Raw genomic sequence first — 144,179 nt, forward strand, 5'->3', positions numbered from 1 at the left:
GATAATTTCAGAGACCTCCCTTGAGGTTTCGCTCTATCTCACTAACCTCTCTTGTGGTTTACATTATTACGTCTATCTTCCTTATTTTGATTTTCTTGTAACCATTCTTTAAACCTATTTAAACTAAATATAAATGAAATATGATTTGACAGCTTTGCCCTTGTTAATATTAATTTCTTCCCATTAATGAACATTGTCAAAATGACTAATTACTTAACAAATATTTCAGAAATAGAAATAAAAAAACGCATATTCTATTGAAAGTCCTCTTCTCTGCGAACTTCCATGTTATTATTCTTGTTCCTCTTTCATTCTTCTCCGCAAGATTCATTAGACCTCTCGGGCAAAAGAAAGTTAATTAGTTATTCTTCTGCAAATTTCTTATCAATTTGCTGATGCAGATTAAGTGTTTATTTTGGGGGGTTTTATGCTATATCACATACTTATATTATTCCTTTTGTCTACTACTGATGATGATGCTTTTCACCCTAAGGGGTCATTTGGTTGGAAACAAGTTATCCAACGATCCAGGGATTATTTATGAAAAAAATTACACTGTATATTAATTGAGGCAACAATGCTACCAAAATCGACCCATTTTTTTAATTCTTACAAAAAATGACCCAAACTTTTCTCTCTCTCTCTCCTTTCTTATATGTTTGTATATGTTGGTATAAGTGTATGTATATGTGGGTATATGTTTGTATATTTTGGGCTATTTTTTGTAATGTAAGTTTTGGGGTTTTTTTGCAATGTAAGTGACCAACTTGTATATTTTTGAAATTTTTCCTATTTATTCCACCCTGCCACAGAGATAAAATAACACTACAATCCCGGGATAACTAATCCCGGGATTAGTTATAGCACGATTTTATCCCAACCAAACAGGGATAAATTCATCTCAAATATAATCCGGGATTATTTATCCTTATCCCTTATACCAAACAACCCCTAAGTAGTTAGTTAGGTGTTATTTTTTTATACTTCTCCGATCTAAAATAGATTAGACTAAATTTTGTTACTGCAACACAAAGTATATTTTAAATAGGTTTAAAGAATGGTTGCATGAAAATCAAAATAAGGGAGGTAGACTTAAAATCGTAAACCACAAGGGTGTTCAGTGTAATATAGCGAAACCTGAAGGAGGTCTCTGAAATTATCCCTTAAATACTTTCTTTTATATATTATTGTAGGACAAAAGACATAATTAGCTACATAAAACACCTACTTCAAAGATTGGGCAAAGGTGTTAAACTATTTCAACTGTTTTTCCTGAAGATCTGAATTCTGAACATTAAGACGACGTTCGTCATGATTCTTGAGGCATTGGTTTTCCCTGAGAAGTGAGGTTTGACTAGTACTTAAAGAAGTAAAATCATGACGGTTGTTGATTCTGCTGCCTTTTAGCCTTCGAAAGATCATAAAAATGTCTTCTTATGAACTATGTAAATTAAAACACTTTGCCAGGAAGCAGAACAACGATCCAGGACGGGCAATGCAGTGTCTTGGGTACTTCTTGAGTACCTCATTAGCAATAATAGGCTCTGTATGAATCTCATCATGCCTACCAGGATTTACTAACTTATAGCAAACCTTCTATTATCTTCTTCTAAATTCTTGTGTGTAAGAAAAAGTTCTCCACATGTGAATCTTATATTTGAAATACTTCAACTAATAACTACTAAATGAACAAGAAACATAAAGCCGGTCATCTCAAAAATGATTTCAGAAGCCCTGAACTGTGGTTTTACATACTCCACCATGCCACATTCACCCCTTTTCTTGAAAAAATGTACGAACTATTTATCCATCAATGTGGTTCATTGAGTTTATCAATCATACATGTTATCAATCTGTATTACGAAACAGTAACTTAGCAATATTTCCAGAAATCAGTAACTTTACAAAATCAGAAAGTATAAACCAATGTAAAAACGGAACGGAAAAATAATCAGAAAGAGTATAAAAAAATATCTTTAAGGAACAAAAATCCAGCCCACTGAATGCACAGTGTGTCCTTAAGGAAATTATTCCCCTCAAGTACCCGAGGTTGAATGTGGAATATTTCCTCCCAGGATAGAAGGATTTCACTCACCGGTGTGTTGGTACCAAAAACTCCGATGTCAGGCGAACCACTTAACGGCAGTATGTCACACAGAAGTAAACTTTTAAGAGAGTAGAAGAACAGAAAAATATCAGAAAATTCGTAAATAATTTGAATATTAACTGGAATTTATAGCCATTAATGCACTGGTTGGGAAGAGGTTTGCAGCTTTTCAGAAAGGTTTGCAACCTTTTAGAAAATATTCGTTTTAAAAATAAAACGGAGGGAAATTTAAATTAATCCGGAAAGAAACGGTCGCGGTCGACACGCGGATCCGGGTCACTAACGGGTCAGGATCTGGAAATAATTAATTAATTAATTAAATAAATAATAATTAATTAAATTAAAATTAAAGGAATTTTGGTCCAAAATGATTATCAATCAATCATTTGACCGAAGCCGAAGCCGAGCCGAACGACGACAACGGCGCGAGGGGAGACCCTCTTCTTGACCCTTTTAGCAACAAGAAGGAGTGCTTCACTTTAAAGTAGGAGAACTTTTCTTTCCACCACCTATGAAGGACAAATGCTTATTTCATAAAGCAAAAGGGGACAACTCATTTTCCCTCCACTTCTTTTCCCTCAATTTCCCATTCAACTGATCTATTAAACCCAACAATACATCCATAACGACCGTAACCCCACTACAAGAAAATATAGATATCGCAACAAAAAGTTTTATATTTGGCAACAACTTAATTTTATTGTTGGCAAATGATTTTTTTGTCGCCAAAGAATTTAATTTTGTTGCCATAGTATTGATTATTGTTGCAAAAAGTACTTTTGGCAAAAAAAAAAAAATTGTTGCACGTTGTTGCAATAACAGCCGTTGGGAAAAGTTCATGCAACAAAATACTTTTTTTTGTTGCCAAAAGTACTTTTTGCAACAATAATCAATCTATAGCTACAAAAAAAAAAATTGTTGCCACATATATTTTTTCTTGTAGTGCCCCTAAACTAATATACTGATTACTACTAAATTATATATAGTAGTATTACCACGACAATTTTCTAAGATGATGTTATCTGGGAATTCATGCATGTGACTAGCACCGAAATCTACATAAATAATGATCTTGATTTGTGGTGAATGTATTAGAAGTTAGAACACCAAATAATTGAAAGGCAAAAATATAGGAGCAGAAGTACCTGCTACTAGAATTTCAACAGTAGATAAACGTAAAATTTTGAGAAAGATTATCATTCTAATGCAATTAGCTAAAAGAAAGATAAAAAAAAAAAAAAAAAATTAAAGTGCATCGTATTCCTTGTGCAGTTGTGCTAATATTTTATAGAGTTAAAAGGGTCAAAAATGCATCTTTAAGTATCTGTCTTTTTTTGAGTTTCCTTTCTGAATTATGTGAGAGTTTTCTACCTAAATTATCACTAACTAGTTTACAAAATATACTTCAATCTCAGGTAGGAAAAGTGAATAACTAATAGTTGAGGTGTGTTTACAAACTAGTTGATGATAATTTAGATACGAAAATCTCGCACCTGTGATAGTTCAGATAGAACATTCAACAACAAGTTATACTTGAGATTTGTTTTTGACCATTATCTCTATTTTATATTAGCATAATAATATACACGTCTGGGATGTGTGAGAGAGAAATCATTGTAATGTGTGAGGAAGTTAAGAAACGGGTGTGCCATGTTGGCTCTTTAACCAACAGCTGAGATTCCATGAGGGTTTGGGCCCACCCTGTCGAGCCTTACTTCTATTCAGAGAATCAATATTCATTCTTTACTTACTGCCTAATGATTGGTAATGAAACGCCCACAAGTAAATTCAGAATTACAACTGATGGTTTAACCGTTAAAGTCACTGAATTCATTGTATCTCTAAAATTATAAATTTAATAAAATATTGGTACAAGTTTCGTGTATTCTCCATCCGTTTCAATTTGTTTATCTTATTTTCTTTTTTAGTCTGTTTGTAAAAAAAAAGCCTCTTTTTTTTTTTGGCAACTTTAATTTCAATGTTTAAGATCATAAGATTAGAGAACATTTTAGTACATTCAACATATCTTTAATTTAAAACCTTCTTTACTTTCTTAAATGGAATTACAGTGTCAAGTCAAAATTAGACAAAAAAAATTGACATGAAGTTAGTCTATACTATGCTGCAATCAAAAATATCAAGTTCAGATGAACTCATTCCGAAGGGCTGGATCAGCCCTTGAGTGAAGGTGGTAAAATTTATAAATACTCCCTCCGTCCATTTCTATTTGTCATGTATGGACTTGGCACGCCTATTAAGGAGCCAAAAATAGGATGATAATTTTACTATATTACCCCTAATTAGTACTAAGTAATCTAATGATTGAAATCAATAAAATATACATTAAAAGTTGTGCAGCCGCTAAGAATTTCTTGAACTTTTCAATTCAATAATTAATAATAAAGGTAAAATAATTAAGAAATGGTAAATTGTCTCTTGGGTTTCCAAACGGGACAAATAAAAATGGACAACTATTTTTAATATACAGGACAAATAAAAATGGATGGAGGGAGTACCACTTTTTCGCTCTGTTATTGAAAAATCACTATCCACAGGTGAAATTCCAAGACATTGTCATAAAATTTCATCTGTGGAATTTAAAACTCCACGATAGTTCTTATTTTCTCAAAAACAGGGCAGAGAAGTGGCCTCTAGCATTATTTTTGAGTGAAGGCAACTTACAAACTGGGCGAATACTAATCTCTGCCACTCTTTAGACCTCATTCTGAAATTTTATAATCCTACCAAAGAACAGGTAATCACAAGCCCAAGTTGGAATTAGTTTAATATGGTATTCTAACCCCATACAGTGGCAGGGAAAGCTTATTACTGCTAACATGTGACACACATCTTATGTGCAGACTAACTTTGCCCAGCCAAAAGGATAAGGACAATAATTGCTATCCCAACTGAAATGTGCAGACCTGCTGACACAAGTGGGGATTTACTAAATCACAGAATACGTAAATCTGTCACTTCACATGAACCCAACATACCAAAACCAAACTGCATGCCCGGCTCAGGTATATTTGCAGTTCTTTCAACCTTCACAAAACACGAGGATTCTACGTATGCACTTGTACAACCGCCAAAGAAACTTAAAGAATATTAAAATATCGAGAGCATAAAACTAGTTCCATGCAAGATACAACCAAAATGCTACCAAAAACAATCTTACTTTCAATCCTTCCTGTACTCTCTGTTCACCAGTGAGACACCTCTAAACGTTATCGTACACATTTCGTGGAGTAAGTGGCTAATCAGTTCATTTACATGTCTCTAGCATTCAAGAATAAAACATCAATGTGACAAGGGCATACAGAAAAATTGATTGCTTCACTTCCCAAAAAGCACAAACTGCCAGACCACTAAACAACTAGAAATGTAAGTCAAAAGAACCAACTAAGGCTAATCTTCCCAAGCCAAAAGAGGAGAGGAAATTGAGCTAGGGCAATAAACAATAGGAGATAATGATGCCTACTTGAATCGTACGTCCTCACCTCTGCAAAGAGAACTCTCTTCATTGTTTTCACCAAGAATATTCCCATGCACAAGCATGTCCACGGCATCAAAAAGTAGTAAGTATAGTTCCACATAATTGTTCCCAAAAGAGCTATGGACAATCCTGCAAAAGCATATCCTGCGTATGAAACAATGTCAAGAAGAGGAGCCTCTCCACTACCAAGTGAGAACAATGTCATCTTCAGCAACGAAACTTGTAAAAACCAGCCAACCAATCCCTTGATAAACAGCCAACTGAGAGCTTCTGGGCTAAACCTGGAAAGATAAGACAAGATCCAAAATTAACACAAACAAAAGGAAGAGGATATAGTGCAGGGAGGTATTTCATACTACAGAAGATATTGCAACAAGTAAAATGATACAATTTGCAGTACAACAGAAATATCAAAACAAGGAGCATACACATGGTAGAATAAGATCACACAGATCATAGCCAGAAGTCAAGGAAACAACACCAATCCTATCTGACATGACATACAGAAAACTACTCCTTTGTCCAAAAATATCCTATTTTCTGTTTTGAGTTGTTCGAGATTGTGTTTACTTTTCTAAAGAACATTCCTTTATATACTCTTTGGTGGAAGTACCTTCTTACAATTCAGTATTTAGAAGATACGATGTGCCCTCTCTGTGATGTTAAGTTCAGCCTACCTTTTGTACCCACTTCTATCTAATATAACAAAATATCAAGTGTTATCGAAGTCATTCTGTCCAACCAAAGTAGAACACCTAAATTGAGATTAAGGAAATAACCCAAAGGAGTATTAGCAATGATAGCTTCACAGTTCACGCAAATTACGGAACTAAGTCTGGTGCTGAAAACGTTATGAAATTCCATACACTGCATGTTTGAGTATAAATGTCATGCATTTGGCACTTCAGACAAAAATGAGGTGAGCAACCATTAACCAAACGCAACACAGATATTTGATTGGTAAAAACTCATGTACTAATCACTATCACTCACCACCACATTCATAGCCTAAATGAAGCTCGAGGAAACGATAAGCTTACCTTCCCTGCAGACCCAATGCTAAGCCAGCAAGAACAACATAAGTACCAAAGGCCATAAACGGAATGTACAAATCTGGAGCATTTATGTCATAGATAGGGGGCTTATAGGATAGCCTGCCACCGACAGGCTCTGTGATTCTTGTCCAATGACCCTGCAGAGAGTTGAAGAAGGTTACTACTAGGGGAACATAAAGCTATGATGATACTCCAATGAGCTTAAGGCTAACAAAGCCTTACTCTGTGTAGGAAAGGGAAAAGGACTACTTTCAGTTTGTTTCTCACGTATTGGTCATTCACTTGGAAGTAGTACTGGGGATCAGAGAAGTACCTACTTATCTGTTCACATAAAAAGGTTGCAAGTTAGAAACTATATTTCTACCAGCAAAGCTACACAATGTCAATCAGTATCATCCAAAAATAAAATGTTACGGTGGAATAGTAGATTTTTTATCTGAAAGAAGATAAGTATGATGGAACAGTAGATGTTTCGGACACTAAAAATGTTGAAATACGGCAGTTAAGAGTACTATAGTTAAAGATATCTATAATGTGTTGCACAATCTCATTATTCCAGAATATCAATACAGTCAATGTGATTCCATGAGATGCATGCATAATTTTTTATTTTTTTTTAATTTGCAACAACGATGAAGCAAATTATTTGAGGCAGATAGCAGCAATGCAAAGGTGCAAGCAACGGAAGTAGGTGCATGCTCCACTAAGAATGGAAAATTACCATTTAGAATTATTCAGGTGAGAAAAGTATTTGCTGAACTCCTGACTATTTCAGAAATTAGCTTTTATTCTTTTAACCACCTCAAAGGCCCATAATTGCCAAAACTGAAAGACATTTTTGTGCCTCGTGATACTACAGAAGAAATTCTGGTGCACATGAGACTTCTCTTTGCTAAAACATTTTGAAGAAACTTACAGGAGAGGAAAAACTTTATTTTAAAAAGGAAGTCCTGTTGTCACATTATCCAACTAATCAAAAGGATTACGATTTAATTAATTTCACCTGATGGTTTCCTCTATGTTTCTTTCATCTATTTTTCTAATTTCTGCATATTGCTTCAGTCGTTAAAGCAACTCTAGTTCAAAAGTTCTGAACCGAAATGAGGGATTTTAATTCCAAATGGACCTTTCTACCGTGTAAAAGAAAAGAACATAACTAGCTACCTCAGTTAGGTATATGAGAATGAGTTAAGGAGAATATATATATATATATATATATATATATATATTGGGAAACGAGTTAAAGAGAATATTTATTCATGACTTCTGATTAAAAAAGAGAATAAACAATTTTTTGAAATACGTATCTTTTGAAACTCTTAAATAAGGAAGGGAGATAAATTACTTGATAAGATAACTGGTATTTTAACATATTTCGCAAAATATTTTATTTTTCAAAAAAATTAATTATAATGATGTTATCCCTATTTTTCTTAATTTTTTTTTAAACTTCTTATATCATCGAAATCCTACACAAATGAAACTTTATCAAACTAAGTAAAATTAAGATAATTTTGAAGCGGAAGAATAAAAACCAAACTAAAAATGTGAAATTCTTACATCATAAAATATTATAATTAAATAAAAATAAAATAACTTGCATCCTTAAAGTGCGAGAAAGTTAATAATAATGGTTGGCATATCTTATTAAGTAATTTGTGTTATTTATAATTTTAACTTATGTTTTAATTTTTAATATATTTAATTACGGCTATACAACATGAAGAGTGCAAGTGTAGGATTTTCATAGTATAGGCTGTGTCAATGTTTGATTTCAAAATACAGGGGGTGTATCCGAAATGAAGTCATATTACATGAGTATTTAATGTAATTAACCCTTAATTATATCAAATTTTTTTATGTTTTTTTTACTTTTGACAGTAAATAGATCTTAGACTCGATTGTTTGAGTTAGCTAAGCAAACATTAATAAAGAAAAGGGAGCAACAAGTTAATGAACAAGAGGATAAAGAATTTGTTAAAAAATAATTATCAAAAGATAACAACAACATACCCACGTTGAAATCCCACAATGTGGGGTCCGGGAGGGTAAAGTGTACGCAGACCTTACCCCTATCTCGAAGATAGGGAGGTCAAGTTTCCCGTGAGGACCCTCGGCCCTCAAGAGAAAACATAAGAAAAGGTCAGATAAGCACAAGCTATCAAAAGATAAGAGAATAGATTTTTTTTTTACTCAAAAAAAAAAAAAAAAAAAAAAAAGAGAGAGAGAGAGAATAGATATTTTTTATAAGAATAAATGTTTTTGATAATTATCAAAAGATAAGAGAATAAATACTTTTGATAAAAAAATTGTCAAAAGATTTTACTACGAAAATATAGCATAAAGATCTTCATAAAAATTGAGTTGCTATATATTGTGGCGTAGATGTGGTTTTGATAATGAAGCCAGAATATATAACAGCCCTCCTACACCTAAGACAATTAGCCAAGCTAATTTGCTAACCGGTGAGAAGCAAAAGTTGGTTAAAGATGCATAGCGCATATAATTCATGCGTTATGTGATTTTAATTATTGATAAAAGAGTCGGTAACGGGGAACGTTAACTCATTCCTATATAGCGCATGAAATACATGCGCCTCTAGCTAGTTAAGTTCGTTTTTTTACACAGTAGAAAGGTCCATTTGGAATTAAAATCAAAGTCCCTCATTCTGGTTCAGAACTCCTAGTTCAATCACTCTTTATGACAGATATGTATATCAATTCTGAAGATTCTGAAGAAAGCTTCTATATCACTTGCTCAGTTGCTCCCGTGCAGACTGCCTTAGCAGCATAGTTTTCCCTAATCCAACTGTTAACTAGACAAACTTACCTGTACAATCTTCCCCTTCTCCAGTCCCAACTCCACTTCTCTCAGCATTTTGCCACCGCGCCCTTCTCTAATCATCTTCTCCCTCCTAGCTCTACCATCAGGGTAGTTTCCTGGGTCAATAAACTGCCATTTGCTACATAAACTTTAATCACACAGGAAGCTATTACCTCCTTTTATAGTGGTGGTACCCGAGTTATGTGTGCGTCACCTTGACTAATCCACAGGTACCTGCTACCTTCCTCTAATACAAATATCAGGTAACTCTACCCACCATAGCTTAGGCAGAATGGAAAATTTTCACCAAGTGTTGCCTCTACTGGAACTCGAATCTTCATTCCTAAAGTTGTTACACCAACTCTTAGACTATGAACAAATAAACTAAGTGTTGCCTATCAGATTTATCAAATCACCTCTATCCCCCATAAAAGTTTGTTTACACCAAAAATAAAAAAGACTAAGGTAGTTCATCTTAATCTTTTAGTGATACTGACTCATTAATTGCACATTATAAAGGAATGGAATTTTCTTCACCTTATTTCAATCACTATATGATGAGGGACGGACGAACTCCCCTTAAGTCTGAAATTCAATTCAAAGTTCTAATCACACTTACATTACTGTTTAATGTAACAATGCCAATTTAATTATGTCATCAAAGTAAAGAAAAAGTGTGCTACTTGCCCTCAGGGATTTCTCGGTTATAAAAGAATCAAAGTACAAATTTCTTTTGGAATCTTACAAGAAAGCTACAAAATTCAAATAATGGTGCAATTACCCTGGATAAAAAAGTAAGTAAATAAAAGAAAAAAAAACAATATTCCTTCGCCTATACAGAAACAATATTCCTTTGCCTACTGTTATATATTCCTGACATATGTTCCATAACCTAATGAACAACTATTAACATAAGAATTATTATTTTAAAAAAGGCTATACAAGTAAAAGAAACTACGGAAAAACTTACATTGCTTTGGACATACTGAGAACTTGATCCAAGGATTTTTTCTCCATAAGCTCCTAATCCACCTCTAATGAACCCAGAGCTAGCACCAGAGAATGCATTTCCAAAAGGATTCGCTTGTGTATTAGCAGGTGGTCTTGGAACTCCAGGCTGTGCACCAAGGCTATCATACATTTCTGCAATATGGGTGAATTTTCCAGCACAAGTGTGAGTATCTTAACATACGCAAAATCCTTTGTTTCATTAATATATTAGAATCGGGAACAGCCTCCCTACATTGTAGGGGTAAGGTCTGCGTACACTTTACCCTCCCTAGACCCCACATTGTGGGATTTCACTGGGTACGTTGTTGTCATTGTCGTTGTTGTCATTAATATACTGGAAGCCAGGAGTAGTAGCAGCTCTCTGTGTCCGATTTCAGACATTGATAGGGTAGTGTTTAGTGAAAATTTGATATGCAACTACAAGCAGTAAAGAAGTCGAAATTTCAAGCACCAAGAGTAAAGAAGCTGAAGGTAGTTACTAATCACTGCTTCAAGTCTTCACCATACCTTCTAAACACCCCCAACTAAGGGTAAAGCTCTATAGCAATAGCAGGATCGAAAAGGAAGCAATGAAAGAAGGAAGCCTAGAACCCGTACCCCCATCAAGGTAACAGTATCAATCACATATGAGCTTAAGCCTAGGATATGACAACTTGAAATGTGACAGAGACACTTTATACGCCGAATAGTGGAGTATCAGAGGAGCTGATGGAAACATAGAACCAAAGGAATTACCTAAAGTCATGCTTGGCGGGCAAGTTTGACCAGTTCACAGGAGTTTGTGGAATATTGCAGCACGTCAAGGGTAAGAGCATATATATTGGGAAAGGCCTTGTTAAACTCCTGTCAGATGATGAAGCACATAGGATCGGAATGCGTGAGTGGGTGCTCGACTGATGGTCTATTTGAGATGGAGAAGGGAGTGAGAAGCAAATTCCACAATATAGAGTCTGAAACTCAAAGCAACTACCAGAGGATTGCCGGGATGGCTAGAGAGGAACTGTCAATCTGCCACCACGAAAAGATATCTCGGAATGTGCACTCATACGTCTGATATTTACCTCCAGAGCATACTTCTGATCGAAGGGATGATGAAGACAAGCCCACAGTCCAGCTACATGAAAGTATCAGAGGTACATGGTTTCTGTGCTGGGGTCAAAATAGGAAGGGAAAGGACCGTTGCTGTGGTCTGAGAAAAAATGCCGAGCTTTTGGGAAGATTCTCTAAATACCAGTTCACAGGTTTGAGAAAGAGAAATGACAATTGGCGCAGATTGAAGGGAACAGAGAGGCAACCAAAAGAAAAATGATAAAATAACAGATATCAACTTCCATGAGTAGTATAGGTTGGAACCAAAAATACAGAGTGCTCCGTATGATAGAGGAGTGGAGAAAAGCAATGGAGGTGTGAACAAGACGAGGCTAAGGAGATATTGCTTCCATAACCCCGTGAAATTTACAATACTATCATGGAATGTAAGGAGTTTTAAGAAATTACAACAATAGATGTGGATAAAAGGTATGTTGAAAAGTTGTTATCCTGATGTGGTCTACATTCAAGAGACAAAAATGGACTGATTACAGAGGCTATAAACAAGGGAATCGATTAGGGCTGGGGGTAGAGGGGTTGCATGTGTCTTTGGAGAGCAGCCTAGCGTGCTTTGGTGATTGGGAATATCCGGATCTTTTCTTTATTAGAGGCTATTCCTATGCCATAGCAAATATCATGTAAATTGCTGTGCACTAATGAAGCTTTTAATGAGTCTGTTACAGAATGTATAGAGATTTCAGGTATAATACCACAATATTATTGGAGGAATTATGGAATGGGGCAGGAACTGAGGAGCAGGATGGAGATTTTAACCAAGTAAAGTTATGACAACCGATAACCGATAACATGTAAAATAAAAGTGTAATACTGAAGAGTTTGATGAACTTTTATGTACAGAGATGGCCGGTATAGTTATTAATTCAGTTGAGATGCTAACCTTACTGAAATTGTAGAGTACAGATTTAAATTGGTGTGCGCAGTTGGCAAAAAGGCAAAACTTCACGTAATTGTGCACTTGGATTTTTCAAAAATATCTGCAAGCAATAACCACTGTTTTAAATAAAGATCTGCAAACATTAACCAATTAACAAAGGTCTGGTTTTTCTTTTGATCAGGTAAAGTAAAATAAAGTTTTAGTTTCACTTGAGGGCAACTAAAACAATTGCCATGCAATCTCCAATTCAGCCATATGAACCAAATTTTAAAATTTCCACAACATACTGTCCTACACATAACAGCTCAAAGTTAAGCTCTGTACAAAATACCGCACATGAAATTGATTTTAATTTGTCGTTTTGACTTTTAGAAGTCACAAAAAAGTCAAAACGACAAATTAAAATCAATTTAATAGAGCCTCTCTACCCCACAAAGGTAGGAGTAAGGTCTGCGTACATCCAACCCTCCCCAAACCCCACTTGTGGGATTACACTTGGCATGTTGTTGTTGTTGTTGTTGACTTTTAGAATTCTGAGCTTTCCTTTACTTCTTTCAGTAGGAGTTTCTACTTCTTTCAGTAGGAGTTTCACCCTTCCTTCCTATTTCAGAAGAATTTGTTTCATGACGAAAGTCATGAAACACACCTATTTTTAAATTTTCAGCAGGAAGTACCTCCTAAGTAAATCAACAGTGTCTAACAATTCAGACGAGGAAGAAATTTTATCGTCCTAAGCGTAAATTGCCAAGCAGAGTAAACCCCATTCGCTAATCATGGGGTCGATTCCATTCTTTGAGGATAATTCAGATTTGAATTATTGCATTGCCATCACCGCAAAATGTTAACAACAAGTGTCGTTTTCCAAGCATCATCCATCGCTTTCTAGCAGTACCGTGACGAACAGCCGGTAAAGTTAGTTGCTTGATCAAACCAGAAAAACTTCAGAACCCCCTCCCCTACCCCCAAGACAGACAGGGGTCGTTTGGTAGGATGTGTTAGAGAAAATAAAACACGCATTAGCTTTTGGTATTATTAACCCCTTGTTTGGTCAACCCATGCATAACTAAGGAGTACATGTATTAATGACTATGTTGCTCGGACACTTCAAAAATATCGGCAGGTGCGTGTCGGACACTCCAAAAGTAGTGTAGTTTTGGAGAATCCGACACGGGTGCGGCAACGAAAGTGAAGAGTCTGCGCAGCTTAGATTAGTGATACACCCTATTCAGTACTATCCTTCTACATAACAAACCTGTTGTATAACTAATATCAGTACTATTCCTAATCTAATACACCCTACTCAGTATTGTTCCTATTCTAATACACCCTATTCATTTAATACAACAAACCAAACAGTCGATAAAAAATAATGTCAGCATAACTATCTCAGTATAACTAATCCCAGCATTACTAATACATCATATTGAGTACTATTCGTGTTCTATTACACCCTATTCGGTACTATACTGTTCTAATAGACCCTATTCATTTAATACAACAAACAAACAGTCGATAAAAACTAATGCCAGCATAACTACTAATCTCGGCATTACTAATACACCTTATTCAATACTATTCCTATACACTCTACCAAACGACCCCACAAGTGTGCTGGAAACAGCCATGGATCCAAAATACCATTACTCAAATCTCTACAATCAATATATCAACCCCAAACTGGTTGGGAAATGCTCAAATCTCTACAACTCGGTTAAAAAGGAAAGAACTGACTAGTACAGGGGAAAAAAAAATAGAAACCAATGGATACAGGCAAATAACAATGCAAAACACTAGAGATTAAAAGAAAAATACCACACAAAAGGTTGATCACATATAAATTGATGAATCCAAAAATATGCCAATAAGGACAAGTTATTAGAACAGATAATATTTTACCTTTCTAATGGGAAATGTAGGGAGTAATGAATAGTATCTCAATAAGGCGTTCAAGGGCAGATCCAAACTTAGAACCCAAGTTTCCACACCAAAAGAACGAAACAAAAAATCAATGGGTGGGTTTCCGGACTTTACACCAGACCCATTTTACTATAGCTTTTTTAAAAAAAAAAAAAGTTTTTTAGCGAAAATTGTCCCTCATTTATAGAGATAGGTATATTTTGGTGCTTCAAATATAATTTGAGCATCTTTAACCCCTTAACTTTGTTAAGTGGAGCAACTTTGGTCTAACTAACAGAGTTTCTTTTTATTCCCCTTGGATCCCCTTGGGTGACTTAAATTCACGACCCTGGGGTTATAATTGGGCGGTGCTGACCATCGAGCAAATTCCTTTTGTCAAACTACTATCATAATAGACTAAAAAACTATTGGTGACTACAAAAACATAATACTAAAAAATACGGTAAAAACCGACCTACTTTGGAAATGACTGAAAAACTGACCAGCTTGATCTCTTTGATCCAACTTTTTTCATTTTTGATCCCAACTTTTTCTAATAACACCAACCGAGCTTCATTTTTTGCGCCAAAAATCGGAAAAATAATAAATGACCGAGCTTATTTTCTCTGATTTCTAGAATACGACGTCGGACCCTCATATCAAAGTAGTATTTGTGGCGCATTAATATGTATGTGAATATTAAAAAGAGATTATTTCTAATTTGTCATTTACTCTTAGCAGAACGCAACCTTTTTTAAAAAAGAAGCGAGGAGAAATTAATCAGAGAAGTTAGAAAGTGGTAAAATGGGTGTGTAGTTGTTGCCCACTTCGTTGTATCATCACATTGCTTCAACCAACTAGCTTAATGTGGTATTGATTATCAATAGACAACTGGTTTTTGTTTGTCCAACATTCAGATATAAAGCTAGTATAAGTTGTAGCCTAAAATCTAAATTGATGGACGGGAGATACTAGTTGTCTCTCTTCTAGTGTTCACACTAGAGGTGTCAAAATGGCCACTACCAAATCTCAAGACTCTTAAAGTACTAACGAACCAATCTAAGCAGACGGGGCCTCTTTTTTCAAGGGCGCAAAGAAATGGCGAAAGATAACCAGCTTTCTAAGAGTGTCGGGGGTTAAGACGGCCAGCCCTTTTAAGTTTTTTTCGTCTTTTTAAAATAATATTTTCGAAGTGATTTTTGGCACAATTTGAACATGAAACTTTTACAATATGATATAGAATCTTCTACCACCCATTCTTGCGCAAATCCTTATCATAGAAGGAAAAAATTCAAGAGAACAAATAAAAATTATTATTTTTTATCACTAATTCAGATCACGTTCAAAAGAAATTAAACATAATATAAATTTTAAGACTAAAAAGTATTACTCCAGTTTCTAATTTACTACTTAGTAGTAAGTACATTCTTTTTTCTCATTACTTTTTATCTTTTTGTTTAATTTACTTATATTTCTTAAAAAATTAATTAATTATTATTCTTTTTCTAAAATTTCGGCCGGCCCCACCCAACCCTCGAGGTACGGACCGTTAGAGGGCTTTTGAAATTTCATTTCTATATTTTTGCCAAAGAAATCCTAACCCAAACCCGCATCATTTTTTTGCGCGGAGTGCCCTTCTTTTGGGGTGGTCTTTAAATTTTGCCCCTCATATTTGAAATGTTTAAATTTTGCCCTTCGGCTAACACCCATAGGTCCCTGTGTTCGAACCCACGCGCAAATCGAAATTTTAAAAAAAATTCGCAATGCTTTAAATTTTCTGTGCCGCTAACAAAGATACACTTGTTAAGTGAATTACACATTTTATGCCGGACCAAGATACCATGCCTTACGGGGACTTGGCATAAGTATACGGTCCGTATAACTTTGATAATTCCTTCACAAAGTTACGCCATGGGGCATACTTTTAACGGGCAAACTTTTATGCCGGACCCGCATAACTTTCAGGAAGGAATTATCAGTTATACGGACCTCGCATACTTATGCCAAGTCCGCCCATAAGGCATAAGAGGCCGGTCCGCATAACTTTGATAATTCCTTCACAAAGTTATCCGCGGGGCATACTTTTAATGGGCAAACTTTTGTCTTGGGATCAAGATAAACTTTTGAATGAATTATCAAAGTTATGCCGGACCCGACATACTTACGCCAAGTTCTGCCTATAAGGCATAAGTAGCCGGTCCGCATAACTTGGTAATTCCTTCAAAGTTCGTACGTGTGGGGGCATAGCGAAATTTAAACTTGCCCAATTTTTTTTTAAAATTTTGACCGCGCGGGTTCGAACCCGGAACCCATGGGTGTTATGCGAAGGGCAAAATTTAAAGATTTCAAATACGAAAAGAAAATTTAAAGACCACCCCAAACGGCGGCACCCCGCGAATTGCCCAACCTACTTAAAAGGGTTGGGTTGGGCCTACTGCGAGTCGTTTCATATCGACAAAATTTCTCTAGTTCACACTGCGAATGAATCTCTCTTCGATATTAGTCCAGTGACTTCATGCATAGAAATGACCACCATGTAATTAAAGCAAACTATATTGTGATTTTCATGAAAAATATTCATACAATTTAAACTCCAACGAAATGCCGGACTAGAACTGTGGTAGATTTAACTAAAGGTAAATTTGCAATTCAAATTCTAGTAGCAAAAGCGTAGAAGATAAGAAGCGGCTCTCTGATACTCAAAAGTTTCAGCAAAAGAGAATAATGCTGAACATTTAATCAAATGAGAGAACTGAAGAAAGGAACATACATTAAAGCAAGATGACGAGTATTTCCTCATAGAGATAACTATAAGTTTCGAGTCTATAGTCTAGTGATTTTATTAGGTTATTGAGTTGTAATTTTTAGCTGCCTCCGAGAAGCACTTTGAGGTTGCAATTTGAAGTAAACATTGCTTTGAGCTTAAGTTAGCTTGAAGGATCTAACAACAACCGAGTTCAAGCTCTTAGCATTACTTTGTAACTCATTGTTTTACTGGAATAGTAGTTGAAATCTCACAGAAATGTTAGTCATGATTTTTAGACCCTTAATCCAAAGCAGTTTTCCACATAAAAATTCCTTACTAAGTTAGGCTACGGTTAATTGGCATAAACAACCACCAAACCAAGTTCATCATAAATGTTAAAATTTGTGAAACTCAATTCAACCCCCTCTTGTGCCGTCAGTCTCTAACTCAACATAGGAGAAAACGCAACAGTCATACCGCCACGACCATCAGGCTTCTGTCCGATATAAAACATTACTGCATCAATGACTCCAATGATCACCGAAGGTAAGAAATTCAAAGACCAAAAAACTATCATCTCAGCTTCTAAAGCAGTACTCAAAAACACTGTAGATTTCATTATAAGCACAACATTTACTGTTTACAACTTCACCTTTGTTCCCGACACGCACTCTCCAACTCCCAACCAATCATGTGGGAGGAAAAAATATGAACACACAGTTAAATAAAAGAATAAAACTTTACCCACCTTCAAAATGGACATTCACACGATATACAGGACACATCATAGATTGAATGACAAGATTAAACTCCTCATAAACCTACAAGGAAATTCCAACAAAGCTAGCACCAGCTTAACTGCGGTTAGCATCTATGGGAGTCCCTGTTCTAGCCTGTGATATTCGATTTGCATAAATAGTCACCAATCTCAACTGTGTGCTGTTCAATCCTTCCAAGTATGGCAAAAATGCTTTGCCGAGCATGATGTATATGTCAACTAAACAGAACACAACAGTCTGCCAGCCACGAAAATTATGCATTTCAGAAAACAATTTAATTGATAAAACTACAGATAAGTACAGAATGTGAACTGCATTTATCTCTTCATTCATTCTTCAACAATGTACAAGGCACAATGCTAATTTGATTATAGGCAATCCAATTTAGTTAAATCACAGCCTCAAAGCTTGTATTACTAAGGTTTATTGCATGATTTTGTTTCTTCTTCTATTTCCTTTGGGGATAGGTATAAGGTTTATCTAATGACCATATTTCAGTCCATAAAACAGGCAGGAAAATACAATGAAGTGAGGGCTGGGGCTCAATAGCATCTGACAAAGGAACACCGGTTAATACTGAATGATTATATTGCATGCTTTATGCTACCAATCTACTTAGTGATTACATCCTTAATTCTAAAAAGCTTTTTCGGGCTCTAAAAAGAGAAGAAAGAGAACAAAAGTAATTGGCACCTTGCGAACATCTGCACTCTGGTTTCCAAAAGCATCAAACAGGGCAGGTAAGAACGAAGGTAGCTGAGACATCAATTCTTCCTGGGAAAACCTACCCACAAGCTGAAGAAAGAAGCATAAGTTCAAATCACTAACCAATCACACCATAGCTTTTCCAAGTTTGACATACTGTAGCGAAACAATTAGTACTACTTCTCACCAAAAAAAAAAAAAAAAAACTAGACACAAGACTCTAACGAGTTCAGGGTTCAGATCCGATCAGCAAATTACCTTCGTCAAACAGTTAATACAGGTTACAAGAGTCTTCTCGTCTTCGGTGACAAGCAAAGGAACGACAACCTATGATAGCAGCAACTTATCAGAAGAATATCAAAGAAAAGGCCATGAAAAGGAAAACAAAAACCCAAATATCTTGCTACGCAAATTCAAACGGAACACCAAAACTTACACTTAAGCATCTAAATGGGTCATACTGGGACAACACTATAGTTAAACAATGCTCAGCTTCATTTGAAACCTGGAAAAATATAACACATTAGAAAGGAGGGAAGGGAAATCTTCAGCATAACAACTTCATCTAAGTGAGAGTTTACTTTTGGAGCAACATCCTTGGTTACGTTGAATAATTTCTCAACTACAACCTCGACTGAATCCTCCATAGCATCTCTCTGGAACAACAGAAGATGGATAAAGTAAAACGACATAGTAAACAAATAGGGTTAAAAGGAAGCAGACAACATTTCTTATCTATAGCTAAAGGGATGGAACAAAAATAGATTTGAAGCAACAAAAGACCTGATTCTTCAGCATTTCAACTATCAGAGATAGGGCAAGTTCTCTTATTGATGACTCAGAATCATCAAGCACCTCGATTACAGCAGTCAATATCTGATTGAAGTACTGCAGTGAATAAAAGATGGCACGTCATAATAGAAACCATCTTTTCAAATTAATAGAATTAAATCCTGATATGCATAAGATCTTTAAAATAAAAAAGCAACAACTGAACTCTAACTAGTTGGAATATTAAAAAGGAACTAAACTAAATGCCATTCACACTGTTGCATGAGGACTTTAAAATCTATATAAACGGATAGTAACAACCAAGCAAATAAATCTGTGACTAATATACCTTGCTCCATATGGATTGATCATTGGTAACAGCGTCAACTAGTTGTTGGAGTGAACCATGCTTGTTGGCAGCAGGACTTTCATCATTTCCATTACAAATCTGGCAGAAGTGTGAGAGAAAGCAGGGTAAAAATTGTGATAGTTTTCATCCTAAGTTTTTGCACACAGGACTTGAGAGATTCTTTAACCAAGGAAGAGGAGAATCTCAGATAATTTGACAATAAAGTGTAAGTTCACAGGCATAGGTTGACCACAGAGAACTCACCGAATGAAGAATCTGAGGAATACTTGGTCCGGTTGCTGGAGTTGAGTTTATCTTCAGAGCAGAAAGTTTAAGGTGATTAAGTCCCAAATCAGATTCATTATCAGCTCCAACAGCTGCAGCTAGATGCTCCGAGTCAACTAACCCATTAACCTCCAGACAGGGTGTGGAAGTGTGCTCCACGTTTAAGCTGTTTCCATTGCTTTCCTGCGGATTAGCCCATAATCCATTACTCTCACTTGCGGCATGGGCCAAAGCTTTTGAAACAGGAAGATCAGAGTTGGAACCAGTTTCAACACCATGATAGAAGTCTTGAGTATCATCCGACAATGAGTGACCTATAGAGCTAGGCATATAGGTAGAGTCCGGAACAGAGTTCCACTTTCTGGCACCATCGCTATCAACTGAACCAGCAGAATACCTTCCAAATGGATGACTTTTCTTTGAAGCTCCTACATATCCCTCTTCAGAAGATGTTCCAGTCACATCATATGGATCGTACTTGGAACGCTGCCTTTCTTTCTTATTCTGCAGAAAATTCATCAAATCCACTTCTATACGAGGGGTATACTGTTTAAGAGCTCGTCTCAACGAATTTTGTTCTTCAACTGATAAGCTAAGAATAAAATTCAAAACCGCTGTTGCATCAAAGTGTGTGTACACTGATATAATGCATGAAATAGCCGCTTCTTTCAGTTTGGAATTTTTATCATAGACCAATGGTGTCAACTTAGCGAGCCATAACTTAAGGATGCCACTATTTCCAGCACCTTCAGAATTCGAAGGATGCTTGTTAAAAGAGCCAATTGCAAACTCAATTACAGCAAGTTTGGCCTTTGGCGAACGCTGTTCATCCAATGAACGGAGCAAAGCTGGCAAAAGGGAGTCGACACCATATGTTTTACTAACAATTTCTAATGTAGTTGAGCAAGGCTGTCTCACCGATTCCTTGGGATCAATTAGCCGTGAGAAAACATGGGGCAAAATCCGCTCCATGTAACTTTCAAAAGGTTTTCTGCAAGCTGGAATAAGATCTGCAAGGGTTGACAGAGCAGCCTGTGCAACTTTATGATGGGGATCATCAAGGTGCTGGAAAAATAATTTCATAACCTTCTCAAAGCTCTGAATGATTTCTGGAATACCTCTAGGCCCCTGCTGTAGCAAAGACCTGACATAGCTAAATGCAGCAACCCTAGCATTCCAATCTGAACTAGAACTGAGACCTTCACTTAATGCATCACTTAGTGAGGCAGGTCCCTCCACATAACTTGACATGTCTCCAAGCGGAAGCTGACTGTCATCAAAGCTCCTTCTCTTGCTAGTAGACATTCTTCCTGCTGTGTTCTTTCTTGATAGAGGACGTTGAAAATTTGGAACGTGATTATTCTGAGAATCCCTAAAGTTAGCATCTCTGTATGGTGACTCTATGTATTGTCTGTGAACGTGTGAGTTCATTAACCGTCTACCTTCCCTCACTTCAGCATTATCTTCAGAAAAACCTCTATCTGGTAGTTTTTCTGAAGCCCTTCTTGCCGAATAAGAATTCAGCGCTGAAAAGGATTCATGAACCGCACTACTTCGATAGGATGATTTAGTTGAATCCTTCGAGGCCTGGATCTGAGTAATGATATCAGACAAACCCAATCCACCATTGCGATTCTTCCCTCTAGAGAAACCAGATGGTGCATCTACCAAAGCGTTAACAAGACTATTCGATGCAGGAACAGCAAAAGGAAATGGTGGGTCACGGGACGATGGCGGGTCAACTCCTGCACTAGGGGCAGGAAAAGAAAAATTAAGGTCTTCATAAAACTTCAAACATTATAGCTAGTCTTCTTCTTTTCTTTTTTTTTTAAGAGAGAAATATTATAGCTATAGGGTGTGTTTGGTACGACGGAAAATGTTTTCCTCAAAATAAGAGAAAATGTTTTCCATAAAAATTTGAGGGAAAACATTTTCCAGATTAATAAAAACACACCAACGCATTCCCCAATCCATCCCGGTACGCCCCATCCCCACTTTCCACCCCATCCCCACCACTCCTACCTTCCAGCACCCACCCCCCTTGAATTTACTGTTTCATATATTTTATTTTACTTCTATCAAAAATGGAAAAAAAATTCTTACCCCCAACTACCAACCCCCCCCCCCCAAAAAATTAAAAGTTTTTTTTTTTTTTTTTGGGGTTTCTTACACCACCCAGCCCCCCGCTCCCAACCCGTACTCCCCACCGCCAAAAGTCGCACACAGGATTCAACAGCTTCATAGTGGTTTTGCTTTAAGTATATCCAAATGCTCTTGAAATGACATTTTCCAACTTGCGTACCAAACACAAGAAAATGAGTAGGCCCACCGCCAAAAGTCGCACACAGGATTCAACAGCTTCATAGTGGTTTTGCTTTAAGTATATCCAAATGCTCTTGAAATGACATTTTCCAACTTGCGTACCAAACACAAGAAAATGAGTAGGAAAACCACTTATTTTCTGAGAAAATATTTTCTTGGAAAACATTTTCCGTCATACCAAACACACCCATAGTCTTTTTAGTTTTCCCAGCATCCTTTCTGCCAAGTTTTAGAAGCTGCATGTGGATGAACTCTTAAGGCTTTTACCTTGGCACTAAAATACCACACAAGATTTTGAGATGAGGAAGAATAATGGAAGAGGAAACAATTACCTAGATCCAAACTAGAGGATCGACTTTTCTCAGACATATCCAGACCTTTGAGCAGGCTTTCTATAGCAGAAACTTTCTGTTTGCTGGCATGAAGTACACTTTCCAAGCTACGTTCTGTGCCAGTACCCACAGGTTTTGTTTGTGACAGGAGTAGCCCAGTGGAGAGGGATGTGCCTGAAGGCAAACTGGAACTTCTATCCATAGCAACTATTGCAGAAGTTCCATAACCAGAAATTTGTGAAGAAGCAGATGTTTGAGAAGCAAGTGAGAAGTGTGAACTCCTCTCTCGAACAGAAGGTGAAGCATGCCGTCTGTGAGTTCCACCATCTTCCTCATTTATGATCTGCAAAAGTCTTTCCCCTTTAGTCCGTCATGTCAAATCTAAAAGCAATTTAAAGTAATGCCAATCATCTGTGTTGGAAAGATGCTGGGAGCAACTTTAAGAGAAAACAGAGTACCCTTTGGATAACGGGATCAAAGGACATAAACAAACGCCTGGATCGTTCTGGCCAAGTTCTTGCAAACATTCTGTACAAAGTTCTAGCAGTTGATCGTACCTGTTAAGTTTCAACTGAGAGTAATGAAATTGCAAAAAGAAATGGAAAAAAAGATATTGAATACGAGTACAAAATGGAACATAGTGTCTCTCTCGGTGCGCGAAGAAGAGGGGAGATTGAATGATGCAAGCAGCTTAGTGTACATTCAAATTTACATCTGTGCGTAGAATTCAAGATCCATACCTCACTCATCGCATCTGCTACACAACACTTTATAAGGTCTTCATAGAGTTCTGCTGAACGGTGTATCTCAGATGCATCAGGCCAATGTTCCAGGATTAGAAGTGCATACTCACAGCATCTGTTAAGTGTTGTGAATGAGGAACAGCAGTGTCCAGAATTAAAGCAGAATACACACGATAATTGACCACAAAGAATCAAACCTTGCACGAAGAACTGCATTTCGATCATTCTTTGCACAATCAGCTATTCGAGGAAGTGCACGAGCAACCTTGCAGTTGCGCAACATCTGAAAATAAAAGTAGTGGCACATGACTAACCAATATACAAAGGGACGAAAGAGAGATGATTATAACTGCACATAAAGCGTTACCGTCTTTAGGCAGGTATCAGCAGATTCTGCAATTACAAGAACAGTTATCACAACAAGCTTGAAAAGAACCTGAAATTCAAATCAGAAGTCAGAAACAACCTACGCCATTTAGTGTACGATCATTCTTTTCTCTAAATGAGATGAGAGAAGCATAAATCTGCGGACAGTAGCTAAAAAAGTTACTCACCGGAATGAACATCTCAGCACATGCCTCAAAATCTCCCAAAAGCTCTTTGGATAGGAGGTTTAACAAATGGCAAGCCTACCAATAACAGACAAGGAGAAGACACCGTAAATTGGAACACTTTAGTCTACTTAAATTTCTCCATGTTTATGGAGTGCATGCATAAGAGACACTAATGAACTTTTTCTCATCAATTCCAGAAGGAAAAATGGGCAGGTGAAGTATAAACCGCCCAATAAATATACTCAGACACTCCAGTTCCTGTGGCGCGAGTAGACATCTTAACTGATAAAATCTGGCAAAACAACAAGAGTCTATGTGCATACATTCAGATTGGGTGATACTCTTTAACCTGAGAATTAATAAGAAAAAGGTGCAAAAAATGTCCTCAAAATGGAGAAATAAGTGTGAACACCGAGATGCAGTCCTAGATTGCATAAATGCATTGTAAGAAAGAGAGGGCCACAGGTCTATCTGACTACTAAAAGGCCTCTATGAAGACGGCAACTGCAGTGAGTGGAGCAGACGGTAATAGCAAGCTATTTCAGATGGACTAGGATGCAAACGTTTGATATAAACATGCAAATTCTAGTAGGTTTTCTGTATTGACCGATCCATAACTAGCACTCATAACCCATTTGACACAGCCCGGGTAACAAAGCAGGAGACGGAAGCGAATAATTAGAGGAAAAATAAGTTTCAAAAAGACACACTAGCAGAGTTGGTATGTTATAGACTATGGCAACAGACCTGTTTGACAATGGTGGATCTCCGATCAGATAACTGTGTGCTCAAAGGGACAACAAGCTGCTTTAGAAGTCCACGGAAACAAGGAAAATCAGTTGCACCTGATACGAGGAAATAGAAGATGAGCCGCAATATAAGCTGGTCAAGACATGATAGGAAAGAAATCATTTGAACATAAATAATCCTATTTGCTCTTATTTCATACAATTTTCTTCTCTTTCCCTTTTTCTTTCCTTTCAGTGGGGAATGGCAGAGGAAGCACTGAGCTCTGTATATATCACTTCAATAAGAGAAGGGGACATAGTTATACAGGAAATGCCATAGTAGAAAACACACCTCCAATAACAAGAGCCTCAATTCTCTGCATAGCAGAGATACGGATAGACCAATCCTTCTCTGGCACAAGGGTAGAGGCAATCTTCTCAAACTCCCTTACCAGCTCCTTTTCTGAGTACACTTTAATTGGCTCGACAGGTTTCTCCGTAGCATCAGCATCCCCTATACAAGAGTAGAGAGCAAATGACATTCGATCAAGTATACAATCATAGACTGTTCTTGTGATTACGTTATTGAAAACCTCCCTCTCTCTGTGTTCCCTTTTTTTTTTTTTTTTTTTTTGGTCAAAATACCCTTTATTCATAGACTCATAGTAGTTGTTTTACATGGAAAAATACCCTGATTACCACCGGCAAATGATTTCTCAATGTTCTTAGACCAACTACACAATTCTGCTTTTCTTCTCTCCTGCTCCCCCTCATCATTTAGAAAGGTTAACCAACAAAACCTTGAAAACTTTTATCCCCAGTATGTAACATGACAAAAGGATGCCAACAAAAGCTTAATATATGTAAAAGTTTCCAAGGCATATTGGGTGCATGTACTAACCTCCAAAAAGAGACGCCTCTCTTGTTGAACTTTTAGCCCTTGGGCTGCTTTTCTTGGGATTAAGACCAGTGGATCTCACCTCAGCAGCTGAATAGCTTCTTGGAATTCCATCTGAGCGATTTTTGGGCTCAATCTTCTCTAGTCGGGCATTAATATCTTTTAGCTGCAGCCAATTATCAAGTCAAGACAGAGATTGAGAAGAAATTAGGCTTTACCTATCACATTAGTGACCAAGTGAAATAAAATCTACAACTGGAAACTCAGGTCACTGCATATGATAGGATAACTATTGCTAGAATGAAAACGTCTCAAGTTATGTACATACCATCATGGTAGGAAGATGATGGCGCTGAAGCTCATCACGGAACTGAGCTCCAGCCGATGAATACATCTCCTGCAAAGAAGATAAAACATGGACAGAGGGGCTGTTAAAGGCATAACACTTAATCATGGAACTGATTATTTGTTGGTGAAAGGCAGTAAACCAACAATACATAAAAGAATAATATAAAGCAAGAATTCAGTAATGATACACAAATATTAACAAGCACCGATTTGGATATTTCCAAACATTTATCAACAGCCCCTCCTGCTGCAGCTTTAACCAACTACAGAGAAATGATTACAAAGAACAACTACTAACAACTAATCACTTCCACGCAGCATAAAATGGCTTTAAAATTGTAACAAGTTGATGAAAGACAGTGAAAAAGCTAACAGATAACTTGTGACAATCACTTCTGACTACCAGCATGATAACTGCACTGGCTGGAACAAGAAGTACACCACTAGCCCGAAGGTAATTTTTATATGTTTGATCAATTAATTTAATCAATCATAGGCGACTTCCTTGATAAATAGCCAAAACCAAGACTGCGAGCTTGTAAAAGAATCAAAATAAAGACAGTGAGATTGGAGCATCTTTATATTGTAAGAGAAAAGAAAAGACACTGAACCTCACAGTCAGAAGCATGCTATGACTTCGATAATAAAACTAACACAGCCGCTTTTCCAAACTGAAGCTAATTGCTGAACCAAAAATATAAAAAATTTAAAGTCTACGGTTAAAGACTAGGCTATATCAACAGAGGGAATGAATATCTAGAACTCTCAGTAAAATAGATGGAGCAAGCCAGCAAGGTCTAGACGTCCCCTTTTTTCTTTTGATAAGTGAGCAAAGTATAGAAATCTCCGTAAAGATTATGAGCAAAGTAGAGGTTTATTTTTGGGTTCTTTCGTTACTTTTGCTTTAGGGATATTAAAAAACCCCATCCCTCAAACTTCTGCTAGCCAGGAGGCCAATTGTGGCCATTTCCCGCTTTGCTCCCTTGGTGACTCAAATCGCCATCCTTATATTTGGAGGTGGAAGGTCCTTACCACTAGGTTGTTCCTCCATCATGTTGCATCTATACGTATAAACTTCCCAGAATGTTGATGTTAGACCATCTTGCAACCATCCTCTCATCAGGTGAAGGAAGTCGAAGGCGCAAAGAATTTCTATTCACAAGTACGGAAGCTTTCCCCAAAAGCTTTATCATAGCTCTTCAATTAAATGTCAACCATAACAATTGTATGCAAGACTGTTTAAAATATTTATCCTTTTTACTAAACTTTACAAATAGTTGTATTTCTACATCATAAAAAGAGCTAAGCATCCTTCACTATGTAACTCTTAAACTGAAACTAATATTTGGTTTTCAGAAAAAAATGTATAAGTGTGGGCTAGTGGTCAATGAAATGGGTTGAACCATGAGGCCTCAGGTTCAAATCCACTTAGGTGATTTCTTCCCATCTGTCCAAGCCTTAGAAGACAGGGTTAACCAGTACCTACGCTGGTGGGAGGTAACAGGTATCCTATGGAATTAGTGAGGTGCATGCAAGCTGGCACGAACACCACGGTTATCAAAAAAATGAAAACTAGCATTTTGCTCCCATCCGAACCCCCACATAAAAGCTCTTTTATCTCTATATTCAAGCTATCATAAAACTATATGAAGTATATTGGCCTCTTTTACATGTCAATTCAAGGCATATCCAAGTAAGAAACATCAAGCCTTGATATAAAAAAAATTATCAAGTAATAAAATTTATTAACAATGGGCAAAAAATACCCGTATAAAATAATATACCAAAAAGTAGAAAACCTCATTTAAAAAGACATGATTTTCTACGAACAACACCAATCTTCTATACCTTAATAAACAACTAAGGGTGTTTCTTATGGATTAAAATCTCTCAAAGCCTCAGCCCCCACCCCCAAAAAAAAAAATTGTTGTGTTTGTTGGTTCTTTTTTCTCTCTCTCCCTATCTCGCTTTCGCAGTAAAATGTCTAAATTTTTTAATGGCCAAATTAGTGAGCTACTATTGCCCTTATAAATATGGCTTTTTTGTCTTTTTCGAATGTTACCAATTTACCATATAGCTACAATTAACACAGCCTGTCAGAATTTGAGGCAGCAAGTGATCAGCCAAATTGCTAATACACTAGACACTAATTAAATACAACTCTAACAATTCATATGGAAGTAAAAACTCTCTACTTCCCTTCTAGACAGTACCACAACTACATGAAATTGAGATACGAAAACAGTTTCACTAACCTCAATACATGATATGGCTGCATCTCTAACACCGGGGTTAGGATCACTCAACATTTGCAGAATCTAGCAACAAAGAAGAAGGATGTTTACAAAATTGGATAACAAAAGGTGACGTATTTAGTATCACAACATACAAAAGAGCTTCATCGCCATTCGTAGTGAATCACATACAGGAGGAAGAATAGCTCGTTGAAGGGGCAGCTCTGTTGAAGAAAAAAGACCAATCGCTGATGTAACAGTACGAGCAAATTGTTCTCGAACTCTGAAACTTCTGTGCATCCAAGCACAAGACCCTGCCCTCTCAACAATGATAGTTGGCGAAGAAACCTGCAGAATATATATATATATATTAATCAGCCAAATAGGTTTCTAGTTTTTTCCCCTGGAACACAAGTTGAAATTATCTCATGCTGGTTGTAACTGTGCTAACCAACAATATTCACATCTGAAAGTTAATAAAATTAATGTTCAAAAACTCCCCTTGAAAAACAACTACTCAGTTTGATAAGAGTCTTATCTACATCTTTTTGACAGTCAAAAATAATGTGTTCTGCCTTGTGAAAAAAGCAAGAATATCCCAATTATATTATCTTAACACGCTAAATTAGTTTTACACTTTTTTTTTTATAACCGAGAAATCCTCAAGGGGCAGTGGCAAACGGTCAGAAAGGGTCCACCCCTCTACCCTTCTCCACTTAAATACCATGCTAAATTAGTTTTACATTATAGCCAACAAACACGATGACTTCATTGCTTTGTATTACTGTTCGTTTTAGATGGTCACTTATTCGGTCAAAATTAATATGTCAAAAAACTTGATCATTAGTAATGTTCTGCATTCCAAATAATTAATTTTCGGTAACAGGATGGTGAATTGTAATCTTGCGCTGTTATCATTTTTCATCCCTGAAAGTTTGCCAGGGCTGGCTAGATGGTAAAGCCACTAATTCCTAGGCTTTAGGCCTCAAATTTTTTAAGGCCCCAAATGAGTGAAGTTCAAAAGAGCGAGCAGCTTTCTTATGATGGGTAATTCTCTTTGAGCTCTGTATGAAGGAGCATCCACTTAGCTAATTACTATAAGTTCTTAACTTTTAAGTATTAATTAGTGCATTTACCTTCCCTTTTGGTTTTGATTTTTTCTTGTCCACATAAATCCATTCATTTTTCCTGTTTACAACAAGTTCACTTTACAATTCAGCTCTATTTTCTTAATCAAAACAATTTATTTTTGTCACGTTTGATTGATTCATAAATTGAAGAGCAAGTCCCTTAAGATTAAATCAAGATACTTGTATTTTTATTAATATCAAGAATTAAAGCATTGGAAGAGATGTAATATAGTAGTGAAACTCCATAGCGCTTTCTCCAATTTGAATTCAATGTTTTTTACCATATGTTGATTTAAATAATTCTCAAGCTGAATATTGTTACGTAATATCAATCATCTCTCAACAAATATATATTAAATGGATTGGATAGGTCGTCAATTGTAAAGAAATATTAAAATAAATTGATTCAAATAATTAATCAGTTTATATCTCAAAAAACTAGAAACATAACTTCAACAAAAAGTATAAATGAAATTTATTAAATAAGTTTAAGGCCTCTTGTTAAAACTTAGCTTTATGACACAAATTTTACTGAGTCACCCCTATGTGCACGTGCATACTGTAGGCGCAAGGCACACACAACAAAAGCATCTTGCATATTTTTGGAGTCGATCTGAAAATACTATAGACATACCTAATCAATTGAACTTGATAAATATTTTTATTTTTTTTTGAAAACTGGTAAATTGACTGAACTTTATAAATATTATTCGCCACTAGCAAACAATTGAGTCATATAAATAGTTTCTTTAATCTTCATCTGTTCCGATCAAAGACTCCAATGTTCAACCACCTCCAACCACCCTTATCCCTGAACAGAATTAAAAAAATACAAAGAAAAAAGAAAGAAATCTTCAATCAATTTTTTGGCGTTTGAACCAATACAACAACTATGCCAAAATCCAGGTTGGCAATATGAATCCTCTATATTCATTCCGCTTCATCATAAAACAAAAAATAGGATTTCTTCAGAAATCTTTAACCAATCCAATTTATTCCCAAAAAAAAAAAAAAAAATTATGTCCACATGAAGTAGACACATTAAGGATTAACTAATTAACAGTTACTATAACAATTAATATATGCAAAATGGATTAAATAATACTCCCTCCGTCCCAATTTATGTGGCACCGTTTGTGTGGCTGTAAATCATTTCATTAAAGGTAAAAGCGGAATTTTAAAGTTCAGTTGTTTCTAATTATATTCTTAGTATAGAAATGTGACATTCTTTTTGGTACAGACTAAAAAGGAAAGGGTGCCGCATAAATTTGGATGGAGGCAGTAATTAGCTAAATATAAAGTTAACAAATAGCTATATACTAACACATTAACAATTAAATTAATAAACAAACAATTGCTAACTAATTGAGCTTTTTCACTAAATTAGCATTAGGAAAATAATTAACTTAATCCAATTAGGGTGATTAATCGCGTTCATGCAATGAGTTACCTGCATCAAATTAAGCAACAATCTTCTAGAAGCATCTCTAACACATTAACAATTAAATTAAACAAACGAACAATTGCTAACTAATTGAGCTTTTTAACTAAATTAACATTAGGAAAATAACCAACTTAATCCAATTAGGGTAAAGTAACAGTAAAACAACGAAAAGTAACAGCTTTTACCTGCATCAAAGTAAGCAACAATCTTCTAGAAGCATCCCTTACGGGCTGTTTGGCATCACCTAATCTTTCAACAACAGCAGGTACAAGAGCATTGAAATGAAGCTTAAAATGTTCACCAGATAACACCGCAGCACTATCAAGTGACTGTAACGCACCTTGACAAACCCTAAAATTGTTATCTTTCAAAAGATCTAAACAAACATCTACTAAAGAAGTTACTTCAGATGAAGAGAGGGATTTTCTAGAAGCTTCTAGAAGTTGATGTAGTCTCTCTACACCTGCCATTCTTTCCTTCGTGTCCTTCGCACGTGCCAATTCGAGTGCTTCTTCCATTGCAATTAGGGTTACGAGGGGTCCGATCTGGTGTGATGAGCCTCAGATCTGTGAAATGGGAATGAGAAATGGTGGAAAAAAGTGAGAGTGAGTGTGTGTGAACTGTGTGTGAGGACAAAGAGGAAAGAGAAAGAGAGGTTTTTTAGAATTAGCATGAAAAATTGGGGGCTATTTGCTATATTAACGGAAGAAAGGATTTAGTGGGCGTTGGGACATAAAGAATTGTAAAATTTGGAAAAAAGTATTCTCCTGTAACTTTATGTAATATAGTTCGGATTTCAAGAGTTAAACTCGATTGTGAATTTGGATATACAATTTAAAAATAAATTATATATTTACAAACTAGATAAAATATACCACAATAATTATAATTTAAAATATTTAAAAGGTATATGAATAATCTGTTGTCAAAGATTTTTCTTATTTAATTCTAGAAATTCAAATTATAACACAAAAATTGGAATAAATGGAGTAGTATTTTTTGTTTTCAAAGTTGAAAATGGGAAATGGTGGGAAAAAGTGAGAGAGGAGAGTGCGTCTGTGAACTATGAGGCCAAAGAGGAAAGAGAAAAGAGTGGTTCTTAGAATTAGTAGAAAATTTTGGGGGATATATTTGCTATATTAACGGAAGAGAGGATTTAGCATCTACTCGGTGTAGTTTTATAAAATTATCCCAAAATAACAGTGTTTTAGAAAATTTAAGACCAAAATTAATATTTTTTTTCAATTATACTTGTATATTGAAGAACTACTTATTCTGAATAGTGCTCAATTCTCAAAAAATATTTAATAGTCAAAAAGATTAACTTAGTAAACTATAATCCATTCGTCCCAATTAAAGTGTCTTAGTTTGATTAGACACAAAATTTAAGGAATAGAAAAAGACTTTTGAATGTTGTGATCCTAAATTAAAGATGTGTATAATGTACTAAAATGTCTTTTGAATCTCATGAGTATAAATTTATCAATGTATGATGTTTGAATTGTCAACTTACTAAATATAGAAAAATACACTTTTTTTCAAACAAATCAAAAAGCAAAATAACACACTTAAATTGAACGGGAAGTAAATTTTATCTCAAACTTAATCCTGAAATATCTTATCTTATCTTGCGTACCGAACGATCCTTAGCACTTTGTATAGGGCAAAATTCGTAGACACTAAGTGAACGTATTAAAAGATGACACGTGGCGATGATGACAAGTGAGATTCGAGTCAGCAAGCGAGGGGCTCCTGGAATTCATACGAAGCTCCGGATAAGTAATTTGGTAACCCGCTTCAGGAGGCAGAACCTACGAGAGAAGAAGCGTGCCACCTCACCAGTCAAACGTCATTTAAGATGTGACCATTACAAAAGACCTCAAGTTTCCTACAACCTTTATTAAGCTTTATTACCCGTTATTGCCTTTTATTGCAACACTAATATTAGTAATTAAGGGGGCACGATTCATGGAATCTGTACCCTATAGCTCTAGTATAAATAGAGGCACTCATTTTATTGTAAATGGCATCTGAAATATTATACAACAATACAAAGTATTCATATTATTCTTAGCATTTGCTCTTTCTTGCTTAATTCGTTGAGGTTATAGTGATTCACCCGCCCGGAGACTCTAGCTCAAAGCTTCTCCAAAGCCCATACTACATAACTAGCTACGCTTTACTTTCACTTATTATCACGCTCCAAAATCCACCCTAGGCGTAACAGGCATCCGATGCTATGAACAACACCGGAAGCACCTTATAAAATTATACACGTCAAATCTTTTTCGATGATCTTTCAACAGCTATATCAATACGTTATAAATAGCTAACTAACTCATGATCACCGTCAAATAATAAAATCAATAAAATCATCATAAATGTCAGCTATAAACGTAAGCAACACCAAAAAAGTGACTTAAATGACAACTACCACCGCGTAAATAACGTCTGTCTATAGAGCCTCTAGATTATAAATAAAACATAATCTAGCTGCGGGACTTAGCCGGAAACTAAAACAATAACTAAGATAGGATGGTGCCCACTTTGAACAAGCATGGTCTCGCGAAAAGTCCGGAAAGTAGCAAGCTCTCTTAATAAGCGCGCGTATCACGAACTTGCTCCTCGACACCATCAAAAACAACAATGGTATGCTGATGCGGGTACTTTCGGTGAGTGTCTCCGGACCAACAGTTAATATAACAAAATAATATAATAAGGATCAGTAAAATGGTGTCAATAAAAGCAGTTTAATTTCAGAGATAAAATAAATCACCAACTTAGTTATACCATTAAGGAAAATTGTTAAAGAGGAAATAAATCAATTTCAACTCATTATGTCATTTATCATATTTAAGTCTTTCAATCATGAATTCAAGATCATCGACAAGCCCCAGGCAACTAAAGTATAACACATGCCGATACGACGCGGAAAATCAACACGACGAAGGGACGACCATTTAAGGTTTCCTACACGCGCCGAAGCGCCGCGTCGGGGTTATCGACCCCGATGGCTACCATTCCTCCCGAATAGCTAGTGAGACCACGCTGTAAGATTGCGCATCCTCGTGGCCCTTTCTTCTCCCGAATGGCTAGGCTAACCCCATTTATTTAGGATCCATAGTGACTACCCTTCCTCCCGAGGTGAAGCTAAGGCCAAACACAAACCATATAAATCAAGGCAAAATAGGCGAATCACAATCTGACATGAAAGGCTGAATCACTACAATCATGGCATAGAAAGCGAATCCAAATTCATATCATGATAATCACATTATTCATTAAGGATTATGTTCATCATCCCATTATAGGGGTACGTAAAGCCATTTCGAGTTTTAGAAACCCCGGAGTTCACTTCTTTAAACACGTTTCAAGTTCAACGATCCATTGAGAAGCATTCGCCAGATAGGCAAGCTTTTCAATTATCAAGTTCAAACATCCCTTATGGGGTAATTCAAGTTCGAGTACCAAAGCTTTATATCTAAATTTTCAATAATCCTTTAGAGAGGAAAATAATCATGAATACGTATATTTAATATAGTACAAACAAGGTTTAATGTGGGCTTGTCCTCGCGCAGAACAAACCACGACGAAGTTCAAAAACGTTCGAAAGAGTATGTTCAAAAAGAGACATACCTCGAATCATGAGAAGTCTATTAAACGGAATGCTGATGTTCCGCAATCCTGTAGAATGATTTTAGATGAGAAATATTAGACTTTAACCAATTTTGAGGATTTGCAATAAATGACCGGAGCGCGGCTTACCGGTGCTAGCCCACCCGAGCACCCCTTATTTCTACTTATACATCACGTCTGAGTGAACGCGTACTAAATATTACTTTCGTTCATCATCAGTCCCCAGTATAAATAGACGCTCAACACACATATATAAATACATTAACTCCTTATGTCCCGTATAAATGTACCTAAGCGAAATAATTTATCAAATAATATCCGAAAATATAGGTCGATAAGGCAGTGTGTATCTAACAATATACACATGTACGAGCTTTCTGAAGGGTACGTCATATCGTAACGTATGGGCGGGGGACGAGTTCCCGTAGGTGCCCGCCAAATATGTACACGAAAAGAATACATACCAAGGCGTAGCTCCCCGAATAGTGGGAGCTGCGCTGTATGTAGTCTGACATCTGTTGTGGATCGGTACGTATCGCCTGTGAGCCGCGCGCGGCGATCGCGAAACGAAAAGGGCGTCGATGCGAAAAATGTGCGAGTATGTAAACGTAATCGTATCGATGTGAAAGCATAATAGGCGGCATGTGTGAAATAACATAAGGTGGGAGACAATAGCGTCATCGTCATAGCACTTACTTGCTTTCCGGAAGGGACGTTCCATTTCTATTGCGCATGTTCGTGTATACTAGAAATGTTCATATCATATCGTACGTATACATAGCCATGTAGCGACACATAGTCTTAACGTATTCGTACTCGTATTGATGTTATATAATGGCATGTTCGTACTTTCATGTTGATGTCATGTACATAGCATATTCGTACTTTCATCTTGATGTCACTGCCATAGCTTTTATATAGCATACCCGACCACGAAGGTTCGGTGTTTTACATACCCGGCCCTACCAAGGCTCGGTGTCATACCCGGCCCTACCAAGGCTCGGGGTTGTTCGTACCAATATGGTAGTGCGCGCGCGTCGTCATATATAAATATACATATATACATATTCATTATATTCTACTAAACCATATAAGCTCGGGGTTCACAATAGCCTCTCATGGGCACACATACATCTAAGCTCATATCTACCTTTAGCCTTTTTACTAGCGTCATTCATTACATTTTATCCTTAGAGGATTACTCATCGTATAAGAGACTTAGTACATTCGTATCATTTGAGATCATGTTTAATAAAACCTCTACGAGATAGGATCATTAGAGAGTATCATGAACTCGTAGAAAGATAGATATTTGGCCAAAGAACCATGCCTTATGAAAGAAGGGTTAGCCTTACATACCTTTCCGTGCAACTATTCTATCACTTGTACGTTCTTCCCTCAAGTGCTCACGTTCTACCTTTAGTTACATACTCATATTAGATAATGGATAGCTTTAGCATTCATGACTAATTCTAGAGAAAATCGGACGCATCTCCTTTATTTATACGACTCTCCACAATATATATCAACTCCCAAATATCAATAATAACATTCACAATATCATCTCAATAACGCCCTCTATTCAACTACATTTACTTACCACAATTCACTTCGATTCATCCATATTCATGGTCATATCTTGACAATACGTTTATTCGCATACAATGTCGTTTTCCATACTCTCAATATCATTTATAACACGATTATATTCATAAAGCATCAGTTAATCATAACTCGTTCCAAACATTTACTCAAAAGTGATACTATTCACACATTCATGACCCATTTCCTACTTTCTTATATAATCCAAGTGTTTCAACTTCCAAATACTTTAAACAACATGGAAACATCATAAAACTTACCTTTGATGGTGTAGGATTGAACCTTGGTTGCATATACCTCACTTGAGCCAAAACCCGCAGATTTTCCTTCACTTGAATTCGCTACATTTTTGATGAAGCTTTAATGGGTTTCTCCTTTGATTCACTTGGTTTGATGATAATAACCTTTGATTTCCTTTGGATTCTTGTTCATGAAATGTATATGATGCTCTAGAGGCTTTAGAGAGAAACGGAGAAGTGTTGGAAATGAAACAATGAAGTTGGAAACATATTTAAAGACTTAGAACATTTCAGCCTGTCGGGAGTTCACTCGTCCGTGGAACATAATCTTCCGTCGTGGAACCGGTCGTGATTCATGACCAGCCAGCCACCTTCTCTGTCGGCGCTTCACGGAGACCCATCCACGGTCGTGGAATATTATACGGGCCGTGTAACGTGGTCGTGGAACTCGCGGTTCACTTCAAAGTTGATCCCGTCGCTTCGTTTGATCTCCAATCCTTATGGAACCTTCTTAGCACTTGTTTATCACTTCATCAACAATCTAAGGGGCGTTATAACTCTTCCCCAACACATCATTAAGTTGTCATCAACTTTCTACTCATAAATCCTTTCCGATACTTATCGTATACATTGCCTTCTCTTGGCAACATTCTCGTCTAACATCGAATGTCTTTAAAATCTTATTTAGAAACATCAAATGCTATTTCTCACTTATTGAAACATCGTATATTTCGTACTCTTCATTAACCTACTCACTGTGCATCAACGAAAATTTTCCGAGGTGTAACAATTTCTACCCTTCTTCGAAAAACTAGGGCTTTTCTACCCTTAAAAACGTTTTCTTGAACCTCATGTGAATCATTAGCGGATTCTATCTTGTAGAATATTCTCACCAATCTATGCCTTATTAATAAACTCAGAAAATTAGAAGTCTTACCTCTTAAACAAACTCCACACGCCCTTTTTCGATTCTTCTTGAGTTTTCCAAAACCTCGGGTTTAGAAAGATGAACTAGTGTCAAGAAGAGGTGAATTTAGTGTAGAATCGATATAGATGGAGTAAGAAATCACCTTAGAGGTTTTGGGAGGCCTTAGGGTTGATTTTTCGTGATTAGGGATATTTAGGAACTAACCCCATGCTTAAATAGGAATAAAAACGCGAAAATCTAAATTTTGACCCGAAAATTCGCCGTTCCTACATTGAGCCCGCGACGCACGGCCAATGCCTGAACGTTCCTGGTCAGAGAGGTGTTTTACCACGATGGGCCCACGACGCGGGGCCCATGCACACTCCCTCACGCGTTACGCAAAGCCGACGCGAGTAGTCCGTGTCGATTTCTGCGCAGTGTTTTTGTAACGCGCATAACTTCTTGTACGTAACTTTGTTCAGCCTTCACAATATATCCTTGGAAAGGTATTTCAAATATCTACAACTTTATGCTTTAATTTTTCTCAAATTCTCAATGGATTTTCACGAAATCGAGCTGGAAGACATACCTACCTTAAACTTAGCCGATTCTATCGAATCTTAAGCACCTCATTACTAGCCATTTTGCAACAATCATCTCTTTACCCTGATCTCTGATTGTCCTGATCCTTATATGGTTAGAAATATATTTCCCCGTACTACAACATTCATTTTAGGTGTTTCTCCAAATTCCCAAATGATCGAGGGCTTATGACTGCTTGAAGTAGGCCCCAAGTCCACTTTTGCAAAAATGTGAAACTTTCTAAATTTCATTATTTTTCTTTTACAACGAGTCGAACCTAAGTCCAAACACCCAAGATGTTACACTACTTCATCTCGAAAGTATCCATATAGCTAAAATATCAGCTTAATACTAGTTTTACATATTCACACCTAACCCGAATTTATGGGGTGTTACACTTGTCTTCTTAATTATTACTTGCTATTTCATAATTTTGGTTACATTGATCTACATGTCATTTACCACGTACACAAATTTAACTGTACTGATTTTTCGTGTAAACAGTTTGGCGCCCACCGTGAGGCCAGGACAATTGTGGTATCATTGTGACCCACTTTCTTATACTAATTCTCTTTAGATCTTGTTGTTAGATTCAAGCCAGCAGATATAACAAACACTACTAATAACCAAACTCATCTCACTACCGAAAACAACGATGGAGCAACTGCCCTGGAAAACGGTCTAAATCAACGGGTTACAGAGGAAACAACACCTACTGACGAAAGCCCCGAAAAGCAATGCAGATCGTGAGGGAGAAACAACGGTCAATGATGGAGGAGATGAAATTCATGAGGCAAACTATCTCAGCACTTTCTGGCAATCCAAACGCCAGAGTCAGAAGACTCGGGGGACTCCTCCGACACCAACTGTCTAAAATAATACACCCAGTAGAGATCGAATGAAGGGTGGAACCATTGGGAGTATGACCCATCTGGGAGCGAGTCCGTCCTAGAGGATCCCTTCCAGGCACGAGTCTTGCAATTTATGAAAAACATCACTGATAAGATGAAAAAAACGCTAAGGAAACGGAAAATAACGTGAAGGAGCTTCAAGCCCGTATAGATCAGATCTCGAGGGCTCCACCGCTCCTTGAGGGTCCGGATGCAAAAAAGTATGTTCAGTTAGCTTACAAACCAGAAGCTGCCCGGGAGTTGATCCCGAAGAGATTTAAGATGCCGGAGTTCACCATATATGACGGGACGACAGATCCGCATGAGTACATAACGGCCTACACATGGCTGCTAAGGGAAATGACCTTAAATCGAATGAGATCGGATCGGTCTTGATCAAGAAATTCTGCTAGACATTAGCTAAAGGGGCTTTAACTCGGTATTATCTTTTGCCCGAACACTCTATTGATTCATTTGCTATGCTCGCAGAAATGTTTATTAAAACACATGCTGGAGATCGAAAGGCGCGAACGCGAAAGGCAGACATCTTTCCCATAATGCAAGGGGAGACCGAGTTGCTCCGTGACTTTGTCACTTGGTTCCAAAAGAAAAGGATATTGCTATCCGTGAGTCCGGATGAATGGGCAGCTGAGGCTCTCACTATGGATCTCAACCCTTTAAGTTTGGATGCTTCACGAAAACTCAAGGAAAATTTGCTAGAGTTTCAGGCAACAACGTGGGAAGATGTTCACAATCGGTATACGTCGAAGATTTGCGTAGAAAATGATTAGGACAATAAGGCGCGGAAGGCAGGAGCATTTCCGGAGCGAGTCACCGTAAAAACGACTTAGGTGAAGAACAGTAATGTCTATGAACACTGGGGACTGTAGCAATAAGTATCGGAAGCATCTGAAGATGCCTCTGGAACAATTAAATAAATTGTGCCTAAAGGCATCATATCGGAGATAGCCCCAACTGACCCAGTAATAAGGGAATAAAGACTAGGGACTGTCATATTAGCCCCGCAAAAAAATAGAAGGAACCAGAAGCAGTAACCGGCTAGACCTAATAGATATCAGCCGGCCATAATTCTCCTGCAATGTATTTTTGTTCATTTCTTGTAAACTGTCGTATACGCAAAGTTGTAAACACCTGTGTACGTTCAAGAAATGCAGTGAAGCAAAACTTACACCTTCTAAACATTCTCGTATACGTCCGAATGAAAAGAAATCATTCTTAAATTTGCTCACGCTTAAAAGCAAATACGGATTACAAATCTGAACAATTGTGCCTAAATGAACAAGAGACGTCCTCTTCATAAGCACCGAAATAAAAGGGCTCTCTCTTATAAAGCCATCCAGTTAAATGGCTAAAGTCAGATACTTTGATTCCCAGTCGTAAATTTAATCGGACATGTTATTCCAGACTTTACCAGAACCAGAAGATTTAAATTCCAGGTCATTAACATCCCCAGCCTCTAAGGCTGCGAGGTTATAAAAGTTTCGACTATAACTAAAAACCCTAGAGTCAGGAACTTTAAAATTAAAAGTTTCGGGTACAACTAAAAACCCAAGAGTCAAATTTAAAGACTAAAAGTTTTTGGGAAAACTAAAAATCCGAGAGTCAAAACTCAAAAATTAAAAGTTTCGAGTGAACACTGAAAACCCGAGATCAAGCTCTCTATGGTGGTGGTACATTTTCAGCATCAATTGCCCGTTGATGGTAGAAGAACCAGTGATGGAGTTATCATATGAATCCCTAAGTACTGCACTCTTTTTCCTTTCGCCCGGTTTTTGTCCTAATTAGATTTTTCCGGCAAAGTTTTTAATGAGGCAGTCGCGAGGGTGACTACATGACTTCCCAGCAAGAAAGGGAAAATCTTCCACTTCCCGGTCACATCTCAGCAAGTAACCGGAACATGACGAGACTATCTGTATAGGGAAAATATGTAGACACTAAGTGGACGTATTAAAAGATGACACGTGGCGATGATGACAAGTCAGATTCGAGTCAGCAAGCGAGGGGCTCCGGGAATACATACGAAGCTCCGAATAAGTAATTTGGTAACCCGCTTCCGGAGGCAGAACCTACAAGAGGCCCGGAGAAGCATGCCAACTCACCGATCAAACATTATTTAAGATGTGACCGTTGCAGAGGATTTCAAGTTTCCTACAACCTTTATTAGCCTATATTACCCTTTATTTCCTTTTATTGCAACATTAATATTGGTAATTAAGGGGGCACGATTCATGGAATCTGTACCCCATAGCTTTAGTATAAATAGAGGTGCTCATTCTATTGTAAAGGGCATCTGAAATATTATACAACAATACAAAGCATTCATATTATTCTTAGCATTCGCTTTTTCTTGCTTAATTCGTTGAGGTTATAGTGATTTACTGCCGGAAGACTCTAGCTCAAAGCTTTTCCAAGGCTCATGCTACATAACTAGCTACGCTTTACTTTCACTTATCTTGTTAATTATTACTTGCTATTTCATATGACCGGTCGAAGATCAGGTGGGGGAGTCTGACTTTGTCTAGTGCCCAGGAGATGGGGGAGAAGCTGATGGCTATGGCAGCTTGGGAGAGTAGGGGGATGCGAGCGAGTACCGGGGATAGACGACCATTGCACAGGAAGCGACTAGAAGATGTCTTGGGAGTCTCGAGAGGTTCTTTGTAGTGGGCAACGAGGGGGACCGGTCGTGGAATGGAGAAGTCCAAGGGAAGGTGGAAGCAAAGAAGGTGGCGTATGCGAAGTTGGTAGACAACAAAGACGATGAGCAAAAGCGAACGAATAGGGAAAGGTATAAGATTGTGAGAAAGGAAGCGAAGTTGGCAGTTTCAGCGGGAAACACGGCAGCTTTTGAACGGCTATATGCAGAACTATAGGACAAAGGCGGGGATAAGAAGTGTTTCAGGCTAGCCAAGGCGAGGGAGAGGAAGGCACGGGACCTAGATCAAGTAAAGTGCGTCAAGGACGAGGATGGAAAAGTATTGGTGGAGGAAGCTCTCATTAGACGGAGATGACAGTCATACTTCCATAAACTCTTGAACGACGAAGGTGACAGAGACATTATGTTGGGAGATTTGGAGTACTCTGAGAGGCGTCGCGATTTTAGGTATTGTAAGAGTATAAGGTGGAGGAGGTTAAGGGTTTTGTTCGTAGGATGCGCAGGGGAAGAGCGACCAGGCCTGACGAGATTCCTGGGGAGTTTTGGAAGAGTGCAGGCAGGACAGGTTTGGAGTGGTTGACTGGATTGTTTAATGTTATTTTTAAGACGGTGAAGATGCCTGAGGAATAGAGGTGGAGTATGATGGTTCCTTTGTACAAAAACAAAGGTGATATTCAAAGTTACGACATCTATGAGGGATCGTTGCTAAACCACACTATGAAAGTGTGAGAAAGGGTGGTGGAGATGAAGGTGAGAAGAGGCATGTCCATTTCAGAGAACCAGTTCAGATTCATGCCGAGGCGCTCGACTACAGAAGTCATTCATCTTGTGAGGAGACTGGTGGAGCAGTATAGGGAGAGAAAGAGAGACTTACATATGGTTTTCATCGACCTAGAAAAGGCTTATGACAAAGTGCCAATAGAGGTTTTATGGAGATGCTTGGAGACTAGAGGTGTACATGTAGTGTATATTAGGGCGATCAAGGACATGTATGAGGGAGCCAAGACCAGGGTAAGGACAGTGAGAGGTGACTCATAGCACTTCCAAGTGGACATAAGGTTGCACCAGGGATAAGCTCTTAGCCTATTTTTATTTGCCTCGATGATGGATAGTTTGACGCGGTAAATTCAAGGTGAGGTGCCATGATATATGTTATTCGCGGATGACATAGTCTTGATTGACGAGACACGCAGAGGAGTGAATGCTAAACTGGAGGTTTGGAGACAAACTCTGGAGTCTAAAGGGTTCAAGTTAAGTAGGACCAAGACAGAATACATGAAGTGCAAGTTCAGTGAAGTGACACATGAGGCTAGCGTGGAAGTGAGGCTTGGTACCCAGGCCATCAAAATAAAAGAAGTATCAAATATCTTGGGTCTATTATATAAGGAAATGAGGATATTGACGATGATGTCTCACATCGTATTGGTGCAGGGTGGATGAAATGAAGGCTCGCTTCAGGAGGTGCTGTGTGATAAGAAGGTGCCACCAAAACTTAAAGGCAGGTTCTACAAAGTGATTGTGAGATCGACTTTGTTGTACGGGACAGAGTGTTGGGCAGTCAAGAACTCTCACGTCCAAAAGATGAAAGTTGCGGAAATGAAAATGTTGCGATGGATGTGTGGGCACACCAGGCGAGATAGGATTAGGAATGAAGATATTCGGGTTAAGGTGGGAATGGCATCACTGTAGGACAAGATGCGGGAAGCGAGGCTGAGATGGTTTGGGCATATGAGAAGGAGAGACACAGATGCCCCAGTGCAGAGGTGTGAGAGGTTAGCTATGGACGATTTTAGAAGAGGTAGAGGTAGGCCGAAGAAGTATTCGGGAGAGGTGCTTAGACAGGACCTGGCAAAGTTCCAGCTTACCGTGGACATGACGTTAGATAGGAGGTTATGGAGGACTCAGATTAGGGTAGAAGTCTAGTAGGTAGTCCCACATATCCCTTCGTACAAGTAGTTGCAGTTTTGATCTATAGTCTATTGTCCTTTGATTTTTGCTACTATATGTTGTTTCTTGTACTTCAATTATCTTATTTATCTGTGGTATCTACTGTTTTTTTTTTTCTCAGACTGCTTTATCATGACTTTTTCGCTTTCGCTAGTTTCATTTTCATATTGCTTTGAATTGCTTGTGCTTATCTGACCTTTTCTCATCATGTTTTCTCTTGGGCCGAGAGTCTTTCGGAAACAGCCTCCCTATCTTCTAAGATAGGGGTAAGGTCTGCGTACACTTTACCCTCCCCACATCCCACATTGTGGAATTTCACTGGGTATGTTGTTGTTGTATTTCATAAGTATGATGGAAAGTGCATATGACGCATGAAATGTAAGATCAAATAATTATACCGGTGAAACTAGTTTGAAAAGCAAAACATATATACGCAATGTTTCAAAAGAATTATTTTAGAATATTTCACACGTTCCTCGCCTAGCCAAGTCCGTTGATGTATTTAACTACAACAAACTTCATTAGCATCATATTAGATGAAGATGACATACATACTTTCATATAACTCCTGAATGAAAAGGATACAGGAATATTAACTCCGAGAATCATCGAGACTTTGGTTGTTGTAAGGGTATCAGGTTAAAAGAGGTTAAGAAGGTTAGTCGTAAGATGGAAGGGGGGGGGGGGGGGTTCGGGCTAGATGAGATCCCGATGAAATTATTGAAAACTATGGACGAGGCTAGTATGAGGTGGCTAACAGGGTTATTTAAAGTTATTTTAGGACGTAAAAATGCCAGGAGAGTAGAGGTGCAGTAGAATGGAGGTGCAGTACAATGACCACGTTGTACAAGGACAAGAGTGATTTGGAATTGCCACAACTGTAGGGGTATATCAAGCTACTAAGAATTGTGAAAATTTTAGAGAAGGTGGTAGATATGAGGATGAGGAGGGTGGTGTCGATTATCGAGAACTAATTTGAATCCGTGTTGGAGTGATTGACTACATGCATATGCTATTCATCTCGTGAGGAAATTGGTGGAGCATAGTAGGGAGTGAATGATGGATTTGACTTAGAAAAAAAAGAAAAAACATACGACAAAGTCCCTAGGGGGTTCTATATATGGAGATGTTTGGAGACTATAGGCAAAAAGTGGCATACATTAGGCCGATTAGGACATGTACGAGGGAGTCAGGACCCAAGTGGGGATGGTGGAAAGAGACTCGAAACACTTCCCAGACATGATAGGATTGCACCAGGGATCAGCTCTTAACCCATATTTATTTGTCGTTGGGATAGATAAACTGACGCGACATATCCAAGGGGAGGTGCCATGATGTATGTTCTTTGCAGATGACATAGTATTGATTGACGAGACTAGTGGCAAAGTTAACGATATGCTGGAGGTATGGAGACAGACCCTCAAGTCTAAAGGGTTCAGGTTGATCAGGACTAAGATAGAGTACTTGGAGCGCAAGTTCAGTGACGTCACAAGGTAGATGTAGGAGTGTGGATTAATACACAAGTCATAGCTAAGAAAGGAAGTTTCAAATACTATGGGTCAATAATCTAAGAAAATTAGGAGATTGATGATGATGTTACACATAGTATTAGAGCGAGATAGATGAAATAGAGGTTCTCACTCGGTGTCTTGTGTCATTAGAATGTGCCGCCAATACCTAAAGGTAAGTTTTATAAAGTTGTTGTTAGACCAGCTTTGTTGTACGGGGAGAAGTGTTGGAATTCACACGTCCAGACGATGAAAGTAGCGGAAATGAGGATGACGAGATCGATGTGTAGTCATACGAGAAGAGATATGATTAGCACCGAGGATATCCAAGTCAAGGTCGAGTGCCCTCTGTGGTAGACAAAATGAGGGAAGTGAAATTGAGATAGTTTGGGCATGTGAAGAGGAGATGCACAGATGTCCCAGTGAGTAAGTGTGAGAGATCAACTATGGTGGATCTGAGGAGGGGCAGAGGTAGAGGTAAGTCGAAGAAGTATTGGGGAAGGTGATTAGACAGGACACGACGCATCTGCAACTTACTCAGGACATGACCCAAGATAAGAGGATTTGGAGGTCGAGGATTAAGTAGAAGGCTAGCAGGCAGTCGCACATTGTCTAGTTTCCTTATTACTCCCCTACTATCTTATTCTTTGATTTTATTATTACCTTTTTTTTTTTTAATCGTATTTCTTGTTATTTATACTATTATTTTCTCACTATTTACAAAATGGTTTCTTCGGTATTTTATTTCCTTTTCAAACCTGCTTTGATATGCTCGGCTATATTATCAATTTTTTTGTTACTTTCTCAAATAATAATTATAATATTTTTCTATACCATTAGGGATTTATTTATAACTTATTTGTAGAATTTGAATGAAAAAATTATTTTTCTTATTTTCTTAGTAATAAAATAATAAAATTGAAGAACTTGAGACTTACGCCTTGTAAATCTATGGGACTTATGCCCTGTGTTTCGGAGCTTACTCCTCACCCCGTGTTGTGTAAAACGTCTTGTCTCGTGCCGTCGCCTCTTAAAACATTGATCAGAAACATCTAGAGGACAATTAGAATTAGCAAAAACGACTGTTGTTCTTAGTTTAATTCGTGTTCTCGTGCATGCTCATCTTCCTAGCATACCTAATATTTTCCTAAACTATTTTTATTATAAGAATAAAGACCTAGATCGTAAGGAATTTGATATGTAACATTAAAATCCATATACATATAGCCATAGGTCACATAGTTAGCGAGTAGTCGTATGTGGATAAGATGGATGTCACAAATATATGACACGAACAAGTCTAACAGCAGCATTGATTAGTAGCTTTACCAATAACTAATTAACAATATTTTCTGTTAGTAAATAATGAATATCTCAATGCATCATATTAAGTGGCTGTAATATTAGGACAATCACAAGCAAATAGGAAAAAGGTGTAAGGCAGACCCACTTTCCTGACAGAGCCAAGCCAACAACCTCTTCTAGACAGAAAATTTAAGATCTTTTATTTTTCTAAATTGTCTTCTTGAGAGGGTTGATTAATTAAAGAAAGCAATAAAGTTGTCCACTTTTGAAATCATCATGTAGGGTTACCCCACTTCCCAATAAGCTTTAATAAATTGCATAATTAACGAGGTTGACCTTTACAGGTTGGCAAATTGAGTTAGGCTTAAGCATCAATCAGCACAAATGACAATATAATGCTCCAAGCTTCTCTTATCACGAGCAAGATAGTAATGGCAGATCGTAAGACGGGATAACAGGGTGTCATTATAAAATAAAAATAAAAATTGTACCTGATTGGTGTGATTACAGAAAATTTTATTAAAAATTAGTAAGAGTGGTAGCAACTCGTATAGTGCTCTAATGATTTTTTTGAGATTTGTAAATTGATAGTAACAGTAATGTTTATATGTTGGTCGGAGATATAGTCTGTTTGGCCAAGCTTATACAATCAGCTTATTTTGAAAAGTGTTTTTCAAAAAAGTAATTTTGGCTAAAAGCAGTTTGTGTTTGCTAATAAATTTAAAAAGCACTTGAGCAAAAATTAGTGTTTGACCAAACTTTTAAAAAATGATTCTAAGTATATTTTTCTCAAAAGTACTTTTCAAAAAATTGCTTTTGGGCAAAAACTATTTTTTTAGCTTCTGAAAAACTGTTTTTGCTACTCCTCAGGAGCACTTAATTCCTCTCAAAAGCTTGGCCAAACACCTCACTTTTTTTAAGATAAGCACTTATTAGAAAAACAAGTACTTTTGAGGAAAAATAAGCTTGGCCAAATAGGCTAATAATCAAAGCTACAAAATAATCTCAGCCCGAAAAATGAGGAAAGCCACGTTCCCCATTTGGTGAAAAATATTTTTGCAAATTAAACACCAAAAAATAACTTTTGTTTAGAAAATGTTCTGGATAATATTTTCGGTAAATATCAAACACAAGTTATAACTTAAAATTGAGTAGAATTGGAATGATAAATTTTATTAAATAAAAATCAATACGAGTTTTCACTAAAATTACTACTTCCATGACGGACAAATAGTTAGAAGATGGTACTATAACAATTCTAAGCGGTCGTGTGGTTGATAGGAAAAGGTGGATATCTCAGAATTAATAAGTTTGAGATTAAATTTACACTTTGTTTGATTCTAGATATAAATTTATTCGGAAATAAATTTATAGCTTCAACCAATTAATACAATATAAACTCAATCTCAAACTTTAGTCCCGGATATTTCACCTTATTTCGTCAAATTTAATGTTATGTTATCCCACCTCTCAGGTGAGATAAATTAATCCAAGAATTATAATCTCCGAATTATAATAATTTTGGAATACACTTAGTGTTCGAACCAAATGACTAGAGCTGTCAAAACGGGCCAGCCCAACCCAACCCAGCCCAAGCCTCGCGGGCCAAGGAATTTGATGGGCTGGGGCGGGCCGGCCCTTCACTTGTAAGGGCCTTAAAATGGCCATTTAACCCGATTTCCTACGGGCGGAAGAGTGAATTTTCAGGTGGGCCGATACCCTTCATTTTTTTTTTCCAATTTGTTTTATAAGAAAATTTGTTTTCAATCTAAATTCGAGCCTCTAAGTATACCAATTTGTTATATTTCTATCATACAATTATATGGAAGTACATAATTTTACGACAACTTATATAAAACAAACACCTATACATCGTCAAACACATTTGAATCTGTTTGTGATAAAGGTGCCTTAATTAACATCTCCATCTTCGTCTACATTCATATGCAAATTCAATTAGTTAAACATTATCAAATAACTAGATTTAGTAACTAATACTCCCTTCGTTTCAATTTATGTGAATCCATTTGACTGAGCACGATATTTAAGAAAGAGTGAAGACTTTTGAAACTTGTGGTTCAAAATAAGTCTTGAATATTTGTGTGGCTGTAAATCATTTCATAAAGTGAATTTGTTTCCAAATTAGGAAAGAGGTCATTTATTTTGGCACGGACTAAAAAAGAAATAGGTTCACATAAATTGAAACAGAGGGAGTACTTAATATTTAAATTCGCTTAAAATATTACCATTTTGAATTTAGTAAAGCTTTGTAACTAATTTCGAGTAACAAGTTTTTGACAATTTCATGATGGAACTTTTACGCTTGGTGATTAGAAATTTTAGTAGGCGTACTTGGCTATTAGGAATTTAGTACTAGGGATATAACGCTAAACGAGAAAAATATGTAAGATACTAAGACTAATTCGATAATAACTATTTCTATTTTTTTACTTCTTTTTTCACAATTTTCTTTTGAAATTCAATCATGAATACAACTTCTATCCTTGGTGATTAGGATTTAACGTTAAAATGAGTAAAGTATTGTGTAAGATACTAAGACTTATTTGGTAATCACTATTTCTAGTTTTTACTTCTTTTTTCACAATCTTCTTTTAAATTTTTAATTAATCTGAATAGCCTTTTGGCCCACGGCCGGTCTCGGCCAGTCTGAAATTGGCCGACTTGGGCTACAGCTTATAAGCGCCAGTTTAAACGCGCTAAAAATCCTCAACCCTACCTCACTCCGATAATGGGTTGGGTTGAAATTTATCAAAGGCCAGCTTCCATTTTGACGGCTCTACAAATGACCCCTCAAATGTATATAAACCAAGTGATAGTGTGAAACTTTTGTTTGTTAGAGCTTTATTGATTCTAATTTACTCCATCATGGTAAATTGCTTCATGAAAACATTACATGGCCAACCAATCAAAAAAGTAGAAGGAATCATCTTTTTCACCTAGCAAGGCGTGTTCGGGCATTTTTTAGTAACTTAAAAATGACCTTTATAGTGGTGAGATCTAAAATCTTGCTTAGTACTACCTTTTTTTTCAACCAGTAACAACTTCAACAACTAATAAAAAATAGCAAGAACCATGTCACAAGAAAGAATCAAGATTGATCTAATTGAGCAGGACTATTCACACAAGCTAGGTTCATTCCTGACATAAAATAAAGTTTCATTTTATGCCAGCATTTTTTAAAAAGAATAGAAATGGTGACACCAGAGCTAATGCTATATATTTTATTTTAGGTTCTAACCTTTTGCATTTCTTGTTATTTCTAAACTGTCTAATTCTTGTTATTTTTAAACTGTCCAACTTATATCCCAAGTGAGAATAGGCCTCCATTACCCTTTAATTAGTCTCTCTATGCGACTAAACAACTAGTAGATTTAGATCTAATTCAGTGGGACTTGCTCAAAATTGTCTCGGATGTGCTAGAAGATTATATATTATTAGACGTAGATATAGTACTTTATAATCGAGATATATGTGTACTTCAAAAATATATCAAATGAAATTCTAGTACAAAGAATCATGGGTAAACATTTATATTTCTAATTCTTCTCCTTACCCCATTTGTAAGGAAGGAGATCCATGATCTACTGAACCAACCCAAAGTCACCAAAAACCCAAAAAATGGGGAAGGGAGTTAGTCCATAATATTATTTCTTTACAAACAAGAGTCTCTTGTAGAAGGAAGTTGAACCACTGTGATTAATATAACGTTTTGGATGATCCTGTAGATAATTTGAGGAAGCTCTAGGATACTGCATTTGTAACACTATGTTTTGAATTCTATACCAATCTGTAAATTTTCCAAGTTAAGATTTGTTAATGTGTTTTGACAGGAAAAAAGGGTTTTGCTAAAAAGATTCATCCTAAGTATGAACCAAAGGGACACTATATTTAATCTTGCCTTATATGGTACTTTTAGAAAAGAGAATTTTACACCATATGGTGAAATAGGACCCCAAATATTATTTTTGTAGGTATTTTCAATTAATTACCCAACATAGTCATCATAGCAACTTAAGAAAAATAGGGTGTATCCCTCGATTTTAAACTCATATTTTGGTTTCTGTATCCCACTCATTGATCCATCCGCATTCCCAACTCCCCTTCCTCCTTTTTATCCCACCACACCAATTTTTCGCCTTCTAAAGCATTTGAAAGTACCTCACCGGATGATTCGATTACGTAAACACTGTTTGAGGACTTTGATAATGGAAGGTGGCAATGATATTGCTTACAGGTCTTACCTACAATAGTTTCTCTGCCAGCGAAACGATCTATCTAGTTCTAGAATGAAACTCTCTTATTCTTCCTTTTTTCTTTGTACGTAAGTGGTTTTTGTATTGTTATCGTAGAAGGGTGGTGGTTATGGTGGCTTGTGTGATGGTTTGAAGGTGGAGTGAATGTATATCTGGTGCATATCTAGTGTACATCCGGTGTATATTATGGTATATCCGATGTATCAAAGTACATACAGTGACATATACATGACATACGAGTACATACAATGATAGACAAGAGTGTATATCACTGTGTATTGTATCCATGCCCCATATATGTCAATGTATATCATTGTATGTCATGTGTATATCAAAATATAACTTGACTTACACATAATATACATTGGAGAGAACTCTGGAAAAAAGAAAAGAAAAGGAAAACTTCTTCTCCATTGTACCCATAACTTGGCTTAGCCCAACCCATTAAGGGGCAATTCGCAGAATTGCCTTCTTTTCAAAGGCTTTAAATTTTGCCCTCATATTTGAAATCTTTTAAAATTTGCCCTTCGCTTAACACCCATAGGTTCGTGTTCGAACCCACGCCACTAAAATTTTAAAAAATTCGCAAGGCAAGTTTAATTTACATGCCGGACCTGTAAGATACATGTTTTTGTTAAGGAATTACCAAAGCGTATGCCGGACCCGCATACTTATGCCTTGTGGGCGGACAGACAGAGTATACGGTCCTGTGATAACTTGATAATTCCTTCACAAAGTTATACTCGGTCCGCATAAAAGCTGCTTGCCCATTAAAAGTATGTCTCCACCGCATAACTTTGTGAAGGAATTATCAAAGTTATGCCGCACCGCATACTTATGCCTTATGGGCGTACTTGGCATGTGAGTGCCGGGGTCCGCATAACTTTGATAATCTTTTCACAAAGTTATGCCGGTCCGCATAAAAGTTTGCCCATTAAAAGTATGCCCCCACCGGCACCCCTATATTAATTATCAAAGTTATTACGGACCCGCATACTTATGCGTCCGGCCCATAAGGCATGTCGGGGTCCGCATAAAATTTGTAATTTCCTAACAAAAGTATGCCGGTCCCGCATACACGCGACTCAAACCTTGTCTTGCGATTTTTTTTTAAATTTTTGCTCGAGCGGGGGTTCTAACTCGAACCCGCGCGAAAGCTCAAAGTTGCAATGCGAAGGGCAAAAATTAAAGACCAAAGAATATGAAGCATAATTTGAAGACCACAAATATGAGGGGCAAAATTTAAAGACCACCCCAAAAGAAGGGCACTCCGCGCAAAAAAATGCCCATTAATTAGCTCAACCCATTTTGACTTATCCAATTTCAGCCCAACTCGCCTATTTGACACCCCTACAAATAAACGTACTCTTCTACTACTTATCAATTGTAACTATTTCCTCGACTGATGAATTGGGTTTTGCCACAATGGTTAAAAGACTATAAGTCGGTCGAAGAAAAACAAAAAGGAGGACCATAAGTCGATCAGACCATAGCATCACCAACTAAAATTTCAGTTGGATTTTTTCAAGGTTGAATATCCTGATTGACATTATACTTATTACGCTTTAACATCCCACCCCCTACTCTATAGGGCTTCATCCACACACTGTCCAGTGTCGAATACTCCAATGGAATACTATTAGGAAATTAGTAAGAAAATAAGGTGAAGCAACAGTCCCAACTCCCACAAACAACCAGGAATTTGACTTCTAAAGGCACCTTCAACTCATATAGGAAAATAGTGACAAAGCGGGTCCTAACTCCCAAACAATAAATAGTAGGATCGAGTAGGTCGAATCACAAAGAAAAAACGAACAGCTACCATGATATTGGAGATCGTAAGAGACTTGCATTTAAAGAAACAGAAAACGTCTCGAACAAAATCAAGTAATTAAAGCTACAACATACTATATCTTACTACTATATCCTTTTCTCTACTTAGGTTATTTACTCCCCCCTCGATTTCCTTTTACTAATCCAACATATTAATTTTTTATTTCATTTTTACTTGTCTATTTTAACAAATCAAGAGAGATCTGTTTATTTTCTCAATTTTATCCTGATCATTCGGCAACCACTTTTCAAACTTATTGGAATACTAGTAGTCAAATTTAATATTTTCAAAGCATAATTTAATTTAAATAACTTAGTAAAATAAATATTTAATAAATAATTTTTTAAGGAGAGTGCAACAAGTCGATATTAAACTAGTAAAAGAAAACTGAGGTACTATTTAACAAAATTACAAAAGTTTTGAGCCTATAAGAGTAGCACTGATACATAAACACATGAACGATACAACACAACAACCTAGAGGAACATTGCACGTATAATACATGTTTTATTGGTACCAAATTCTTAAGTAGTACTACTACACACTACACAGAATCAATGGTCATAATGGTGCTTAAGTTCATAGGTGTAATGTACTTATCAGAACCAGTAAAAATTGTTTGAACAATAATCTTGTTTGCCTTTTCTGATGGATGGAAATTATCCCAAAATGCATATTCGTCTCTGTTAGGGCATAGATTTGATGCAGCTGTGCATAATCCAATTCCGTTGTAAGGTCCTTGTCCACAACATGCTATCTTTGATGAAACAAACCCTGTATAATAATTTGCCCATATAAAATTTGTTGATTAGCAGTTTAATTACTTATAAGATTATCGCACGTACGTCATTTGTTTTGGTTTCACATGAAGGATTGATTATTAAAGTTAAAAATAAACTTAACTTTTATACATTGACAGCAATCACAGCATAAAAAAGCTTTGCATTATCGGCTCACCTAGAAATTAAAAATAACTGTAGTAACCCTTAAAACAGTCTAGAATACGTATATAAGTTATTCTCTCCGATATTCACAATGCATGATCTTTTAAGGATTTGGCACGTCCATTAGAAAGATCACTTAATGACATGAATTAAGACGGTTATATGATTAAACTACTCAGTAGTAATTAAAAAGTAATGATAGACTTTTTAGAAATATATTCAAATCATTACAAGGATAAACTGAGACCAAATTATTCATTTTGGATCAAATATGAAAGGTTATAAAATCACTTATTGTGGAGTACTGGAGAGAGTAAATACTTAGAAAAAGCATACCGTAGTCTTGGGGATTGGTGATGAAGTCATTCTGCATTTCCATGGCATTGACAGCAACAAAGATATCAGAGCCAAGTTCTTGATTTAGACTTTTAATCATTTCAACAAGAAGTGGATTGTAAATTGCTGATGCTTGTTGAGGTCCCTTTGCGCATTCCCCATTCGAACTCCTAAAGGCTATCTCAGCTGGGACACAACCCAGTGATCCACTTCCTGTCACTAGCACTCTTCGAGCTCCTAGATCATATAGGCTCTGTACATTACTCAATATTGATTAGTTCTGGTTACTCACTAATTTCTACTTCATTATCAAGAAAACAAAATGATACTCCTAGCTAGTTCTTTTTTTTTTTTTTTTTTTCCTTTTCAAGATCCGCTTTAAGATGGTTTTTTTTCAATTTTTTTTGGCCCGTTTGCCGAAATTAATTACAGGGGTAGCTAAAATATACACAACATATACATTGATTATGTATATGTTAGGTATATTTATGTATATAGCATAAATCTATACATTTGCTGGCTATTATATTTTTTTCAAGCGGTATAAAAATGTAATTATCCCCTTCAAATTCCACTCCCACTTTTTTTCCAATAGGGCGAGTTCAAAGTGAATTTTCATGACTAACATTGCTTTTATACACTTAGCATCTTATGGTGGATAGTTTTTAGGTAAGAAAGGAGCATTGAACTCTTGTTCATTACTCAATATTTTACGTTACAAAGAGTCAAAGACAGATCCTTGGTAAAAGGCTGAGAATAAAAGGCCAAGATTGACTTGAACTTGGGGAAAACAATTAAATGCCCGTTTCTTCACAACTAATTAATTGGCATTTAGCACTAGCTACTTTTTTTTCACTCTTCTTAACAATGGGCCTAAGTTTTATGCACTAAAAAGTATCTTTATAATCCGGGCAATTTGCACGATTGTCCTTATTCGGGGGTGGTCTTTAATTATTATCCATCAAATTACTAGTCTTTAATTTTTGCCTTTCGCTTAATTACCCGAGGTTCTGGGTTCGAACCCTAGCACAGTAAAAAATAAAATAAAATCGCAAGACAGAGTTTCGTAGCAAAATTAGGCCTATTCGAGCAAAAGTTAGACCTTAAGGCAAACTTTTGCCCAGAATTAGGCCTTAAGGCAAACCTCTGCCTTAAGGCTTAAGGCCTAACTTTTGCTCAAATAGGCCTAATTTTGGGCAAATGTATGCCTTAAGACAGAGGTTTTGCAAAAGCATTGCCTTGCGATTTTTTTTTTTTTTATCGAGTGGGTCTGAACCAAAAAACCCTAGGCATTTTCGTCACTTTTTTAAGTGATGACAAAAATTAAAGCTAGAATTTGAGGGGCAAAAATTAAAGACCAGCGCCTTTGAAGGGCAATCCACCCAAAAAAAAAAAAGGTATAATCCAGTCATTTATAAAATAATTATAAATAAATTTCTATTAAAATACTTAATTGATAACCCAATAAAAATGATAACTAACATGTATCACAAGTTAAAATTCATTGGTATGTATCAAAGTTAGATACGTTGACAGTGCAATTATTATTTACACCATTAGGGTAAGTGTAAACTATCTGCATTACCATTTTAAATACTTGATTATTGTATAAATATAGTTATTTTTACACCATCAGTGCATAGAATTTAAACTCAACATAGAGCACTAATTAAATCAAATTACCTTCAAAATCTTGCGGTACTCGGCAATAATGAAATGAGAGTAATCCTCGAGGTTGTATTGAATACTTCTGGCGGAAAATGAAGTCAAGAAGTAGTTGTTGACATAGTCATTGCCACCAAGTGTAATGAGGACAAGTGCATCATTCACTAGCCTCTGAGTTTGTTCTTCTCCTATAAGTGCACTCACCCTCTCCTGGTATTGTTGGAAGTATTGAAGTTGATTGGGCATTCTTATTATATTCACCTATACATAACCCGCCAAAAACAAGTTTTAGCAAAACCAAATTAGAGACACTTTGACCAAAAAGCATATATATACACACACACACATCATCAGATCTATTGGTCTAATAAATCAAGAATAGTAGTGATTAGCTATTCTAATATAATCCTTCCATGTGGTATGGATAATTTCTTGACTTTTAAAAAAAAAAAAAAAATTAAATTTGGGAGTAAGGATTATAATGAATTTTAATCGAACCCTCACCAACAAGCAAGTTCAGTAATAACCAACGAGCTTACTACGATTCCCCAATCTCTTGATGTTGAATATGCATTTCTCAGTAAATATGAATTTTTTGTGCAAACTTTAAATTTATAGGTCAAATTTTAAATTTTAAAATATTGAAATTCTAGTTTTTAGCTGAATTTAAAATTTGAAATCAGAATTTCAAGTTGAGGCTGAAGGTTTGTCCAGTATGTAATAAACAAACACAAATTTTAAATAACTTCAAATTTGAAGTCCAAACACCTCCGATGTAAACATTATTTTTCACTTATAGCTACACAAGAAGGAATGCTGACACGTGTACAAGATATTTATACGCTCATTAACTTGTTATCTTTCTCTTCTTCTTGTTACATACGTGAGAGTCTAGACAAAAAAAATTTCTTCTTGTGGCTGTCACTAAGAAAAAAGTCACTTGCATGAGACGTCTATTGAAAATTCGTAGTTAATTCAATGGTTGACAAGATTAATTAACCTCATAAAAAAGTGTGCCAACCATACTACTCCTTGACTTTAAAATGGGGAAGCTGACAATTTGGGGAAGTGAGGAGCTAATGGCCCTATTCAACATCAAAAGTTGAAAGTAGTTACGGGTTAGTAAACACTGCGTCATCTTGATCAATTGTGACACGTAGGAAGTATTAGTAATCGAAAGATAACTACAAATAATTGCTCATCATCAGTTGAATTAGTAACTTTGAAATTAAAGCAAACGACATATTACAACACGTTGAATTCTAGTAGTACTAATGGAAGCAGATAACGTGTTGTCACACGTTAAATTTTTGACAGTGTAAAAACTTGTTGAACTGTTCGCGTGTTCACATATATAAGCTAAAAAAAAATCCGCTTTTTTACAAGTTGCTAACTTACAACCATGCACATTCACCATTTATTGTTACTAGAGACTTCCCTTGACTTATGATAGAGGATCAATTTTACTTTCCATTGAAGTTACCCTAAAATAACACAAAAGGACTTGAAAAATAATATATGCAGAATATTTAGACTTACAAATTGAATCCCAGTATCGTTAAGAATTCCAATTCCAGCAGAAGCAAAATTTGCTCCCACCAGCAACTTATTTCCTGTAAGAGCAGGATCCAAATACGGCAATGTTGGCTCAGCACCAAGCTGTTGGCCTGTTCATGCACAATTTCCATAATAAATAAACGAAAAAGAGTAAAAAATGCTTCTAACGTATTGAAAATAACTTAAATTTGTCATCCTTCCAAATATTGGATCCCAAAAGCCCTAAATGTTAATCAGAGGCGGAGCTACAATTTTGAGATATAAAGTTACTGTGTTCCTAATAAATTATTGATACATATTAATTAAGTGAATAATGGGTCTACGCTAAATTAGTTATTGGGTTCTGCCTAACCCGTAAATGCGATGCTAGTTTCTAATGAAGAGAAATACCCCACATCGACCATGTGCCTGACTCTGATATCATCATTAAATGGACTTTGGGCCTAACTTGCTCCTGTCTTAATTTCAGACTAAAAAAAGCCCCTTCTTTTAATGGAATTATGAGATGGAACATTCAGAGCTTTAATTAAATATGGTTTAATTAAATATGTGGCATCGGTTTATTAGTCCACGTAGATTTAGAGCCAAACCATAAATGACCAAACTTCAAAAACTTTCAATAACGCGTCCGATGTTTCACGTTTTGCGACTGAATAGATTTTAAAAACAACAATGTCACACGGAAGACAATTAAAAAAAAAAAAAAAAAAAAAAGAACTCTGAGGACACTCACTTATAAGATCAGGAATGTTAAAGCCATTAGAAAAACGGCCAGTAGGTTGGTGAGTGGGATAATCAACACCATAAGGTGGAGAATCAGCTCGTGCAGTAGTTGCCAAGAAGTTGTTGTTGCCATTGTCAACTAGTGAGTCTCCAAACACAAAAAAAGCACGAGGTGCACCCTCAGTGTAAGTTACAGATGTGAAAAAAGTTAGAAAAATAGCCAAGGTTGTAGCAAAACCTGGATTAGCCATTGAGAAAAAATTAAACTACTAATTGAGGAACTCTTTGTTGTGTGTTTATGAGATGTTTAGTGCAAATGACTGAAGTAATCAGGCATTTATTTATACAGGAGAAGTATTGTATTTGATTTCGTTGTTGGTTGAAGCACAATAAATAGGGGGCTTAAAAAGCATGAGAGTGAGTAAAATCTGGGGCCAACTGAGCAAAAATTTAAAAACAAGCTTTTGACAAATTTGCTTTTACGACATTTGGAGTAATTTCATGTTTTCTACCATGCAATATTTGAACATATAGCTAGTACTATACATAATAGCTAGCTTTAAGGATTTATAGTCTATCTGCAGCGCCATCGGCTCTTGTTTTTTTTTTTGGTTTTGTTTGCCATTCGTGCATAACTAAAACTAAGCGTATAAGTTTTATGCACGAATGTTGTGAAAAATGAATCCGGCTCCTCTCAATTTTCCAATATTTCCATCTTTTTAAGTTCTTACTTGAATCCATGTGAGACACGTATCATAGTTTAAAACTAATATATAGTTGAGATTTAACTAAGTAAAGCAAAATCTTAATTATGATTAGGATAATAGATATTCCATTTATTTACTTCCAAAAACTTTCACGTCACTTCTTACTTTTTTTTTTTTTGGTGGGTCGTTCTCTGTTTTCGTACTTTCCCATGACGATTGGAATTTTGGTGTGAATGAGGTTTGATCTCATGACTTTTGGGTTAGGTTCCGAATGAGAAATAAAGAGATTTTTGTCCACATAGGAAGAAGGAAAGGAATTTGTTGGATATAAATAGAAAAACACTTCTACTTTAGCTTAAAGAGTTGAGAAGATGTGAAGCCTTAGCGTCGCTCGCTCGACTTCGACTTTGGTTAAATGATACTCCCTCCGGATAAAAAAAGTGTCCATTTAGCCATTTGCACACCCCTTAAGCTACCTTTAATTAAATAGGTATTTGGATTTAATCATATAACACTTAATAGGGGTAAATCTGAAAAAATAAGGTTAATTCTTTCTTGATTTGCTAAGTGAACACTCTTTTTGACCCAAGAAAAAAAAGCTAAGTGAACACCTTTTTTGATCCGGAGGAAATATGATTGATTGATGCTACAAAATGACTCAACTTCCTGGAAAATCATTAATGAGGAAAACACTGCCAGTATATTGGTTTAGGGTCTTAGGAATAATAAATGAACTCATGCATGAGCTAATAATTAATTACCTTACTACCTTATGAATTCGGGACTTTAACCAGGCCAAAATAAGTAGTTAGCAAAAGCCTCATGAGGCTGCATTTATTTGGTACGTGGTAATGTCGCACTTGTAAACGATTTATCAGGTTCTGGAGTTGAATTCTTGAATACAGTTTACACATTGCACTACACATTTGAGATTAACAGGGGAGCGTTTCCATTCATTAACTGAATTACGTTTACAGTTCTTTGGTGGCACAGTGGCGTAATTAATTACTCCAGTACTTCTTATTTTTTAAATAAATGACAGCAATTTAGAGTACACAAGAGTAAAATCAAATTAAATTTTCATTCCTTGGACATTAAATACTTAACTTTTCGAAATTCAATCTAAATATGAGACAAATAATTAGAAGTATCTGTCGAAAAATTTAAAATATCTTATCGAACAGTTCGAAAAACTCATCTAGCTAAAGAGCTCTTTCGTGTACGGGTAAGCATTCTTAGAACTCTCTCTCATTTTTACTTATCCATTTTTGACTTTCAGACGCTCCTTAAAAATTAATAAATAAAGTATGTATTTTATTATGATATCTATATTAATTGGTGTATAGTCTCATTGGACTTGGAGAATGATTTGAAAATAAGTAATTAATGTTCAGGATAAAATAAAAAAATTATCTTTTCTTAATATGCTAAAAGTAATAAGTAAAAATAAAAATTTTGTTTTTAAAATATTGGACAAGTAAAAGTAAAACGAGAGAGTAATAGAGATTATTCGGCTTTCCAAATAAATAAAGTACTAGTACAATGTTTTATAAGGGGCTCATAAATGACTACATTAATAAGCATACTTTAGTTGGTAATCTTTGAGAAAAGACCACATTTATTGATTTGACTAGCTAATAATTAGAGATAGTGGTGATTTGAGAATGACGCGTTGATATTGCATGTGTGTGAAGAGTTAAAACTTAAAAGTCAACGGTTGTAATAGTACTGTAATTCATTGGTCTTTTGGGTTTCGGTCATTTAATTATCTCTCATGGTTTATAGTCTGTTTGGCTCAGCTTTGAAAGGACAAAAGTTGTTTATTTCTACGAATATTACTTCTTACGTTTTAATTTGCTTGTTTACTTTCATTTTTGGATCGTTTTGAAAGAGCGTCTTTTTCCTTTTTGACAATTTTTTAATATTATCTTTTCACATGAATTGACTTTCCTTTTTGATAATTTTTAATATTATCTTTTTACATGAATTGACATGTTTAGGATTATAATATTAATAACATTTTGATATATTTTACATATCTTTAGTTTAAGATTATAAAATTAATTTTTTTTTTTAACTTTCTTATTCCCGCCAAATCAAAACCAGCCAAACAAATTAAACTAAAGGAGTACTTATTTTAGAAAATAAAGGTATTGGACCAAGGTTTTGATTAGATAGAAATAAATATTTTGAATAATAACAAAAATATTTTTTTAGATGTTAATCAGGGGCGGAAAGAGTAACTCCTCCAAAAAAATAAGTGATTCTGATTTTTAAGACAAGATTATTCATATAACAAATTCAAATTTACTAAATTAATTAGACATGACTTTTCTTCCATAATTTGACACTTAAAAATACTTTGTTAAAAATATTGATCAAACATAAAATTACTAACAAAAATACATCTCAAACGATCTAAGGATATACATTTTTTAAGTATCCAAATGATAGACCTACCGAAGAAAATCAACAGCATTAAAAACTTAAAGAATGAGCAACATTTTATTCCATTTGATCGGTTGAGGAAGTTCCGGCATGATCCGTATATTCAAACTTAGAGGATCCAATGGCATTATGATCTTGTCGATAGCTTCTGATATTATTTATATCAAATTGATAATCCCTAAAAGTACAAAGAACATTATTATATGAATAACAAAAATATGATACTACACATAACAAGGATAGATATTTACTACTTAAGTGAATATGTTTGTTGATTTGGAGCGGCACTATAACTTGCCTCGTAAGTGGATTCAAATCAGGCCTCAATGCTTCTATTGAAATTTGTCTCGTAAGAATGTCTCCATAACTCAGTGGTTGCCTGATAAAGTGTTACTTCAGGATGAATCCTAACTATTTTGTTGACAAGCATTTAGGTTGATTTGGTCTTTAAAATCACTTGGCGCCCTTAGAAAATCAGTCAAAGACTCAACGCCGTCGATATTGAACTCACCATATTTGGCTAAACATTGTGGTGAAATGGAACATCTGTATCTCCTTATTACAGAAAGTTAATTTTTTTTTTGTTTTATACGCTCCTTAAGAAATATTAATTAGGAGGGGTAGTTGACTATTTTTGCCTTATTTATGTCTTGGTTATATTCTACAACAACAACAATAACATACCCAGTGAAATCTCACAATGTGGGGTCTGAGAAGGGTAAAGTGTACGTAGACCTTAACCTTATCTCGGAAGATAGGAGGGAGGTCATTTACGAAAGAGTACCAAGAGAAAACACAACGAGAAAGGTTAGATAAGCATAAGCAATTCAAAGCAAAATGCAAATGAAACTAAAGAAAGCGAATAAGTCAAGATAGAGCAGTCTGAAAAAAGGAAACAGTATCTACCACAGATAAATAAGATAATCGAAGTACAAGAAACAACATATAGTAGCAAGAATCAAAGGACAATAGATTATAGATCGAAACAGTGACTACCTACTAGCCTTCTACCCTAATCTGAGTCCTCCATAACCTCTTATCTAAGGCCATGTCCTCGATGTTGCCGACATCGCGCCATGTCCTGTCTCAGCACCTCTCCCTAATATTTTTTCGACCTACCCCTACCTCTTCTGAAACCATCCATAGCTAACCTCTCACACCTCCGCACTGAGGCATCTGTGCCTCTCCTCCTCACATGCCCAAACGATCTCAGCCTCGCTTCCCTCATCTTGTCCTCCACTGATGCTACTCCAACCTTATCCCGGATATCTTCATTCCTAATCCTATCTCGCCTGGTGTGCCCACACATCCATCGCAACATTCTCATTTTCGCAACTTTCATCTTTTGGACGTGAGAGCTCTTGACTGCCCAGCATTCTGCCCCGTACAACAAAGTCGGTCTCACAACCACTTTGTAGAACCTGCCTTTAAGTTTTGGTGGCACCTTCTTATCACACAACACTCCTGAAGCAAGCCTCTATTTATCCACCCTGCACCAATACTATGTGAGACATCATCGTCAATATCCCCATTTTCTTGTATAACAGACCCAAGATATTTGAAACTTCTTTTCTTTCGGATGGCCTGGGTACCAAGCCTCACTTCCACGCCAGGCTCATGTGTCACGTCACTGAACTTGCACTCCATGTACTCTGTCTTGGTCCTACTCAACTTGAATCCTTTAGACTCGAGAGTTTATCTCCAAACCTCCAGCTTAGCATTCACTCTGCTGCGTAGCTCGTCAATCAAGACTATGTCATCCGCAAATAACATACACCATGGCATCTTACCTAGAATTTGTCGCGTCAAAAAATCTATTACTAAGGCAAATAAAAATGGGCTAAGAGCTGATCCCTGGTGCAACCCGATCTCCACTGGAAAGTGCTCCGAGTCTCCTCCCACTGTCCTTACCCTGGTCTTAGCTCCCTCATACATGTCCTTGATCGCCCTAATGTACGCTACAGGTACACCTCTGGCCTCCAAGCATATCCATAAAACCTATCTTGGCACTTTGTCGGAAGCCTTTTCTAGGTCGATAAAAACAATGTGCAAGTCCTTCTTCCTCTCCCTATACTGCTCCACCAGTCTCCTCACAAGATGGATGGCTTCTGTAGTCAACCGCCTCAACATGAATCTGAACTGGTTCTTTGAAATGGACACGCCTCTTCTCACCCTCATCTCCACCACCCTTTCCCACACTTTCATAGTGTGGGTTAGCAGCTTGATTCCTCTATAGTTGTTGCAACTTTGAATATCACCATTGTTCTTATACAAAGGAACCATCATACTCCACCTCCATTCCTCAGGCATCTTCGCCGTCTTAAAAATAACGTCTTGGTTATATTCTCTTTCCATTAAATGTTTACTCTATTTATGTGTCATTTTCATTAATGACAAAGTTCTACTAAGGGTAGTATAGAAAAATAATAATTAATTATGTCTTGAACTTCTAAAACGAAAAATAATTTGAGACAACTATTTTTAGTAATCACGATAAATAATTAGAGAGGAAAAGAGTATATCTTAGTGATAAATATTTTGTATTCAAATGTTATTATAAACTTAACACTGGATTTTGGTGGACACAGAATAACCCTTGTGAGCAGTGTTTTCAGAGGTGTTTTTGGCGTGAGTCCTGGGGCGAGGAGTACCAAAAATGCTCCATGGCGCAAATGAAAGGCGTCCGAGCGTAAAAACGTAAGCCCGGGGCGTAAAGGCATATGCCTCGGGCGTTAAATTTAATTTTTAATATTTTAAAAGTATTTTTATTATAAATTATGATTTTCATTATTGGTATAATGATGTTTATACTTTATGTTATCCCGTTTTCATGTTGTTATGATTTTTCCTAAATATGTAAATAAAGAAAGCAACTCTCATAGAAAATAACACTGTCATAAATAGTATTTTTTAAATGATTATGTCTAAAACTGATATGACAGAGATTTTCATTGCTCTTACACGCTTTTGCCCTTCTCCTTCTTTGAATATATAAAGAAAAGTTAGTGCAAATATTAGTTGAGGTTGGGAAAGAGTAATAGATCTGGAGATTGATGATGAAGTGAATGAAGATTTCATTTTAAAGATTATCTAGGCCATTAACATTTTTTGTTTTGGTACCTTTCTCAAATAATGTTTATAATAATTCTTTTTATATTATTGGTGATTTATTGTAGAATTATAATGAAAACTGTACATGTGCTTATTTTTTAGTAATAAAATTATAAAATTGAAGATACATGAGACATACGCCCCGTAGATCCATGAGACTTACGCCCCATACTGGGTAAAACGGCTCACTTCGCGCCTCCGCCTCTGAAAACACTGCTTGTGAGTGGTCTCACCGTCCCAGAACAACGTAACCCTAACAATTTGAACATTTGACATTTTTCAAGGAGGCTGAAAAATATCAAGAGTAGACTAAAAGCAACGTTCTTTGAAGTTAGGAGTTTGATGAATTTTAGCTTATCTAAAGTACGATTTAAATATACTCCGGATGAGTTTTTGGACAAAAAATCTTGTGAAAAAGTGCAATATAGCGCATAAAATTTCTACACTTTGCACTTTTAGGTCAGATCAAGTACAGACTAACAGTAGAATTGTTTCAGAAAAATACAGATGAATTATTGACCCAGATATCCTAGGAAATTCTGAGCTATATGAGCAAAATAATTGAGTGTGACCGTTAGGCCTGGTTCGTTTACTTGGGTTATATAGTGCAAAAAATTCCTACGCTAAAAGTAGGAAATGTCAATTATTATTTTTTGGGTCATTCGCACATATGTCCTTATTCGAGGTGATCTTTAATCTTTTCCCCTCAAATTGCTGGTTTTTAATTTTTGTCCTTCGGCACTTTAAGTGGCCAAAATACCCCTGAGATTCTGGGTTCGAACCCCAGGAAAGTATAAAAAAATAAAATTCGTAAGGTAGAATTTCGTAGCAAATTAGGCCTATTCGGTGAGGCCTAACTTTTGTATAATCCCAGTAGAGTAAAAAAAGTTTTAATTTCGCAAGACAAACTTTTGAGTTATCGCGAAGCCTTGCCTTGCAATTTTTTTTTTTTACTGTGCAGGAATCTAAATCAAGAATCTGAGAATATTTTCGACCACTTTTTAAACGAAGGTCAAAAATTAAAGACCGGCCATTTGAGGGACAAATATTAAAGACCGGGGCCTTTAAAATGTAATCCGCGCCAAATTTTTTTTTTTCACCATCAGTTTGGTCCATTCGGCGTATAGGTCAATAATGATTTCACATCTTTTTGCGCAGATTGCCCTTCTTTTGGGGTGGTCTTTAAATTTTGTCCCTCATATTTGTGGTCTTTAAATTTTTCCCCCCATATTGCTGGTCTTTAATTTTTGCCATTCGCGTTGCAATCCTGAGCTTCGCGCAGAAATCATGAGGTTCTGGGTTTGAACCCCCGCTCAAGCATAAATTAAAAAAAAAAAATCGCAAGGCAAGGTTTGGGTAGCGTGTATGCCGGACCCGGCATACACTTGTTAAGGAATAATCAAAGTTATACCGGACCCGACATACTCATGCCTTATGGGCAAACTTGGCATAAGTATGCCGGGTCCGGCATAACTTTGGTTATTCCTTAGCAAGTGTATGCCGGGTTTGGCATACTTATGGACAGACTTTTAGTTAAGCCTTAACTAAAAGTCTTTTCCTAGTTATGCCTTATGGGACAGACTTTTAGTTAAGACATAACTAAAAGTATGCCCCATAAGATATAACTTTTCCTTAAGACATAGACTTTGCCTTATAAGGCAAACTTTTAGTTATGCCTTAAGGAAAAGTTCCGCCTTATGGGCATACTTTTAGTTATGCCTTATGGGGCAGACTTTTAGTTAAGGCATAACTAAAAGTATGCCCCTTAAGACATAAACTTTGCCTTATAAGGCGGAACTTATAGTTATGCCGGGTCCGGCATAACTTTAGTTATTCCTTAAGGAAAAGTTTCGCCTTATGGGGCATACTTTTAGTTATGTCTTATGGGGCACACTTTTAGTTAAGGCATAACTAAAAGTTTACCTTGAAAAGTAAAAAAAATAATATATGCCTCAAGGCAAAGTCTGCCCCCATCGGCAGACTTTTGGTTAAACATAACTAAAATTCTGCCGGTGGGGGCATAGCGAAATTCAAACTCTGCCTTGCGATTTTTTTAAATTTTTTTGACTAAGTGGGGGTTCGAACCTGGAACTCATGTGTTATATCCCATATTTTGTACGTCGGAATATTCTAAGTTGGTTGCGACAAGTTATGGACAAGGCTATTTTTCCGACTTTGTCTTAAGCCATAAGTTGCTTATGATTTTATTGGTATGGAATATTAAGGAATTTGGGGTTAAAAGTGAATTATGAAAAGTTGAACATTTCATGAAAATTTGGGGCTAGAAGTTGAAATTATTTTTTCATGAAATTAAGGGCTATGGCCGTGTGGCACATGTGTGGGCCATGGGCCACATGTGTTAATTATATAAGTAGACATAAGATGACTAATTAAGTCATTTTCATCATTTTCACCTTAAGAAAATTCAAGAAGTTTGGAGAAAGAGAGAGGAGTGGCATTCGGCCATGGCTTGGCCGAAACCCTTGCCCAAAACTTGATCAACAAAAATTATTTTCTCCTAGCTTTTCTACCAATTGGAAGGTCCTCGTTAACGTGGAGTAGTTTTTGAAGCAAGCAAAGCGTTCATTCTTGCGATTCTCAACTCTAGCCGAGGAAGGAACTAGGTGAAGAGGTGAGGTTTAGTCTTCTTTATATGTTTTATAGGTGTTTGTGCATTTTGTGATATGTAGAAATGAATTAAACTCATGAAATTATGTGTGTGAAAGTTGAGCCGTGGGTGTGGGTTTGGCCGTGCATGTGTGGTGTCGAATAGGAGTGAAGAACTAATTTCATTTAGTATATTTTGGTTGTTGTGTTGTGGATTATGTGATGAAAATGAAAGTATTAGATGACACAAGTTGAAGTTGGGACCGTTTGGGAGTTAATGTAGAAGTTAGTATATTGGCAATATAGTTTCTTGCATTTACATGAATGATATTGTAATACGTGGTTGTTGATATAGTTTATGAATTTGGAAGAAAGAAATGTGGTATTGTTGTTTTCTTGAACTTGGAAGGTTTCGGGTTGCATTATGTAGTGGATGGGCTGATTTGAATATTTTGTGGATTGTCCGAAGTGTTCTTGAATCTTGTTTAAATGGTTTGGATTAGTACTTGAACGTGTGAATATTGATGTTGGTTTGATCGTATGCGGTTGATTTGAATGGAAATGAAATATCGTCGCATTGTATAGAAAAGAGTTACTAATGTTAGAATGCGTTTTGAATTCATTATTGATGTTGTTGGTATTGTTGTTGATAATATTGGCCGAGTTGAATTCTCGGGGTTGTTGAGCTTATAGGGGAAATCTTTGCCCAAATTTCTGTAAATAAGGTGATGGCTTGGGATTGAATCCTTAAGTACTTAAAGCTAATGTTTGGTGTTTACTGACGTTATTGTAGCTCTTGGTGGATTAGTACTTGAACGTGTGAATATTGATGTTGGTTTGATCGTATGCGGTTGATTTGAATGGAAATGAAATATCGTCGCATTGTATAGAAAAGAGTTACTAATGTTAGAATGCGTTTTGAATTCATTATTGATGTTGTTGGTATTGTTGTTGATAATATTGGTAGGAGTTGAATTCTCGGGGTTGTTGAGCTTATAGGGGAAATCTTTGCAAATTTACGTAAATAAGGTGATGGCTTGGGATTGAATCTTAAGTACTTAAAGCTAATGTTTGGTGTTTACTGACGTTATTGTAGCTCTTGGTGGATTAGTACTTGAACGTGTGAATATTGATGTTGGTTTGATCGTATGCGGTTGATTTGAATGGAAATGAAATATCGTCGCATTGTATAGAAAAGAGTTACTAATGTTAGAATGCGTTTTGAATTCATTATTGATGTTGTTGGTATTGTTGTTGATAATATTGGCAGTTGAATTCTCGGGGTTGTTGAGCTTATAGGGAAATCTTGCCCAATTTACGTAAATAAGGTGATGGCTTGGGATTGAATCCTTAAGTACTTAAAGCTAATGTTTGGTGTTTACTGACGTTATTGTAGCTCTTGGAGAGCCCGAGACTTAAGTTTGGATTAGCTTAGGGAGCGAATGAGGTATGTAAAACTTATCCTTCTTTCTTTTGGCATGTCTTAGACGTAAGTAAGTTATGATATGTTATGAGCCTTGGGGGTAACTCTATTCTTAAGTTCCGAGCATATTTATGATTCATATTTGCTTCTTGATGTTAGCATCCCTAATATGGTCAAGCTATGGTCTTTATGTCTTTGATATGATTGGATTTAAAATGTTGAATAAACGGTTTTGTTCCTAAAGGGTCCTATGTCTAAAAATGTCTGTAACTTTCATAGACAGAACCGGATTGCTTTGAAACGTTCGTAGAAAGTTTTATAGCGTATAATGCCCCCAACTTTCATGTATGGTCTCGGATTGCTATGAAATGCTCGTTAAGTGGTCTATAATGAATAACGCCCGTAACTTTCATAGACGGGCTCGGATTGATTTGATATATGGCTATGATCTTTACGATTCTCTGATACGCTTATGATGTGTGATATGTCTCCGAGGGGCATCCGAAAGATATTTGACATAACTATGATCCCGAGACACGAGCGTTGATCTGTTTACGTATTTGCCGAGTCTCAAAGATGGTTCATGTGTGTATGTGTATGTGGCTTCTTATTACTCTGCTCGTGCCTACTATGACATCTTTCACCGAGTCCCGGGCCAGGTATGTATTCGTGCACAGTCTATTGCATTATTCACCGAGTCCCTCATTAGAGGGCCGGGTACGGTATATATATATGATGATATGCTCTCATTCACCGAGTCCCGAAAGGGCCGGGTACGTTATTCACCGAGTCCCTCACTAGACGGCCGGGTACGGTATGTATATGATTCTTTCACCGAGTCCCTCACCAGAGGGCCGGGTACGGTATATATATGTATGATGATGACATGATGGTATGATGACATGTGTATGATGATCTTAGTTACCGAGTCCCTCACTGGAGGGTCGGGACACGATATATATGCATACGTACAGGATAACTATTCACTTATGTTTCTAAGTCCCAGAATGAATTGGATATGATATTGACACGCATGATTTTTGTTTCAAAGGCAAGCCTTACGAGTTTCTGGTTATTGTACTAATTTTCTGTACTCCTGATTCAGTATGATCCTGTTTACTGTATTTCATGCTTTACATGCTCAGTACATATTCCGTACTGACCCCCTTTCTTCGGGGGCTGCGTTTCATGCCACACAGGTATATACAGATGAGTAAAAAATGTTCCAGCTGGATTGGCGAGCTCCATTTCCTCCGGAGTCTTTGCCGAGTCAGAGCATTTATGATGTGGCATCATGTCCTATGTTAGAGACTTTGCAGACAGAGTCACGTGTATGATATGTCAGTTTTGTAAACGGCTCTATAAGCCGATGTATCATTATGCATTATATTACTGATTTCATATGATCAAAGATTTTATTTGATTTGGAAAAGATGAAAAGCATGTTGTCCTTTGAAAGGTTTTCATTTTTGCACTTATGTTATGATTTGAGGGCCCAATATGATTATGAGTATCACGAGAGTCAGCGGGTTCGCTCGGCCCTAAGTAAGGGTCGGGTGCCCATCATGCCCTATTGGTAATTAGGGTGTGACACCATGAGTTTTAGCCGAAGGGCAAAAGTTAAAGATTACAAATATGAGGGGCAAAATTTAAAGGCCACCCCAAAAGAAGGGAAAGTCACAGAATTGCCCATGATTTTAAGTGAGTTTACTTCGAATAATTCTATGATCATTTTACTACTATATAGAAGCAAACCCATGCTTCGTCGTCAGTCACCTTGAAAAAAAATATATATATAAGGTGGGCCCTATACTAAAAACACCAAGCAATATATAAAAAAAAAAGGCAAAAAAGTGGGCCCCACCATCTCCAAACTCATGTAAAAAAAATGACCCCATATTAAAAAAAAAAAGCAATATAAAAAAAAAAAGTAGATCTCATATTAAAAAAAAAAAAACGTGCACCTCATATTAAAAAATCATACCCCCATTAAGTTAATAATGGTGGATTCATTGCCACATGCGTATTAACTCATTAGTGGGAGCAAATGAAATTATTGTACAGCAAAAAACATAGACCCCATATTATTGCTTTTCTTCAAAAGATTAAGTAGTCAAACCATACAATTTCCTTTCTTTTCTTATATCAGCCTGAGATCTAATCTAGATATTTAACTGTTGTATTTACTATTCCGCGATGTCATTTATTTGTTATGTTTACTAAAATAAATATACTTATAATATTTATGTTTTAAATAAGATAGAATTTAATTACTTTTTCATTTTTATTCTTACTCTAATAAATATGAAAAGAGACTAATGTCGTAAAAAAAAATATTAAATGGAGATCAAATAATGAATAAGGTAAATTAGTCAAATTATAATTAACGTTTCCTTAAAAAATCGTGCAAAAGACAATATGACAAGTAAAATGAGCTAAACCAAGAATATTTATCAAAAATTAAAAAATTGTAGTTTTTTTTTAAATAGAAAATCAAATTTCTACTTTGTTTCGTTTTAAACATGTAAAATTAATTTAATAATTTGAGAGGATGAATTACAGTTCCACATCCAGCAAGGAAGACAAGCAAAGGCATAAATTGGATTCCCGGCTGACTCTTCTTCTTTGAAGCATTCAGAGAGAATCAAGATTGGCTTAGTCGGATCTTTGGGCAATTGCCTATTTTCCACAAGAGATTTCTCTCCTCCGAGGCTTGAGAGCTTATTCCCTTCTTGTTCACCTTTCTTTTTCTTTACTTATTTTCTTTATTGAATGATTGACTCAATAGCTTTCTTCCTTCAATTAGAAAAGGGGCCAATGGAAACTCAGGAGCTTCACTCAGAGCTTAATCAAAATTTGATAAAAAATAATAATTATTGTTTAGGTCCAATCTACATACATTAACAATAGAATATTTTACACCTTTAAAGGATATCTCCAAACTTATGTAAAAGAAAAAAAGAAAAAAAAAGTGGACCCCATATTAAAAAAAACAAGCAATATATATAAAAAAAAAAGGTTGACCCCATATTTAAAAAAAATAATGTCAAAAAAAAAACCGTGCACCCCATATTAAAAAATCACACTCCCATTAAGTCAATAATGGTGGATTCATTGCCACATGCGTATCAACCCATTAGTGGGAGCAAATGAAATTAAAATCATAACAAAAAAACATGAACCCCATATTATTGCTTTTCTTCAAAAGGTTAAGTAGCCAAACCATACAATTTCCTTTCTTTTCTTATATTAGTCTGAGATCTAATCTAGATATTTAACTGTTATATTTGCTATTCCGCGATGTCATTTATTTGTTATGTTTACTAAAATAAATATACTTAAAATATTTATATTTTAAAATAAGATAGAATTTAATTACTTTTTCATTTTTATTCTTACTCTAATAAATGTGAAAAGAGATTAATGTCGTAAAATAAAAAATAATATTAAATGGAGATCAAATAATGAATAAGGTAAATTAGTCAAATTATAATTCTAATTGACGTTTCCTTAAAAAATCATGCAAAAGACAACATGACAAGTAAAATGAGCTAAACCAAGAATATTTACCAAAAGTTAAAAAATAGTACTTCTTCGTTTAAATAGAAAATCAAATTTCTACTTTGTTTCGTTTTAAATATGTAAAATTAATTTAATAATTAGAATTAGAATTATCCAAATCAAAATTTGATAAAAAATAATAATTATTGTTTACGTCCAATCTACATACATTAACAATAGAATATTTTACACCTTTAAATTAATCGAATTAAAATTCAAAGTATCAACTGATGCTTAAATATTTATTGTTTTATCTCAAAGAGAGGAAAATAGTTTTCTTTTAAACAAGTCTTCTCTTTTAAAAAGTATTAATAAATTTTTGCAAACTTTGTATTCGTAGCAAACACTAATATAATAAAATTTTAGATACGGAGCACAAACTATAATTTTATATTAATCGTGTTTTGAACATAATGTATGTGTGTGTATATATATATATATATATATAAATATAAACAGTGTAAACTTATGTATGTTTATTAATAATATAAAATATATATTATTAATATTCAAATACAACTATATATACATTGATACATTATAATTTAAAGTGTTGAGCGCACGAACATACACCGTCCAGTATATTTCATAAAGATTTGATCCTTTCTTTAAAGTTCACCCGTCTGCCATGCTCACATAGTCAACACTCATACTCACACCGAAAGAACATAGAGATCCTAATACTAGTGGGGTCATTGGTACTTATGTCCCTATTTTGTGCTGGGCTTTAACTGTTATCCTCCGTAACAAATGGGGTCATTTGCACGATTGTCATTAATTTTTGTCCCCCCCATTTGGTAGTCTTTAATTTTTGTCTTTCGATTTTTTTTTTTTTTTTTAATTTCTGATTCAACCTTCCTCTCAATTAAAAAAATTTTAAAAAAATTTGCAAGGTAGACTTTTGTAAGGCAAATTTTCAAACTCTAATTTAAGGTACAATTTTGCCTTCTGCTTCAGGCATAAGACAAAAGGTTTGCCTTTAGGTAATTTTTAATTTTACAAACCTCTGCCTTAAGGCTTAACTTTAGCCCGAATAGACCTAATTTGTGCAAAAGTTAGGCCTTAAGGAAGAGATTTGTCTTAAGGCCTAATTTTGGGTAAAAGTTTACCTTAGGCAAACCTCTGCGCCTTAGGCAAACCTCTGCTTTAAGGCCTAACTTTTGTCCGAATAGGCCAAACTTTGCTACAAACCTCTGCCTTGTGAATTTTTTTTACTGAGCTAGGATTCGAACCTAGAACCTCAGGTATTAGGTGAAGGACAAAAATTAAAGACCACCAATTTGAGGGGAAAAAATTAAAGACTAGTGCCTTTGAAGGGCAATCAGCACAAAAAAATGAATTTTTTACTTGTATAAATTTATATTTTCGCATTATAATATGTAAGTATAAGTTATGGCCCGCGCACTTAAAAAACTTATTCCCCACTAGGCATATATTCAATTTTAAAGAACATAAATTTATATTTTCACCTCATAATATTCACAAGTTACGTCCCACATCCCTAAAGAAATTATGTCCTGTTAGGCATAAATTCGATTTTAAAGGCCAAAAATGAAAGACCGATCCATTTGAAGAACAAACCGTGCAATTAAATGAAAATACTTTGCAAAAACTAGACCAATGTCCAACACTACTACAAAAAGGGCGATTCGTACTTCTTTTGGGGTGGTCTTTAAATTTTGCCCCTCATATTTGTTGTCTTTAAGTTTGCCCTTCGCTCGGATACTTGAGGTTCTGGGTTCGAATCCCCGCTCAAGCATAGAATAAAATAATAATTTCACAAGGCAGGGCTGGGGGAGTGTATGCCGGATCCAGCATAAAGTCCTTAAGAAAAAACTAAAGTTATCGGAGGGCATAACTTTTCCTCGCAAGGTTTAGTTACGCGTATGGGGCAAAACTTTTCCTTAAGGAACTATGCCTTGTATGGGTCGACTTTTAATTAAAGCATAACAAAAGTATCTTTCCAGGCTAAAAATAACTTTTCCTTAAGGCATAGACTTTGCGCTTATAAGGCAAACTTTTAGTTATGCGCAGGAAAAGTTCCGCCTTATGGACATACTTTTAGTTATGTCTTATGGGGTACACTTTTAGTTAAGGCATAACTAAAACTATGTCCCATAAGGCGGAACTTTTTTGCGCAAGATAACTAAAAGTTTGCCTTGAAAAATAAAAAAAATAAAATATATGTCTCAAGGCAAAGTCTGCCCCCTCCGGCATAACTTTAGTTTTTCCTTAAGGATTGTATGCCGGATCCGGCATACACTCCCACCAGCCCTGCCTTGCAAAACTATTTTTTTATTTTATGCATGAGCGGAGGTTCGAATCCAGAACCTCAGATCCAAGTCGAATAAGCAAAACTTAAAGAACACAAATATGATGAAAGAAATTTAAAGACCACCCCAAAAGAAGGGCAATCCGTGCAAAAAAATGCTACAAAAACAGCTGGCCCAATTATTTCAGTTTACTTTCCTGAAAAGAAAGGGGAAAAAACACACACACACACACAAAAAGAGAAAAACAAAGAACGTTTTGCCAGCTCAATCATCATCATCATCAGTTTTTGCTTGACCAAAAATGTACAAAAACAGGAAGAAACCATAGAGAAGTCAATTCTTCAAGAAATTATTAGGGTTTTTTCTGTATAGAATCGTAGAAGAGAAATGTCAACGTCATGTTGCCAAGGTCTCATAGCATTTGTTTTGAAATTCCTCAATTTCTTACAAACCTTCATTGGTGTTTCCATTATCATTTACTCTGCTTATATGCTTAACCACTGGCAACATCACCACAACCTTCTTACTCATTATCATGATGCCCAATTCTCCAATTTGGCCTCAATTGTAGCTTTTCAAGATGGCTATCAGTTTAATAAAAATTCGCTTCCAGCTCCATGGTATTTTGTTTCTTTCTTTCCTATTTTTATTTATTTTAAAAAAAAGATATAATGGTCAAAAACACGCCTGAATTATCACTTTTTTGCGAGTTTCATGCCTGAACTATTACAAATTATTTATCAAAACACATTTCGAATTAAAGAGTCAGCGTCCATGTGGACCAAATTTTATGGGTTAATTAAGTTGTCGCATGCCTTTTGGCGATTGTATTCAAGACTTGGTCTAGTCAGGTTCGAGGGGTGTTTTAAGAAATAGCTGGTGATAGTTCAGGTAGAAACCGCAAATAACTGATAGTTCAGGTAGGAAACTCGCAAAAAAGTGATACCTGATAGTTGTTAGTTTGAGATCATTTTTTTAAGGAATTGGAGCGACAAAAGGGCGGAAGGGATTGAATGCTAATGATAGAATTGAGCGTGAAGTTTAGTAGGCGTTTGGCCATAGATTCCAAATATTTTTCAGTTTATTTGGAATTTATGGAGTTGGAGTTGTGTTTGGTTATACTTTTTGCAAGAATATTTGGAATAATGTTCAGGTTTGAATATACTTTACATACAACTTCAGAAATGAAAAGTGAGTTGGAAAACAGGTTATAAGCTGTTTTCCAAATTTGAAATACAATTTCAAGTTGGATTTGGAATTTTCATGGCCAAACATTAATTTTTAAATAAAGTGAAAAATTAATCCGGAAAGAGAGTGAATATCTTTTATGGCCAAACGGGTCCTTATACTTAATTGCAGCTGACCACTTCCATGTAGATTATGGCGATATGATAAGTTATTGATATGGTTTGCTTGTTTCTTCAGGTTTATATATGCATTCATGGGAATTGGTATCATCTTATGTTGTATCACTTGTATAGGGCATGTTGGTGCTGAAGCTGTTAATGGATGTTGCCTTTGCTTTGTATCCTTCTTTGTCCTTTGCATTTCACTGCTTCCGTTGTTTATGTTTCTGATAGATGTGAATATAATGACCGTTAAGTTGTTATGTACAATGCATATCTTTTGGGTTGATTTTGTAGCTGAAAGAAAATGATATGCTACCTAGAAGTGAACGCACATTCAGCTCTGTCATAGGTGGATGTCTATTAGTAATATTTTGTCTCTGAATAGGAGTTGTGTAATATGAGAAACTCAGACCTGGAATCTTCATCCTTCACCATGTTTGGAGAGTATATGATGAAAAGGATCGATCAATCAATCAATCGACCAACCAATTAACTACTTAATCCAGTAGGGTATATGATGAAAGGGATTCTTTCGCAGAAAATGAAAACTAAACACATGAATTATCTCAAATGGATAGTGTGATCAATTTGAGATTGGATGTTATTCATGTTGTCCGCTTACTTCAAAAATTGCAAAAAGCTCTTCCTGTTCTTATTTACGAAGGAAAGGAATTTGGATCACTCCTAAGGGAGAAGCGGATCGGTAGACCCTTTAGAGGCAAATAATATTATAATCTTAAAGTTTTTTTACCTAATTCTACTATGTCTTTTTGTTTTCTTGCTTTATACGGTGACCAAATGAAGCATAAAAACGTAAAGTTGTTAGACTGCACATCATTATATTGCTTCTCAAGTTTCCTAGCTTCAATTAAGTGCTAATTCATGAATTGATATAAGCAGCTATTACTGATTGACTGTCAGCCTTGACCACTTAAAAATACTAGTACTCTTTGCTGATGACGGTTTTTGTACTCCTGGAAATAAGTCTGGTATCATTTATTGCACTTGATCGCCGTTGGGAGAAGGTGAGCCGTTTCTTTCAGATCTACTCTTCTCCTGGTGTAGAGGTTCTATCATGGTTTACCTGTTAATAATTCAAATTCGGACACCTGTTTTGTCTCTTCCTAGGATCTTCCAATGGACCCAACTGGAGAACTTCACAGCCTTCGCACCTTTATCGAACAAAATATGGATATTTGTAAGTGGATTGGCATTGCTGTCATTGTAATCCAGGCAGGTTTTCTTTGAACTTCAAGGTCTTCTAAGATTTTATTATATTTTTCTTGTTTGTTTTGAATACCCGTCATCCAGATTAGGTGATGATTCTCATTGGTGTGGAAATTGAGAAAGTCTGGATTACTATGTATATGTTATCTGTGGCATTAGAATGTGCAATTGCTATTATTGAAAAGGTGTTACATCAACTTTACGTCACATTAGTGATGCTATATTAATCAACTTTACCTGATGTTACATTAATCAACTTTGCCTTTGGGGGTTCTTGCGGATAGTATGTTTTCTTTAACTGGGGAAGTGATGCGAAATTTCCCGGGATATACTCTTTTCATATGATACGCACTAAAGTGTGGTTTTTCAACCTATGAGCACGAGTGGTGGACAAGAATGAAAGACATGGTCAAAACAGTAGAAGATGAACCCATTTATGGTTTTTGGCTTGTGCTCTTGTGATTGGTTTGGTGTTTTAAATCTTCTTCTTACTGTTTGTTTGGTGTATGGTCCATGTGCTAAAATCTTATTCTTGCCATCATTTCCAGGCATTCTCCTTATTTCTCTCAATTGTTCTCAGAGCTTTGGTTAGCCCTAGAATAAACCATGATATGGAGGGAGATTATGATGTTATTGGAAGAACAAGGGAGCCACTGCTTGATCCACATTTAAGCCAAACATCTGTGTTAGCTAAAGGTGATGCAAGAGGTGGCCATTCGGACATCTGGAGTTCACGGATGAGGGAAAAGGTATGTTTAAAAGATGTTTAATATATGTCAGTGATCTTCCATTGATTTTCAATGGAATATATTAAAGGGCAACACTTAGGCTGTCGTTTTAATTTGCTTAGTAGCATACTGGCTGTTCAGACGAGCTCTAGGACTTCGAGGTTTAAACGGTAAAAGTAGTTTTCTGCGGATTAATATGTAAATAAGTGGTTGGAACCCTAATAGGCGAAATTCAGGTGCTTATGTTCCCTTTCATTTTTACCTATTCTTCAAGGATATCAAAGAGACAGGTCTAGCACGTACTATTGAATCTGGTTAAGAGATCACCTTATCATGTCTTGTTGGTAGTTCGCGGTCTTTTTCAAGTGCTCGTAAGGAGACTAGTTTCAGTTACTCTGCATTTTAGTTATCGTTATATATAATTTTTAGTTGTTGCTTGTACGAACGGAGATGCTTGTGCTTCAAACTTGATGCACCTGAATTACGTTGAAGTTGCAAATATGGGGACCCTGCAAATTTAGTTAGGCAGGGAGGCAGATTTTTGGCCGTATCATACAGTTATTGACTGCAGTTGGATGCGGTTGAGCAATATTCCCTTCAATATGTGCAACTTATGAGTTTGTGGTCCTCCTCTTGGAAAAAGCAGTATGTGGTCCAACTATCCACTTTGTGCCCCTGTCTTACTGTTATTATGAAGTAATAAATGAGATTCTTAATTTTGGAACATGTGAACTTAGGTTGATTTGTTGCAACGCTGAATCCTTATGAACTTTATCTGCTTCCTTCAACAAGATTTATTATGTGGTTTTCCATCTGGGACAAGGCTGTTTCTTTAGATTTTGATGATCCACTCTTTACACTAATATTTCTGAAATATTTATTTTCCTTGTTGACCTTTGACATCCAGTATCATTTGGATGGAGAAGGTAGGCAGCATATACCAAGCCAAAACCCATCATGAGGATAGTAAGAAACACAGAGGACGTTGAATCTCATGGAATAGAGAAACTGGCAACATGCGTGAGTATGAAACCTTGTTCAATGATTGTGTACCATAAATTCTAAACCTTTCATTTGCTGTCTGTTTATGTAAGGGCATTGTACATATGTCTGCAGAAAGCATACTGATTTAGACATTGCAAGGCTGGAATGCATAGAAATGCATATCACCTTTGTTGATTGGTCTTGTTAATAGGGCGTGGGAAGCACTTTACCAGAGTGCATTTCTAGGTTGGAGTCATAGTGAAATTTGATCTCTTTTTAATTCTTCCAGGTGTAGCAACAATTGTGTATTGAGTCTCAATGCATGGTTTTTCAAGCTACATTGATATGCTTATTTTTCTACTGAAGTCACTAATCTGAAGTCACTCAGAGCAACCCCATTTTTGTTCTATTAGCGCCAATTTTATCATGTTTTTTTCTTGGGTACATTTTATCATGTATTTGTAAGAGAAGGAAGTAAATACATAGAAAACTAGTATACTCTGGTGTTCTCTATATGAACCACACAACACACATTTTCAGACAACATGACAGGAATAAGGATCTTCCTCGAGAGGGAAATGGGGACCTTTTATTTTAGCTAGGGGAATTAATAATTAACAGTAATATTTCTTTTCTTTAGTTATACAGTTTTAACCAACGCAAAGCACAAAGTACGTTAAAAAATAATGATAAGGATCTGTTTTTGTTGACAAATGCTGTTTGGATGCATTTCTCTCATTATGTAAAAATATTCCATAATTCATAGGTGTTACAACAACAACAACAACAACCAAGTGTGATCCCACAAGTGGGGTTTGGTGAGGGTAGAATGTACGCAGATCTTACCTCAACTTTTGTGGGGTAGCGAGGCTGTTTCCGATCCCTTGCCTCATAATTCATAGGTGTTCTTTAAAATTATTGTCCGATACTCCGATTCGAGTATTTGTGGTGAAAGGGAGATAGCTGTATGGTGTTCAAAGTTCAGAAGTGTGAGTTGTTTGTTTTAACGAGCCAAAATTTCTGGAATGTGATCTTGTTCCTCCCGTTCTGTGGGATGGAGAGAGTACAATTTATGGCTTTCGGCTTTCATAAGAGGGAAAAATTACTTCGTCATAAAACAGAACAATGTTTATCAAACTCTACTTCATTAGGGAATTAAAATTGTAGCTTAGAATCGATAACATTTAGTCAGTTTAAAATATTTGAATAAGAAAGCATATGTTCACCTTTGTATTGTGACAAGTGTGCTCAATTCTAATTGAGATTGGCTTAGCCTTTTCAGTCTATCCTAAAAAAACTTTATCTTATTTCCGCACCTTATTCCGGTAGATTTGCTTGCACATCTTCTCCTTGGCACCCATGCATCTAACCTTATTTTGCCAAAAAAACAAAAAAAAAAATTAAAAAATATATATATGTAAATAATGTTATGAATAAATGTGGATAGCATATGTGGAGGCCATGTGGCCATCACTGTAGCATGCTCTTTTACCCAAGTTTTACTTTTGCTTATAAATAGCCATATGTGGTGTAGATGAAAAAATATCCAGAAATAGAAAATAGAAAAGTTTTACTCCTTGCTTTCTCTTTCTCTCTCTATGCCTTTTGTTGCTTTTTAATTTTAGTACACAATTTTATTTTACAACACGTTATCAACACGAGGCTTTATAAATTGTGTTTTCCCCTTCGGAACAAGTTGAACGCCATTTCTCGCGAGGTATGTCTCGATGATCCAGTGTTAGATTATTAGGCATGTTAAAATTATTAGGCTTAATTGTCAATTCTCACTGGACATTAATACATTCCGCCAAATAAATACTGATTTTATTATCTGTGTTTTTGAAAACTGTTCTCCCATCATAATATAAAACTTGAACTATACTTGTTAAACTATTAAAGTTTTGTGGATAATTTAAATATATGGCTAATAGACCTGATTACCCATTGAAATTATGCTTTATCACTATGCTTATTATTTTTACTGGATTCCACAGTTGGTTATTTTAGTATACATAGTATAATAATTACTTTAGAAACATAACTATTTGTCTTAACAAGAAAGAATATAGTACACGATTATGTACTGCCCATAACGGTAGAATTTTTTTTTTTTTTTTTTTTTGTCAAGATAAAGCGAAGGTTATGATTTTCCTTCGTCATCATCTCCATGAAGGATTAAAAACTGAATATTTAACTGTGAAAGATCCACTTGAATTGTGGAATAATTTGAAGGATCGATATGAACACCTAAAGCTGACGGTATTACCGAAAGTTCGATATGACTGGATGCATCTCCGGCTCCAAGATTTTAAAACTGGCACTGATTATAATTCTGCTATCCATCAAGTAAGTTCCGTATTAAAATTGTGTGGAGAAACTATCACTGATGAACACTCACTGGAGAAAACTTTTACCACTTTTCATGCTTCAAATGTGTTGCTACAACATCAATACCTTGAAAAGGGGTTCAAAAAGTATGCTGATTTAATTTCATGCCTACTTGTGGCTAAGCAAAATAATACTCTATTAATGAAAAATCATGAATCCCGGCCCACTGGGTCTGCTCCATTCCCTGAAGTGAATGCAACAGCAGGTTATGATAAGCCTGAAAGAAGGAAAAATAATTACCGTGGTCATGGCCATGGTCGTGGACGTGGACGCGGACGTGGACGCGGACGTGGACGTGAAAGGGGACGTCATAATTATCGTCAGCGTAATGAGAATAAACAATAGACCAATAAGGGTTCTCAAAATAATCCTTCATGAGGTAAAGTTAATATGTGCCACCGATGTGGTATGAAAGGTCATTGGGCACGTGTTTGTCGTACGCCCGATCATTTTGTCAAGCTTTATCAGGCCTCTCTCAAAGGGAGAGAAAATAACGTGGAGGCACACTTGACCTTTCGTACTAATAATGATGGAGCAGCTCCCTCAAACAAACATGATGATATTGAGGCAAATCTTGCTTATAAAGATGATGATTTTAAAAGCCTCTCAAATATTACTCATTTAGAAGCTGGAGACTTCTATGATGATATTGACTGAAGAACTGATCATCTCACTGGGGAATAGTACTATGAGAAAAGTTGTTGTTTACTTTTATGTTTATCACTAGTTTGTTTTTCTTAAGTGTATTTCCTAAAATATCATGTCTTACTAGTTCTACATTTCTAGTGCAGTTTCCTAAAGTTGTTTGTTCTCACATTTCTTATAATGTACCTTTTATTTTTATGAAGAATATGAAATTCCCGGTCATCGGTTGGACCCGGCATCAATTACGATGATATATGTCTTATAGATAGTGCTGCAACACACATTATTTTAAGAGATAAGAAATACTTCTCTTATTTGGTGATGAAAGAAGCCAATGTTAATACAATAACTGGAAGTACAAGATTAATTGAAGGCTCCGGAAAAGCTAATTTATTATTATTCGGAGGAATAAATTTGACAATTAGTGAAGCATTATATTGTAGTAAGTCTCAAAGAAACCTACTGAGTTTCAAATACATTCGCCAAAATGGCTATCATATTGAGACTACAAATGATGAAAATATTGAATATCTTTATATTACTACAATGATGTCGGGTAAGAAATATGTGCTCGAAAAATTACCCTCTCTTTTTTCCGTCTTATACTACACAAGTATTAGCATGGTAGAAACACATGCCATAGTAAACCAGAAGTTTACTAATTCAAATGGTTTTATTATTTGTCCTGACCGGTTCGGTCATCCCGGTTCTAATATGATGCGCAAAATAATAGAGAATTCATACGGGCACTCTTTGAAGAATCAGAAGATTCTTCAATTTAAGGAATTCTCTTGTGATGCATGTTCTCAAGGCAAATTAATTACTAGACCATCAGCTCTCAAGGCAAATTAATTACTAGATCATTAACAATTAAAGTCGGGGTTGAATCCCCTGCATTTTTGAAACGTATACAAGGTGATATATGTGGGCCCATTCACCCACCATGTGGACCATTTAAATATTATATGGTTTGATAGATGCATCTACAAGATGGTCACATGTTTGTTTATTATCTACTAGCAATTTGGCATTTGCGAGATTGCTTGCTCAAATAATAAGGCTAAGAGCACAATTTTCAGATCATGCAATTAAGACAATTCGTCTCGATAATGTTGGTGAGTTTACATCCCAAGCTTTTAATGATTATTGTATATCAACTGGGATAACAGTTGAGCATCCGGTTGCTCATGTTCATACTCAAAATGGTCTAGCAGAATCATTAATCAAATGCCTCCAATTAATTGCTAGACCTATGCTTATGAGAACAGAACTTCCCATTTCAGTATGGGGTCATGCTATTTTGCATGCAGCAACTCTTGTGCGGATTAGGCCCACAAGTCTCCCCATTACAATTGGCTTGTGGTCAGGAGCCGAATATTTCCCATTTCAGAATATTTGGATGTGTGGTATATGTTCCAATAGCTCCACCACAACGTACAAAGATGGGTCCCCAAAGAAGGTTGGGGATATATGTTGGGTATGAATCTCCTTCTATTATAAAATATTTGGAACCTATGACTGGAGATTTATTTACGGCAAGATTTGTTGATTGCCATTTTGATGAATCAATATACCCGGATTAAGGCGAGAAAATAAAGAAATTAAAAGGAGATAGATTGGAATGCAATATCATTATCTCATTTAGATCCTCGTACAAATCAACGTGAACTTGAAGTTCAAAATATAATCTATTTGCAAAATATTACAAATCAACTACTAGATGCATTCACTGACATATCAAGGATTACTAAATCTCATATTCCAGCTGCTAATGCTCCAATTCGAGTTGATGTCCTGGTAGGACAATCAGTTAAGGCAAATAAGTCTAAACCACAATTAAAACGTGGTAGACCGATCGGTTCAAAAGATAAAAATCCTCGAAAAAGAAAAGGAGCAAATAATCAAAATGATAATAATATGGAGGCGGTTGCTCAAGAAAAGCAACGAGACGTAACAACTGATAAAACCTTGGAAGAGGTTCAGGTACCTGAAAATAATGAAAATGAAGAGATCTCAATAAGTTATGCCTCCTCAGGAAAAAATATGGAACCGAAATTATATAATTGTCGACAATGTTTTTGCCTATAATGTTGTTGTTAAAATAATGCAACAAAGTGAGGATCTTGAACCAACATCTGTCGAGGAATGTAGACAGAGAAATGATTAGCCAAAATGGAAAGATGCAATTCAAGTTGAATTAGCTTCGCTTGAAAAACGTGAAGTTTTTGGACCTATAGTTCGAACACCTGAAGGTGTAAAGCCAGTGGGGTACAAATGGGTTTTTGTGCGAAAACGAAATAAGAAAAATGAAGGCGTAGGATATAAAGCACGATTTGTGGCACAAGGATTTTCACAAAGACCTAACATTGATTATACGGAGACATATTCTCCTGTGGTGGATGCAATCACCTTCAGATATCTTATAAATCTGGTAGTTCATGAAAAACTTGATATGCATTTGATAGATGTTGTCACAGCCTATTTATATGGCTCACTCGACAATGACATTTTTATGAAAATCCCTGAAGGATTCAAAATGCTTGAAGTATATAAAGATTCCCTGGAAAATTATTCAATAAAGCTTCAGAAATCTTTATACGGATTAAAACAATCAGGGCGCATGTGATATAATCACCTTAGCGAATACCTATTGAAAGAAGGGTATAAAAATGACCCAATTTGTCCTTGTGTCTTTATGAAAAGGTCTGGATCAGAATTTGTTATAATAGCCGTATATGTTGATGACTTGAATATTATTGGAACTCCTGAAGAGCTTCCAAAGGCAGTAGAATGTTTGAAAAAGGAATTTGAAATGAAAGACCTTGGAAAAACGAAATTCTGTCTTGGTCTACAAATTGAGCATTTTACAAATGGAATATTTGTCCATCAATCAACATATACTGAAAATATTTTAAAGAGATGTTACACGGATAAAGCACATCCATTGAGTACCCCAATGGTTGTGAGATCACTTGATATTAATAAAGATCCATTTCGACCTTATGAAAATGAAGGAGAACTTGTTAGTCTTTGAAATTCCATATCTCAGTGCAATTGGGGCATTAATGTATCTTGCCAATAATTTCCGACCAGATATAGCTTTCTGTAAGCTTATTAGCAAGATTTAGTTCTTCCCCAACAAGAAGACACTAGAATGGTATTAAGCATATATTCAGATACCTCCGAGGGACCATTGATATGGGACTGTTTTATTCAAATGAATCCAATTCACAACTAATTGGTTATGTAGGATATTTGTCCGATCCACATAAAGGTTGATCCCAGACAGGTTATTTATTTACATGTGGAGGTACAACTATATCATGGCATTCAATAAAACAAACTATGGTTGCTACTTCTTCAAATGATGCAGAGATAATAGCCATTCATGAAGCAAGTCGAGAATGCGTTTGGTTGAGATTATAACTCAACATATCCAAGAAACATGTGGCCTTTCTTTAAAGAGGAATATTCCAACAACATTATACGAAGATAATGCTGCATGCATAGCTCAACTAAGAGGAGGTTACATTAAAGGAGACAGAACAAAACATATTTCACCAAAATTCTTTTTTACTCATGATCTTCAAAAGAATGGTGAAATAGATGTTCAACAAGTTCGCTCAAGTGATAACTTAGCAAATTTGTTCACTAAGGCATTACCAACCTCAACATTTGAGAAGCTAATATACAAGATTGGAATGCGTTGTCTTCGAGACATTAAGTGATGTTTCCAGTAGGGGGAGTAAATATGCGCTGCAATCTTTTTCCCTTAACTAAAGTTTTGTCCCACTGGGTTTTCCTGGTAAGGTTTTTAATGACAAGAACAAGCAATGCGTGTTACAAATAACTATGTATAGTACTTTTCTTTCACTAGAATTTTTAGCTTATATAGACATCCAAGGGGGAGTGTTATGGATAAATGTGGATAGCATATGTGAATGCCATGTGGCCATCACTGTAGCATGCTCTTTTGCCCAAGTTTTACTTTTGCTTTTAATAAATAGCCATATGTGGTGTAGATGACTTTCTCTCTCTGTGCCTTTTGTTGCTTTTTAATTTTAGTACACAATTTTATTTTACAACAAATAATAATTATTCTGAAACAATATCTAAACATTTTATAGAACACCACTTGAAGAATGGAGTATAAATATCAATTTATGATAGGAAGTGAAGTCTTAGAGCACCACTATTTCAGACACAACTCAATGTCAGATTATACAATAGACTGACACACTATTGACACCAAACTTGTGTACACCGCGCTACTAACTATTGGTATCCGGTAGAACGTAATTTATCAATTATGACACCAACTACACACCTTTTTCCCCAGTTGATTGATTAAATCCAAACATCTTAATCTACACTGAACAGCATGGACGCTTCTTGTTGGAACTAGTTCACAACTCCCAACCCCCTCCCCTCCAATTTTGCTGTGTCTTTATCCTTTTGTATATATATAACCAGTGGAATTTATTGGCATCAGATTGATTACGCGCTGCTGATATGGTTGTAGTTTGTAGGTTCAAACGTATTTTCCGGACCAAATAGAACGATAGGTAGGTTAAACTTCATCAAAACTTCCTAGGGAGAACCAAAGATATTTGCAGGACACCTTCCTAATTAACTCCTCGTAAAAAAACAGTCTCTTCCGCCAATTCAGCAGCTTCAGTAGTAAATAAAGGGTAGATAACTATTACTTCTACATGTAAATAGGGGTGCTCACGGTTCGGTTTGGGTCGGTTTTTTGATCCAAATCAAAATTAAATCAACTTAGTCGGTTTTCTAAATATTAAAATCAAACTAAACCATATATAATATACATTTATCAGTTTGGTTGTTATCGGTTTTAGTTCGGTTATTCGGTTTTTAACCATACATACTCTTTTTTTTTCCACTATTATTTCTTCACATTTGAAAAACAAATAAGATGGCAAATTTTTTATTACGTAAATGTAACATCATTTCATTAAAATATACTCAGAACAAGTTAAATATATTAACTATGTAAGTTAGAATACTCAAAAGCTAAAGATTTTTGAAACTTTTATCTTCGTCTAACACAAGAAAGATTGACTATATCTTATGGAAGAAAAATATACAATTCTTATGGAAGAAAAATATACGATTACACTTAGTGAATTTCATGATAATTTCAATCTAATTTAATATATTATGTATATATGTAATTATAAAAATTATGTATGTAATTTGTCGGTTCGGTTCAGTTTTTTCTTCGGTTTAATTTTAATAAATTCAAAACCAAACCAAACAAGATCGATTTTTAAAAATTTAAAATCAAACCCCAAAAAGTGCTGGTTTATTTAATTTCTTTAATTTGGTTCGCCGGTTTGGATCGGTAGTTAACCAAACCATGAACACCCTAAATGTAAAATGCTGGATTTACGGGAGTTTTATTTTCAGACTCACACCTAAAGTTTAAGAAAAAGAAAAAAAAGAGTAACAAAAAGAGGAAACATAACATTTCGGTAAAATTAGCGGTTGTGTGAGCTAGGTTCAAAATCTTATGAAGCACCTTTCATCGCCCAATTTCTGGAACCACCCCTCCCAAAATAATAAAGAAAAGAATAAGGAAAATGTATAATATTTGGTGGCAGTTGGTATGCATGTGATGGTTTTAGATTTGCTTATGCAGTGTCATTTTCATATAACTGTGCATACCATGACAAAAAATCTTTTATTAGTTGCTCATATCTTGTCGGTGTTCACTGTTTTTTTTTTTTTCTACTAGTTTTTGTGATTCAAAAGAAAAAATAAATTAGATGCACGAATAGTCAAAAGAGTTGTTCAGCTGTCCAGTCACGAGATTTTTTCTTCCGTCTCACTGCTGGTAAATTTGTACTGCAAATACAAACAAGCGACATTTCATTTCCAGCTAAGAATATTCGGGTGCTTAATAAAGAGAAGGCAAAGTTGTGTCTTTAACTCGAAGGTTACAACACCAATATCTATCACTCACAAAGTTAAGATTCTCAATATAGCAACGGTTAGAATTTACATATGGTTGTAATCTATTTTTATGACAGGGTCAAAGCATATATATACAAAATAATTCCAGATATAGATCAGTACAGATTTGCATACACTTCACAACATTAAACAATTACCTTTGGGCAGTGTTGTTGGCAAATACAATGATACACAAACAATAATGTTATATTATTGTGCAAAAAAAAAAAAAAAAAAACAAAGAAGAATAAGTGCAGAAGACTCATCACATTCTACCTGCAAATTCAACGACAGATTCATGCACAAGCTCTTCGAGCAACTTCCCTTCAATTTCGATTTCTACATTGTCTAATTCTAATCTCAAATTTTCAAGCCACCATTTCCCCGTTACCTCCTTCGTTACCATACCCTCCACCACCAGGCTGTCTAAGTCCCCGCCATCAATAGAGAGATATTTCGCTTCACTAGGAAACCATTCCTTCATTCGGTCCCACACTTGGTCCAACAATACTAGCCTAGTTCCCTGTGGCAGATTATTATGGACCCCCATAGAAGGTATGGCTCTTTGGCAATTGTCTGGCCCATATCCTGCAATTTCTAGTAAAGCTGCATTTACACAATCAAACACAAGCTTCTGGGTTGATCTCCTTTGTCTTCGCTTAGCCTCATGTAGTGTCTCCTTCTCATTCAGATCAATGTATTTTTCTCTGAGTGACGGGTCCAAAGGGCTTTCAGGAGAATGCCACATGGTTGAGAAAGCGTCAGACTGCACTTCATCAAGACCAGCCACAGTTAGTAATGTTTGAACAAAAGAGAACCATTCACGTTCTACTTCCTCAATCCTCTGAGTGGATGATGATGGTCTCACGTAAACTGAACTGGCTGTATCTGCACAGGAATCGTCCCATGATAATGTACGAGCAATTGATCCTATTGGAGGAGATTTATCGATCAAGTTGGACTTTATAGGGTGAAGAGACAACTCGGCACCTGCTAATTTGATTGGGGGGTGGGAGAAATAGTTTTAGTTTTATATCAAGAAAGAAGAGAGAAACCAGAAATTATGGTAGATTGTTGACGACATTTACCATGACGGTCTGGCTTGATACTGCCAGATGATATACATGCTGGATGTTCATCCTCTTCAAATGGTGCCTCCAAAACTGATATAGGACTTGGTTGGTCCTGGTTCTCACATGGGTGTCCAGCGTGCAAAGATCTTGCTCCAGAGAGCACAACCTACAAAAAGTATTATAACATATATCTACTTTGAGCAACTTCTTGAGCAGTCATGTCGACACTATTTGAGCTCCCCAGTTTCAGATAGTTCCCTCACATTAAAATAAAATAAAAAATTTAAAGACTTTGAGCAACTTCTTGAGCAGTCATGTCGACACTATTTGAGCTCCCCAGTTTCAGATAGTTCCCACACATTAAAATAAAATAAAAAATTTAAAGACACCGCAGAGAGTGATCTCATAAAATATGCAAGAAATAGTAAATGCATGACATTAAAGGTGCGTAGATGACAACCACAAACAAAATACTGATGTAAAATGCAAATGAACCATTTTCCAACTTGCAACAGTGTAATAGGAAGAAACATCAGGTAACTGCTTTACCTCAGGAGAGGTTGTGCCTTGCTTCCCAACTAAATCTTCACAAGTTAGCGCACATGATGATTCATGAAGATCGCTTGCTGAGCACTCAACCCTTCGATCATCAAGGAATTCACCACTATATTTGTCAACTTTTGATAGAGAATGTAAAGGCTTTGCACCTGACTGCAATTCATCATTGGATTGCAAGCACTTGGCTCCGTCTTTGTTTGACTTTTTGTTCCTAGAGAAGAAAAGATTTGAGACCTTCCCTTTCAGTGATGATTTTGTACTTCTCGGTTTTGTTGTCTGCTTGGGGAGGTCATTTTCTCCGGTCACAGGATCTGGGGCACCCACATTCAACTGCGAACTGAATGCAGTAGAGGATAGAGGGACAGATTTAGACCTCAAGAGATTCCTTGGTGACTTGTTGATAGCATCATCATCTTTGGAATTACTCACCGAGGCGGAATTTGAAATCTGGGGATCTTCTTTAATACTCTCCTGCTCTATTCTTCCTGCCGTCTTAATATCAGAAAGAGCAAGCATCTCACCTAAAGTGTTGCTGGAGCTTCTCCTCATTTGTCTTTGTTCTTGACAACTGCCATTAGATGCCACCATCGCCCATCTCTCAGAAAGTCGCTTCTTGGCTTCTCTAGAAACTGAAGATTCAGGGGAATAAGAAGCACGGCCCAAGGAGGAGCAAGAATAAGGGCTGCCAAACCTATTGATATAATCCCACGAGTGCCTAGAAGCTGGTGACATGACTTCAGAATCACTGATATTTCCAGCTGCATACTCTTTTTCAGATTTATTAAATGAGCTTTCATCACCAATGTAGCCATTTGCAAATACAGAAGAAAGTAATGTTTCATCCCTTTGATGTCCACCTATGTTTACTCGCATATGCTGTGTGATAGTTTGTGCCACTTCTCTTGATTCTTGAGCTTCATTAGCCTCCATGTTGACGAAACTTGTTTCAGTTTGTGATACTCTCGGTGATGCTGAAGGTGAAGAACTTGCAGCCCTATAGTTGTGAGTCTTACCAAGGCTTGGTTTTAACACGACTATCCGTGTAGGTTGAGCATGATTTTCATCAATGTTCCAACTTGCTGCGGGAGGGGAAAATGCCATATGGTTTTTTGCCCTGTTTCCCAGACCTACATGGGTTGTTCTGTTTATTTCATTTTTCTTCACTGATCCACCAAATTTACAATCATCAACCATTTTTGATGGTCTTAGAACAGTTATTCGCTTTGTCTCAGGAGGAGGAGGTATAGACTGCAACTTATATAAATGCTGAGAAAACATTGGATTTGGTTCTTGCAGAAACTTGAGGAACAGATCCGTGTTGGAACTTAAGACATCCAATGCATCTTGGAATTCCGTAGACTCGCGAAGTTGTTCATCTATGGATAAACATTTTGCTTCAATAAACTTCTGACGAACAAAGGCTGACTTCTTGTCCAAACTAGTTTCGTCGTGTCTTGCCTTTTGTGGGGATTTACTTCTCACACAGTTCGTTTTTTGGGGTTGCTGCCAAACTTCATAAACATCTTTATATTCATTCTGCTCTGGGTATTGATGAAATTCTTGCTGCAGTTCTTCCGTCAAGGATTCGTTTTCGTGCTGGCAATAGCTGAAAGAGGAATCTGTATGACACCGCGAATGAGCTCCAAAATTATGTCTTATAGCTGGAACAGATTTCTGCGGAAGAGCATCAAGCCCCATCAGCTTGGCAACAACACTAGGTGGATTGTGACTAGAATCTATTTCCTTGGACATTTCTTGGGCTATAAGCATCTTAATTGGTGTTCCATTTGATTTCCTGTTTGAACTAGTCCTCTTCAAATTCGAGACAACCTGCATGGCACCATAGCTAAGCATTAGTTTTAAGTCAAACTCTGTAGAAAATCAACACCTTGCTCTCTAAATAAATGTCATCTAGATAGAGGATGCACCAGTTTTTCTTCTACTTGATCCTCAGAAGATGGCGACAACCGCACCAGATCTGATTGGCTCCTCGAGAGTGAACCTGCAATAAGCTGGATCAGCTCAATATGCAGACTCGACCTCATAGTAATAGATGGCATAAACTACAGGGCCAAAAGCCAATGCTTGCAGCCGTACAAACTAATTATCACACAACAGTGCCTTGTTTAAGTTTTTTTCAATGCTCAATACATTCTTGGGATATTAAATTTGAGTAAATATTTCGCAGAGAGCATTCATGCCAATGAAAATGAAAGACAGGAAAAAAAAAAAAAGTAGCATAGAGTTTCACCATCGCGATGTGGTTTATCTGTAAGCAGCCTATTTCCTGCCACCCCTGAATTTAAATCAAAGAGGTTCACCATTCGTCCCAAGCATCCTGGAGAAGGTTTATCATGATTACGACTCTTCCCATTCGGAAACCCATTCATCTTAATTCCTGAGATTGCACAATGAAGAGCATAAATCCCAAAGAGCACATCAAATAATCATCTCTTAAACAGTAAAGAATTAAAATCACCAACAATGTCTAACCTCTATTCATATCTTCATAAAAAGAATGGCATTCCACATATATCGAGTATAGAAAAGGTATGTTTTTACAAGTATAGACCTATCTATGCAAATAGAAAAAAGGGAGAGATTTAGCCAGAAAACAGCTCAATAAACAAAAAGCATTATTCTTCATCCACTAAGACTACATGAAACTATGAAACGTAAAATCAAAGAGGAGTTACCGTGACCAATGATCAGACAAAGCAACCAAGGAAAAAAAAAGGAGAACCCGTAGATGCTGAACGGATCAGGAGATGATCAAAAATCAAACTGCACGCCTTCAGCTTTCATGCAAAAAACTCTAAAGAGATTAAGTTTGTTCAAAAATTTAAAGACGAGTTCTTTTCCAAAAGAAAAAATTTCAGTTTTGCAAAAGAATGTTCTTTAACCAAATGCCACCAGAGTAAATGTTTTCAGTCTTTGCAAAGACAGGAAAACTGCTCCATAGTATTTTTACTATACGATACCTTTAAAAGAAAGACCAAGAAGTAAATTTAAAATCAGAGATATTTGCTCACTGATATATGCTCCAAACAAGAGAGAACAAACAAATCATAATCGCTCTAAAAGCATTCATGCCAAAGATATAGATTTCTAAAGATACAATCTATGTCATTTGCACAATACATAATCTCAGGAATAACAAAATACTCCCTCCGTCCCAAAATAAGTATCGTTTTAGCAAAAATAATCTGTCCCAAAACAACAGTCGCTTTAGGAATTCAAGACAAAAGTCAGTAATTCTTTCCAACTATACCCTTATATTAAACAACTACTTCTTCTTAATAGTGCTCAATTCTCAAGAAACATCTAATAAATAGGGGTAGGTAACTTAATAAATTATACCTTGTATTAATTTTTTTTCTTAATAAATATAAAATGAGCTAAAGCGACACTTATTTTGGAACGGAGGGAGTAATTTTTTTGCCTTACGCCATAGTGTATTTTGGCTAGATTTCGCAACAGCGAAAAATACAGATCAGTCACAGCCAATTACATAAACATCAATTGCAGAAATAACCATTTTGCATCAGTAAGTTTCTGTACAAGACATTAATCATAGAAACAAACACAAATAATAATAGACTAAATAAAAAACAAAGCTACAATTCTTAAATGCCTTCACTGTAAAAGTAAGAAAAAAGATGTAAAAAAAGAGAAAATTTCGATTTACCTTGGTAAAAACGAGATCGGAAAGCCGAAATAGAAAAAAAGCACTAGCAGCTCCACTTAGAAGCTTCACAGTATCAAAATATAAACCTCAAAGTACAATCATTAAAGCTCAGAGTACAATCATTAACACCACGGAGTTGTCGGTGGAAACGGAAAACTAACATTCCGGCGAAAAATTTGGCCGGAGATTCTGGAAATGTGGCCGGAGATTCTGGAAATGTGGCCGGAGATTCCGCTCCACCGACAAACGGACTTGAATAGATTTAGTATATTGTGATTAATTAATGAGGCTTTCAATTACAGTAAGATGTAGAGAAAGAAAGTAGAGTAGTAGTAGTAGGGGAGAAGTGAAATGAAAATTTTCTTTCTAACATTCAATAAGGACAGAAACAAAATAGATAGTGCCATTTTTTCTAAATAAAGTAAAAAGTAAAATTTATTTGACAATGTGAGGTCCTTGTTGTTTTATATTATTATGTTATGACCCACATTGTATTTATTTCATTCAGATTTGCCCACACACAAGGATTGAAACGTGAGAATTATTCTTTCTTAGATATGTTTAGAATGCGTTTGGCCATGAAAACCAAATGTTTTTCACTTTATTTGGTATTTTGGAGTTGGAGTTGAAGTTGGAGTTAAAACTGGAGTTGTGTTTGGTTATAGTTTTTGCAAAAAATATTTGGTTGTTTGAATGTATTAAAAGTGAAAATAAATTTTTTGGTGTTTTTCAAATTTCAGATACAACTTCAAGTTGTATTTGGAATTGTTATGGCCAAACGGTGATTCCAAAAAAAAGTGAAAATATTTTCCGAAAAAAAGTGAATAATTCTAATGGTCAAATGGGTCCTTAGTTTGATTATACAGTACTACAAATTGGTATATAGTGTATAATTTAAATATTTATTTACTTTTTAGCCAAAAAAAAAAAAGAAGAAGAAGTTTGTTCATTATTATGAGGTTTAATTTTATCATTTTAATATTATGATCCTCATATTATTTCATACATGTATTCTTATTTCACATTTACCACATATAAAATAAATTATAAATTTTCTCATTATTTGTGTGGCAATTTATATAAGAACAAAAGAAAAATTAACCAAACATTGTATTAGCTATACTGAATTTTATGTCAAGAGTAATTCTCCAACGAACAATATACGTATATCATATGTTGATTAACTTTATTGAGAGACTAACCAAACAACACCCAAGTGTGTAACAGTAGCGCTCGTGGATGGTTAATGAAGTTATCGAGTGTGGTAGAATGGATGGAATTTCTCCATTTTTTTAGTTAAGATTTTCGGATTCGAATTTGGAAATGAAAAAAAAAAAAAAATCAACACTGGAAGCGTTTTCCCCTCAAATGGGACCTACATGACTTGAATGTAAATTAGTCCAATTAATGGATTTATGAACTCCAACTGGTTATACCCAAAAAAAACAAAGATGGTCGATGAAGTTGTAATTATAGGTATTTCGTGATTATATGCAATACAATGTTGAGACTGCAAATTTGAATCATAATATTTCGAGTCTAGATTTAATGAAAAAATCATCACTGATATTTAGTTGATTTTTTTCTTTGTCGTGATTCATGACCGATGAAAAGGTAACATTTCAATTTAATGTTGTGACCAATGTATTAAAATCAGATATTCGGGAAGTAAGTTTTTTTATTTAATGCCATACTATCTCGAATATAAAGTTTGGTGTATCCATAATTGTGGAATGGCTTCCACAATTTTTCTTTAGCAATGCATGAGTTAAGTTCAAATTTGTAATGATTGTACCCAAGGTCAATGACTTCCAAGTACATTTAAACACTGATGTAAATTGAAACGACATTCCTAAAAAGAGAATTGAAATCTCACAAAAGTTTATCCTAATTGCTCTTTCTTTTCTCTTAAATATAAAAATACTACTTAATTAGTGTTTCACCTAATTTTTTTATTTACTGTTAAGGCACTCCTTGTCCTTATCCTATTTGGTCATCTGAAAAGCAGAATTTGAAATTTTCCAATGATTTAAAGTGTTTTATTTACCCTTAGTAAGATAATGATGGCTAAGGTAACTTAAGTTACCTTCTACGCTTGTGCTGGATTGATTATGTCTCATCTTCCTCTAATATTCTTATCTTAATTAATGGGAAAGAAGACAAAGCAGCGACAAGCCAACACAACTCGATGAATAACATATTTATCTAACAGCAAAATGATAAATAATTATAATGCAAATGTATGGGTACCTGACAGTTGTACTACTGTTATAAAGTATTGATTCAACTCGACATATTTTATAGGAGTAATGAAAAGAACATACTATAATACAAGTATTAAAGTAGCTTTCCTATGATTGGCTTTATAATGAAGGTTTCGTTTACTTACTTTACTCAAAGTTTTGTCTTTGTCCGTGTGCTCTCAAAAATGCGGCATCAACGGTTGGAAATCCTACCTTTATAGCTTGTTTAGCCAAGGTTTTAGGAGGTTAATAATATTTTTTTTTAAAATAAAAGATATGTTTATTTTAAAGAGTTGAGGTGTTTGATCAAGGCTTTAGAAGAAAAATAAAAATATTTATGCAGTAATACTTCTTATTTTAGAAGTTGAACAAAGTAGTTTCTCCTCAAAATCAAAAGCAGAAGTTATTTTTAATTTTCATCTTCTACCATTAATTAAAAAAAAATGTTATATTCCAAAATAACCTACATAATTTAACCTAATATTTAGGCTATTCTAATCAAAATTCTCCTCTCGTTCACATTAGAAAGAATAAAGTAATTCTCAATTATATTTTTAAGGGTGTTCAAGATTTAATATATACATATGAAAACGTTTGACCTACATATGCATTAGAAATTTTCTCTATACAAAGTATAATCTTTTGGCGAAGGTTGTTCCATTGAATACCCTTCGATCTATCTAGCTCCGCCACTGCCCATTATCAGGGGCGGAGCCAGGTGGGGCTAGGGTCACCTGAACTCCCTTTGACGAAAAATTAATTACACTATTGTATATGGTGAAAACTATTTTTTATGATACATATAATAGATATTGGATCCCCTTGACTTCTTCGTGTGTTTACCTTTTTATAGTTTTGAACTCCCTTAGTAAAATTCAGGCTCCTCCATTGCCCATCATGGACTTGCATAAGCTATGAGAGCCATCTTAGGGCGATCACTATTCAATGGACACCCGTTGTCTACAAGACCCACTGGCCATTGATTGTACGCCCCATATTACGTGATAGTTCAGTTCATGGACTAATAAGGAGTTAATTGCACAAACGGTCATTATCAAGTATCAACTAAATCAGTTTTTTTAAGTCATTTATCATTTGCTATTTAACTAAGAAGCTCACTTTTCTATTTTTATATCAGAAAAAATCACTTATCCGACCGAATACTTGACCCGTAAAATCTCTTTATATACTAACCAAATGCTCAAAACCCCTTTATATGCTTAACAAATCTCTTATCTGTCCAAAAATGATGAATACTAAGTTGATAAATACAAATACGATGGTGATCTCTTCAATAATACAGAGACACTCTTTAATAAAGGGTATCGTCAAATACCGTCTTACACGAAATTTTCATATTATGGGTTAATAATACTTTTTAAAGAAAAACAAACCACACTAGTCTACACTACTTAATACACCTACTAAATTAGTATTTGGAACAAAAAGTAAAGCCTTAAATTTGACGTTAAATAACTTGAAAGCCAAATTACGATAATAAGCCAATATATATTATGAATATATAGTCTTCCCTCGATTTATATAGCACAATTATTTTTTGATAATTTATGTAATTGTTAATCTTCATTTGTCTATAATGATAAATATATAATGACAACGAAAGGATATCCAAGTTTGGCTGATATGCAGAACTGTCACTTTCCCATGGATTTATCACGACTTTTTAATGATGCGCCAATTATCAATTCATAATTACAATTTTTCTGTATCGTCCAAGATGCTGCATGCAATATGACGAAACTTCAACCTACTCCACTTTTTGAACATAAAATATTCCTAAAACACGCATGCGGTATATTGTACATGTTAGGTCTCACATTATAAGAGATCTAACTTAGTGCCTTTTTGTCCTCTTTGTGCTCTATTTCATTTTTGTGCAGTACCAATTTAACAATATAAAATTATTATTTAGCGACAAATTCAAGATTTTAATTTCGTGAATTAGAGTAATAAAGTATGGAAATTTTGTTAGTTACCACGACATCCACAAATTTTCTTTTTAAAGATATATATAACTTTATAATACAACTTAAAAATAATTTTTTCGATGCTGAAGGAAGAAATCACATCAAAGGGGAGAAAAAAAGAAGGGAGAAAAAAAGAAGGAAAGAGAAAAGGAGCAAGATAAAGATTGGATTTATGCAACTTGATATTGGCTGTTTGGGCGCTGATTTTATGGAGAAAGATAATCATGTGATTAACTACACATCTGTATTCTAGTTTTTGTTTGTTAAATTAATGTATCAGCTAATGATCTGGACTATTTTGTTGTGCGTTTAATTGGTCAGAAGAGTTAGCTAGATTAAGCGTTGCAAGGTTGAAATCACATTGTATTGAAACAATGAAAAAGTATCAAAATCAGAGATGGATAAAGAGTCAGTATAAAAGAATAAAAATGTAAGATAACCCTACTCCTATTTCAATGATTGGGTATTCTCGTGTAGAAACTTTTTCGCACAACTGCTTGTGGGTCAGAGACAAAAAGCAGGTGCATAATTGAAATAACTATTTTTCACTTCCAAATGAAATTTTACCCATGAGAAAAGTATGGCTGATAATAATTTCACCATTAAATATAGTCCAAATGATCGGCAGCCTCTCCCTGTTTGGATCCCCCATTCTAGGACCACCATGATAAAAATTTATACAATTGAATGTTCCACGACCCAACAATATGATAATATCTCTTTAAGTAGGAATTTTTGATAAAAAATGCTTCTTTTTAAAATGAGTTTAATATTGTGTGAATAATAGTTGTACTTTTGGATATAGAATGATTAATAGAGAAAATCATGTCTTTAAGCTCTATCACTTATAAGGATTACAACGTCTCTTATAATCCTTTCAAAGTCACCTTTAACGCCTTAACGGTCGTAAAGTGGTGCACTAGTGTGTGTAAGAGGTGACATTTTATGACAGATTCATGAGAAGCCAAAACACAAAATGATGTCGCCGACATGACAAACAGGGACCGGTTTACATTGGAGTCTCGACTCCAAATGCAATTTTTTAACCTCCCTTTGTCTATATTCTCACCACAACAGCTAGTGTCTTTAATTTCTTATCTCTCTCTATAAGTAACTGGCCATCTCAACAATATTGGGTCTAAAGTCAAACTTCAAACAGTGATCCTAATTTTATTTAAAAGAAATATCGTCATATATATTTTTATTTAAAATCTATTTTTCTAGCTTTTTAGGTGTGAAGTCATTAATTACTGTTTATAATCGATTCGTTCTAACAATTTCTTCTCAATTGATAATATAGCTAATCCATTCAATCTCTCTTGAGATATTGTTGTTCTTGTATAATATTTTTTCTATTTTAATTTTGAAAAACTTCATTCAGTTGTGACAACAATTTACATATAAAATACATTTTTAAGGAAAAATGGAACCCCAAGCGATTGTTTTATTGGCCTTATAGTCGAGCCGCCCCTGATAAGTAAAATAATTTATAGGGTGTTTGGATTGGCTTTGATTATAAGCTGAAAGAAGAATACCCAACTTTTGGTTTCTAGCTTATTTTTGTACTTTAAAGCATTTTTTATCTTTTCCGAACACCACATTTTAGCTTAAAAGCTATTTTGGCCAAAAAATACTTAAAATAAGCCAATCCAAACACCCGCTTAGTAGATCGCTTCTTACTTCTTCAATTTAGAGAAATCTAAAGGTCAATTTGTTTATACAACTAGGCTAAACTTCAAAAGTTGAAAATGTAGTTAATTATTTAGGTATATTAGTTAGGGATATTGACACTTATATACAAAAAACAATTCTCAATTGATATTGATATATTTTTTTACTCGAAGAAAGAGTTTAGCAATTGAAGTTAAGAAAATTTGGCATTGTATAGCCATATTCAACTATGGCGGCCAAAATAATATAGGAGAGTCAATATTTTCTTCCTGATTTCACGTTTCAAAATATGTATCCCCTAAAAAAGCATCCATTATTCCTGCTATACACCAAAAACGGAGAGCTTTGTTTTGAAGAAAAGGCACGAACGGAGAATTGAATTCAGCCATTGAAGAACTCACAATTACTCCGTCGACCGAGCAATCAAATTTTCAGATTTCGAAATCAACAATTATAAAAGTATCGTCCAAGAAAAATTAGTATTTGAAAAAAAACGAAATGTGTATTTGGAAATAATTGGAATTTGAAGTCATGTTTGAACATGCATTTAACTTGAAGGAGAAAATAAAAGTTTTGTGAGTGAAAAATTACTTGAAAATTGATAAAAACCGTTTTTCCAAACTTAGAAACTCATCTTTTTATTTTTTCCAAAAATAAGTCCAATATATAATCAAACGCTCCATAAGAAAATTTAAAAAGGAAAAAAGTTATATGACCTTGGCTCCTACCAACCTAAAAATAAAATTACTTGAATATTCTGTCACAATATACTACTGTCCAATAGGGAACCGAAAGTGGAATGTAAAAGCAAAGACAAAGAAAGTGTTTTGAGAAGTGAGAGAAACCCCACGTAACTAACCCATCAAATTTGTCAAAAATTCTTCGTTACTTTCCTCCATACCCTCCTCGCTTCCACCTATATTCAGGTTAAATTAAATGAGGGTCGTAACTTTTGCAGCAACCATGTATTAAAAACAGAATTTGATATTATTGCTGCACGGCCCTGCTATGCGATGTTACAAGGACTATGTTACATGTGTGTATCTAAGGGGTCTTTTGGTTACGAGGCAAGTAATGTTGAGATAAGTTATGCTTATATTATTTCTTATCGATTGTTTGGTTTGTTGTATTAAAAATAACATGCATCGTGTAATTTTTAAATAGTACTGTTGTATGAGTATAACTGTATAAGACTAGTATTAATATTGTTAGTGCCATTATTTACTATGTAGAAAAATATTACTGAATAGGGTGTATAAGTAATACTAATATTAGTTGTACTGACTTAAATTTGCAACAAACATTATAACTACAATTTTATACCAACATTATTCTATCTAATACACCATACCAAACAAACCCTAAGTACCTAATATTTGCTATTAGTAGCAATTTTTATTGTATTTTAAAGAATCAAAATGAAACGCCCACTCCACTCATGTTACACGCATTCTCAGTTCAATGACGGGTGGGTCTTGGTTTGAGATTTTTTTTAAAAAAAAATTTATGGGATTCATCCAATTCAACTTTTGGTGGAGAAAGTGTCAGGGTTGCTCCGTAGAAAATAAGGTATAAGTTGAGTAATTTTATTGATAAGTATAAGGTTAGTGATTTTATCACACAATTTCACCAAGTTAAATGATCATTTGAAAATTTTACTCTGTATATAAGTTGACTCTTTTCTGTTATCACCAAGGTTATTCCAATATTTTTTCACATGATTTGAAGGTAAGCTTTTGACTTGTACCACTTCGCTTGTAATTAGGAATTGAATTTGAAGTCACAAAGTAGACCATCTCCTTGAGGGGTCATTTGGTATGATGGATAATAAAAAATAGTCTTGGGATAAAAATTTATCGCTTTATCCCACGTTTTGTTGAAATAAAATCTCAGGATAACTAATCCCGATTAATCCGGAATTGTAGTGTTATTTTTATTCCACATTGATAGTGGTCCCCAAAAGATCGAGCTTACCTCATCTCAGTTCAATCTTCTCATGAACCTGAATCATTTGCTGAAGCCTCCAATCATTCTTCTTTGGAGAGATACTATACAGGAAGAAATCAATGTCCAGGAAAAAAAAAAAAAGACTTAGTCTCATTGCCTGCAGGGGAAGAAGCCATTGGTTGCAATTGGATTTACAAGATCAAGCATAAAGCAGATGGCTCGGTAGATAGATATAAAGCTAGATTAGTAGCTAAAGGATTCCTTCAAGAATATTGAGTTGAACCCCTCTCGTTAGAGTCAAGTGGTTGAACACCCCTTTAGAATAACTAATCCCGGAATAATTAATCCAGGATAACTTGTTCCACAACCAAACGAGCCTTGGGTGTTTTGTGAGCTTGGCCCATACTTTGCTATGACTCAGTTGACGACCTGCCCTATCAGTTGGCCTTTGATGGCCCAAATCAACTTTAGCATGACGCAGTAATGACGCAACCTAGCCACTTTTTAGATTTGTAATCGAAAGATAGTTACTGTTACGAAGGTTCAAATTTTACGGGTGAAATTTTATGATAAAATCCTAGAATTTTACTTGCAAAATTTGGAACTCCATGAAAGGAATTATTTTTAATTACAATAGTTGAAAGTGACTATTTGTAGAAGTTTATCCGCTTAATTATTTGATTTCAGTGGTCCGAAATCAAATTATGGTGCCAACACTAAGATAGCTGCTAGTACCCTAATCAATACAGAAGCTTGCTGGAGAGTTTTGCTATGTTTATTCGTTATTATTTGCAATAAGATTGATTTTAGTTATGGCAATTCAATTATGATCAAGATTAATTGAAGAAATTTGTTTTGCAGGATTTTGTTATTAAAGCGACAAGATCAATAGTCCTAAACTCTGAAGACTAAGCCCAATATCAAAGGAACAGATTGTTCATGTTTTTTGTGCGGATTGCCCTTCAAACGCACCGGTCTTTAATTTTTGTCCCTCAAATTCTTTGGTCCTTAATTTTTTTCCATCGCTTAGAAAGTGACCGCGAAGTTTTGGATTCGAACTCCTGCTCAGTAAAAAAAAAAAAAATCGCAAGGCAAGGCTTTTGCGAAACCTCTGCCTTAAGACCTAACATTTGTCCAAAATTAAGCATATTCGGGCAAAAGTTAAGCCTTAAGGTAGAGGTTTGCCTTAAGGCCTACTTTTGGGAAGTTAGGCCTAATTTTGGGCAATAGTTAGGCCTTAAGGCAGAGATTTGCCTTTAAGGCCTAATTTTGGACAAAAGCTTGTTTGAAAGCAAACCTTTACTTTAAAGCCTAACTTTTGCCCTAATAGGCCTAATTTTGCTCTGAAACTCTGCCTTGCGAACTTTTTTTTTTTGACTGAGCCGGGGTTCGAACCCAAAACCTCGAGATATTAGGCGAAGGGTAAAAATTAAGACCAGCAATTTGAGGGGCAAAAATTAAAGACCACCCCCGAATAAGGGCAATCGTACAAATTGCCCGAACCAAATTTTTGCACGGATTGACCTTCGAATACATTGGTCTTTAATTTTTGCCCCTCATATATGCGGCGGTCCTTAATTAATTTTTCCCTTGCTGTTTCTGTAACATTTTTATTTTCGAAAATTGAACTTGTGCCTCACCCGGTTCAGGTTCTGTAGGTATTAAGTTATGAGGTATAAGTTGTATAGTATTTTTTGGATTATGTGGAGTGTTAAAAGTTTTAGAGTTTTTCGGCATAACTTGTGTGGATATGATGATACATATGCCGAAGCTAAATGTTAATTATGCCAAGCGAAATCTAAACTTATGCCTTTTTTCGGATTATGTTGAAAGTTTTGCCTTGTTCGGCATAACTTGTGGGATGTTATGATTCATATTCTGAAACTAAATGCTAATTATGCCAGCCGAAATTTATTATGCCGCTCCAAAAATCTTTGAAGGACAAAATTAAGACCACCCCGAAATCATTTTTTTGTGCGGATTGCCCTTCAAAAGCTCTGGTCTTTAATTTTTGTCCCTCAAATTGGTGGTCTTTAATTTTTGTCCTTCGTCTAATACTCCAAGGTTCTGGGTTCGAACTCCAACTCTATAAAAAAAAATTTAAAAAAAAAAAGAAATTTCGCAAGGCAGAGGTTTGCATGCAAAACTCTACCTCAGGCAGAATTTTGCACATTCAAAACTCTGCACGATGCCTAACTTTACTACAAGACTCTGCCTTGCGTTTTTTTTTTTTTTTGACTGAGCCGGGGTTCGAACCCCAAACCTCATGGTATTAGGCGAAGAACAAAAATTAATGACCACCAATTTGAAGGACAAAAATTAAAGATCAGTGCCTTTGAAGGTAATCGTGCAAATGATCCCCCGAAATAGGGGTGCCAAAAACTCGGAACACCTCAATCACAGCCCACTTACGATGAATGGTCAAGGTCAAAATAGGAAATAATTGCACGGTTTGCTCCGCTGGTTTTTAATTTTTGCCTTTAGAATTATTCACTTTTTTCCGGAACTTTTTTTTCATTTTTTTCAAAAATTAGTGTTTGGCCATGAAAATTTCAAATTGGAATTTGAAAAACAACCAAAACCTTTTTTTTTTCACAACCAAAACCTTGTTGAAAAAGTACATTTCAACAACAAAATACTATTTGCAAAAATTATGGCTAAACACAACTCCCACTCCAACCCCAACTTCAACTCCAAATTTTCAAAAAAAAGTTAAAAAGTTGTTGGTTTCTATGGGGAAACGCCTACTAAATATAGGTACCACACCGTTCGGTTAACCGGTATAAAAACTGAATGTGTCTCTTTGCTCATTAATTTTCTATTATATCTTTGTATTACTTGATCTATCTAACGTTTGTTTCAAGTTTTTTATTAGTACATAATTCATCCCTTTTGTGTTTTCAGTTACTGGTTAACCTATGCGATTAATAATTGGAGTCGGATACTTTTGGAGGATGACAACAGGATTATATGATAATTCCTACACATTCTTCTTGTGACACCTCAATAGGTAAAAGGGGTAGATATTAATTGGAAGGTATTATTCTTTTCTACTCGACTTTGGATTCTAAGGTCTTTGTTGTTGCACTTCAGACGTCATGGAACATGTTGGATATGCATGAGTCTGTAGAGTTAGACAACCATGAAAACATGATTAGTTACTCCTCTGAATTAGAAGTACAAAATGTTATCAGAATTAATAAATTAATTGGCGTAAATATGCTACTATAAGAAATTAAAAGTACAAATCATAAATCAAAGTGTGACCTACCTTTGCAAAGAACCGAATAAGAAATTCATAGAAATACATGAAAGACATTATACTACTTCTTCCTCCGTCCCAATTTATATGACACTTTTTCCTTTTTAATAAGTTTCAAAAGAATGACACATTTCTATATTTAGTAACAATTCAACTTTAAATTTACTTTTTTACCCGAAATGAAATAATTTCTAGCCACGCAAATTTCTATAGTTTGTTTTAGACCATAGGTTTCAAAAATCTTCCTTTATTTCTAAAATTTCGTGTCCAGTCAAACACCCTCGTATAAAATGGGACGAAGATAGTACAAATTTAAAGTAACTAAAATGAATTTCTTTTAGTTTTGTTTTTAAAGAATAAAACACGGTAGACAAGAAACACACACATATATATACATAATATATTTCTCTACCTCCACACTTGAATAATGGCATGTGCCTATAACACACAATTTAAAATAAAAGGAACTTAATAGGGCTCCCTTGAATATTTTCCTCCTCCAAAGGCTTGTAAACTCCACTTCTAATTTCGAATTCATTTTTTTTCCCCGCTTATTGGGACTTCTTTGGAGCTCGTTTGACCAAGTAAAACACACGATATTTTATTTATCAGCATGCTCCAATCCTTGATGCTTTCTTGGCTTACTTTCGAGATGTGAAAAAACTATGCTGCAACGTAAAGTGATTCCTAACTCAATTTTGCATCTTTCAAGTGGATCGGTCCATGAATTTTTCTGAAAATTTCTGATAACAAAATTCACAAAATCATAGTGTCAAAAGAAATTGAAAAATTATGGAAATGAGGTCTTCATTAATCATTAAGTGTTTATGACCACTTCATTTTTGTTTACTTTCAACTCAGCCAGTTTATATGGTTAAGAAAAGTGAAATACTCAATCACCTGTTAAACTAGACTAAATCAAACCTTTATCGTCAGCTATTTGACTGAATCAGATTCCTCTTCTTGAGTGGTAATTTCTCTTTATCACGAAGATCACTTTTTTGATTTGCTCATTCTTTCATGGGGTTGTTTCATTTATGACTGAATCATTATGCAACCCAAAACTAGATATACAAAATTAAACTTGGAGATTACAGATTATCCTAGATTTGGAGCGTATAAGCTAATTTTTTTTATTTTTTTTTTCAAAAACAAACATATTGGCTATTATTTTTTAAGAGATCGGGTCATATTGGGCGAATTGAGCAATAACCGTTAACAATCTGATCCAAGTCATTTTGAGGCACACAAACTTTGAACTGACCGAGTATGATCCATTTAATGATTTGGCCTGTTTTAACTCAAGTAATCCATTTGTCATATCCAGTTTTGATCTAAACCGCTCTTTGGCAACCTCTATTTGTGTGTGAGAAATCAGGCCAGCTAGCGCCAATTGAGTCAATACTGGACCTATCATTCTAGAATAAACTTTTTTGGAGGAAGCATCTCTTCACAGTATTCTGTATATCATTCTCATACATACAAGTGAACATCCTTTTCAGACGATCCAAAAGGGAAAATGAATACATTAAGTCAGGAGACATAAATGTGATATAATACGAGATATTAATTCTTAGAAAGGTTCCAATTAAAAGAAGCAAGTATTATTTACTATTCATTTTAAATACCGCAAAAGGTAATTTCAGCCTGCAGAAAATTAGTCAAAAATAGCTCAATTTTAAATTAAAATATTAATTTATACTCTCAACAAAAAAATAATACTTCCATTCATATAATAGAATAAAATGGAGAGAAGGAAGAAAATAAAAGTGGTAACATTATCCATAAGAATGGGATATGGTAAACATGTGGCAGCGTGTCAGTGGATGGAGCAATGTCGCGTGGTAGCTAAGTTGGTCTTTTGTCCAAGAAAAAGATATCCAGTTAACTCAAAGCCTCTCAAATCCTACTTCTGCTTTTGCCCCTTCCATTAATTTTCATACTTCATCACACCTTTGCAACAGAAGAACAAGTTCAGACAAAGACATAGATAGAACCATGGCAAGTACCAGTATGGCTTCTGCTGCATCAGGTTTTATGGTGGCAACCCCTAATGTCACCTCTAACACTGCTCCAAAGAGCTCTATGTTATTCTTCTCCTCCAAGAACAACACCACCAACATCCCAAGGCTCGTTGTCCGGGCAGCGGAAGAGGATGCACCACCAGCTGCTACCGCCACCGCTGAAGGAGAAGCTCCTCCTGCCAAAGCTGCCAAGCCACCTCCAATTGGACCCAAGAGAGGAACAAAAGTAAGTAGTTCAATAAAAAGAAACAAGACCAACTTATCTGTTATATAGCAGTTGTTCACACAGACTGATTCAAGATTTATAAACAGTGGATATATATATAGACTCACACATATATAGATGCCAATTCAGGATTTAAATTTGATTGATGGATTCTAAAATACAGGTTGTTATCACTACAACTCAATACACTTCTCAAATTAATTTAATAATGGTTGAGAGTTAAGTAATTTTTCTATAGATGTTATATGCTTCCCGTCAAAAATGTTGGGTTCAGTTGATCAAGTAATTATATACTGCATCAGCTTCTCTCCGTGTGTGTGTATAGATATCATAAATATTTATAACTATGTACAGTCTAAGTCTGTGATAGTAGGTATTTGTGCATCCACTGTCCCTATGCTGGTGAGCTCAGGCTGTTCATTACCAATTGATTCTTAAATTGTTCTTAATACAGGTGAGAGTCTTAAGGAAGGAGTCATACTGGTACAAGGGTGTGGGTTCAGTTGTAGCAGTTGATCAGGTAAGATAATTGATTGGCTTCCATGTCCTTTGTGAGAGTGAAAGTTTAGTAACAAATAGATGTTAAACTTTTGATTGTTGGTGGTGATGGTGCAGGATCCAAAAACACGCTACCCAGTTGTAGTGAGGTTCAACAAAGTGAACTATGCTAATGTATCCACCAACAACTACGCATTGGACGAAGTTGAAGAAGTGAAATGAAGGAGTGGAAGTAATTAGTTCAAGGTTTTTCATATTTGTAATATGTCCAGCCCTGTGCTTTCCATGTTTAATCTCTAGTTATATACTGGCTTTGAATGTGAATGTGTATCATATTTTTTCTGGCAACTTTCTCCCTACATTTCTTATTTAGCTTGTTGCCATTGGTCAATCCAGTTCCTCCTATCTTGCGAACATTATGTAGGAAATGTCTGTATAATGGTCTACACCTTAAGATACACTATCTAGCTGAGGACTAAAAGGATGATCAGACCCCCCAATATTCTATCATATGTGCAGCGACTTTTTGGTACTAAGCGTGAATCATATGCTACCGTTGTACAAATAACAATTATATGGGTAAGACAGCACAAATTGAATCATGGTTCAGAACTCGAAGAAAGGAAAGAATCTTACCTCAATGCAATAACAGGGAGGGGGTCCACTCACCATTGTCCGTCCCCGCCTTTGGCTTACACTTAAACTGATCTCTCTTGTTTCCATTCCATTGTGAGAAGATAGAGATTAAAGTAGCAAGTGCTCTGAACTTTGCCAAGACAGTTTCATGTTTTGGAAGCACAAATATAACTTTTCATTCATGGAAAAAACTCTATGTATCAAAATGTTGATTATAGACGACAGTAATGCAACAACAACAAAGTGAGGTCTGGATAGACGACAATAATGATCTATGGAAATATGAAAATTTTGAGGACTTCGATTTTACACGTCAATGGACAACTTATCTATCAAATAAACTTAATTTTGAAAACTATAACAATTAATATCACATTCCCATTTTCCGTCATAGGCTTATTAAAACTCGATCCATGTAATTACGGGAGGGTACATACATACTTGAGCAACAGGCATACTCTGGGCCCATCCCCTGCTTCCACTCTCGGAAACACCGTGGCCTGGACAGCCGTGAAGTTAACCTCACCAACAAAGGAAAGAAAAGGGAAGAACGAAGTAAAGAAGCAAAGGAAGACTTGGTGAATGCTGCAATTTTATATTGAAAAGGAAAAAAGAAGTGTATTATCAACATAATATAATCTAATTGTTCAAAGAATAAAAAGAGAAAAGAAGAGAAAATCTGTTTTCAATCTTAAACTCTTCCATCCATGCCATCAAGAAGACCAGACCAAATGCCTTTTACTGGTGGCAATTGCACAACAAAAGCATTCCAAGAAGGACAACCAACACCACTGCCACGCACACGGCCATCCAAGCGTAGAGATAAATACCTGCACATGATTAAAATGGCAAAAACATCATTCAATTGCTTAAAGTTAGTAACTCTTTTATAACGATGTCTACTAGCATTTCAAGATTTGTTTAAAGATTCATGTAAAACCGTGATAAAGGTCCATTTCTTCTGAACTCGATAATGCTTAACATTGCAGTATATTTGACACGTCCCACAAAGAAGTCAATCAACCAATCTTTCTTTTAGAAAAAATATGTATAATACTAAAGTTGCAGAATACTTACACTGGAGATTCAGGAGAGACGCTGGCTAGTTTCTTTTGTTCATCTATCCACCTATCACGAGTGAGTCAAATATGAGAATCTTTGTTTCTACTTCTCGATGTCAGTGTAATTATCGTTAATGTGAGCAGCAAAAGTGAGAGAAGCAATAATTTCAAATTAGACAAAGTTTCATGTTGTTGGTAGGTCACTCACTTGGTCCACTCAGTGGTATAAATAGGAGCAAGCTGCCAAAGCCTTTTTCTTCTGGAAATGTTCTCCTCAAGCTCCTCATTTCCTTCAAACTCAAAATTAGGAGAAATTCCATCAGTTGCAAAAGGGATCACAAGTACCCCTCTTTCAAGAAGGCCATCAGTAAATGGCGCACTAAGTTTGAAACATTCTGAAATGAAAGCCGAAGGGCCAGCAAGGATGACCAAACGAGCAATTCCTCTGAAAGCACTAACAGGAAGAATTTTCTTCTCATCCACACGAAGCTTAAGATTTGCGAGATTTTCCTCTCTTGCTAATTTTTCCACCTGAGCATTTTTCGCTTTATTCTCCCTATAATACAGAAAAGCAAATAGGGAGACAGCGCCGAGATCTATGCCAAGCCCTTGTAGGATCTCAGGAACTTCAGCAGCTCTTGATGAATTGGCCAATGCAGCAATTAGTCGTGTAGAGGCAATAAGTCCTCCAAGACCACCGCTTGCAATAAAAGCAATATAGAAGAACATCCGAACAGATCGAAATGGAGAAAGTACTTCACTTCTTATCTTAGCTGTAGAACTAAATAACAAATAAAATGAAGATCAAAAGGTTGCTTCACTTTAAAGAAAACCTGGCAGCAAAATATATTGATAAAAACTAGCCAATTAGATGTGCACTGAAACTGGGGTATATATATATAGAAAACACATCCACGCTAAAAGTTAAATTTCGCACATTCTTAACAGCTGTCAGAAACTAGAGAAAAGAGTAGACTTGTTATGGCTGAATGTGCAATACAAGGACCTTAATGCACACAAAATTATGTCTGGAAATAACGACTTTAACACAAAATTAAGTTGCAATATTGATGCTCTTCTGGAGCAGCAAGTTCTTCGCTGTTGATCCATCAATAAGACAAAGCTTGTTATAACCCTTATTAAGTAAATTTCCTCCAAACCCGTTTTGCTACAGAGGTGACACGTATTTGTTCAAATTTTCTCCAGAGGATTCCATTTCCAATCGTACAGTGGGACATAAACAGGGAAACTTATAAACTGACGTTGAATTTCCATTAAAGGAACGTAAATGTGGCCAATACACATATATGCTAATTTTTCCCCCTTTTTGATAAGCAAAGTAACTTTAATAAAGGTTTCGAGGAGGATATATACCTGGAGGTTTATATTCGATAAACTAGTGGTTTAATCTCCTTCCTCTTACCCTCCACCAAACCAAACGTAGTCTTAGTATTTCCCATGATTGCTTCATATATTACATGCTGGTTTGTTAGCAGCTTATTTCTGTTTTAGCCAAATAGTCTCTCAAGAGATGCCACAAGTAAGCCAACAATATTGGAAATACGCAAATTAAACAAAACACAATACTCCAACCGAGAAGTGAGGAAGCAACAAAACAAGTCATTACTCGTGTATAATTTCATGCTGCATCAGGCTAGCAATTATACATATCATGAAATTTGGCCTACTCAACGTATAATACATAAACTCAAAATCAGTATTCAATATGGACCAAAATATACCTATCCTCAATACTTAAGGGACCTTATGAGCTAAAACTTTAAAATTGCATGGATTCTCTTTTCTAAACAGATCTCTACATCATTCATTTTGGATAGATTTAGGCTAGAAGACATTATGGAGTTAAATACATGCATATTGAAGGGAATGTTCTATCTATCGAGAATTCTGAAACTGCAAGATACTCATCCCCTCTAATGAATGACTAGACACATGACCAAATTCCTCTTGACAATCTAGCAAGTGATGAGCAATGAATGGAGGCTAAGTATTACAAAAGAAGCTCTACCTACTCATGTACATTCACCAGTGATATGATACACACATCAGAAGCAACAGGTTATTAACTGATGAAGTTAATAAGTAGGAGTATTAGTCTTAAAATTTTTGTTTTCGAAAAGGAGACAAAGTCTTTAATCTATGTCATATTGTTCCTTGTGGATTCCCTGTTTCTATAGGAGTATGCAGTAGCGGATCGAGAATAGGTTCTATGGGTTAGGCTAGCTCAAACCATAAACACATAAATACATACATGTGTCCGTGGAGGTAAAACATGTACAGAGTGTTAGATATGTATCTCAAGAAACATCCTACCAATTCAGAACACAGTAACCTAGCTGTCTAATTCTTGAAGAACTTTACAAATGGCTAGCCTAGAACGCTTTACTACGTTAAGATTACTCGTCCAAGCACCCTTCTTCAGAAATAGGAGATCCTTATCAATTTAAAGTTAATATTCAAATGTCAATGATGCCTTTCTTATAAGCACGCTTCTGACTATCGCTCCTTCGTGGTTAACAAACAAGATTAACAGGATTTTCTGGGCAAGTGTCTCCATTCACAATCTTCTGTTAGAAAGCTTCATAACATATCGAACAATGAAACACATCTGTAACTGGATGGAATAAATTAAATCCCAAAAGTCATGAATCATTATAAAGTTCAATTAAAACAAAAACTACTCCCTCCCTCCCAAGTGTCTTACTTTCCTTGTTGGTCTGTTCCAAAAAAGTGTCTCTTTCTATATTTAGTAAGTTAACAATTCAAAACACCATACATGACAAGTTTAAAAACACAAGATTCAAGGAACATTTTAGTACATTACAGTTACACACATCTTTAATTTAGAACCACAAGATTGAAATGTCTTTATATTTCTTAAATTCGTCTTTGCGTCAATAAACCAAAATAGCTTAAATAATGGAGGAGTAAACATAAGGTTCCCTTTTAGAGCTTTAGCATTTTATCACATTATAATTCCTCCCAATTATAACAAAATCTAACCATCAAAAGCATCTATACTATATGAGGGTGTTTGAGGCAAGAAGTTTAAGAAATAAAGAAAGACTTTTGAAGTTTGTGATCTAAAACAGTTCATAGAAATTTGTATGGCTAGAAATCAATTCATTAAATGTAAAAAGGTACTCCCTCTTTCTCAAATTATCAGTTACTTTTTTATTTTACACGCCCCTTAATAAATATTATTTAGAATAGGTATTTGACTAACTTTAACCTAATATATGTCTAAGTTATAATCTCTTCTCTTTTTATGTGTCATCTACGTTAATTTATGACAAAATTCTACTAAATGTTAAATGAGCAAAAAAAAAAAAAAATTGTGTCTTGAACTTCTAAATCGATAAATAATTTGAGACAAGGGAGTAACTTTAAAGTTGAATTGTTACTGAATAGAAAAAGGTGTGATTCTTTTTGGACTAGTAAAAAGAAAGAGCGTCACGTAAACACGAGCTGAAATGATACCTTATATCAGAAGAAGGATTGGAATTGTTACAATTTACGGAGAGCGATTTGGGTTTACGTCTTGAATTGTTGACACGTGTGAAGTATGAGTGGAAATTTCCACCACCATTCACTTGGCGGGAAAATGCGAACTGTTTGGCGCTAAGATGGAAGTTGGGTGAGTTGAGGGTAATATAACAGAATTGCGCCGCCATAGCCATGGCTTAGCAACGTTATTCCGGCTGAAATGGAGTGGTTAGTGAAGCTATAAACATGGCTGCTACCCACTACGACTTGGGCAATGGTGGATATTAATATTGGATGATCGTAATACAGCCACGACTATTTTTGGCTTGCTTTTGGAAGTGGCCAAATACTAGATTGGGAAAAAAATGATTTTTTTTTTTTTTTTTTTTTTGTGGAATTTTTAGTTTTTGCATGCTTCTCATTTAATGAAAATTAATGATCCAACGTGTTCTTATCCGATTGTTTATGAAATCAGAGATTCTGGTTTCGATCCCAATAGAGTCTGGGAAAATAATTCGCAAGGCAAAGTTTCATAGAAATCATGCCTTATCCAGCATAGTTCTGTAAAAATTAAGTTATCCGGTATAAGTTGTATAATAATTAATCCGCTTGGCATAATTTTATAGAATTTTTGTCTTGTCCAACATAAATTTTGCCTTGTCCGGCATAAGTTATGTAAAAAATGAAGTTATGTCGGATAACTTAATTTCTATAGAACTATGCCAGAAAAGGCATAGTTTCTATGTAACTATCTTGGGAAGAGGCATAGTGTCTACAAGGGCGGATCCACCCTTTAGGATGGGGGTGGCATGACACTCCCTCGATTGATAAACTTTTTATATACCTATGTTACAATTTGCGTAAACTAGGTTAAATATTTGATCCTACCAACACCAGTCGCAAATTAGACAAAGGTGTCATGACTGTTTTTCTTTGTGCTTTTTAGTACCTTTATACTAGTAATTCCCTTTTCGTCTCTCCCAATTTTTTATTTATCTTTTTATTATTTATATTGTCTTTCTCCTATTCTATTATTTTATCTGCAATCTCTAGCGAGAAAATACAAATAAAAACTTCAAAATCCCTTAAATTAAGCATTTCTCTTAATCTCAAATCTATGAGTATTTAAATCGAAAACTTGGGTCTCAATGAGAATTTTGGATTGAGATCAATTTTTTTTAATATAATTTCTTTTATTTATTACTCCTTTCGTCCATGTTTACTTGTCTATATTTGACTTGGGACACTCTTAATAAGTAATAAATAAAATGAGAAATAAATTGGAGTACTTAATAATAAGGGTAAAATAGGTATAAAATGGTAAATTATGTCTTGATTTTTCAAACTATATAACTTACAAGTAAAAGTCGACATATATTTTTAGTATAGTGGACAGATAAAAATAGACGGAGGGAGTGTATTATCAAAATTTGTGATATTCTATAATTGTTAGATTCAATTTAAATCACTTTACTACTTAAATTGTGATGGAAATTTCGTAAGCATAGCTTAGAAAAACATGAAATTTATGATTTATTTTTGAGAACTTATAGTTTACTAATTCTACATTTACTTGTGGGGTGTACTTACCTATTGAAGAGTTTTTCCATTATTTTTCTTATTTTGATTGGTGTAATTCCCTTATTGAAGATGTTATTTTACTTGTGCAAGTTCATTTTTAATATACATAAAAGATGCAAGTCCCTTGGTGAAAATGTTGATTTAATGGGTGTGATTCCTTGTTTAAGATGCTAATTATGTCTTTGAGATGTAATTTTCGTATTTGCAAATAAAAAAAGGCCTATTAAGTTGACCCAAATAAACTAAAAAGAGATGGATCCGAACCAAATACACGTTATGTACATTGAAGAAAATTGTGGCACCCGTCACTTTCAAATCCTAGATCCGCCTGTGAATGTCTATGTAACTTTGCCCGACAAGGCATAGTTTCTATGAAACTTTACATTGCGAAATTAGGTCATAGATCCCAATTTCTTTTTTTAATTTTTCGATGTCCGAGATATTTTCGACCACTTTTTTGTTATTTAAAGTGCCGAAAGACAAAAATTAAAGACCAGCAATTTAAGGGGCAAAAAATTGAAAACCACACCAAGATAGGAGCATTCGTGCGAATTGCCCAATGATTTTTACAATAAAACTTGGGAAGTGCTTTCAGAAATTTAGAAATTTTATGTAATATTTTTGTTCCCTCTCGATGACACGTCCTAGAAAAACGATATGGCATATTGAAATAAGTATGGTATTTTTTATATGTATATATAATTATATATTTAACTTATTTATTATAAAAAAAAAAAATAACTCCAAATAGGATCAAATACGGTCGTGTAATGGAAATGATGGAACAATCCCTTTTTTTCTTTTTTCGGTTAACCAACCATTTCCATTAATTACCAATATAAACATTACAAAACTTGAGCATAGCTACCACAGCTTGCTCTTGTCCTTACAGTTCATGGATAACAAAAACACAATCTATGCTACTAGTTTGGAAAACTAAAGACTGAACGTAAGCATCAGTGGCGTATGCAAGATTTTTCATAAGCAGTGTCACCATGTGTATTTGACTAACTTTATCCTAATTTATGTCTAAGTTGTAATCTCTTATCTTTTTATGTGTCATTTACATTAATGACAAAATTCTACTAAATGTAAAATAGGCAAAAAAAATTAAAAAAATTGTGTGTTGAACTTCTAAAACAACAAATAATTTGAGACAATTATTTTTAATAACCACGACAGATAATTTGATATGAAAAGAGTAAATTTAAAGTTGAATTGTTACTAAATATCGAAAAGTAACATCTTTTTTAGATTACTAAAAAAAAAAAAGCGTCACATAAATAGAAACACATAAGTAGGACTGGAATTGTTACATTTTACGGAGAACGATTTGGGTTTACGTCTTGAATTGGTGACACATGTGAAGCATGAGTGGAATTTTCCACCATCATTCACTTGCGGGAAAATGCTAACTGTTCGGAGCTAATATAGAAGTTGGTTGAATTGAGGGTAATATAAGAGAATTGTGCCACCGTAGACATGGCTTAAAATGGAGTGGTTAGCGAAGGTATAAACATGGCCGCTGCCCCCATAACTTAGGGGATATTAATTTTGGATGATCCAAACACAGCCACGACTATTTTTGGCTTGCTTTTGGAAGTGGTGAAATTACTAGATGGGAAATGCCAAAATGATTTTTTTTTTTTTTAAATAAAACTTTTCAGAAATTGCCTTTGAGTTTTTCTTTTTATTTTATTTCTGATGAAACAAAAAAAAAAAAAAAAAGAAGCCTTTCAGTTTTTCTCATACCTTCTTTCTTCAGCTTTTTAAAAAACTCTTTAATTTTATGAAACAATCAATTAATTAATTTAATTTATCCCTTGACGAGTATACATAAACGATAGGAGTATATTTTACGAGTAATTTTTATATTTTATACTCCTTCCGTTTCAATTTATGTGTACCCATTTGACTGGGCACGACATTTAAGAAAGAGGGAAGACTTTTGAAACTTGTGATTCAAAATAAGTGTTGAATATTTGTGTGACTGTAAATCATTCATAAAGTGAATTTATTTCCCAGGAAAGAAGTCATTCATTTTACAAGACGACTAAAAGGAAATATGTTCACATATATTGAAATAGAGGGAGTATATATTTGGCTTATGCATAAAAAAAATGTTAACACTTGAGGTGTAATGGAGAGGATGCAATTTAAAAGAAAAAAAATTGAAGAGATGGTTTTATCCACTTTGTATTTTTCTTTCCCTCCCCAGATCACACTTGTGAGGTTATACTAGATACGTTGTTGTTGTTGGACCATTTATTCTCCCGTTTGTCTCATTTTCATAATTCAGAATTTGTAGAGAAACACGCGTTATCAAGTAATATGAATTTTGCTTAAATGGGATTTTTTAAAAATAAAATAAAATAAAAGAGTTGCAAATCCACTATTTACATGAGAGTTATAACATCATCTACTGTCACAGAATAGAAGGCCAAATATTGATGAACCCCGTATATTTTATTGACTAAATAAATGAGGACATGGTTCATTTGTAGATGGGATAAACACTAAGTAGCCATCAAAAGATCATTATTTAAATTGGAATTTCTATCTTGACTCCACTTGTCTCATCTTTATACTTATATTTTAATTATTCAAATAGGTAGGAATAGTTAGCTCATTACTAATTGACATTTTGTTCACAAAAGGGATCCTAACATTTGGTCAAAATCTCACGATCATTATTTAACTTGGAATTTCTATCTTGACTCCACTTGTCTCATCTTTATACTTACATTTTAATTATTCAAATAGGTAATAGTTAGCTCATTACTAATTGACATTTTGTTCACAGATGAGAACCTAACATTTGGTCAAAATCTCAAAGTCTGACGCATTCCTCAAGATAGAGTCTTGGAAATTGCAATCACAACTGAGGAAAAAAATGGAAGAGCAAGTGAAATTGTTAGGAACTTCTCGTAGTCCCTTTAGTTACAGGGTAGTTTGGGCTTTAAAACACAAGGGTATCAATTATGAATACATAGAAGAAGATCTTTTTAACAAGAGCCATGATCTTTTGACATATAACCCTATTTATAAGATGATCCCAGTTCTTGTACATGCTGGAAAGCCAGTAGTTGAGTCCACAGTCATTCTTGAATACATCGAAGAGACATGGCCCCAGAATCCTTTGTTCCCGAAGGATCCTCATGACAAGGCTGAGGCTAGATTTTGGATCAAGTTCGGAGAAGATAAGGTAAGTTAGTCTACTTCAACTTTAATTTGACATGTCTAATCCATATGTTTACTTTAGATTTTGGGTCTTTAAGATTTCTTAGGGATCTGTATGTCAATAGAAAATACAAAAAAAATCGCATGATAGAGAAACTAATTCTTGTAATATAGGATAATCAAGAGCTTAATAGATAGTGAGGACTCATATAGTCGACCCCAACTTGTTCGATATTGAGACGACGTACATAGTTGTTTTTGTTGTTGTTGGCAAGTGTTGAATTGTATAGATTAACTCATTTAAGATTTTAACGGTTGATGACTAACACTTCCGTTCTTTAAATTATCGATCTATAACATACCCTCGGGCAGATCTAATATCCAAATTTAATTGGGGCCCAATACGGATATCAGACATTGGGTCGTTTTTATTTTTAAAAAAAGGCCTAATCATTTTCTTGCGCGAAGGACATGAAGTTGTTTGTTGATGGATGACATAAGATTTGAACTTTGACTCTTATATTATGTTTAATTGTGTGAATTACCTCATAAAAAAATTGAATTAATCTGATAACAGTCAAATTTTTTATATATAATAGGCCTATAAGAGCAAGTATGAAGTAACACATTATTGTTTTGATGTAGAGCCCAGATTTTTTCCAAATATTTCACACGATAGGAGAAGAACAAGCCAAGGCAACTGAAAATGCCAAGGAAGTGCTGAAAATTATAGAACAACAGGGTCTTGGAGAGAAAAAGTTTTTTGGTGGGAATACAATTGGATTAACTGACATAGCCTTTGGTTGGATAGCTTTCTGGCTGGAAGTCATACAAGAAGCTGCTGGAGTAAAGGTCTTTCAACCAGACGATTTTCCTTGTTTACAATCTTGGATTAACAACTTTAAGCAATTCCCTGTAATCAAAGAAAATATTCCAGATCGGGATGCACTGCTAGATCATTTCAAACGTCGTAGAGAAATGGTTGTTGCATCAAAATCAGCAGCACAATATTGAGGATCAGACATATATATTTTTCAACTGTCGCTAGAACGGACCACACAAATATGGCTGATCTATGAATAGTCTACTAAGACAAGTATTGAGTATTCTCCCTGTTTGGTTGAGTCTTGAACTTCTCCTTGTTCTTTTTTTGAGTCAGAGTAACAAGTAGAACATGTGAAAATGAATCAGTGTAGAGTGAACTGTTTCAAACCTAGCTTTGTATTGTGAAAATATCACAAATTGGAACCCCTTTATGAGAAGAGTATACGTTCTTTGTATGTTTTACTAAGTAGGCTTTTGGGCATGCGATTTCATGTCATGAGATGAAATCATCGTTTGGACATGCGATTTCAACTCATTAGATGAAATCCTAAATCATCCAAAAAGGTATGATTTTGGATTTCAAATCATGATTTCAAAATTTTTAAATGTAAAACGTGACTCATAAGTTTATATTTTGTGAAAAAAAGACCCATAGGTTAGTAGATATTTTTAATAATTACTCCCACCAACCATTTATCAACCTCATTAACTTCTACCAACTGTTATTTATGTTCGTGCCATGTGGGAGGATTATATTAAAGAGTAGTTACATTACTATTCATGTTAAATTTTCCTTTTTATTGAACTAAATTTTGATCAATTGATGTTGTATTTTTCAAAAAGACCTTCTAGTACCGTATTAATTTTGTTATGAACTATGACTTGCTCACTTAGTAAGATTGTATAAGAATTGAGAAAGTTTTGATAGTTTTTACAACTTGTGGGGTTTTTATTCTGTAAGAAAAAATACAACTTAAAAAATCCAAATTTCATGTCCAAATATGATTTCATCTCATGATTTCAAATCATGTCCAAACGGCTCCTAAAACTTTACACTTGTTGTGAAAAAATTGCATTCATGACAAAATAATCAAAGACATAATATTTTTCACCAGCCAAGGCACCATTTTTGTTAACAAGGTATCTCCCAAATTCTTCCGTCATGCATAATATATTTTGTTTAATGATTGTTGTCGTTTGATGAAAAATGTGTGCAAAATATCTTGCTTTATTAAATAAATTTGTGGCTGATTAACTAGACTTTGATTTTCTGAGGGTAGTTTAGCTTTGTGATAGATTTATATGCCTCTAAATTAAATATAAAGAAGTTCTAATACTACTTTTTACTATTATTTGTTATATATATTTGCCTTCTTTTATTTACTCTTATTTGGTATGATTATTGCATGAGATGAATTTAAATGAAGAAGCACGATATTCATATAACTGATCTCAACTCATTGCTGACTGAAATTAATTTATTTGGGATTGAGACATAGTTATTGTTGTTTGTTGATTAACTGGATTGGACAACCAGTGAAAAATAGGTCATGAGAGAATTCATGTTTAGACCTCAACCAGTTAAAGAAGTTTGTTGACAAGGAAAAGTATGCGGAAAATTGACATGCATATAATATCAACGGTTATTAACATATTTTTTGTCAAAGTTTAGGCTTAACAACCGGAGGTCAAACAAATGGCAGTGAATAGCCAAAAGTTTGCATCAGGAGCTTCTCAATAGTTTTTTGTTTTGAATGGATGTGGTTGGATTCATTAGAAACACCTTGACGAACCTATATACAAGTTTGACGAAGATTGAATGTGATTTGGAGTTAAATTACATATCTGAATCGACTTGGAAAACATCACCTCGACAACATATATCATGTTTGTGTATCGTGTATATCATTGTAAATCACAATCATATTTTCACGATAACTTGTTTCCAATCAAACCACTCCTTAGGGTTTTAAAGGTAACCCCTCGCTATTATTTCCCATCGGTCACCCAATATAATTCGTCTTCTCTAATGTGATGGCGATATTCCTTTTATGCTTGCAGAGCATGTATGCTACAAACAGCCGTCCATGTGTAATGGGCATGCGAACACTGCGGAGCCAAGTGTGTTGAAGGGAATTCGTTGACGAAAATTTACACGATATATACAAGGTTAAAAATATTTTTTATGCGTATAATAGATGATGAATAGGAACAAGCTTTTGGCTGAGAATAGAAGGTCTTCTTAAGAATTCTGTAATCAACTTTAAATTCGATTCTATTGTTTTTTTATTCCTATAGATTTAATACTTTGTTTCTTTATTACAGTGATCGAGCACTGCTTTATTTTTTGTTTAAATTTTGTATAATTTGTTAGTTTTCAGGATAATGAGTATTGACTTGATTCTTTGTGAATTTTGTTTCAGGTGATTATTAGATTCATCGCCTTCTATTAATGGAGGTTGGCCTCGATCAAATAATTGCGATGTTGAGCAACTTTAAATTTGATTCTATTGTTTTTTTATTTTTTCGAAAAGTAAAAAATTTGCGTTATTTTTGGAGTCCTTTTTGACAATAACTGGCATACGAATTCCATTCTGACAATAACTAGCATAGGAATCCTTTTTAGCTTTGGCAAAAAAAACCATAGTAGTTCTTCTTGAGATAACAATCTCAGTCCAAAAATAATAATCCGTCCAAACCATTCATATTTGATTAATGAGTGAAAATCTCATTTTTGTTCTTCCGTGTTTATTTAAGACTTACGAATTATGTTCGATAATATGATGTGTCGTGAAATTATGGCGCATTCGATGCCAATTGCTTAGTCTTTTGTGAATCCTCAAGTACTTTTGATGTCGTTTCTCGTCTTTTTGTGATGATTTGTAGAATAACAAGTGTTGGAAGCAATTTGAGGCAAAATGAAGCAAAAACAAGCTAAAGTGAACCAAAACATCACCTGCGAGTCGCATGTACTGCATACAAGTCGCAGGTGCTGCAGCGTCTGATGACAAAGATGGCCAGAACTGAAGATAGTGGTGCAGCACATGCGAGCACCACCTGCGAGTCGCATGTGGTGCATGCGAGTCACACCTGATGCGGCGATCTTTCGCACCACAGCCCCCGAAGATGCGGACTGCGAAACTTTGGTGCAACCTGCGAACATGCGACACCAAGTGCGATTCGCACCAGATGCGCAGAGGTATTTTTGTCTGGAAATTGTTTCCGTTTTGGAAAGTCTATAAATAGATTTCTAGGGTTTTGGACTCATTATTCTACAGATTTTTAAGTTGTTTTTTTGTGGAGCTCATTTATTATTGGTTGGTGAAGCTTTTAAGAGATTCCTTTGCTTTTGTCATCTTCTCCATTCAATACTTTTGTAAGCTTTAAGAATACACTTTTTACTATTGCTTTACTTTTAATGAATATTAGTGGCTAAACTCATTAGCTAAGGTTGTGGGACCAAATATGTTAGTTATGTGATTGAGTTTCATATTTATACTTCATTTATATGCTAATGGTGTTTTCTATTAACTCTTCATGCGTTAATGTCTTGTGATGATGTACAACATTACTTGTGCCTTATTACCATTACTTTGCTTGGAAAAGAAAGTAGAGGTTAGGAAAAGAGTTAATAGCAACAATTTGGGTCATTAAATCCATCTAATAGCTTGAGCTAGGAATAGAAAAACTAGTTGAGGCTAAATGAGTGTTCTCATATAAAACATTCTAGAGCTTGGAAAAGCCTAGGATGAAATTTGCTAATTTGGTTAGAAAACTGTTAGCAAGATTCACGTGACCCTTGGTTTAATACACCTAGGCATATGAATAAGTTGAATTGATACCCAAGCACATTACTTTCCATTGGAACCACAACCTTAGTCCCTTTTACCAATAGTTTCCATCTTATCACAAGTCGTAGTCATTAATGAACAAACAACAACCCAATTACTATTATATTCCCCTCTCCCTTGAGATATAGAGTAATAGTCGAGCGTTACACTTAATAAGTATATTTCTTCATTGTATTTTCTATGGGATTCGACCCCAATCTCGTTGGGTTCTATATTTGACAACGACCGTTTACTCCTGATATTAAAGGTGTAATTTGGGCGTATCAAATTTTGGCGCCGTTGCCGGGGAATACGGTCTAGAAATTTGCCAATTAGTGTAAAACTCTACTTTTAGTCTCTATTTCTCTTCTTATTTTATTTTTTGTTGTTGTTGTGTTAGCTCAGGTGCAATGAGTGATACTACGGATGAAGATGAAATGATTTTGGAACCGGAGTGATGCGGCGCATTCGCCCACCTCCAGTGCTAGGAAACGGGAATTTCCTTGTTAATAATACTATGTTGCACCTGCTCAACACCAAGGGCTTATTTGGGGGTCTACCAACGGATGACCCGAATAGGCACTTAAAGAATTTTCTTGAGGTGTGCACCACTAATGTTCATCCAAATGTCTCCGCCGAGATGGTGAGGTTGAGGCTCTTCCCGTTCTCTCTCACGGCTGAGGCCACCGCATGGTTAGATGATCTTCCAACCGGTTCTATTACTATTTGGGCGGAGTTGACTCAAGCATTCCTCAAGAAATTCTTCCCTCCTTCCCGGATGTTATAACTCGGTGACGAAATCAACAACTTTCGTTAACTTCCGACCGAGGCTCTACATGAGGCTTGGACTCGTTTCAAAAAGAAAGCAAAGCATTGTCCAAAGCATGGGTTGCCCGATAGTGTTCTTCTCCAAACATTCTACCGATCACTTGATACTGTCAACAAGTCGGTAGCAAATAATATTGCGGGTGGTTCTGTAATGGAAAACTCTTATGCGGTGATGAGTGCTCTCCTTGATAAATTGACAGAGACCAATAAAGCTTGGCACACTAGGGAGATGGAAGTGGATGGAGGAGGTCCTTCCAAAATTATCTTATCTAGGGAGACAATGAAGAAGGAAGAAGAGAGAGATGAGACCATGACAAAGTTGGTTACTCAAATGGATCTCCTCACAAAACATGTGTTGGGTGGAGGCGCCAAGCGAGTAAATAGGGTAGGATCTTATGAAGGGGATTCTACGGACGAGCATTGCTTCCAAGTGTGTGAGGAGGAAGCTAATTTTATCAACTATCAAGCGGGGGGTTCCCGTCCAAACTACCAAGGTCCTAATCAAGGATCTTGGTGGCAAGGTCAAGGGAATCAAGGTTGGAACAAAGATAGTAGAAATTCTCATTGGCGGGACAACAATCAAGATGGGTACAACAACAACCAAGGGGGTTATAACAACAATCACAACAACCACCGAAGCTCAAATCCTTATGTCCCATCGAAAGGAAACCAAATTATTTCGAGTCAACCACCCATTAACGACCCCGCTAGTTCTAAAATGGAAGCTATGCTATCAAGACTATTGAAGAAGGTGGAGTTAACCGATTCCTTTTGCAAAGAAACAAGGGATGAAATGAAAAGCTTGGGGCAAATTGTAGGTTCTCATTCAACATCCATCAAGCAACTAGAGTCGCAACTTGGTCAAATTTCAGCCCCTCTCAACAAACGACAAAAGGGCACACTCCCTAGTGATACGGTTGCAAATCCAAAGAATGATGGTGACCATAAATGCCATGCAATCACTACTAGGAGTGGCAAGACAATGGGGGGAGAGACATTAGTGAGAAATAATTTGGCGGTCGACGATGAGAAAATCCTTGAGGAACCCATCGTTGTTGAGGAAAAAGTTACTCCAAAGATGAAACGGGCTAGTATTGAAAAGCCTGAAATTGTTGATGATGGTCTGGAAATTGATGAAGTTTCAAAAGTTGAGGAAGCGGTAGAGGAGTTGCCTAGGGCTTTACCGCCCGTTCCAAAACCTCCTCCTCCATTTTCTCAACGATTAGCAAAGAAAGCGGATGATGGAAAATTTCTCAAGTTCATTGAGAGATTGAAAGGGCTTTCAATTAACATCCCCTTGGTAGAAGCTTTGGAACAAATGCCCGGTTATGCTAAATTCATGAAAGATCTTGTAACCAAGAGGAGACATGCTAGTTTTGAAACTGTGGGAGTTACACATTATTGTAGCTCTATTGTGACGAAGGCCTTGGTTCAAAAGAAGGAAGATCCGGGAGCTTTTACCATTCCTTGCACGATTGGGATGTACAAATTTGCCAAAGCACTATGTGATCTTGGAGTAAACATTAATTTGATATCGCTCGCTATCTTCAACAAGTTGGGTTTGGGCACTCCCCGACCCACAATAATGAGATTGCTAATGGCGGATAGAACCGTGAAGAAACCGGTTAGTATCCTCTATGATGTGCTTGTGAGAGTTGATCGATTCATTTTTTCGGCCGGCTTCGTGATCTTGGATTGTGAAGTTGATTTCGAGGTGCCCATAATCTTGGGAAGACCTTTCTTGGCCACAGGGCGTGCTCTTGTGGATGTGGAGAGGGGTGATCTAAAATTTAGAATGAATGATGAAGAGGTCACTTTCCATATTTGCAAGTCAATGAAACAACCGGTGGATATGAGTGTTGTGTCGGTTATTGATACAATTGATGAAACCATGGACACAACCGTTGAGCATGAGCATGTGGGTGATATGTTAGCGGCGGTGATAATGAACTATAAGGGGGAGAATGAAGAAGAGTTTGAGGAGACGGTTAATGCATTGATTGGGTTGGGGTCATATTACCACAATCCAAAGAAGCTTGATCTTGATTTAGAAAACCGAGCAACTCCTCCCGCAAAGCCGTCAATTATTGAGCCTTCTACTTTGGATCTCAAACCTCTTCCTTCACATTTAAGGTATGAGTTTCTTGGCTCTAACAACACATTACCCGTGATTATCTCCGCCCGGTTGACGGATGAGCAAAGAGAAAGATTGATAGTAATCTTGAGAAGATACAAGAAAGCTATTGGGTGGTATATTGTGGATATCCAAAGGATTCCGCCTGGTATTTGTACTCATAAAATTCAACTTGATGGAGAATGTGAGCCAAGCGTTGAACATCAAAGGAGGTTAAATCCTCCTATGCTAGAGGTATTGAAGATCGAAATCATCAAGTGGTTAGATACCGGTGTTGTGTACCCTATATCGGATAGCTCTTGGGTGAGTCCGGTTCAATGTGTGCCCAAAAAGGGTGGAATAACCGTGGTTGCAAATGCTAAAAATGAATTGATTCCCACTCGCACAATCACCCAGAGGCGGATCGGGAATTTGAAGGTGGCAGGTGCCACTATTTTCTTCAATGTACATCTTGTTAGAAACGTATATTTGGGTCGGGTCCATCTCTTTTTAATTTATTCGGGTCAAATTAATAGGCTTTTTTTTTATTTGCAAATATGAAAATTACATCTCAAAAATCAAGAAACGAACATAATTAGCATCTTAAACAAGGAATCACACTCATTAACACCCATTAACAACAGAAGTAAAATTAACATTTTCATCAGGGACTTGCATCTCTTATGTATATTAAAAAAATGAATTTGTACAAGTAAAATAACATCTTCAATAAGAGAATTAAACCAATCAAAATAAGAAAAATAATAGAAAAACTCTTCAATAGGTAAATACACCCCATAAGTAAATGTAGAATTAGATAAACTACAAGTTCTCAAAAATAAATCATAAATTTCATGTTTTTTCTAAGCAAAGTGATTACGAAATTTCCATCACAATTTAAGTAGTAAAAGTGATTTAAATTGAAATTATACGTACTCTAATTCATTTCTCATTTTATTATTAAGTAATCCAATTCATTTCTCATGTTATTTATTGCTTATTAAGAGTGTCCCAAGTCAAATCTAGACAAGTAAACATGGACGGAGGGAGTAATAAACAAAAGAAATTATAAAAAAAAAAATGAATTTTGATCTCAATCCAAAATTCCCATTGAGACCCAAGTTTTTCGATTTAAATACTCACATATTTGAGATTAAGAGAAATGCTTAATTTAAGGGATTTTGAAGTTTCTATTTGTGTGTTCTCGCTAGAGATCACAGATAAAATAATAGAAAAGAGGAAAGGCAATATAAATAATAAAAAGATAAATAGAAAATTGGGAGGGCCAAAAATGGAATTACTGGTACAAAGGAAGTAAAAAGCGCAAAGAAAAATAGGAGTCGAAAAATGTTCAAGATAGATTCAAACTTGTGTCAGCCAGCTGTGGCACCTTTGTCTAATTTACGATTGGGGGTGGAAGGATCAAATATTTAACCTAATTTAAGCAAATTACAACATAAGTATATAAAAAAAATTATTAATCGAGAGGGTACCATGCCACCCCCACCCTAAAGGGTGGATCCGCCTCTGCAGTCACCGGATGACGGGTTTGCATGGATTATCGGAAGTTGAATAAGTGGACCAAAAAGGACCACTTCCCAATGCCATTCAAGATCAAATGCTTGATAGGATTGCGGGAAGGGATTATTATTGCTTTCTTGATGGTTATTCTGGGTACAACCAAATCACTATTGCTCTCGAGGATTAAGAGAAGACAACGTTCACTTGTCCTTATGGGACCTTTACTTTCAAGAGGATTGTCACACCCTAACAATGGTAAGGCATGACAGGCACCCGACTCTCATCAGAGTCGAGCGAACCCTCAGACATTCGCTTTATCAAAACCTGTCATTTAAAAAACTTTTAAGAACATAAAACTTTTCCAAATAGAAATCATTGTCTTTATAATGATTATGAAAACTTTCAATCAAATAAGTAATTTAAACCAATTTAAATCATCTAAAATACATACTCTTTCAAAATCCACAAATGACTCAACTGACATCACTTTGTCGACATTTCGACAAACATACCACAGGACACTGTCTGCAGAAGTCTCTAAGAAGTAAATTGAACATTATGAGTCAGGGCAGGGCCCTGACATACCCATAATCATACATATCTATACATGACTCAGCACAGCTCCAGCATGAGGTGGAACTTGCCAATCCCAGCTGACGTCCAAGCATCCTAGCTATACACTTAACCTGTCAAACGATCTGGGGCTGCGGCCATGAACACAGCGTCCCCAGGCAAAAGGACGTCAGTACGGACAATGTACTGAGTATGTAAGGTGGTAACAAATCATAATCATAATTTGACTTAGGAGAGAAGAAATCACAATCTAACTCAATACCTGCAGCCTTCGCTGGAAGAAACATAAATGTGCACATGAAGTCTCAAAACAATCTTTAAGTAAATAATGCAATCCAACACACATGCCGCTTCCGACATGTTAACAGAATGGTCCCTTCGGACAGCCGCTTCCGGCTAGTATCACAATAGTCCCTTCGGACGGCCGCTTCCGGCATAATATCACAATAGTCCCTTCGGACGGCCGCTTCCGGCATAATAATGATGGCCCCTTCGGGTAGTTGCTTCCGGCTTAATATCACCATCATATCAACACAAAATCAATCCACAAATATCAATTTCAATCATATCATAAGTCACTAATCAATTCATCACAATCCAGTTATTAGCCTTAGTCTTTCATATGAAGTTATCAAATTTGTATCTCACTAGACTTAGGAGGACATACTTCCAGGTTTGAGCGTAGAATTGTTATGAAATTCTTACTACTTATATTCTACTCAATTTCATATTATTTCCCTACCCAAAGAATAAATGATCATATCAATACAAAGGGATGATACTATGGAATGTAAACATAAATCGTAAATAAAATGAAGTAGTAAAATCTCGCACCCCTTCGGAGTGATTTTGAAAATAAAACTTTATTTTTCCTTTAGTATAAAACTCATTTCCTCAAAATCATTCGTAAAACCATGTACACAACTCAACTTGGCACCTTATGGGTGTTCCCTTCATAACAGAATAGGAGTACAATATCAATAAGCCATCACAAGAAACATTTAGACCTTACTCATCTAAGAATGGGATCATATGGAGTACATATAGAATGAATAACAACAAGAATCATGCCAAAGGAAGAAAGGTTTGCCTTACATACCTTATTTACGCCTCAAGCTAATCCTCGAGTCCCCTCCCGAGCTTAGTCAACTAGAACACAATCAACAATATAGGGATTAAGACTAGGCCAACAAGATTATTCTAACTAATCATTTATTCTTTCGCCTAATGGGATTTGGACAGCATCTCCTCTATAATCCTACCAACCCAACAATTCCAAATTCAGCTAATATACCAATAATAACATCAGCAACAACAAACCCAACGATATTCCATCAATAATATATCTAAATTCATCATAATATTCCATCCAAAACAACTCCTAAACCCCAATGCCATAATACAATTTATACAGTAATTATAACAATGTTTTCAGCACTTTAATCCGTCAGATCAATCGAGAATCAGGTTAATAATGTGATAAACAACTGAAACATACCTTTAATGTTCAATAACCACGAAATCAACAACTTACAAGTCCACCTTTTGGCTTAAAACGACAGCAAACACTCATTTTATACTTTACCCTTCACGAGCCTCGGGATTCGGGACCTCGAACTTGCTCGATTCTCCATTTTTCTCTCTCTAACTCTCCTCTCTCTCTCTCTCTCTCTAAAAGGTTGTGGACTTCTTGATGTGTAAATGAAATTTTTTTTATGATTTTAGCCCTTATATATGGGTCTTGGGTCGGTTCCCACCCACCTTGAGTCGGGTTGGACCGAGCCCACTGCCCAGTTTGACCTTTCTGCCTTAAAATGTTTATAACTTTTTATCCCTATGTTGTGTGAAGGCCCATAACCTATGGTTGGAAAGGTATTTCAATTATCTACAACTTTCATATTTGGAGTTTTCCCAAATTATCAAATAATGATGGGGTTATGGCCTCCCGAAGTCAGATCACCCGAAAACGTAACTTAAAAACATCTTTTTGGAGGGCTTACACTTGGATTTGGCTCAAGGGTCCTTCTTGAGTCGTGTTTAACTTCACATATGTTGTCCATATAACTTGTCATATGTCCTTTATAAAAATTCCATCATGTGGGCCCCATCTCAGCTTACGGTTACGAGAGCTATATATCTTTTAACGTATCATTCCAATCATATTGTACGAATTTCAAATATCATACTCATACTATCCTCATGCTAATACAATAGAATTTAATCCTTTATACTTGTAATATTTGCTCCTCCTTGGGCTCACATTAAACCGTCTGCAGTCTTAGTAACACGAAATTTTCTGAGGTGTAACAAGGATGCCCTTCAGGCTATGTAATGCACCCACAACTTTTCAACGTTACATGATGTCTATTTTCTCCGACATGGTTGAGGAATCCATTGAAATCTTCATGGATGACTTTTCCATGGTGGGGGGTTCCTTTGATGAATACTTGGAGAATCTTGCCCAAGTATTGAAAAGATGTGAAGAGACGAACTTGGTTCTAAATTGGGAAAAGTGTCACTTCATGGTTAGAGAAGGCATTGTCTTGGGACATAAGATTTCGGAAAAGGGGCTTGAAATTGATCAAGCTAAAATCGAGGTTATTGTCAAGCTTCCTCCCCCAATCTCCGTCAAAGGTGTTCGTAGCTTCCTTGGGCATGCCGAGTTTTATATAAGATTCATCAAGGATTTCTCTAAAATAGCTAACCCTCTATGCAAATTGTTGGAGAAGGAGTCGAAGTTTGTATTTGATGGTGCTTGTTTAAAGGCATTTGGGGCTTGAAAGAGAGACTCACATCGGCTCCCATCATCATTGTTCCGGATTGGTTCCAACCATTTGAGTTGATGTGTGATGCAAGTGGATTTGCCATAGGGGTTGTTCTTGGCCAAAAGCGTGATAAAATCTTCCACCCAATTTACTATGCAATCCAGACTCTAAACGGTGCCCAAAGGAATTACACTGTCACTGAGCAAGAGTTGCTTGCTATTGTGTTTGCTTGAGAAGTTTCGGGCTTACTTGTTGGAAACTCATGTTATTGTTCACAGTAATCACGCAGCCCTACGTTACCTCATGACAAAGAAAGATGCAAAGCCGAGGTTGATACATTGGGTCCTTCTCTTGCAAAAATTTGACTTTGAAGTCAAAGATAGAAAGGGCTGTGAAAATCAAGTGACGGACCACTTGTCTCGTCTTGAAGAGGGTGGGCGTCCATTAGATGGCCTGGAAATCAACGAGTCATTCCCAGATGAGCAAGTAATAGCGGGGTCACATGACATGATCCTTTGGTATGCCGATTTTGCTAACTTTCAACCAAGTGACATCATGCCTGAGAATTTGAACTTCCACCACAAGAAAAAGTTTTTGAGTGATGCCCGGAAATTCTATTGGAATGAGTCATTTCTATTTCGGGTTTGTGCCGACAACATCATAAGGAGGTGCATACCCGAAGTAGAAATGATGCCTATCATCGAAGCATGTCACTCATCACCGGTTGGTGGACACCATAGTAGCTCAATAACGGCGGCTAAGGTTCTTCAAAGTGGCTTCTATTGGACAATAAGCTATCAAGATGCACATGACTTTGTGAAAGCCTGTGATCAATGTCAAAGGCATGGGGGCATCTCAAGGAGGCATGAGCTACTGCTGACACTGATTCTTGAGGTTGTATTATTTGATGTATGGGGCATTAACTTTATGGGTCCATTTGTGAGTTCCTACATTAACAAGTACATTCTTGTGGCAGTGGACTACGTGTCTAAATGGGTGGAAGCCGTTGTGCTCCCTAATAATGAAGAAATGAGTGTCACCGCATTCTTAAAGAGGCATATTTTTTCAAGGTTTGGAACCCCAAAGGCAATCATTAGTGTTGGGGGCTCCCATTTTTGTAGCCGGTTATTCAAGACTCTTCTTGAGAAATATGGAGTAAAGCATAAAGTTTCCACCCCGTATCATCCCAAACAAGTGGACAAGTAGAAGTCTCAAATAGGGAGATCAAGAGCATACTCCCCAAAGTAGTGAATGCTAACCGGACCTATTGGTCAAAGAAATTGGATGATGCTCTATGGGCCTACCGAATGGCTTACAAGACACCAATTGGCATGTCTCTTTATCAATTGGTGTTTGGCAAAGCTTGTCATCTTCCGGTGGAACTTGAACATAAGGCGTTGTGGGCCTTGAAAAAGTTGAACTTAGATTGGGGTGGCGTCTCAAACTTGAGGATGGAACAACTTAATGAGCTTGATAAATTTTGACTTAAAGCTTATGATAGCTTTCGCTCTGAGGCTGCAAGTGAAGCACTTCATGATAAGAAGATCTTGCAAGAATTTAGTAGGGGATCGCGTATTGTTGTTTAACTCAAGGCTCCGGTTGTTTCTCGAAAAGTTGAAATCCAAATGGTCCGGCCCGTTTGAAATCACCCAAGTGTTCGATATGGAGCAATTGAAATTGTTTGCCCAAGTGGCAATAAAATCAAGGTGAACGGGCAAAGGGTGAAGCATTACTTGGGATCCCAGAATGAAGCAAAGATTATTGAGGTATTCTTCCTCAATGAGCCATGAAAAGGTACCAACGTCGTGCTGCGACGTAAAATCAAGCGCTTCTTGCGAGGCAACCCAAGTTTCCATTTTCATGTGTTTTTTGTTTTTTTTTTTGCTTTCGTGATGTTTTTGATGTGTGTTTAAGTGTGTAGGAGTAAGTTATGTGCACAAAGAAGAAGAGTTGGGAAATTGTCAACATACATAACATCTTGCGGCACGTACCACTCGCACGTTACGCCTTTGCGGCAAGCGTCTTGCGGTGTGGTGCAAAGTGACAAGAAGGCCACATTCTCTATCAACAGGTGCGACGAAAATGCACAACATGCTGTGAAATTACAGCGCATTCGATGCCACTTGCTTAGTCTTTTGTGAATCCTCAAGTACTTTTGATGTCGTTTCTCGTGTTTTTGTGATGATTTGTAGAATAACTAGTGTTGAAAGCAACTTGAGGCAAAATGAAGCAAAAATAAGCTAAAGTGAACCAAAACATCATCGAGTCGCGTATCTTGCGTACGCGAGTCGCGAGGCTTCCTAACATCCGATGACGGTGATGGCGGGCGAAGATAGTGGTGCAGCACATGCGAGCACCACTTGCGAGTCGCATGTGGTGTATGCGAGTCGCACCTTGAAGATGCGGTACCTGTGAAGCTTTGGTGCAGCCTGCGAACATGCGACACCAAGTACGATTCGCACCAGATGCGCAGGGGTATTTTTGTCTGTAAATTGTTTCCGTTTTGGAAAGTCTATAAATAGATTTCTAGGGTTTTGGACTCATTATTCTACAGATTTTTAAGTTTTCTTTTGGTGGAGCTCATTTATTATTGGTTGGTGAAGCTTTTAAGAGATTTCTTTGCTTTTGTCATCTTCTCCATTCAATACTTTTGTAAGCTTATGAATACACTTTTTACTATTGCTTTACTTTTAATGAATATTAGTGGCTAAACTCATTAGCTAAGTTTGTGGGACCAAATATGTTAGTTATGTGATTGGGTTTCATATTTATACTTCATTTATATGCTAACGGTGTTTTCTATTAACTCTTTATGCGTTAATGTCTTGTGATGGTGTACAGTATTACTTGTGCCTTATTACCATTAAATTGCTTGGAAAAGAAAATAGAGGTTAGAAAAAGAGTTAATAGCAACAATTTGGGTCATTAAATCTATCTAATAGCTTGAGCTAGGAATAGGAAAGCTACTTGAGGCTAAATGGGTGTTCTCATATAAAACATTCTAGGGCTTGGAAAAGCCTAGGATGAAATTTGCTAATTTGGTTGGAAAACTTTTAGCAAGATTCATGTGACCCTTGGTTTAATACACCTAGGCATATGAATAAGTTGAATTGATACCCAAGCACATTACTTTCCATTGGAACCACAACCTTCGTCCCTTTTACCAACAATTTCCATCTTATCACAACTCGTAGTCATTAATGAACAAACAACAACCCAATTACTATTATATTCCCCTCTCCCTTGAGATATAGACTAATAGTCGAGCGTTACACTTAATAAGTATATTTCTTCATTGTATTCTCTGTGGGATTCGACCCCAACCTCGTTGGGTTCTATATTTGACAACGACCGCTTACTCCTGAAGTTAAAGGTGTAATTTGGGCGTATCATAATGCGAGAAACCAAATATCAATATAATTCATGAATAATATTAAGTTAGTTAGGGTTAGTAGGATATTTTTGCAAGGGGTAGTCCTTCTTCTTACTGTTTATTAACTGGCTCATTTTATCTTTCCGAAAGTTTTGTACGTGTTCATTAATCTATATTAGTATATTAATATTAATCTATATTAGTATATTAATACTTATTTAAACTTTCCTTATCTAACAATGTAAGAAATCCTAATATTTAGCACTTCTAAATCAATTAAAAATTTTACCATGTAATTTTTTTTTTCTATTTTAAATTATGTATTAAATAGACATTCCATTATTAAACTACAATTCTATTTAAGTAAAATTTAAAATTCCTTTTCTATTTAAACTGTGTAGTAAATAAACATCCCATTATTAAACTACAATTCTATTTAAGTAAAATTTTGATAATATTTTGCGGAACAATTTGTCTTAGTTTGTCTTTTTATTTAAGTTCAAATATCCAAACATTTTAGTTTCTTTAAAGTTTTTTATTAGTTGTAGTTACAATTCTACATTATAAAATTCTTGCAAGGCGCAAAAGAACAAGCCTGGGTTGATCAAAATCAGGTATAAGTGTATGTATTGTTTAAATTTATGTACGATCAACATGAATCATTTTCAAGAACTTATACTTTTTTTTAATGTATATTTTGCAACCTAAATCCATTATCTAATAATGTTCATCGTTTTTTTTTTTTTTTAATTTATATTCATTGATATAGGACACGCGCAAGGTTTGTACACTAAACTAGTTACATTAAAAAAGAGCTTGAAGAAGGGTTCCCACATATACTATGTACGTTAAACAATTTATGTCTTTACTCTGAATAAATGTTGATTTTTTTATTTTTTTATTTTTTGGGAGGAAAAAGGTTAAGAAAAAACAATGGAGATGCGGATCCGCTATTTAAAGGCCAAACCATCACCGACAAAAGAAGTCGTCCACTTCTTTCACTTCGAAACACCTAAAGTCACCCTCGTTCCATTTAGGACACTTCGTGGGTCATTCCTATTCCACTTAAAAAGACACTTTTTACATCGTTATCTAACAAAACCCACTAAAGGGGCGCCACCTCATCGCACATCCAACCAACCCAAAAGCCCCAATTTTTAATGGTCAAAACTCCACGAATTTACAAATTAGTAAATTTACAATTAAAATGAGTTGGCACAATTTAATTGAGTTGGCACAATTTAAATGGTGGCACAATTTAATTGGCCACTTAATCCACATGGGGAGGCGAGTGTTGGTTTTGCTCCGATAAGCGGTGCAAAAAGTTGTACAGAAGTGGGGAATAAAATATTTACCCGAAGTGTCTAAATGGAATAAGCGACCACCCAGCTTTCAGTGAAAAAAGTGACGACCATGTGTTTGTCGATGGGTTTCTTTTATTTAAATGAGAGTAACATCAACTACTCTCACATAATAAAAGGCCAAATATTGATGGCCCTTTAATATATGACTAAATAAGGACATCGTTCATTTGTCAGATGGGATAACTACTACGTAGCCATCGAAAGATCAATATTTAATATGGAATTTCTATCTTGACTCCACTTGTCTCATCTTTATAAGTAGGATTTTAATCATTCAATTTGGTAATAATATCTAACTCATTACTAATTGACATTTTACATTTTGTTCACAAAAGAGATCCTAACATTTGGTCAAAATCTCAAAGCCTGACGCATGCCCTCAAGATAAATTATTACCAAAAGCAATAAATTGAGTCTTGGAAATTGCAATCGCAACTGAGGAAAAAATGGAAGAGCAAGTGAAATTGCTAGGAGCTTTTCCTAGTCCCTTCAGTTATAGAATAATTTGGGCTCTGAAACACAAGGGTATCAATTATGAATACATAGAAGAAGATCCTTCTAACAAGAGCCATGATCTTTTGACATATAACCCTATTTATAAGATGATCCCAGTTCTTGTACATGCTGGAAAACCAATATTTGAGTCCATAATCATTCTTGAATACATCGAAGAGACATGGCCCCAAAATCCTTTGTTCCCAAAGGATCCTCATGACAAGGCTGAGGCTAGATAAGGTAAGTTAGTGAAAAATTATAATGATTCATTAATGTCGATATTGAAGAAGAAGAAGAAGAAGTTTATTCATCAAAAACTTGTCATATCTCTACATTGGTTCCTTATATAGTTGGTTGGTTAAACACACTTAACTAACTAACTACCTTTCTTAATGGCTATATTATGAACTTCCTATAATTGCTAATATACCCCTAATCACATTACTCAACAGTTAGTATATATACTTTATACTTTAACTTTGGCATGTTAGCATGTTTACTTCAAGCAAACTGAAACATCTTAGTAGCAAGAGGAAAAAAAAACGATATTCCCAATGATTGCTAATTGTCTTTCATAGAGACTTATATGTTAATAAAAAATACAGATAATTAGAGAAACTAAAATTTGGTAATAAAGGACAAGCAAGGGCTTAGAACATAGTGATGATTTATGTTGCCAACCTCGATTTGGTCGGTATTGAAATGCAGTTATTGTTGTTGGTAAAGTGTTGAATTGTATAAATTACCTTATATATCTAAGATTTTAACCGTTAATGAATAACACTTTAGTTTATATGTTATAGATCTACAACATACTCTCACGCATGCCTAATCATTTTCTTGAGCAAATTAAAGGACATGAAGTGATTTCTTGATGGATGACATGATTTTTACTCCCGTATGAACATGATTTTTTTGACTTTTTTCTTTTTAAAATTTTAAAATATTATTTGATTATGTGTTTGAATGATTTTTTTGGTAAGTTTTTGTTTCCAAATCTGAAAACTGATCAAAATTGTGTCAATTTTTTTCCACGAATAAAACTTCTAACTCGTTTTTAAGTGAAATGCATATCCAAACATAACTTTAACTTTTAACTAATTTTTTTAAAAAAAATTTCAACTTTAAATAATACTTTTTCCATATATCACTCATTATGTCCAAATGCCTATTTAAACTTAACTTTTATATCATGTGAATTGAGTGAACTTTGTCATTAAAAAAATTACGTTGTCAAATAGCAGTCATTTTTTTTATACCTACAAGATTAAGTATGAAGTAACTATGTTATATTTTGTAATGTAGAGCTCAGAAGTTTTCCAAATATTTCACGAAATAGGAGAAGAGCAAGCCAAGGCAACTGAAAATGCCAAGAAAGTGCTGAAAATTATAGAGGAGCAAGGTCTTGGAGAGAAAAAGTTTTTTTGGTGGAGATAAAATTGGATTGACTGATATAGCCTTTGGCTGGATAGCTTTCTGGCTAGAGGTCATGCAAGAAGCTGCTGGAGTAAAGGTCTTTCAACCGGACAATTTTCCTCGTTTGCAATCTTGGATTAACAATTTTAAGCAAGTCCCTGTAATCAAAGAAAATATCCCAGATCGGGCTGCAATAGTTGTTGCATCAGCATGACAATTTTGAGGACATATATATTTTTCAACTGTCGCTAGTACGGACCACAGAAATATGGGTGATCTATGCATAGTTATACTAAGACCAAGCATTGATTGTTCCCCTGTTTGATTGAGTCTTTAACTTTTTCTTTCGTTTTTTTTTTTTTTTTTTTTTTTTTTTTGGAGTCAAAATAAGAAGTATCATACTTATATGTAATAAAAAGAATCAGAACAGAATTGTTTCAAACCTTTGCATTGTAGAAAGATGACAAAATGGAACCTCTTTATGAGGAGGAAGTGAGTTCTTTTTATGTTTTACTAATAGATTTTGCACTTGGTGTGGAAGTTCAATTCATGAAAAATTAACAAAAGACATCATATTTTTCACTAGCCAAGGCACCATTTGTGTGAACAACGTATCCCACAAATTCTTCCGTCGTGCATAATTTATTTTAATGATTGTTGTTATTTGATGAAAAATGTGTGCAAATTATCTTGCTTTTCAAATAAATTTGTGGCTGATTAACTAGACTATGATTTTCTGAGAGTAGTTTAGCTTTGTGATAGATTTATAGGCCTCTAAAAATATAAAGAACTTTGAATACTACTTTTTACTATTATTTGTTATATATATTTGCCTTCTTTTCTTTTACTTTTATTTGGTATGATACTGACCTCAACTTATTGCTGACAGAAATTTATTTTGAATTGAGAAATTGTTATTGTTGTTGGTTGATTAACTGGATTGGACAACCAGTGAAAAGAAAGCCGTGAGAGAATTCATGTTTAGACCTCAAGCAGTTAAAAAAGTTTCTTAACGAGGAAAAGTATTCGGATAATTGACATGCATCTACAATGTCAACAGCTATTAACATATTTTTTGTCAAAGTTTAGGCTTAACAACCGGAGCCTAAACAAATGGTAGTGAATAGCCAAAAGTTTGGATCTGGAGCTTCTCAATAGAGATTTTTTTTTTTTTTTTTCCGAATGGATGTGGTTGGATTCGTCAGAAACACCTTGACGAACTTATATACAAGTTTGACGAAGATTGAATGTGTTTTGGAGCTAAATTACAAATCCGAATCAACTTGGAAAACATCACCTCGGCAATGTATATATCATTGTAAATCACACACATATTTTCATGAATATACACTTTATATAAATTCTTCCGTCGAACCCATATTTTCATGGATATACATGATATACATATCATATACAAGGGAATATACACGGATGGGATCGTCTTCAACTTCGAGTTTTCAATATGAAAATTAGCTCAAATCGTCTCCAAGTTCAAAATTATATTCAAGCTCCTCAATATGTTTATGACAAAATCTTATATCATCCCACGAAATAAATAGCAATTACATAGATCGAAATAATTTGAACCAGACTCTGATGGTCTTCCTGAATCTTCTTCAACCTCGAACAATGTACTCAATATTATATTCACGTTTTTAAGTTTTGAATTTCACAAATCATAAATTTAATACTTTTGGGGAAAAAGTAAACGCTGTGTCGACAATTGAAGATGGCAGAAGGTGACAAATGATTGAACTTCGTTATAAGTTGCCAATTTTGTAAATGGAGTAGACTTTTACATAGTTTAAAACAATATCCTGTTTAGGCTTTCAAAATGTAATATTGATTGCTAGCTTAGTATAAGAATTCAGAGAATCTGGATCTACAGTCCAAAAAAGAGCTAGTTATGTATAAAATGCTTTACTTGGTTAAATAAAAAAATTCATTTGACCAAATTTTTTTTTTTTGCCAATTTTGCGACATATTGGTTTAAATGTGTCAATATGGTGAAAGTGGTCTATTTTCTGTCAATCTTTTACCCAACTGACATAGACATACCAATTTCTCAAAGTATTTCAGAGTTCAAGGTCCAACCGGTGCAAGCAAATGCCCCTTTAAGCTTTTCATAATGAGAATTGAGAAGTGAAGGTGTAATTTTTAAATTGCAGATTTTGTAAATTTCAGTAAACTAACATTTTAGGAAAATCTATCTTTATTAATAAAAAAAGAGGGAAGTCCCAGATTAAACTGTTAAAAAACTAAAATACCCATCTAATGTTGATGACCTTTTATACCTTTTTAAAACTAAATTGTTCATCAATATTTTGATTTAAGAAACATAAGCAAAAAATATTTGTTTGAATTTTAAAGGTTACATGAAAATTCTACAAAATGATAATGCATGTATCTAAAGTCGACCTCTTTTGTACTTCAAAAAAAAAAAAAAAAATCACGTTCCCTACGGACTGCATTATATTTATGTGAGGAACAATAATTTTAAGAAAATATATCTGAAACTTAGTAAGCTTTTTATAATTGTCAAGTGAATTATACTCGAACTTAATTAAGAAACACATTTTAACATCCAAAATGTGAATTCAGTTTGAATTGCCAAGTATTTCAAGAATAAAATTTGAGTTAACTGGTACTCCATATGATTTTGAGTACACGTTTTTTCAAAATTGGGTTTAAATAGACAATGATAAATTTGGGAGGAAATGTTATAACACACTGTTATAGTAAAATTTATGAAAGGAAATTCATTTAGTATATGTACAAGTAAGAGGGTATTTTTACAGAACATGACGATACTTTTCAGTTTACAAAATATATCAATAGATTTCTTACAAAATCTATATGAATCAGGTAAATTAAAAAGAAGCAAATAAAACACAGTAAATAAGGTAAGGAAACTGCTTCCCTTATTTTATCCACTTTTCTCTCCCCATTCAAAATTAAGAGATATTGTTCTCTGATTTTCCCCAACTTTTGCTCCCTTATTTCATCCACTTTTTTCTCCCCATTCAAACTTAAGAGATATTGTTTCCTAATTTTCTCCAACTTTTACTCAAAAAACCCATTCTAATGGGTAATTCTCATTCAAAATTCACACAAGAAAACATATATATGTATAAATTTTGTTTGCAATATGTATAACTGTATAAATTCGTTATAATTTTTTATATATGAAATATGTATAAAAATTGAATGTATATTTTGATTATGATAAAGTACATATAAATTGTATAAAATTTGATTAAATTAAAGTATGCATAAATTTTGAGAAATTATGTATAATAAATCTGTAATTGATACAAACCAGATTCCATACAAAGTTCATACACCAGAAAATAAATATGTATAAATTTTTGTATGCAATATGTATAACTGTATAAATTCGTTATATTTTTTATGTATGAAATATGTATAAAAGTTGTATGTATATTTTGATTATGATAAAGTACATATAAATTGTATAAAATCTGATCAAAGTATGTATAGATTATGAGAAAGTATATATGTATAATAAATTTTCAAATTGATACAAACCAGATTCCATACACATTTCATACATATATTAGTTTTCAACATTTTTAGAAACTACAGTTTATATAATTTATACAGATTTCAAACACACAATGATCACATATATCTCAAAACGATACAAACCAATTTTTATATATAATTAATACACAGGTCAGTAATCATAATCTTTCTATTATTAAAGTATAAATAATTTATACACATTTCAGACACACAATTACAACACACATCTCATATACACATTTCATCATTTAACATGTTGCATTAAAGATTTTTCTTTTTCTTTTTTGCATTAAACATATCATTACTCCCAATATCCCGCTGCTTAAGTTCATAAGATTTTCTATTCATTATTTCCACAAACCAAAGCCGAAGCACAATTAAAGTCTAACAATGTACGACCGGAAAACAGTGTTAATATACAAAAATAATGATGAACAGTAACAATGGTGAAAGATGGTTTAAAAATTGTGAGTTGAAAATGCAGAGAATTACTATCAGGCAAAAAACATTAAAATTGGTGAAGAATTGTTCGTCGATGAGCTGAAATCGTATCATACTAGGAGAGAAGATGAATTTTAGGTCTAAAATGGTATCTATCATAGAGGGAGGGAGGGGAGGGAGAGAGAGAGAGAGAGAGAGAGAGAGAGAGAGAGAGAGAGAGAGAGAGAGAGAGAATCTTTCTGAAAAGAAGAAGTTGATTGGTAACTATGCTAAAATTAACCCCACATTTAAAATCAGATTCTCTTCCTAAAAAAAAGCTCAAAATCATGGGTATCCCATTAAGCCCGAATCTGGTATACTTTGTCATTTTAGTGGTATGTTTTGTAAATAAAGATAAGTATCCTTATATTTCGTAATATAGGGTCTTAAATAGTATTATTAGGTCATTTTCACTTTAAGTAATTGCACGGTTTTCCCTTCAAATGAGTTGGTCTTTAATTTATGCCCTTCAAATGGGCTGGTCTTTAATTTTTGAGAAATTTACTTGTCACAGCTACCTCTAAGACTTATTTATGAATAATAACTACCTTATTTTTTATTTAATTTTCGTAGCTTTATTTTTTCAAAATCACATTCCATAACTGGTCCCGTAACTTTCAAAATACATATACCTCTCTCTATTCTCTCTCACTGCACATTTAAGATTTTTCATCTTCTCCAAACCCTAAAAAAAATTCTCTCCTTCCTATTCAATAACACAACTGCCTCCGCCTCACTACCGGAGCTCCGGCGACAAACCACGACAACAACACCTCTCTCTTCTCCTCTCCTTCACATCAGAGATCCGACGCTCAAATCCACCGGAGATCCGAGATCCGACGCATCAGTGCCAAGTAATGTCTCTTGTCGGAGAGGAAGAAGGTATAAAGCCGAATGGTTTAATTATTGTACCTGCTCTTTCTGCTTGTGCCAAAACTGGGACATTAGAGGCAGGTAGAAAGATTCGTGATAGTATTACGAACAATGGGCTTCATTTGAACGTAGCGGTTGCTAATGCTTTGGTTGATATGTATGCAAAATGTGGGTATATTGAGTTTGCAAGCCTGATTTTTAGTAGATTAAAGGAGAAGGATATGCGTACGTGGAGTATAATGATATGGGGTTGGTCAATTCATGGACATGTAGATAAAGCTCTTAGGTGTTTTGAACAGATGATATTAATCAAGCCATTATCCTCAGGTGTATTTCTTTGGTTATAGGGGGTCATGTGAATTATCTATGGGGGTATTTTGTATTTCGCTTGTATTTTTTTTAGTGTAAATACAATAGTATTTTGTATTTCGTCGGAGATCCGACCGGTGTTATTGTATTCTTCCTATTTAAATACAGTGTATTTTGTATTTTCGCTGGATATATGACCAGATTTATTGTATTATTCATCTTCATCATTTTTTTAGTGTAAATACATTCAAATACAGTTGAATACATTCAACTGATGCGACGTCAGGCGGCGACTTTACTGATCTGAACTCGAATAGATTTAAATACAACCAAAACAAAAGGATTATCAGTATATAAATACAATGAAATACACAACTCCTTTGTGTATTTAAAGGATTTACTACAGTCTGTTTTTATGATATATGTATTTCGCTGTATTTAAAAATATGAAAATACAGCCGAAACTCCTTCGTATATTCAAGGAATTTACTCCACTATGTTTTTATGATACATGTATTTCGCTCTATTTAAAAATACAAAAATACAGCCGAAATCACATAAAAGGTAGCTACGGTTTGTAAATTGCAAACTTGTAGCCATATATTGTTAGGAGCTTATAAAAGATAGTTATTTATGTAAGTTTCCCTTAATTTTTGTCCTTCAATAGTTCGATTTTGATGGGCCAAAATTAAATACTAGCCCATTTGAAGGGGAAAAAATAAAGACCAGCACAAAAGAGGGACAAAAGTGCAAATGACCCATAAATTTTTCTATTTTTATCTCATGTAAATGTGAAGCTTGATGGGCTGGGCTGAAAGAACCATCCATGTGAAAAATGAGCCCGTTAGTACATACTTCTTGTATAGAAAAAACAAGCCCAACTCGGTAGTTTATGGGGTCATTTTTACTTTTGTTCCTATTTGCTGCTGGTCTTAATTTTCATCCATCAAATGGGCTGGTCTTTAATTTTTGACCTTCAGAACTTTTGCCTAGAGGGACACAAGTTACGTATAATAATATGGGACAACTACGTATATATACATCTTGAGGAGAAATATTTACGAAACGTGACGATAGTTTTATATTTACAAACCATAACATTGCAAACCCTATACAAAACATGCTTTTTTAAAAAAAAAAAATTTAATTTTTTTTTTTCGCTCAAAAATTTATGTATGAAATGTGTATATCTCACTCAAGGCTCAAAAAATTAGCTCAAAATTTAGTGTATGAAAACGGCATGACATGTGTATATCTCGTTCAAGGCTTAAAAAATCCGCTCAAAATTGTGTGTATGAAAATAATATGAAATTTGTATCTCGCTCAAGGTTTAAAATTTCACTCTCATTTTCGTGTATAAAGTTCATGTTAGATTTCTGTAAAATTAATACAACTACAACAACATTGTATACAACTTTGATACAACATTCAAGACTTAAAATAATCGCTCAAATTTTTGTGTATGAAATGTGTATATCTTGCTCAAGGCTTAAAAGTTCGCTCAAATTTTATGTATGAAGAAAGTATGAAATGTGTATATCTCGATCAAGGCTTAAACATTACGCTCAAAATTTTATGCACGAGAATGGTATGAAATGTGTTTATCTCGCTTAAGACTTAGAATTTCATTCACATTTTTCGTATATAAAGTTCATATTAGGTTTCTGGAAAATTAATACAACTATAACAACATTGTAACAATTTTCATACAATATTTAAGGCTTAAAGTTTTCGCTTACAATTTTGTGTATGAAAATTATATTAAAAATTTCTCTCACACACACACATTTCATACACAAAAATTTGAGGTAATTTTTTAAGACTTTGAGCAATATATATATATATATATATATATATATATATATATATAATATAAAAATTATTTTTTAAAAAAAATTTAATTTTTTTTAAATATATATTTTCTGGTAAAAAAATAAAAAACAAAAAATATATGAAAATCCGTCATGTTTCGTAATATATCGTTATGTTTTGTAAATAAGGAAAACTATCTATATATTTTGTAATAAAGTGTCTTAAGTAAGTACCCTATGTAATTTTCCCTAATAATATTTACAAGTTATGGCCACACCCTAAAAGAATTTATCTCTACTTGGCATAAGTTCGATTTTGAAGGCAAAAAATTAAAGACCAACCCATTTGAAGGACAAAAATTAGAGATTAGTCCATTTGAAGGCCAAACGGTGCAATTACTTTTCAATTATGGGGTATATAGACCCATGGTTCAATGAGGTTGAAGACAGGTTTAAGGTGGATCAGTTCAAGTTGCAACCAACTCGACAATGAAGATTTTTGTCTAAAAAAAAAAAAAGGAGGTATATGAAACTAGGACAATTTTTAATCATATTTTCAACAATCCTCTTTGTTGCATATTTTTAAAACAAAAATAATTTTTAATCCATGCCTACTTTAACGCATGAGCTCCACTTTTCAACTCATTCTACTTTTAACGTATGAGCTCAAAATTTCAACCCTTGCTTACTTTAAACGCTTGGGCTCCACTTTCAACCTGTGCTCACTTTTAAAGCACAAGGCTTAAATTTTCAACCATACCTATTTTTAACCATGGCAAGCAACAGTGATGAAGATTATGTGAAGAAGATGAATCAAGATTATTTTGTCAGAAAATTCAGACCTAAGGAAGATTTGTTAGGGCTTGCCCTGAATTTCCTACCTTATTTGGATTCTACCATCATTGTGTTTTATTCCATAAAGGTTTTCTTGGTAGAAAAGGCTTCTTGGTGGAAAGGGATTCTTTCATATTTATCTCTTTCTTGGAGGTGAAGTTTTGTACTTCTATAAATTGAAAAATCCCTCTCATACATACACAACATAATAGCAACCATAATGTAGTACTTTAGGGTTAAAGAGTCTTGTTTAGGGGGAGATTTTCTCTCAATATTTTTATGTTTTTTTAGTAGTATTCTCATATGTAGGCCAATTGGTCAAAGCCATATTAAATTTATTATGCATATTTTAGCATAGTCGCTTTTGTTTATGATATTCCGTTCAAGGTTTGCAAATTATTAGCTTCCGCATGACGCCCTGATCATTTTGATCCCAACAAATTATAGTATTGTCTCGGCCTTTTAGAACTCAAATGTCTTTCCAAATTTATAGTAAAGATCACATATGAGAGTCAAGAATTGCTATGAATCTTGTGGTACATTGGGTACTACTATTTACTTAGAAAAGACGTCAATATTCAGAGACCATTCGAATCTTTTCCTACAAATTTTTTGAACCAAGTACCATTAATCTCTATATATAGGCACCTCAAGATGCAACTAACCTTGGAAAGAATAGACTGAAAAGACAAAAAGAAATGTGCAATCGTCTAACGACTTTCAGTATGATAGAAGTGTATCTTAAGCTCAAGCTTTCCAAGGTGAACTGTTATCCCGATTTAGAAAATTAGGCTACAAAATTTTGTTAGGATGCAAAGAATGCAAGTGCCAGCAGAGTTTAAGTTAAATAATTACATAATCATGTCATGGAAAAAAAACTTATTTACATCTAATGTTTATGCCGAAAAATACTAAATTTTAATGGTTAGTGATAAAATTAAGGTGACATTGTTATGGTTAAGTGATGGTTAATAAAGACAAATGTCATGTCTTTGTTGGATTGACATTTAATGTGAGTACATTTTTTTCTGTTGAGTCTCACATCGGTTTAAGATGTGCAGTTTAATCTCTTTATATGATTTTGGGAAATCTTCATCAAATGAGCTAGCTTTTGAAGTTGAATTAGGTTCAAGGTTCGTTTTTTTTTTAATCAGGTATCGGGGTCAGGTTCAATCCAATTATTGGTTTACTTGATGTTGGAGCCGATATTATATTGTTCAGCCTCCAGATATCCTGTCTATAGTTTGAGGAATAGTGTTGAGCCCCACATCGGTTTGGAAGGCATAATTT

General features: G+C 35.3%; 9 protein-coding genes and 1 pseudogene across 19 annotated transcripts; 5 read left to right on the forward strand and 5 right to left on the reverse strand.

The window, feature by feature from the left end:
- Positions 1 to 5,200: 5,200 nt before the first annotated feature.
- LOC132050115 (uncharacterized) lies at positions 5,201 to 14,521 on the reverse strand. Of its 4 annotated transcripts, XM_059441186.1 has the most exons (6): positions 14,373 to 14,519; positions 12,480 to 12,576; positions 10,452 to 10,624; positions 6,881 to 6,979; positions 6,644 to 6,795; positions 5,201 to 5,884 (listed from the first exon to the last, which is right to left on the reverse strand). In XM_059441186.1, the coding sequence occupies exons 3-6, from the start codon at positions 10,620 to 10,622 to the stop codon at positions 5,497 to 5,499; spliced, it is 810 nt and encodes a 269-aa protein (XP_059297169.1). In that variant the 5' UTR covers positions 10,623 to 10,624; positions 12,480 to 12,576; positions 14,373 to 14,519; the 3' UTR covers positions 5,201 to 5,496. The 4 variants fall into 4 exon arrangements, with proteins under 4 accessions (XP_059297169.1, XP_059297177.1, XP_059297161.1 ...); XM_059441194.1 differs by lacking the exon at positions 12,480 to 12,576 and having other exon boundaries at positions 14,373 to 14,521; XM_059441178.1 differs by lacking the exons at positions 12,480 to 12,576; positions 14,373 to 14,519 and adding an exon at positions 11,228 to 11,816.
- Positions 14,522 to 17,712: 3,191 nt separating this feature from the next.
- Positions 17,713 to 31,340, reverse strand: LOC132050141 (CLIP-associated protein-like). Its single transcript, XM_059441216.1, has 21 exons — positions 30,926 to 31,340; positions 28,359 to 28,514; positions 28,188 to 28,250; positions 25,913 to 25,981; positions 25,588 to 25,750; positions 25,039 to 25,200; positions 24,706 to 24,803; positions 23,959 to 24,033; positions 23,772 to 23,840; positions 23,602 to 23,687; positions 23,402 to 23,519; positions 23,120 to 23,218; positions 22,662 to 23,004; positions 19,987 to 21,752; positions 19,723 to 19,821; positions 19,386 to 19,490; positions 19,184 to 19,258; positions 19,039 to 19,107; positions 18,861 to 18,929; positions 18,591 to 18,692; positions 17,713 to 18,134 (listed from the first exon to the last, which is right to left on the reverse strand). The coding sequence occupies exons 1-21, from the start codon at positions 31,256 to 31,258 to the stop codon at positions 17,973 to 17,975; spliced, it is 4,281 nt and encodes a 1,426-aa protein (XP_059297199.1). The 5' UTR covers positions 31,259 to 31,340; the 3' UTR covers positions 17,713 to 17,972.
- Positions 31,341 to 52,531: 21,191 nt separating this feature from the next.
- LOC132069192 (GDSL esterase/lipase LTL1-like) lies at positions 52,532 to 58,116 on the reverse strand. The gene is made up of 5 exons (XM_059462625.1): positions 57,374 to 58,116; positions 56,623 to 56,750; positions 55,102 to 55,344; positions 53,419 to 53,671; positions 52,532 to 52,912 (listed from the first exon to the last, which is right to left on the reverse strand). Exons 1-5 carry the CDS (start codon positions 57,612 to 57,614, stop codon positions 52,683 to 52,685), a joined length of 1,095 nt encoding a protein of 364 aa, XP_059318608.1. The 5' UTR covers positions 57,615 to 58,116; the 3' UTR covers positions 52,532 to 52,682.
- A 15,580-nt stretch (positions 58,117 to 73,696) lies between these two features.
- LOC132050147 (tetraspanin-20) lies at positions 73,697 to 78,119 on the forward strand. The gene is made up of 6 exons (XM_059441229.1): positions 73,697 to 74,113; positions 74,919 to 75,018; positions 75,787 to 75,867; positions 75,971 to 76,075; positions 76,618 to 76,818; positions 77,705 to 78,119. The coding sequence occupies exons 1-6, from the start codon at positions 73,881 to 73,883 to the stop codon at positions 77,756 to 77,758; spliced, it is 774 nt and encodes a 257-aa protein (XP_059297212.1). The 5' UTR covers positions 73,697 to 73,880; the 3' UTR covers positions 77,759 to 78,119.
- Positions 78,120 to 79,909: 1,790 nt separating this feature from the next.
- LOC132050155 (uncharacterized) lies at positions 79,910 to 81,025 on the forward strand. Its single transcript, XM_059441240.1, has one exon. The coding sequence runs from the start codon at positions 79,924 to 79,926 to the stop codon at positions 80,512 to 80,514; it is 591 nt and encodes a 196-aa protein (XP_059297223.1). The 5' UTR covers positions 79,910 to 79,923; the 3' UTR covers positions 80,515 to 81,025.
- Positions 81,026 to 86,902: 5,877 nt separating this feature from the next.
- LOC132050159 (uncharacterized) lies at positions 86,903 to 92,314 on the reverse strand. Of its 7 annotated transcripts, none has more exons than XM_059441261.1 (7): positions 92,110 to 92,314; positions 90,915 to 90,993; positions 90,673 to 90,819; positions 90,350 to 90,423; positions 88,413 to 90,251; positions 87,879 to 88,029; positions 86,903 to 87,783 (listed from the first exon to the last, which is right to left on the reverse strand). In XM_059441261.1, exons 2-7 carry the CDS (start codon positions 90,922 to 90,924, stop codon positions 87,056 to 87,058), a joined length of 2,949 nt encoding a protein of 982 aa, XP_059297244.1. In that variant the 5' UTR covers positions 90,925 to 90,993; positions 92,110 to 92,314; the 3' UTR covers positions 86,903 to 87,055. The 7 variants fall into 7 exon arrangements, with proteins under 7 accessions (XP_059297244.1, XP_059297258.1, XP_059297235.1 ...); XM_059441275.1 differs by having other exon boundaries at positions 86,903 to 87,780; positions 90,915 to 90,997; XM_059441252.1 differs by having other exon boundaries at positions 90,915 to 90,997.
- Positions 92,315 to 105,107: 12,793 nt separating this feature from the next.
- LOC132050208 (photosystem I reaction center subunit IV B, chloroplastic) lies at positions 105,108 to 106,316 on the forward strand. Its single transcript, XM_059441343.1, has 3 exons — positions 105,108 to 105,470; positions 105,925 to 105,990; positions 106,086 to 106,316. Exons 1-3 carry the CDS (start codon positions 105,219 to 105,221, stop codon positions 106,188 to 106,190), a joined length of 423 nt encoding a protein of 140 aa, XP_059297326.1. The 5' UTR covers positions 105,108 to 105,218; the 3' UTR covers positions 106,191 to 106,316.
- An 863-nt stretch (positions 106,317 to 107,179) lies between these two features.
- LOC132050186 (protein LOW PSII ACCUMULATION 1, chloroplastic) lies at positions 107,180 to 111,494 on the reverse strand. 2 transcript variants are annotated; one of them, XM_059441316.1, is made up of 4 exons: positions 111,167 to 111,490; positions 107,874 to 108,446; positions 107,682 to 107,732; positions 107,180 to 107,434 (listed from the first exon to the last, which is right to left on the reverse strand). In XM_059441316.1, the coding sequence occupies exons 1-4, from the start codon at positions 111,364 to 111,366 to the stop codon at positions 107,296 to 107,298; spliced, it is 963 nt and encodes a 320-aa protein (XP_059297299.1). In that variant the 5' UTR covers positions 111,367 to 111,490; the 3' UTR covers positions 107,180 to 107,295. The 2 variants fall into 2 exon arrangements, with proteins under 2 accessions (XP_059297299.1, XP_059297306.1); XM_059441323.1 differs by lacking the exon at positions 107,682 to 107,732 and having other exon boundaries at positions 111,167 to 111,494.
- A 4,026-nt stretch (positions 111,495 to 115,520) lies between these two features.
- On the forward strand, positions 115,521 to 117,213 carry LOC132050202 (glutathione transferase GST 23-like). Its single transcript, XM_059441333.1, has 2 exons — positions 115,521 to 115,958; positions 116,579 to 117,213. Exons 1-2 carry the CDS (start codon positions 115,647 to 115,649, stop codon positions 116,945 to 116,947), a joined length of 681 nt encoding a protein of 226 aa, XP_059297316.1. The 5' UTR covers positions 115,521 to 115,646; the 3' UTR covers positions 116,948 to 117,213.
- Positions 117,214 to 133,543: 16,330 nt separating this feature from the next.
- Positions 133,544 to 135,250, forward strand: LOC132062569 (glutathione transferase GST 23-like; annotated as a pseudogene).
- Positions 135,251 to 144,179: the final 8,929 nt, after the last annotated feature.

Source organism: Lycium ferocissimum, chromosome 1, assembly GCF_029784015.1.
Source record: "Lycium ferocissimum isolate CSIRO_LF1 chromosome 1, AGI_CSIRO_Lferr_CH_V1, whole genome shotgun sequence".
NCBI lineage: Eukaryota > Viridiplantae > Streptophyta > Magnoliopsida > Solanales > Solanaceae > Lycium > Lycium ferocissimum.

Excerpts from the sequence above, each read along its gene's own strand:
- LOC132050186 (XM_059441316.1), bottom strand. The coding sequence starts at position 111,366 with ATGGCTATGGCGGCGCAATTCTGTTATATTACCCTCAACTCACCCAAC. Across the intron at positions 108,447-111,166 it reads AATCCTTCTTCTGATATAAG|TTCTACAGCTAAGATAAGAA; the intron begins GTATCATTTCAG and ends TTTGTTATTTAG. Across the intron at positions 107,733-107,873 it reads TATACCACTGAGTGGACCAA|GTGGATAGATGAACAAAAGA; the intron begins GTGAGTGACCTA and ends CACTCGTGATAG.
- LOC132050159 (XM_059441261.1), bottom strand. Across the intron at positions 90,424-90,672 it reads AGATAAACCACATCGCGATG|GTTCACTCTCGAGGAGCCAA; the intron begins GTGAAACTCTAT and ends AGCTTATTGCAG. Across the intron at positions 87,784-87,878 it reads TATCAAGCCAGACCGTCATG|CAGGTGCCGAGTTGTCTCTT; the intron begins GTAAATGTCGTC and ends CAATCAAATTAG.
- LOC132050155 (XM_059441240.1), top strand. The coding sequence starts at position 79,924 with ATGATTTTCCTTCGTCATCATCTCCATGAAGGATTAAAAACTGAATAT.
- LOC132050115 (XM_059441178.1), bottom strand. Across the intron at positions 6,980-10,451 it reads CTCAGTATGTCCAAAGCAAT|ATAAGTAGGTACTTCTCTGA; the intron begins GTAAGTTTTTCC and ends TTATGTGAACAG. Across the intron at positions 6,796-6,880 it reads TTTTCCCTTTCCTACACAGA|GGTCATTGGACAAGAATCAC; the intron begins GTAAGGCTTTGT and ends AACTCTCTGCAG.
- LOC132050147 (XM_059441229.1), top strand. The coding sequence starts at position 73,881 with ATGTCAACGTCATGTTGCCAAGGTCTCATAGCATTTGTTTTGAAATTC. Across the intron at positions 75,868-75,970 it reads TTGATCGCCGTTGGGAGAAG|GATCTTCCAATGGACCCAAC; the intron begins GTGAGCCGTTTC and ends GTCTCTTCCTAG. Across the intron at positions 76,819-77,704 it reads GTTCACGGATGAGGGAAAAG|TATCATTTGGATGGAGAAGG; the intron begins GTATGTTTAAAA and ends TTTGACATCCAG.
- LOC132069192 (XM_059462625.1), bottom strand. The coding sequence starts at position 57,614 with ATGGCTAATCCAGGTTTTGCTACAACCTTGGCTATTTTTCTAACTTTT. Across the intron at positions 56,751-57,373 it reads TAACATTCCTGATCTTATAA|GCCAACAGCTTGGTGCTGAG; the intron begins GTGAGTGTCCTC and ends GTGCATGAACAG. Across the intron at positions 52,913-53,418 it reads CACCAATCCCCAAGACTACG|GGTTTGTTTCATCAAAGATA; the intron begins GTATGCTTTTTC and ends ATTATTATACAG.
- LOC132050208 (XM_059441343.1), top strand. The coding sequence starts at position 105,219 with ATGGCAAGTACCAGTATGGCTTCTGCTGCATCAGGTTTTATGGTGGCA. Across the intron at positions 105,471-105,924 it reads GACCCAAGAGAGGAACAAAA|GTGAGAGTCTTAAGGAAGGA; the intron begins GTAAGTAGTTCA and ends TTCTTAATACAG. Across the intron at positions 105,991-106,085 it reads CAGTTGTAGCAGTTGATCAG|GATCCAAAAACACGCTACCC; the intron begins GTAAGATAATTG and ends GTGATGGTGCAG.
- LOC132050202 (XM_059441333.1), top strand. The coding sequence starts at position 115,647 with ATGGAAGAGCAAGTGAAATTGTTAGGAACTTCTCGTAGTCCCTTTAGT. Across the intron at positions 115,959-116,578 it reads TCAAGTTCGGAGAAGATAAG|AGCCCAGATTTTTTCCAAAT; the intron begins GTAAGTTAGTCT and ends GTTTTGATGTAG.
- LOC132050141 (XM_059441216.1), bottom strand. The coding sequence starts at position 31,258 with ATGGAAGAAGCACTCGAATTGGCACGTGCGAAGGACACGAAGGAAAGA. Across the intron at positions 25,982-28,187 it reads CAGCCATATCATGTATTGAG|GAGATGTATTCATCGGCTGG; the intron begins GTTAGTGAAACT and ends TCTTCTTTGCAG. Across the intron at positions 25,751-25,912 it reads ATCATCTTCCTACCATGATG|CTAAAAGATATTAATGCCCG; the intron begins GTATGTACATAA and ends AATTGGCTGCAG.